Here is a 139,079-nt window from a genome sequence, read left to right as displayed (position 1 = left end):
AGATTTGGTCACATCATCTTTGTCTTCTCCGGAGGCTTCACCTAAGTAATAGGTGTCTGATGCAAACATGCCTAGCGATATGTTTGAAAACACTTTAATAACCTCACACGTCTATCTCACTCCATGGTGAAGAGGAACATAGCGGTAAAAGAGGTGAAGCTATAGCCATGGGTAAGTTGGATTTATTAGAGCATTGTCACTTTGTCCCCTTTCTAAAGAACAGTTATAAGGCTAGAGATGCTATTTAACAGAAATTGTGATAAATGCAAAGCGACAAACCTTAAGGCGGAATCCTATGAGTAAAACGCTTTGAGTGGAAGATGAATCGTTGTCGAGTCGGCTGTGTTCTTTTGCTGAAACTTCTTTGTTTTATGGCAAGGGTTTTATGCTTTGTTATACTTTGTTATACTTTGGTGTCACGATAGTGGTTTCGTGGGACAAGCCTTCCAACATCGCTGCACAAACCGTGAGAATGGGGCAAAAAGCAAGATGAAGCAGGAAGTAGAAATGATGATGAAAGGATTCCATCAGTGATCAAATAGCTTTTATCTCATATTTTCTCTACATATCCAAAACTCATGGCCCCATGGCCCTTTGTAGAATAAAAAAAAGAAGAAAGAAAATTATTTCATCCATAAAAGGTGTCGAGTGAAACGCGGGCTTGGGTACCAAGAGCTTGCACTATTATCATGATACTATACATGTTTGATGACAAGCATTACTCTAAACTCGAGCAATTTGTACGACTGATGCAAGCTATATATACGGCTTATGTATCAGCAGCAAAAGCTAGTTTTTTTTTTTTTTTTTTTTTTTTTTTTTTTCATTGCATACATATTAGTAGTACTGTATGGGGAGAAGCGAGTGGCCTTGTGATGCTATTCAGGTGAAGCGAAAGTCGGGATGGGTCTATGGGATGAAGGACTCCAAAAAATAGGTGCAGTTCTCTTGCCTTGTCCGTCATCATTTGCTCTCCTTCCTTGTCGCTACTTCCTCTTAATCCCAACATACGTATTCATTTGCGTAGTTTGCGCCTCTAAGAAATAAAGATCTCTCAGCACCACGTATTTAATTACTTTCTTTTTCTTCATCATTACCCGCAATCACAACCCTTCTCAACTCTTCTCTTACTCTGCTTTCATTTACTTGTATTTAAATCCTTTTAATTGTGTAATTAATTCCTATCTGCTGTTGTCCTTACCCTCATATTCTCTTCATCCATCTCCCTATCCTCACTTATTACGCGTTTTATTTATACTACAATTGACTCCCCTATAAACGTAAAGGTTATCTTATTTACCAATTTGTTGAATTCTCACGAGGCGCCGCTCGAGAGCTCGTAGACCGATCCAAACCATAATTTATTTACTCTGCAACCAGGCCAAAACTGCGTGCGACTCTCAGTATAATGATGTTTTGTCCTCTGTCTACTGAGCCCATTGTAGCAGCACTTGTAACTTAGTATTCTGTTTTAAGATTTCCTTGTTTCTTATCGCGTTACAGACCCAACTATGAACCATACGCATTCGAGGATCCAAAAAGTAAATGTATATATACATGTAGTATAGGCACTCAATATCGAATAGCGTAAAAGGGTCTTACGGGATAGACACTCCTATTGGCTAAAAACCTTTACTTGAATAAACTTTGTGAAATGTCAATTCTCCAATAATATTGCATCATTTGTCCCTCTAATTTCGGATTTTTTTAATGACTCGCAAACGATTATCATTTCTTTTTTTTCCTTGCACGCGTCAATTTAAGCATTTTAAGACAAGAAATGCCCAATCATCATCCCTTTAATAGGGCTGACCAGCCTTCTTCAGCAATATCTCCTGCTGGTGACACTTCGTCACTGTCCTGCATTCCAACACAGTTATCGGAATTATCCGCTAGACATCTCCCACCACCACGAAATAAAGTAAAATGTGACAAAATTATTGGAGAATAGATGTTTCACAAAATTTATCCAAATAGAGGCTTCTAGCCAATAGGAGCATCTTTCCCGTTTAGCCCTTTTCGCTCTAAATGTACATGTAAACAAATAAACATGCACCGATTCTTACACAAAATTTGGCTGTATAATGCCATGTGAAGTGAAATATTTACACTAAAGCTTGTTTTTCATGATGGGCCTGCACAAATTTCTCCTTAGAATGCTTGTCTGAGTGCAGAATGTATCATGAAACTAGTTCTTGCATTTATTGAGTTAAACAGACTTTACAATCATCATGTTGCACTCATACAAGCATTGCAAAGACAAGGACAAATAGAATATTTAACTTCATTTTACAAAGGATTTGTATATACCAGCCAGAATATCAGCATCATGGAAAACAAGAAACGAACTTAATGTCACTTTACCGTGGGATTCGTGCGAACCAGTTTTTGTGTTAGTAACAATGCATGTTTATTTATGCAGGTCAACTTTTTTGTGGGTTTGTTTGTAATTCTCCAGCCAATGACCTTTAAGAAAAGGCCTTGTCCACACGTATTTTTGCAGTTGTAAAGCACCCGACCCCCGCGCGGTAATATAACCCATCTGTTTTCATTTGCTGCCGCTCACAATGTTTATTCTCACGCGGCAAAACATTTAATTTTCTGACGACGAGGTAAGTCGATCGCGGTGGAGCCACAGTCTCCGGTTCGTCTTTACTTAAGTATATAGATCTAAAAAAAACTTTAATTAGGCGATGGGAATGGTATTTGGCGTGAGAAAAAAAAACCTGATAGGCTTGTGTCTATGGTGGATGATAAGAGGTCTTGTTTTCATTGGTTTGTCGCCATCATCTTATCAAACATCCTTTTCCTTTGAAATCCATTCTATTTTCAGTAAACCCCTTTCCCTCGGCTATTTGATTTTTTTCTTTTCTATGCTCCTTGCTCATTCCATGATGTCATGTTAGCTCCCTGTAAACGAAAAAGACATGGCCACACTGAGAAAGTGGGGATTTGCATCGCCTATATAAAGGGGGTCACTCTCGCCTTCAATCTACTTGCACCAAACCTCAACTGTTCCTTCCCCAAGACTCAACTGGTCCCTCCTCAAAACCCAATCGACCATCCTTCAAGACTCCGTAATCGCAACCACTTTTGCCAGAATTGTAACAAGGGCCATTATCGGAACCGTTGCAACAACAATCGCTAGAGCTTTCGCAAGAACCTCTTCATAAATCTCCACGAGCCCTTTCATAAACCTTTACTCATCCCGGATTAGGTGTATCATTACAATGATGAAGAAGTTAGCCGCCCTCCTTTTATGTGCTTCTGTCGCGTACTCCGAAACAGTCAAAGGAATAGATGTATCAGGATATCAGCCAAACGTAAACTGGAATACGGTGAAGGCGAACGGAATAAAATTCGTTTATATCAAAGCCACAGAAGGCACCGGCTACAAGAATCCTAGCTTCAACTCACAGTACACTGGTGCTACCAACGTGGGTCTAATCCGAGGATCATACCATTTCGCCCGTCCAGACGTTTCAAGTGGTGCGGTACAAGCCAATTACTTCGTCTCCAATGGCGGTGGGTGGAGTGGCGATGGTATTACTCTTCCAGGCGTCGTCGACCTTGAATACAATCCATATGGAACCAACAAATGCTATGGACTGAGCGCAGCTGGTATGGTTAACTGGATTCGCGATTTTTCCAATACGTACAAAACCAAAACCGGACGTCCTCCTGTTATCTATACGAGTACCAGCTGGTGGCAATTATGTACTGGAAACTACGGTGGTTTCGGTAGCGAAAACCCACTGTGGATTGCGAGGTACGCTAGTACGCCCGGAACTCTTCCTGCAGGATGGGCATTCTACTCGTTCTGGCAGTATACGGATAACGCAAGCCCCAACCCAGGCGATGGTGATTATTGGAATGGCAGTTTGGCAAACCTCCAGAAGTTCGCCAGAGGAGGATGATCTCTCTAACAGTTATCTTTTGTATTGTGGTGCATATCTTCCTGAGTTCTCTTTTCTTTCTCCTTGTAATGAGTTATATGAAAATAAGAAACTTTTGAAGAAAAAAAAAAAGAAAAGAAAAAAACTATTTTTAAGAATCAGCTGAGTCGTATAATAAACATCGCCTAAAATTCATTTTCAAAAGACGTGTCAAGCACCAGTTTTTACCAGCTAAATCAGTTTTTATTGGTTAAAACTATGTACAGGAAACAAGCGAGCGGCAAATTCTATAGGTTAAGTAAACGCAGCAAGTCGCAATGGTAGATACCATTCATCTTAACATGTATCAACTGTAACCATTTTTACTCCTACAGCAGACATGTATACAGTATTTTTATGGTGATTACCCAAGTGTCTCTCCATTTTATTCTTTACTCTTGATAGCGTATGTACAGTCACATGAAGAAATTTTACGGCAAATTCTATTTTTTTTGTAATTTTTTGAGCACCCTTGACAAACAGATCATAGACAACATACACAAAGACTTTATCAATCAACATGAAACTTTAGAATTCGTTAAAGAGGTCGATTTTGTTTCTTTATGGAGGTTTTGAGGATATACTGTATGAAAGGTAAAAGTACTATGTGGGTTTAATAATGAGTGTGCCCACCTTTAGCCTTCCTCACTTCTTTCAGCCTGTTGGGCATGGAATCAACAAGGCTTGCCAGTTTCTCTTGTAGCAAATTATTCCACTCCTCAGTAAGAGCTACTGCGAGACTGGGGAGATCTCTTGGTCCTCTGGAGCGCTTATCGAGTGCATTAGCGAGAAATGACCATACACGCTCGATGGGGTTTATATCCGGAGAACATGCTGGCCAGTCTGGAATCCTAGAGATGTTGTTATTTTCACGCCATTCTTTTGCTATCTTACAAGTATGGACTGGAGCATTATCCTCCATGAGAATGCCGCCCTCTACTTCAGCCATAAACCTGATTAGTTCAACTTTTTATACATCTTCCACAAAACACTGCCCATCTCTACGACCTCGTTTAAATATAACCAACCGAGACTTTTTGGTTGATGTGAATGCCCCCCAGACCATCAAGGATGTTCTACCACTCTTGAAAGTGGGTATAAGGCAATCGTGGTCGTACTTTTCCTCCGCCGTACGCCAAACTCTTATCTTACGGAAATTCTCGCCAACTTCAAATGACGATTCATCAGTCCAAACTACCCGACTCCAATCTTCATTGGACCAACTCTCGTACTTTTTGGCAAAAGCCAGTCGCCTCTTCATATGATCTTCATTTAAGTATGGTTTTGGAACCGCGATCCGGCTGAAGATACCCAGTGAATGCAATATCTCTGCAACGGTCCTTGTGCACACTTTCTTCGCCAATTGATTGGTGATGTCCTTAAGAGTGGCTCTCCTTTCTCTCTTTGTGCAGCGCACTATGCTCCTGATATCTCTTTCACTCAGTGCTCTTGGTCGTCCTGGGGTGGGGCGCGAGCGGTGGTACCTCTTTTGTAATATCTTTGAATAATAGTGTAGACCGTTGATCTTGGTACATTACGTTTCAGCGCGATCTCCGCATCCTTCATTCCCGCAAGATGCATTCCAACCATGATAGCTTTATCCTCGATATCCAAATTTAAAGGCATGGTGGTTTTTTCAAGTTGTTATTGTTGTGAAAAATGAGAAAAAGAAAGAGAGAGGATGCTATCTTCGCGTCAATTATTTTCTAAATTTATTTTGCCGTATAATTTTTTCATGTGACTGTACATAATTACATTTGCTGCATCTCACTGTATTTAAACTGGCAGCTTTTGATCGACCTGCTTGTTGCAGGTGCTGTTGTCTATGATATTTCCTATTTCATAACCATTGCCTCTAAGGCTGCCTCTACAGATGAGTTTTGGTGATATTTTTTTTTTTTTTTTTTTTTTTTTTTATCTAAATGTGCATATTCATTAAAATAAATTTCGCGTGCACTCTTTTTTTTTTTTTTTTTTTTTAACATTCAGCACTACACCATGCCACATTCAAAAGCTATCAATGCATTGATTCCGGTCTTCGTCAAAAAATTATCAGATCCATTTTTGATGGAGGATTGACTCCTGCAATGACTGCTCGTCGTTTTGGCTTCTCATATTCCACTGTGAGAAACATCGTAAGGGTTTTTGAAGAGGAGGAAAGAGTAGGAAAATAAGAAGGTATATCAATGATGGTATTCTCAAGATTGGTGCAAAAAAATGTCCAGGGATGGATTCGTGGAATCAATAGGAATTTTGTCGTGGCAAATAGAGGCGAAGTTTTGGGTAGATTTCTACAACAGTGCCAATAAAAACCATAGCTATTTTGCAAGCATTTTCTTTGCCTCTCTTGATTCACTTGTTGTACACAAAAAACATTGCCAATTAACTGGTCAAAAGAATAGAGTTATTCCCCTTGGTTTGTGTCTACATCGTGTTCAGGCTCATTGATAAAATGGTGTGAACTTGTCTTGCTATTGACTTCAAAACCACTGATAGTTGGTTGGTAGGATGTGAGAGGCACTTCATAAGAGATCAACATGAATTGTATGTATCCAAGACGTACATTACCTGGTATTAAGAAACTATCCCCTAGACGAGAAAGGACAACGCTCTCCAATACTCTTTGTTACTCAAAACGATTGGATGATCCCAAGTAAAGCGGTGCCTTCATTTTATACGACAAATAGAAAGAACGGTTGTTTTGATGGCACCCAATGTTTGATGCAATTACTCGTAGACGTTTGTTCTTGATCGTGGATATTGCTTGCGTACAGACACAAGACAACGACAGTACAGATTTCGAGTTCTCAGTGATATCTCCGTTGATTCAGAGCACAGAGCACAGCAGTCAGCTCAACTAGGTACATGTACATGTGGATAAGACACACATCTGCATGAAAGAACTGAAGATAAAAGCACATTTGTCGTGTCAGACTGGTCAAGTAAAAGACGAATGTACATCATTCTCATTTTAAGCTGATCAGTCTTCAAATAGCTCTTCACTTTATTCTTTACTCCCAATAGCATGCTGTTTACTGCTCTCCTTGGTCGCGAGGTCTACATGAAATAACATGTGCAAATCTACATTCACTGCACATGCTGTATTTGAATCGGTAGTCATTGATCGATTGACCTGCTGCTGCAACTGTTGCCTGCAGTGCTCCCCCTCTCAGATCCTCTGTCTCCAGGGATGTCTCTACTGATAGGGCTTGAAAATCATCAGCTTGACTTGAGGCTGCTTTGGACTTGTGTGCCATTGGTGATGCTGCCACAATCTGTTTGCGTGCCTCACATACGACCAACGGATGGGATTGCTCTTTTATTGCTCCTCGTTGCATCAGAAGCTTCCTGTTGGCTGCGCTCAATCCAATTACATCTTGAATACACATGTTGCTAGCATTGAGAACTGTCTGTTTAGTGCACCATTTCAGGCGATACTGATACTGATTGCCCTCCTTCGCAATCTGCCACATACGAACAGAGGCATCCTCAGATCCTGTGACTAGGAAGCAACCTCCTTCAAAAGTATTCCATACAAGCGCTCTAACAAGCCCGCCTTCAGATGGGATTACTATCAAGCACTCGCCTGTCTCTGCATCCCACACTCGCACTGTTCTATCATGACTGCTTGAGGCAAGGTACTTTCCATCAGACGAATAAGCCATCTCTGTGATCTCCTTGGTGTGCCCTTCAAGCATATACAAAACAGCTCCCGTTTGCATATCCACCACATTAATTTGTCCATTGTCACACAGACCAGCCATCCTTTGACTACATGGTGAAATTGGTCCTACCCTTGTAAAATACTCAGGTATTATATAGCAAAGCTCACCCGTTCCTGCGTTCCGTACTTGCACCTCACGAAAGGCATAGCTGCAATCAACCACTATTTTTCGGCCATCAGGTGTGTATTTGATAGATTTGCCCGTCCTTTCTCCAGCCTTTACTTCATAACAAAGGTCACCTGAATAAACTTTCCAGACTCTAAGAGCGCCATCTTCATCATACGAAGCAAGATGATGGCCATCAGGTGAAAACACCACACACCTTACAGCTTTAATGCGGCCCTGTAGAGTGTAGATGAGCTCTCCTGTTTGTGTGTTCCATATAGTCACATCTCCACGGCGATGACCAAAGGTAATTTGGTGATCAATAGGTGAGAAATCAAAGGTGCAGATCCAATCGTCTTGTCTGTCCTGCAGTTCCAAGGTATGGGCGACTTGGCCTGTTCGAGCATTCCAAAGGTAGACACGTGAAGAACCATGGTAAGAAGCTAGTAACTGACCATCAGGAGAATACTTGATGCCTTTTATGGATCCATCGATGCTTTGTAAAACATGGGTGGACTGTCCTGTTCTTGCATCCCACATACGCACTGTTTTATCATAACTACGCGAAGCTATCTGCTGCCCATCCGGTGAGCTTCTAACACCATAGATCGGCGCTAAATGGCCATGTGAGTCATGATTTGGTTGCTGCAATCGAGTATCCCAAAACCGTATTGTCTTATCATCGCTGAAGGATGCAAGTTGATGGCTGTTTGGTGAGTAAGCCATACGACGTATAAAGCCAGAGTGGCCATAAAAAGTATTCATGAGTTGCCCTGATCTCGTGCTCCAAACCTGTACTGTCTTTGCAAGACTGCAAGTGGCTATCTGTTCTCCATTTGGTGAGTATTTTAGGTCTATGATACGATCAGGATGCTCTGCAAGAGTATGGGTGAGCTTTCTTGTTTGCACATCCCATTGGTATACTATATTCGAGGAGAATGAAGCAACGAGCTTTCCATTAGGAGAATACTGAATGGCACCGGGTTCATTGCTATACTCTAACTCGTACTTTTTTTGACCAGACCCAACATCCCACACATACGGGAAACCGCAGGGATACCTGCAAGATATAATTTCCTGGCCATTAGGTGAATACACAATTTGCTCAATCCTATGCTCATGGTTCATCTGCATTAGCTGCTGCCCTAATATCGCATCCCACAACCGTACTGTCCTGTCAAAGCTGCCACTTGCAATCTGGAGTCCATCAGGAGAGTATGCAACACTCCTCACGTGGGCTGTATGGCCCTCTAAGCTGTATTTGAGCACCCCTGCTTGGGCGTCCCACACTCGCACTGACCCATCATCGCTAGCTGAGGCAAGATCGTTTCCGCTTGGCGAGTACACTACACAGTTTACTCGTTTTGTATGGCCCTCCAATCGGTGAATCAATGCTCCTGAGGTTGTATCCCAAATTAAAATTGCAGGTTCGGTATAACACCAGTTGGCGATATATCGACTGCTTGGTGAGTATATAAGCTCCCTACCAATCTCATAGCCCTCCAGAGTCGAAATTATCCTCCATGTTGATGTATCATAGATAGCAATTGAGCATTCATATGAGTCATTTTGGATAACAGCAGCGAGTGTCTTGCCATCAGGCGAGTATGACCCTTGCAATGTCATGCCATCAACTTCGAGAAGGGGCCATTCCCCAAACTGTACTCCTGCCATCTTTGCTCCGCTTAAGTCTGCTTCACGAAGCCAACACTTCTGTAAGTTGACCTTCCTCAGATCTGCTCCTTGTAGCTGAGCATACTCAAATATACCATGGCTGAGGTCTGCTCCTGGGATCTGGATGCCTCGCAAGTCTGCTTCGATAAATGACTCGCCTGCTCGGATCAAGATTGTCATCGCATTGGCTGCTGCTATCCGCCACTTGCTATCGCTCTTCGAGAGCTCCACATATGTGTACAACTGCTGTTTGAACACCGGTTCGAGACGGGCACGGTCCTCTAAGAACTGAAGGACAGATGGTTCACTTACGAAGCTTCTCCATACTAATGGTGACGTCTCATCAATCTCCGCCACTTCCACTCCCTGCTCGTCCCCCTTGGTGTCCATGCCTTCGAAGCTAAACACTGAACTAATGCTCTGCCGACGAGAAGCTGCTGTTGCCGGCCTTGCTACTTCATCGATTGCAGAAGTACTCATTGCTTTCTGAGGCTCAAACATCGCTCGTACCAAACTGTACTCTAGGAGTGACCGATGCATAAACCGGTGCTGGTTGCCTGTACGAGTAAGTGGTGAAGCCTCGCGTAGAAGCTTCCTTTCATTCTCTTTGCTGAAGTACGCTTCTTTCCATGTATCCTTGTCCTTGGATGGTGAGTAGTCCACTACTGGGTTGCCATCTTGATGCTTGTAGATTGCTGTGGCTAGCTCGGTAAGATATCTGATCCCATTCTGTGCAAACCCTTCATCTAATAGCTTGTGATACATCCTTCTGTCTTCCAGTCCTAATACATCGCTTAGTCGCTTCTTGCCTCGCTCGAGCCACTGCTCAACGAACTGGTCATACAGTGTGACGCGTTTGATCTTGGTGTTGGAGATTCCTTGATCTGGATCCACCATTCGTGGGAGTACTTCTAGTGACATCGATAGCATGAATGGGTTCTTCACAAGATCTTGTAGACTAGGGACCTGTTTGAATGCACGCCGGTAGTCCTCCGCATGCCACAGTGGATCCATGGCATCGACATATTGTTCGATATAGTCATCGATCTGAGTCTCAGAGAATGGCATGATCACAGCCTCTTCAAACAATCCATCATCTGCTTGATGATTGCGGTCCATAGGTTGGAAGCGATCTCGATAGTCTAATCCAAGGTATTCGCTGCGGCAGCTAATCACCATTTGAGCTCTCCACTCTCCAGACTTATTCAGCTGGTTGACGACATAGAGGTTGCTGGTCTGCATGCTCTCATCATATCCATCACAGATCAGGATGAATGATCGACTCTTCTTCAACTCCTTGATCTGTGAGTCTGTAAAATCGTAGTGTCGCAGCTGCTTTGCTACAAGATCCTTCTCTGGCTTGTCGATGGCTGGGAGATTGATAAACAGTGGAATCCGACCGTGTCTATTTTGATATGTCTCCCAGAGTGTGCGTTCCAGAGTGCGATTGAATGTAGACTTGCCTGCTCCTGAATCACCTTGGACAAGTAGCACTTTCTGGTCGCTATCCAAGAACTCTTTCACCTTATCCATCAGCAAGAACAGCTTGTCATCGCTTGCTTGAGGATTTGCTTTGGCATACTGTTGGATGTAGAATCCTTGGTTGTTTCCAACCTCCATCCGCTGTCTCTTTAGTTGCCGTAGACTGTCCTCAACATTGGGCCTATTTTGTGCACGGTCAAGCAAGCGTGAAGATGTAGGTGAAGGATGTGTGATGATGAAGGGATGCTGAGCCATTGGCTCTTGAAGACACTTCCTATATAGCTCTTGTTTCTTGGTGTCTCCATATTCCACTAGACCATCCAAGAGAGTGTCTGCAGCTGAAAAGAGAAAGAATAATAGTATGAGTATAGAGTGAGTAGATAAATCATCATACACTGAGAATCGCCAACATCCAAGCATATCCACAGAAAAAGATAAAAAATATGCACCTTGTAGACCATCTGGCGGTAATGAGGATAGCTCTCTAAGGATACTTATGATCCACTGCTTGATATGTGAATGATTACCCCACTCTTGGTCATTCTTGTACATCTCTCCTAGGAGTGTGATGGCATCCTTTCGAGTTTCAATGGTCCATTGTGTATCAGCTGCAATCTGTCCCAGCCTCTGACATAGTCCCCATTGGAATGCTGCATCATTTCGACAAGATGATTCACACACAAGATCCTTGAACTTGGTGAACTCGCCTCTTTGGATTAGCTCATCAGCTCCACGCAATGCTGGGTACCATGCTGACTTGTGACTGAAGCTAAGTCCTTCTTCCATACACTGTCTGAATGTCGATCCACTCTCATATAGTGAGGTTACACTGGTATATACATTCAGACTCATATCAATGGTACCTGTTACAGAAGAAAGCCCTTCCTGAATGTTGCTTATCTCATCCATGAAGGCATTCAGATCTAAGCCTTTAACAGCACTCACTACTCCAAACACTCCTCGAAGCACTGTTGATGTCCGTCGAAGCATGGCTTGTACTGTTGATTCGTCGTCAGGTATATATTGCAAGGCTTGGAAGGCATAAGCGGCTTGGTAGACTAGTTGAGGATCTGAGCTGGCTTTCAGTTCCTGAAGGAATGCTGAAAGTGGTCCATGGAGTTGTTCTCGCTTTAAACCTTTGACTTGGTTGTTGACCATGGCATCGAGAACATGTGAGACTGTAGTGGACAGACGATAGAGATGGTCGGAAGATTGTCTATGAGTGCTTTGTAAGCGGGAGCTAAGAGTGTTGAGGATTGAGACAAGGTCATCCGAATCGAGATATCCAGGAGGAGCATGCTGCATCAATTGGGCCAATCCTTCAAGCAAATGAGTCTCCAACGTGATGTTCTGGCTGATTCCGTTGACCAAAGCCATGAGTAGTGTCCTAAACTGAGCCTGATCGAGGACCGGAGCCAGGGTTGCAGCCTCCATGACAGTGGCTTCGACCTTGATTTGGTCACTAATGAACATCTCGATCACATCCGATACCAGCTTTCGTAGTCGATCATATTCATCTTGATCGTTCAACACACTCTGGCACCACTCCTTTTCACGGTCATCAAGATCATTTGTTGGTACATAAGCATTAGAAAGCAAACTGAGACAGTACACGAGCTGGTGGATGTCATTCAAGTGAGAACCAGCATCTGGTAAGCTGTACCTGATGGCTGTTGGAGGTTCATCATGGTTAAAAACATCCTTTGAAATAGTTGCAATGGCCTGCACTGTTTTAACCGTTCTAATTAACTTGCTGCTGATAGGTCCGCTGTTTTCTTGTTTGTTGCTGTTGTTGTTGCTGTTATTGCTATCATTGCTGCTGCTCTCTTGGATATATCCCCATTTTTCAGCTTTCTTGCCACGGCTTTGAGCGACATCTGAGTGACCTAGCTGTTCAAATAAACGGGAAAGCTCATGGTAGGCCGAGGCTATGCCTTTGCATAACATTAGGTCTTCATTGGAAGCTGAAGAGGTTGAAGATATTGAGGCGAGTGACTTTCTCATGGGTTTGTGGATTCGAGACAGCACAGAGTCAGCATCGAGACATAGCTCCATCACTATGTCGCTGCTATTGTCGTCTATAGTGCGAGCGCCCTTTATGTAGAAATCAAAGAGTTTCAGGGCTTGTGCTGGCAAGAGTACACTTCGTGGTGGAGTATCTGTATTGCCAAACATGGACTATTGTTCGCCCTTTTTATTTTTATTTCTATTTCTATTTGATTATAATCTATTCATTTCAAAGAAAATGTGGTTTTTGTTTGAAAGCGTGTGTTAGTAGTGAGCTTCATAAGTGAGTGAACGTCTTTTGTAAGTTCCAAGGAGGTGGTGGAGGCATGTCCCTTACTCAAGAATTCGAGTTTTTTTAAGAAAAATCAGCTGGGGGGGGGGGGGGGGGTTGTGTGACGTTGTATGCGGCGAAGTTATGAGAAAGAAAAGAGAGAAGAAAGAAAGTAAGCATGCATGCATGCATACAAGTGAGCATTATAAAATGCGGGTTCACTTCGCTTTGTTTCCCCCTTAAGAGATATCCTTCGACTTCAACCTCAACTTCAAGGGCACCTTCTTTTTAATGTCTCTCTAGTTTCACTTTATTTTCTTGCAAACAGTTACGCGTGCTCAGCCCTGTCACTTTTTTTTTTTTTTTTTTTTTTTTTTTTTTTTAATTCTTCTCAAGGGCAAAAGTGGTAATGTTTTTTTTTTTTCTTATGTAAATGCATGTTCATTTAAATATATCTCACGTGCACTCTTTTTTTTTTTAAGCAAATAATTTATTTATTGAGAATAGAATAGAGAGAGAATAGATGATACAAACTGAAATAGCAAATATCAAAAGAGAAAACAATATTAAACTACAACTAAAATTGAAGTAGAAGGATGAGATAAAATAAATAAATAAATAAATAAAAAATCTGTACAGTGAGGAATAAAAAGGATAGTTTTTTTTTTTTTTTTTTTTTTTTTCCTCATAAAAAAAGAAAAAAAGAAAAAAGAAAAGATATAATAATAATAATAATAAAGTAATAGATATAGACCAAAAATAATGGAATGCCAAAGATTAGAAAAATTATATAAAAAGGATAAAAAAGATAGCAATAAAGGAAAAAAAATAAAAAAAAAAAAAAAAAAGACTTTCTTCACTTTCTTCTTTCTTCTTTCCTTAATGAAGGATAAAGATCATCAATGGGTAAAGAAAGAAAGGATATTAAAAAGAAAGAATCAAAACACATGCTTAACGGAGGAACAGTTCAAAGATTCCAAAAGCCATGTTTTCTGAAAGGAAAAAGGGTATAATAAATGCAAGATATAATATAAAGTCTTTTTTTTTTTTTGCTTTTGCTTTTGTTTTTGCTTTTGCTTCTTTGCTTTAGTAGACCTGTGGATAGATCGCCTGTGTAGCAAAAGATGGAGCAGCAGCAGCGGCAGCACGTGCATACTCAATCGACATGGTTGACATGGACATTGGTACAGGTTTTGCCATCTCTGAACCAGGGGATAGCTGACCCATGAATGTAACTGCTGATGGATATGTTGGATCGCATCCAAACATTTGGGCAGCTTGATGTTGCTGTTGATGTTGCTGTTGCTGTTGTTGTTGTTGCTGCTGCTGATGGTGTACATGAGAGTATGGACGCGAATGGTATGAATGACGACGAAGAGGGGGAGGAAGGTTAGACTCATCAATATGGATCAGATCCATGGCACTTAAGGCAGGAGGAGGAGCCATAGGGGTCAAAGGCGTCATAGGAGACATGGGAGAGGATGCCGAGACAGGTGACAGGGGCTCATGAGTTGGGGTCTGAAGAGGTGTGATCACACCTGGATGAGTAGCACCGTATGAAGGTGGCAGCTGGATCTGAAGAGGTTGATGATGGATTTGAGCAGCATGAGCATGGGCATGAGCCTGAGCATGAGCATGAGCGTGGGCTTGGGCTTGGGCTTGGGCTTGGGCTTGGGCTTGGGCGTGAGCATGAGAGTTTGCATGTGTCTGAGGATGGTAGTCAATCTCGGGATGATACATGGGGACGACCTCACCAGTCACAGTGCGCCAGACAGTGGGACGACGCATGATGACATGCTCCTTGCGATGGTGTTTTGTAAGTGTAGTCTTTCGGCAGAAGCTGAGTGAAGTAAGCAAATTAAACAAAAAGGAAGATTTAGTAAGGATATATATTATTGTATTGAGAGTAATGTAATATTAAATAGATCAAAATTAAATTTTATGTATGCTTACCTCTTGCCACAACCATCGATAACACACTTGTAGGGTCGCTTTCCTGTATGGATACGACGATGGCGTGCCAAGGAACTGCTGTCGCTGAATCTCTTTTGGCACTCTGGATATTCACAGATGTGGGGTCTCTCGCCAGTATGTGTGCGCTGATGCACAGTCAGAGCAGAGCGCTGGATAAACGATTTTGTGCAACCAGGCTCAAGGCAGACGAAGGGTCTATGGAAATAAGTTGGTCGATACACAAACAGATTAGAATAACATTGTACATGTATGCATTTGAATAAAAAAAAAAAAAAAAAAAAAAAAAACATTTGTGCAACTGCAACCACAATTTTCTTTTTTAGTTTGTTGGGCCACATGGTCAGCATAGGATGACAAAAAAAAATCGCCGCGCTTTTTTTTTTTCTCTTCTCTTTCCAACATGGTCATGCATATTTTTTCCTCGAAAAATAAGTTTGGTTTGAAAACTAATAACTTACCGTTCGTTAGTGTGAATGCGTCCATGACGTGCCAAGTCTGAGCGACGAGAAAATGCTTTGCCGCAATGCATCCATTCACAGATGAAGGGTCTCGAATCATGATGGTGGCCCTCGGCAGCATGGATCAGTTCGAGAATATCCATCTTGGGCAGGGGGTTCAAGGGATTAATTTTGAAAAACTAAAGCCACAAGGGGCGAAAAAAAGTAAATAAAAAAGAGGGAAAAGGAAAGGATAGGGAATAGGGATAGGATAGATAAACAGAGGGGTGAAAAAAGGAACGAAATGAAAATGGTTCGTGTAGTTTCAAACGAGGAATGGAGGAGTAGGGAGTTATGCAGGGGAAGAACAGCCTTCTATTGGACACAAACGTAAACACAAAGACAATTTAGATGTTAGTTAGATTGGAAAGAGAGAAAAAGGGGAGGGGGGGGGGGATGAAGGCATTTTTATGAAGATGTTGGGTGGTGTGGTTTGGCAAGTTAGGACCGATGCAACAGATGATGTGCATATCAAATGTGGTTGTATACACCACGTTATACGATGCTGCATAAGGATTTGGAGAGCATGAAAGTAAAGGGATGAAGAATGAAAAAGGGTATTTTGCGCTGGAGAATCGGACGGTTGTGCAAGCCTGAGCAGATGAAGAAAAGAGGAATCGAAGGAAGGAAGGAAGGAAGGAAGGGAATATTACCTTGTGCTCGGTATTTGGATAAAAAAAAAAAAAAAAAGGGGGATATGATTTGAAAGGTGCAACAGTAAAAGATAAAGGAGGAGGGATGATGTTCGCCTGTTGTCCCAAGGGGGAGAGGGGTATATCGAATGGAGAGGAGAAAGGAATGAAAGAGAGGAGACGGAGGACAGAGGAAGAGACTGATGAAAGAGCTTCTAAGAGAGAAGAGTAGGTTTTATGTTTTTGTAAGAAAGTGAGGGGGGAAGTGAGATGGTTTATATACCGGGGACAAGAGAAGGATAGGCCAGGAACAATAGACTAAGATAAAGAAATAAAAACGAATTCACAGAGGGTAACAGACATCAGGCACAGGAACACACAGTTAAGGTCAATTGTTCTGACTGTGGATGCATTAAAGTAAATGGAATAAAGAAAGAAATAAAGAAAAGCGGATTGAATGTCTTTTTCTTATTCATTCCTTATTTCTTTTTCTTTTTCTTTTTCTTTTTCTTTTCTTCTTCCTCTCTTTCTTTTCTTTTCTTTTCTTTCCTTGCTCTTTCTCTGCGCAAAGAGAGTTTTTTAGAGTTGAGTTGGGGCCAATTGATTTGATTGTATTGTGTACATAGACGGATATATATTCTTGTTTATCCATTCAAATGCCCTATCAATCCAATCCAACCCAATCCAATCCCAACCGATAATCACTTCTTTGGCGCCATTTTTTTGTTTTTTACTTTTTACTTTATTTCCATTCTATTTACGTTTCTCTTCTCTATTTTATTTCGGTCGTTGCCATCGTTTTTATCCTCTTTATTGTTGTTGGACACTGCTACTGCATTATTGTTGTTATCGCTATTGTTATTGTTATTGTTATTTGGTGTAGAAAGGATTGAAAACAAAGATATTTTTATGTGCAAAATGCTTTATTTTACTCCTTCCCCTTGACAATGCCTGCACAACAGGGTCTGATTGAATTGCATATCTTTTTTTTATATACATATAATATCGTATATATATAATAGGATTGAATGACTATATGCATACCTTTGTTACTCAAAGCACCATGTGTATAATAAAGAATGATTAGCCTAAATAGTTTAAAAAAAAAAAAAAAAAAAGGCATGCTGTGCCTATAGTATCGAATGAATTGAATAGTATAGATATCCCTTCCATCTTTTGTTTTATTTTCAATCTCCCTCTCGGAGCAAATGGCAAGAGCAAAGTACCGTACCCAAACGGTCTGCTCTAATGTGCGATGTCAAGTAAATATCCGTTGGTCCCTTTTTTCTGAGCAATTGACATAACCGGAGGTTTCACCCATCGTTGCACAGGAGATGTTTCCTATTCAGTCAATTCAGTGCTACAGTACATGTACAGTACACCCGATTTATTTATTTCCGCTTTTTATTTTAATTTTTATTTTTGCTTTTTACTTTACTTTCTTTTTTATTTCTTTTTTTTTTTATTCTAGCCTATAGACATGGACATGTATCATATTACAAGTCTCTAGGTTGACTATATCTTCCATGTCACTTCTACGCTGTTCTTTCTCTGTCCACAAAGAGATAAAGTGATAAAGAGATCAATGATAGAGGCAAAGTGGCAAAGACAACAAAGAAAGGAAAAAGGAAAAAAAAAAAAAGAGGAAAGAAAATCCCATTCGGAGATAATTAATTTTAATAAAAATAATAAAAATAAAAATAAAAAAAAAAATGCGTTCCTAAAAAGACTTTAGAAAATCAGTCAGGTTAGTTGAACAGAGAACCAAAGTTCTTAAATGAACGATAATGCAAATCGCGACGGGGCCACCTCTTTGACAAACGAACGAAAAGAGAGAGAGAGAAAGACAAGAAAAAGGAAGAAGAATCACAACAAGTCGCAAACAATAAACGCTATAGCAAAAAAGAATTTTTTTTTTTTTTTTTGCAGAAATAGAAAATTCTCCTCATTAGTGCTTCCAACCAAATAGTTCAACGTTAATTAGGACCTGCATGTCGACGGGAACAAACCACATAAGCAACGAATACATCATCCTCCCATAACCAACTAAAAAAAAAAATAAAATAAAATATATATTATGCCATAGAAAATAATTACGCGCCAAAAAATATATATATATATATCTTTTGGAGACTGGGAAAGAAAGAAAAAGGCGCGGGAAGAGACAAGTAAAGTATAGACATGCAAGTAAAAAAGAAAGAAACTTTGAAGAGCGACGATGGAGGATGACGAGGAGCGGAGGTTCAAAGGTGAACGGATTGGTCAGCAATCAACTGTTCTATCAAGATGAGGTAGAGACAAAACCTAAATAGATTGGTCTGATTATCAGAAGGAAGAAGAAAAAGAAAGTTGCCATCGAACATGAATTATCACAACCATACGTCCGTAACGGCACATCAACAAGATGCCCAGTGAGACAGACAGTCGAGCGGTTACAGCCTTAGAGGTCGTGGTTTTGGTTACTTGCATAAACACAACATATACACATACAACACAAACAACACGAATATATATATTGTATATATTGCATATATTGTAGATTGATCATCCTGCTGAGAATGAAGAAAGGAGTGTTTGTTCCATCTCGTTTTTGAGGTAGGTGATCGTCATCCCTCTATCTCTTACTCATTCACTATCCGCTTGGCAAATATGCAGAACAAAACATGTAACAACCACCCTCCCCTATCCTCTTTGCCTCCACAAAACTCTTTGATCCTTTGCTCGGTTATTGTTTTTGAGACAATAGTAATAAAGCATGAATAAATTTCTAATCAGTGGGAAAACAAGGTACTAGACTTTGCTCCATGGTCCACTCATGACCGTAATGTATGCTCGCAAATCTCGCTTTTCCAATGCAAATCAACGCATACATGTCATTCCTTATCGCGTGTTCATTTCTTTTTTTTTTTTTTTTTTTTTTTTTTTTTGAACAAAAGGTGGCAAAAGGAAAACCAAAAAAAAAAAAAAAAAAAAAAAAAAAAAAGTCAAAGCCAATAGGCAAAGCTCTAAAGTCAAAGGCATAGAGGCGAAGGCATAAAAAAGATAAAAAAAAAAAAAAAAACGGGTGGGGTCTTGTGAGTTAGTTTGTAGGTGTAAATGGGGGTAATGATGGAACTGTAGCGAGCCAATCAACGGCTGTCCAGACTATGCAGATTCATGTACTGGTAAAGGTGCAGAAGAGAGTGAACAATAGGGAAAAGAGCTCCCTTTTTTTAGTCCTTTTTCTTTTTACTCTTTTGTAAAAAGCATTCAATTTCTTGATCCAACATTATAATGTTTCTTGTTCAATCATATCAAAAGGACAAGCCCATTCGATCATTGTTTTTGTTTTTGTTTTATATTTATTTTATATTTATTTTATGTTTTCTTATTTTTCTCTTTTTTCTAAAAGCAATGTTGAAGCGCGACCATTGGTCTTATGGCAATGTGATACTATTTCTCTGGTGCGGCATTATTTTTGCAACCAGTTATAAAAGCTTTATGCTCCCTCTTTACTCCTTCTGACTCCTGCTGATGCTGTTAGCTGATGGCTGGCTGTATGTGAGCTTTTTGAGCGATAAAAAAAAAAAAAAAAACATGTAACATATTTTAACAACGGACGAGAAAAAAAAAAAAAAAAAAAAAAAAAAAGAGGGCGTTCAAGCAATGAAGCAAGCAATGAGGCAAGCAAGCAAGCAAAAGGTATAATAAAAAAAATAAAATAAAAAAAAAAAGAATGCACCTTGAGACGTTTAAGGTGCACATTTTTATTTTTTATTTTTATCTTTTATTTATTCGCCCTTTGTCACGAGTAATTGAGCTATAGAAGAATAAGAAAAAAAAAATTTGGACTGATGGGCGATGACAATTGTGACATGGGAGATGTTACATGTACCAGGAATTAGGTAGGACCATTATTTCAAAATAAATGCAGATGCACCTTCCACATTGAACATGCAGCTCTGCTAAGCATGGACCATGATGTTGGGCCATGCCATCTTGCTCATCCTCTATTTTATTTTATTTTTTTTAAAAAAGCCTTTTGCTCAGCATATATACCTGCTCAACTCAACCATTATTGTGAGCATCGATTGTTTTATTTTTTTGAAACTCCATGCATCAAGAAAAAAGAAAAAAATCAGGTCTTGGTCCTCTTTCAAGGTCTCTAACTCATTTATCACCAATTGGAATCTCATTCCCTTGCCACTACTTTCGCTCACTATGTTAACTAACTATATATTTATATATATATATAATATGTATAATTACTATATAATATATACATAGTGTATGTGTATAGATGTGTGTGTGTGTTTGTATGGTGGATGCATTACTCTCTTTCTCTCTCTCTCTCTCTCTCACACACAGTCTTCTGTCTATTTCTTTCTATGACTGAGCAGCAATTAGTGAATTAGCAATGTTTTTTTTATTTTTCAGGGGCTAGGGTCAGCCTATTCTCTCTCCCTTGTGTACATGTAATTTCACTCAAACGTTGCATTTATATTTCTAATGAGAATGTGCTTACCAGCCTCCTCACCTCATTTGCATTTTATTATTTTTGTTGTTGTGTCGATTCGATTCGAACCGAAATGGGTTTCAATTACACACAAAAATATAGTTTTTTTTTAATGTGTACAGGAACTGGGCAATTAGCAAAAAAAAAAAAAAAAAAAAAAAAAAAAAGTCTTTTTTAACCTTGTGGTTGAAGGGATCGAAGGGATAGAATGAAATAGACTAGATGGGGAGGGGCGGATAAAAAAGATTTTGGCTTTGCTTAACAGATATACTTGGCCCATTGCCCATGGTCCATGTATTGACGTGCATGTATGTGATGAGAGCGAGAACCAGCAATCATGACGGAGACAATAGGGTATGACGAATTGGATAAGATTTCTTTTTTGATTCAATAGACACTCAATAGAAACTCTACATCTTTTCTTTTGTATTGCCACAAAAAAAAAAAAAAAAAAAAGCTCTATAGAGATGATCAACAAAAAAGAATGCATCGATGCATTTACTTGTAACGAACACGAAACACATGCACTCTTTGTCTATAACCTATAGAGTGTTAGAGTGCCAGAGTGTGTACAACATGGCTCATTCCATTGTAAGTATATGTACCTAATAACGTATACACAGTATATTGAGTGAGTTCAGTTCGGGTTCGGGTTCGGGTTCGGGAGGACAGGAAGTACAATGGCGGAGCGGAGAGAGGAGACAAAGAGGAAGAGCGTCTTTGGTCTGTCACTTTCCCTACTTTCCAATCCCCCTTCGGTGTCACTTTTATTTAGCCAACATTGATTTGTAAAGGACCAAATAATCCTCCGATGAGTAACGTTGTGTTCCCTCTTCTTGATCAGACCAGACCAGACCAGACCAGACCAAAAGTCTTTTTTTTTTTTTTTTTTTTTTTTTTTTTTCCTTCTATGCATCTCATACATCATTGCCCAATTATGCTTAAACCCAGCAAGATAAACCTGTTATACTGTATATCTGTATCTGTCATCCCCTTTGGCATCCGCAATTTTTCTTGGATAAAGTAGCAGTTTAGTACCAAAAGCAATGACATCTGTATACTTGTGTTCATAGTATCTATTACATTTATAACATTTACACCCAGAGATCGATGCAATCATGCAGCTCAAACGTAGAACAATAGGAAACCATTGAAGAGTGAAAAGCCTGAAAGGAAAAATTCTTTATTTTTTTGGTCAACGTGCTTTTTTACTTATTTGATATTTGATCTGGTGCATGGCGCCATTGTTCCTGGTCTGGGCCTCGCGTGTCAAACAGAAACCCTTCGCCCCTCTTCACCCCCCTCTTCCCCTTCCTCCTACATTTCATTACTCATTATTCTTTTTTATTCCTTATTTCATATTTCATATTTCCTCTAATCCTTTATTGATTTGTTCATCTAATTCTCTCCTAGTTCCTGCAAGGAGGTGTATGTGGATTGTGTTTGTGGTGGTGTGTGTCCAACACGCGTATATAAATTACATCTTCTTTATATCTGGTTTTGTGTATATGAAGTCAAGCAAGTACATGCATAATCTAGTATTTAGTATTAAAATCTGTTTTTTACGTAAAAAAAAAAAAAAAAAAAAAAAAAAATTGGGATAGTAAAGAGAGAGAGGATTAATGGTCCATGTATTAATAGTATGCACGCAATAACCCTCCTCTCTCCCTCTTTCTTTTTGATCTCTTTTTCTCTTTCTCTCTCTTTCCAGTAGCAAAGATCCAAAAAATGGGTAGAGGCTATAGATGCATCATTATTTTATTTTAATTTTATTTTTCTAAAGATTAGAAAAATGAAAAAAAAACCACATTGAAGTTTTTTTTTTCTTTCGAATGTTGTATCATCTGCATTGCATATCATCATTTAATTCTCCCTAAAAGCAAAGCGCTGGTCAAGGAACCCTGATCGAGGACCCTAAAAAAAATAAAATAAAATAAAAACTATGCATTTAGAGCGAGGCTATCTATCAATGAAAAGGAAAAAAAAAATAAAAAAATAAAAATAAAAAAATAAAAATAAAAATAAAAAAGTTCTCACGTTGATATTGAAAGAAACAAAGAAACGCCTAGTCTCTGTCTATCTTGTGTTCTTGTGCCCTTGTGTCCCTGTGTCCTTGTGTTCTCAGACCATGTACTATCCCCCCCCTTCTTCCTTGTGTGTCTGTTTGGACAGTGCCACCTCCTTGTGTGTAGTCAGTTGTGGGTTTGCTAGATAAGGCTGTCACTGAAGTTTTTTTGGACGTTGTGTTCCGTTCGGTAGTGAGGGCATTTCATTGGATGAACCGAACTTTAAAATGGCCCCAGCACCACACATGCTTTACATGCATTGGTTTATATGCCATGCATTGGGGGCACTGGGCAAATTGTGTCTACTGTACGTGCAAAGCTTCACACAGAAGGTTGTCAACCAACGTGTCAACAACATTCACAAATAGTATAAAAATAAAAGAAAATAAAAGAAAAAAAACAAAACAAAAACAACAAAAGCCTTCTTTATGCATAGTCCTTTCCTTTTCTTATTTTATTTATATATATATATTTATCACCAGGGAAGAGAGGTGTTTGAAATGCCATAATTGCTCTACAAGCAGTTTTTAGTTTATCCGCAGCGCCGGTACTTCTTTTGCAGTTCCCATTCTTTTTTCTTTATTCCATCTTTTATTTCTTATTCATTCTCTGCCAACAACCTGACACATTCTCATGGACCGGGTCATAAAGAAGAGCATTTATTCTCATCTTTTTTTTTTTTTAAAAAAAAAAAAAAAAAAAAAAAATTGCCAAAGATGGTGAGCGGGCGGTGTAAGTGAGTGTGTGAGTGTGTGAGTGCTGAATGAAATGAGCGATCAATTGCAAATCATTGCATGGTATATATAATTCATAGAGTATACGAGTAGAGAAAGCCAATTGATATCTCTATTTTTTTATTAGTTTTTTTTACGCGCTCACAAGGAAAAAGAAAGAAAAGAAAAAAAAAAAAAAAAAAAAAGAGAGAAAAACAGTGATCGACTACTATACATTCATACATGCACTCTATGTACTGTAACTGTACATGTAAAGTAAAGTAAAGGATACTCAATGCTCCGATCATTGACATCAAGCTCTGGGGTGATGAAAACAAAAAAATAAAAAAATAAAAAAAAAAACCAGTTTGGAATCGAGGGGCCTCACTCCGGTTTTATCAACCCTAGTCTCTAGACTCTAGTCTCTTCTAGTCAACTGATACCCCTGCATCAGTCCACATTGTATAGACCTCGTTTCCGCTCCTTTGCTCTTTCTCTCTTTTTGTTTTTCTATGCTCTTTCTACATTTTTTTATTTTTTATTTTTGTTATTTTATTATACATGTTTCTATAGTTTGTTTAGTAAAAGACTAGTAGAAGGTTATAGTAAAGAAAATAAATAAATAAATAAATAAATAAAAGCCTGTTCATGTCTACCTAATGCGTCTTTCTTTGTACTTTCTTTGTGCATACAGTACAAGTACAAGTACAGTGTACACTATTCTGGTCAGAGAAATTATAGATCCTTTAATGCTCAACGCTCATTTTTTTTTTTTTTTTTTTTTTTTAAACGCATAAACGCTTTTTGAAAAAAAGAAAGTTTTGGAGGGAAATAAATCACCAAACCAAAAGGAGGGAATGCAAAAAACAGCAGAATTAGCATAGGAGCATAGGAAAAAAAAAAAAAAAAAAAAAAAAAAAAAGGAGGGAAAGTTGTCATGCTAAATGGCAGGAAGAAAAACAAAAAATATCTGCAACAGCAACCACAACAACAACAGCCATAATAACAGTGCCAATAACAATAGCAACAGCGCCAACAACAACTTTGAAGACATAGCAGGACCAACAGGAAGAGACAGACAGACAGAGAGAGACAGAGAGAGATCGATAGAGATAGATGGATATAGATGGATATATGGATATATAGATAGATAGATAGAAGGATAGAAGGATAGAAGGGTTGATGACTAGATAGAAAGAGAGAAAATACTGCTTACCGATCATTTTTTGGTTTTTGTTGATTTGTTTTATTATTATTATTATTATTATTATTATTATTTAGGTCTCAAGGTGCAAGTAAAAAAGTCGTGAGACCATACGGACATGGTCTCAACCCGACTAGAGGGTAACGCGTAAGATGAAGAGGAGTGGAGGGTCATGCCATGTCCCCACCATTCATTCCAAAATGTAAAGTATATAATCTCATTTGCCTTTTCCCCTCTGGTCATTCATTTGTTGTTCATGCTATCATGCTATTCATGCTATTCATGCTATTCATGCTATTCATGCATTTATACAGTTAACTGGGTATGGCTTATTCATATCCATCTGGTGTATACTTGTTTACTGCTTGTTTACTGCTTGTTTACTACCTTTGTTAACGCGTATACCTTTTGTAGAGTACCCTTGCTTTTTTATTTTTTATTTTTTTTTGCCCTAGGCTTGTTTTAAGAGCATCCAAGTTCAATGCTCATGATTCAGGCAACATACCACATGCCTCATCCCTCATGCTTCATACCTTATGCTCTTCTCATTTTTTTTTTTTTTTTTTTTTTTTTTCCTTCCCCCTTGACCTCGGCTCCTCTTTCCGGCTATTCGGTCGTAATGTTACTAGGTCAACAAAAAAAAAAAAAAAAAAAAAAAAAAAATTCGGCCGCAATATCACTAAGCAGAAATGAATCGCGTTTTTGGTTCATGGGGTCAGTTGTAACACGTCCAAAAGAAAAAATTAGTGTAAACATAAATATTCACAGTTTTTCGGGGGTCAATGGCTATGTCAGTAAAGTAAAACATGCACATTTGCCACCATTTGAAACGTGCAAACCAGGGCAGGAAATAAATAAATATATATGTTTAAAAATAAAACAAAATAAAAAGTCAGTTTTATTTTATTTTGTATTTCATACTTTATTTATTTTCCAGTTTTATTTTATTTTACCTTGTTTATTTTATTCTCAAGAACTCTGTGTTATGGCCCACAAATGGCAAAGGATTTACATGTACCTCCCTATCATCTCCTTTTACATTCCTCTTCTCCCTCCCCCCCTCCCCCCATTTCGCGACTTTCACCCCTTTTGGGCCTCCTTTGGGCCCCCTTTGGTCACCCATCCTCCTCCCTTCTGCTCCTTCCCCTTCCCCTTCCCCTTCATAAGCCCATCTCTTAATAACATGAGAGTGTATACCACAAATTCAGGGTCTTCCATGACCTGGGGGGATCCCAGCTAGATTTGTTTTTTATTTTATTTTATTTTTTAATTACTCTTCATTTTTATTGGACAGCTAAACTCAAAAGAGACGACCAACACATTCCATTGTCTTTGGAAATAGCTGAATGTATATAACAACGTAACGAAGGTGGAAAGCGCATTTCGACTTGTCCGTCAACATTGTCCCAGAACCAAGAAACAACAAAAAAAAATAAAAAATAAAATGGCGGGTTGCTTGTTATATCTTTACTTTGTTTTTTTTTTTATATTATATAATGCATGTATTAGTATTATAAATAACATCCGCCGCCTTTTTTTTTTTTTTTTTTTTTTTTTCCTTTCCCTTCTTATTTCCTTTCCTCCATCCTCTTTTTCCTCCACACTCTTTTGGTGTCAACTTTAAACATAAAATCCCCGAAACATATTTGTTTATGTTTGCCGCGTTTTTTTTTTTTTTTTTTTTTTTTTCTTGTATACGTGTGTATCATATTTACAGACCATGTTTACATTTTATACATGTTGACTCTTACTTATTCTTTATCAATCCTAATAAATAAATAAATAAATCAATATATACATATATATTTGTAATATGTAATCCTTTCCCACACCCCCCCCCCTCTCTTCCACTCCCTCTTTTTGATTATCATGACATATGAATATGAATATGTGCATATTGGCACCTTAGCAAGCATGCAAGCATGCAGGCATACAAACAAGCAAAGCGCAGAAGTGAATATGTATATATATCATAAAAGAAGCAGTTACGTAACAGATAACTACAAGCCATCTTTAAATTCGTACTGCAATAATGGGGGAACCTCTCCTCCTCCTTTTCTTCTTGTCCAACTAACATGAGCAGTTCCTGACATTCGTTCACGAAAAAGAATAGGAGGGGGAAAGTCCGGACAAATGGGATATAGGATATAGGATATAGGATATAGGATATAGGACAGGAGGACATTGGATTTAGGTAGGACAGTAGGATATATAGGATATGAGATATACATGTTATACGAGATATGGTTTGGATGGGTCGGATCGGTATTTGCTGTTTACGGTTGGTATACAAATGTAAATATAAATACAAATATAAATATATATTTTAGTTATACTTTCCTGGGATTTGAAATAAAATCCATTTTGCACAAAGGTGAAAGATGATTACCATTCTACCGGGACAACACTACACAACCAAGGAAAAAGAAGAAAGAAAAACTTTTTTTTTCTTTTTTCAGCGCATATTCATTCCCGCCATTGTCGACAAGGATTCTTTTTCTTTTTTTTTTTTTTTTTTTACAGCTTGACTTTTGCTTTCTTCTTTAAAAAAAAAAAAAAAAAATTTTTTTGGCGGGACAAATTGCGCGGGAAAGCTGGAAAGATTAAATTAAATAAAAGAACATTACAGAACTGCAGAATTATATATACATTTGTACAAACGTATACATTTATACATAACATGCACACACATGGCATGCAAGAGCAGAATCAAACAATTTTTTATTTTTTTTTGAAAAATATCCTTTAGCATTGTTACACTAATTGTATAAATGCCATGCAACAGAAAGATGAATAATATTCCACTTTTTCTTTTTTCTTTTTCTTTTTCTCTTTTTTCTCTTTTTGTAGTTGTTGTGGTATATGGCATGATATGAATGAATATATAAAGCCTGAAAGATTCAAAAGTTTGGGATACATAGGCTGCTGCGGCCTGAAATGACTTGAACTGCGCTTCAGTTGCTTGAACTGCGCTTCAGATACTTTGGAAGCACTTTGTTTTTTCACGAGGAGTTCTGCATTTCTTTTTATTTATTTATTTATTTATTTTTTTTTTTTGGTATTTGATATTTGACATTTGACATTTGATATTTGAAAAACTAAATAAATATCCTATCTCCCTTATCTCTCTTTTTTTTTTTTTTTTTTTTTTATGCGTTCTTTATACAAAATATTACATTGTCAAAAAAAAAAAAAAAAAAGAAAAAAAAAAAAAAGAAAAAAAGACGATAGAGATGATGATTATAAACAAAAACGGGAAAGTTTACAATTGTTATATACAAAGATATATGTGTGAAAGAAGATTGAAACCAATGTTGTAATGTTGCATGTTATCTGTTAGGCGGAACAAAAAAGGGAAAAAAAAAAAAAGTGATGGCGAGGTATTACATTGATAAGAGAGGAAGATAAATATCTCTGTTTCTTAATGGTCGCCTTTGTTACTGATGGTGACCTCAATGATAACATTGGTAGTCGTGCAAATCATGTAACTGATGAGCAAGAACCAACCCCATGAACGCGTCATCATGTAGCCGTTCCTCGGCACGATCAATATCGCCGCTGTTAATGTCAATAGCACACCGATCAAGGACACAAACAGTGTCGGTGATACCTTCAATGGAATGGATTCACCCGTCTTCAATGTTGTGTATGTTCCACTGATGCCCACTCCCAACAACATATCTATACACAAATACACATCAGAACGGAGGAAGAAATGAAATCGAGATCATCAGTAAGTAAAAGTAAAAAAAAAAAAAAAATAAAGGCAACCAGTTCTTCTTCTTCAAAAAAGAAAACTAGAGTCACATACTTAACAATGGTCCACCAAAACACGCGGAAAAGGCCATCCGTGGGAAACCCATTTTTGCAATCGTGATATTAGCAACCAGATCACCCAAGCTATTGCCCTGTTCAAGTTGAGTGTAAAAAAAAAAATAAATGAAAATTAGTTATTATGAGTAAAGCACGTGATGGTTTGTCTAAACCACTGTTTTGTTCTGTTGTTACTATTTTACTGTTTTTTTTTTTTTTTTTTTTTTTTTTTTACCATTGCGAAAATAGTGAGACCAAGGATAGCATCGCTCACACCAAAGATCATGCCGAAGGCCTGCAAGATCCCAACTACTTCATTTGCTACCAAAAAGATCCAAGTGATCGCCACCAAGAATCCAACAAAACAGAGTGCTCCGTAGAATCGTGGTGGGTCCTCTTCTGTACTGAATCGATGGACCACAAACGATAATCCTGCTCCTAATACCAATGATATTGGGATCGCAATATAGCCTTCCTCAGCAGCACCTGCAAAAAAAAAAAAATAATTATAATAATAATAATAAAAGAATAAAAGGAAAATAAAAGTGTTTAAAAACATTACGTCCTTATTCAATAAAAGATATATATATATATATAGACCTTGGACTTACTAGCGACAACCAAGGTAATGAAAATAGGCGCCAATAGCATTTGCACTGTCGTTGCTGTACGACTCCATCCATCATACTCATGATGGCGTATATCCTCTTTACCATCTCCAATCGTAATCTTTGGAGGTCGCATAACAGATTCCGTGTCCTCATGATGGTGGTTATTACTTTGACCATTTTGTCCTTGCTGCTGTTGCTGCTCTTCTTCGATAGACTCTTCATCGTCTTCATCTCCATCTTCACATAGCTCAACCACTGGTAATGTCAATGTCAAAAGAAGTACCATCGGAATCGAGGTCACTGCCAAAAATCGTAGGAAGTGGCTCTTCTCTTCCCATCCCAAAAGCGTAGGGAAATAGATGGTTTTGATCGACTCTAGAATCTCCATCAGCTCTTGTTTCCTTGTAAGAGCAAGTTCGGGCTCCACTCCCTGGAATAGTGGTTGAGTCATCGCCACAACAGGTGAGCCGGCTGAAACAACTGTCGTGGAGCCAGTCGTACCAGGGCTAGAAGGCTGTTGTTGTTGGTGATGGTGGATATGACCGAGGTGTTGGTTCGCAGGATCGTGATGGTCGGGAAGGATCAGAGACTGTCGAAGTAAAGCCTGCTCAAAGTGGGGATCGAACGTCTCCTCTTCCGGATCTACTGCTCTGGGTGATGTATTTAAACTGTTGAGGCTACGGATTGCATCTTCAACCTCTAGTCTACTTCCATATGTATGACTATGTCCACGCCCATGTCTATGCTCATAGTCCCTGCTTGTATTCCCGCCTACAGTCAAAGGATCACCTGAAGAGGCTCCATGCGGTGAGGCTGATCGGGGTCCATGATTCCGGTAATAATCCTCATGATGGCTGTTGGTGCTGCTGCGCCGGTCAGGTACAGAACGTGTAGAATGGCTCCGACGAGGCCTATTTGGTCTTGGTGAGTTTGAGCCATAGTAGCTTGGATCATATGATAGGACGTGTCCTCGCGACCCTGAAAGTGTTAATGACCGAACTACTTCATTGAACTTGACACCATCGCATGAAAGGAGACGTTCATTTAGTAAAAAAAAAAAAAAAAAAAAAAAAAAAAAATTCAAGGTCATGGATGGATAAATATTTATTCATTTCGTAGAACTCACCTCCATAGCAGAGAGTAATGATGGTCTACGCCTCAGCGCAGATGGGCCTGAAGGACGTAAGGAAATCGAGTCTTGGACGCCTCCACTGCAATGTTCATTATTATTATTATTATTATTATTATTATTATCAGAGAGATGATGAGTTCGAGTAGAGTTAACATCACGGGTTCCATAAGAATTATCCAGCGTCTTGTTTGATTCATATGGATCAATGGTAGATAACCGCCCGGAAGAAATATACCCGTCATCATGATCTTCATCCTCGTATGCATCGTACGGTCCTGTCAACAATTCCGTTATGATATTTGGAGGTCCTAGATTGAAGCGAATAAGCGGATAAAATAAAGGTAAGGGAATAAATCTTTGATAAAAAAAAAAAATAAAAAAAAAAATAAAAAAAGTCATTACTTGATTCTGTTCTTGATCTTCCTCGCTTCTGTCCTCCAGGAAGAAGAGCCTGCTCTTCATCATTGATCCTGGCATTGAGATCATAGATATCGTCCTCTTCCATATCATTATAATTATTATCCTCATAGTGGCTATCATCATCCTCTTCATCGCCGTATATATTTCTAGCACGCTGTTCCAGTTCTCGTTCAGTCTTGACACGTTGATGCCACCAATTACCGATGACCACAAAGGCCACATAGATAACGTAGTAGACTACTAGCAGTAAACTCTCCACAAGTGTGACTTCGCCATCCATTACTGCAAACAATGTGAATGCAACACATCCTGTGAAGAAACTGACATCCCGTAAGAATGGTGCCCGACTGATTTTAAAAGGTTTGATGATTGCCATTGATCCTACGACTACTGATGTGATAAAGGATGCTGCACCTGTTTTTATGGAAATAAATAAATAAATAAAAAAAAAAAGAAGTAGTCAGCTTATCGTGTATCGCATGGAAAATCGAGGAAGGTGGGAAAGAGGGATAGGTAATAGACAAATGGAAATAGACTAATGCCGTTACACGCAAATGAAAAAAAAAAATGATCTAGATTCAATCTTTAATCTCACGTCAGCAATATGCATGCATTTTTCTTTTTCTTTTTCTTTTTCTTTTTCTTTTTCTTTTTTTTCATTTCTTTTCTTTTCTTTTTCATTTCATTTCATTTCTTTTCCTCATTACCAACAAGTTCGCCAATGGCTAATGACCCGCTTCCTGCACCAATGGCCGAGAAGGTGCTAAAGACATCAGGTGAACCATTGCCAAAGGCCAAGAAGGTAACTCCAGTCTAATAAAGAAAAGTAGAAGAAGAAGTAAAAAAAAAAAATCCTTGAATATTAGTGTGTGTTGTCTGTGCGTTAAAAAAAAAAAATGCCCAAAGCCCAAAGAATGATGGAAATGACGAGATTGAAAACAAACAAACAAACAAAGAAAGAAATGATGACAGGACATGATTTGAATTATTTCTTGGTTATCTTTTGGGGAACTAGAGCTTACCATGCTTTCGGAAAGGTGGAGTTGCTTGGCAATTGTACTCAGATTTGGACCTAAGAGTTATTATTATTATTATTATTGTTGTTGTTGTTGCAAGAAAGGAAGAAAGAAAGTAAGAATAACAATGGACATCTTGGTGGGAGATTGAACAAAAAAAAAAAAAAAGAAGAATTCATAGATACTCATCAATGCTGTCAATGCCCCTTTTTCTTACAAAAGAAATCTGATGCTGCCACGCCTACAAATCCAAACAAGAATACCATCCACACAGACTTGAAAGGAGAATAGAAGAAAAAAAAAAAATAATGAAAGTTAGACATTATTCTTCCTTCTCCATTGAAACCCATTGAAAGGGAAACGAGAAAAGGGAAAAGGAGTTGGATATTCCTTTAATTACCAGGATAATGATGGCCATGACAGGGGCTGTGCTCAGATCACAGAAAAAGAAGTGCAGGTAATTGATCAGACCTGCAGAATAATCGGCGCAGTACTCTTTTACAAAGTTGCATCTGTCAGCATGCGACCAAACATCCTCGCACTTGATTCATGGTAATAGTAGTAGTAGTAATAATGATAATAAAAAGGAAAAGGTTAATACTGTTAGAGTGCTATGGTGGTATAGTAAAGACGACGATGGCTGTGTTGTGTTGTAAAGAGAGTAAGGACAACAAAAAAGAAGGACAGAAAGAAAAAAGAAAGAAAGAAGAAAAAGAATGGTACCTGGATATCAGAGCCAGGATCAATGCTTCGTTTCCATAACCATGATGATGGTATTGATGATGAAAGGCCTGTCGAATGTAGATATTGTTTAGGCCATAGTGCAGTCATAATCTGTGAAAATAAGAAGACAGTAAGGAAGAGGTAGAAAGGCTTGGCACTGAAGGCCATCGTGAAGGCAAATAAATTTAAAAAAGAATTAAACGAGAGGGTGAAAGAGTAAAGTTGACAGAGGAATTGTCCCTGTGCGGAATAAGAAAAGAGGAAAAGAGGAAAAGAGTGCGTGGAAAAAGAAAAGGTCGTGAGGAATAAAGAAAGAAGGAAAGAGTGAGAGGAAAGAGTGAGAGAAAAGAGTGAGAGAAAAGAGTGAGAGAAAAGAGTGAGAGAAAAGGGTGAGAGGAAGCAAAAGGTGTGAGAAAGAAAAAGTGTAAAAGTGAACGTTAAAAAGCATAAAAGCGAAAGAATGAACACGCGGGAGGGTCGCAAAATTACACAATCAATCAATCAATCAATCAATCGAAACGACTTTTTTTTTTTTTTTTTTTTTTTTTTTTCTGTTGTTGATTGCATTCTATTCTTTTTTTTATAATACTCCTCCATTTCTTAGTCCATGAACCAAGGAACCCATGGAACTCATAGAAGTAATGACCCAACCATTTCTTTGTAATTGTCAACGTGTCAAAAAAAAGAAAAACACCCAACCTTCTCCTTCCTCCATTTCCAAGAGAAAAGAAAAAAAGAACGTGTATATAAAGTTTATTACTCTGTCACAGACAAAGCAATGCAAGGCTACTGTCTATGTAACATTGTATTTCCAAGCACATCAAGGCAATGTATTTCCCAGCATAGTTTAATTTCAAGAATCTTTGATGCTGCTCGATATCTTTTTGGGATAAAAGTATGGTTACAGTTTTATTCGGATCCTTCGTAACTATTGTAACATCATAATAATGTGTTCTTGCTCACTTCGGATACTGTTTTAGTGAGTACATCTGACGTGCTTGCCTCTTTGGTGGCAATATTGAATAAGGTGGAGTCATACACATAACGGTAGATCAAATATATTCGAGTGCTGAAATGCAAAGCGCGAAGGCTGCATGCCTGTTAGCTGGGAAAGGATTGCTTGCTTGGGAGAACATGACAGGTATCAGGATGAATGCAAAGCTTTAGGAAAGCGCGTCTATATGTGACTTTTGAATGCTAAAACAAAACACTGCATGGAACTCGAATTGTAAAAGTCCGAATGTGAGGGTGATCAGAGCGACGAATATCGCTCTTTAACTATCATATAGACTACGTCTGTAGAGTTGTAGTTAGCTAGATAAATCAGATGGCATAGACGCCACGAGAACAACAAAGATTGATAAGTCTGTCAAGTGCATATTAATAGCGCTGGATTGAAACGTCCGTATTTGCCTTATCAAGTAAAGTGTAAAAAAAAAAATGCATTGAGTAGATCAGAATACCGGTATTGCTTCTATGCACCATAACTGTGACCTCATATGGTCGATAAGAAGCCAATAACCGGCCATTTTCTGCTAGTAAGAAGCACAAAGAATTGGATCACTGATGGAAAGTATATTGCCTCAAGTAGTAAAGACATGATAGTGCGAATGTGGGATCCGAAGACAAGCCAATGCTTGGTTAAAATCCTATCTGGAGGGGGACATATTAGAGTGTTTGTACGGAATGTCTCTGAAGAAGGCCACTTCTGGTCGCAGGGTCCCAAGCTGTTTCCATTCGGACGTGGCTTATTGTGAAGAAGTACGATCAATATCAGCGTCAACTGAAGTGGAGCGCCAAGCAAACGACTCTTATTGCTTGCAACACACGTATCACGGCCTAGGTGGGTCGAGTGAAGCCAACAAGAAGCTTGCGGAGCTATGAGAAGTAATAGATGAGTAGTCTCTCACATTAGCCATACATGAGACATCTAAACAGACTCTAGTGATACAATCGTTGACATCCAGGTAATCCAAGTTTAAGTCCTCTTCCAGTGGATTAAACCATCACTTTTGCCTTTGAGGGAAAAAAAAAAAAAAAAAAAAAAAAAAAAAAACTTGACAGGGCTTAGCACGCAACTGTTTGCAAGAAAACAAAGTGAAACTAGAGAGACATTTAAAAGAAGGCGCCCTTGAAGTTGAAGTTGAAGTTGAAGGATATCTATTAAGGGGGAAAACAAGGCGAAGTAAACCCGCATTTTATAATGCTCACTTGTCATGCTCCCTTCTCTCTTTTCTTCCTTTTCTTTCTTCATTACTTCGCCACATACAACATCACACAACTCCCCAGCTGATTTTTCTTTCTTATTTTTTTAAAAAAAAAACTCGAATTCTCGAGTAAGGTACATGCCTCCACCACCTCCTTGGAACTTACAAAAGACGTTCACTCACTTATGAAGCTCACTACTAACACACGCTTTCAAACAAAAACCACATTTTCTTTGAAATGAATAGATTACAATCAAATAGAAATAAAAATAAAAAGGGCGAACAATAGTCCATGTTTGGCAATACAGATACTCCACCACGAAGTGTACTCTTGCCAGCACAAGCCCTGAAACTCTTTGATTTCTACATAAAGGGCGCTCGCACTATAGACGACAATAGCAGCGACATAGTGATGGAGCTATGTCTCGATGCTGACTCTGTGCTGTCTCGAATCCACAAACCCATGAGAAAGTCACTCGCCTCAATATCTTCAACCTCTTCAGCTTCCAATGAAGACCTAAGGTTACGCAAAAGCATAGCCTCGGCCTATCATGAGCTTGGGCGTTTATTTGAACAGCTAGGTCACTCAGATGTCGCTCAAAGACGTAACAAGAAAGCCGAAAAATGGGGATATATCCAAGGAAGCGACAACAATGATAGCAATAACAGCAACAGCAACAGCAGCAAGCAAGAAAGCAGCGGGCCTATTAACAGTAGATTAATTAGAACGGTTAAAACAGTGCAAGTCATTGCAACTATTCCAAAGGACGTTTTTAACCAAGATGAACCTCCAACAGTCATCAGATACGGCTTACCAGAGCCTGAGTCTCATTTGAATGACATCCATCAGCTTGTGTATTGCTTATCTCTGCTATCACTAGCTTCTATCAAAACAGATGATCTCAATGACGACGAGAAGAAATGGTGCCAGGCCATACTGAGCGATCAAGATGAATATGAACGACTAGGTAAACTGGCATCAGATGTGATTGAAATGCTCATCGGCGATGAGCTCAAAACCGAGATATCTGTCGCTGAAGTTGTGACTCTGGCTCCAGTTCTTGATCAAGTCCAGTTCAGAGCACTGCTCATGGCTTTAGTCAATGGAATCAGTCAGAACATTATGTTGGAGACTCATTTGTTGGAAGGATTGGCTCAGTTGGTGCAGCGCGCTCCTCCTGAACACCTTGACTCCGATGACCTTATCACAATCCTCAACACCCTCAGTTCCCGCTTACAGGGCACACATGGTCAGTCCACCGATCATCTTTATCAGCTGTCTGCTACAGTCTCACATGTCCTCGATGCCATGGTCAGCACCCAAGTTAAGGACCTAAAGCGAGAACAACTCCATGAACCACTTGCAGCATACCTCCAGGGACTTAAAGACAGCTCAGATTCTCAACTAGTCTATCAAGCAGCTTATGCCTTCCAAGCCCTGCAATATATCCCAGATGATGAATCAACAATGCAAGCCATGCTTCGGAGGACATCAGCAGTGCTCCGAGGAGTGTTTGGAGTAGTGAGTGCTGTCAAAGACTTAGATCTGAATGCCTTCATGGATGAGATAAGCAGCATCCAGAAAGAGCTTCCTTCTGTGACAGAAGCTATTGACATAAGCTTAGGGGTATATGAAAATACAACATCACTCTGTGAGAGTGGATCGACATTCAGACAGTGTATGGAAGAAGGACTCAGCTTTAGTCACAAGTCAGCATGGTATCCAGCGCTGCGCGGAGCCGATGCGCTAATCCAAAGAGGCGAGTTCACCAAGTTCAAGATTCTTGTGTGCGAACTATCCTGTCGGAATGATGCAGCATTTCAATGGGGACTATGTCAGAGGCTGGGACAGATTGCAGCTGATACGCACTGGGGTATGGATACTCGGCAGGATGCCATCACATTCCTAGGAGAGATATACAAGAATGACCAGGAGTGGGGTAATCATGCACATATCAAGCAGTGGATCATAAGTATCCTTAGGGATCTATCCTCATTACCCCCGGGTGGCCTACAAGGTGCATTCTTTTTTCTCTTTTTCTGTTGATACTGTATGTTTGGATGTTGGCGGCACTCAGCATATGATGATTTATCTACTCACTCCATACACATACTCTTATTCCTTCTCTTTCCAGCTGCAGACACTCTCTTGGATGGTCTAGTGGAATATGGAGACATCAAGAAACAAGAGCTATATAGGAATTACCTTCAAGGGCCAACGACCCGGCATCCCTTCAGCATCACACATCCTCCATCTACACCTTCACATTTGCTTGACCGTGCACAAAATAGACCCAGTGTTGAAAACAGCCTACGGCGGCTAAAGAGACAGCGGATGGAGGTTGGAAACAGCCAGGAGTTCTACATCCAGCACTATGCCAAAGCAAGTGCTCAAGCAAGCGATGACAAGTTGTTCTTACTAATGGGTAAGGCGAAAGAGTTCCTGGACAGCGACCAGAAAGTGCTACTTGTCCAAGGAGATTCAGGAGCAGGCAAGTCCACATTCAACCGCACTCTGGAGCGCACACTCTGGGAGACATATCAGAATAGACATGGTCGGATTCCATTGTTTATCAATCTCCCAGCCATCGATAAGCCAGAGAAGGATCTGGTTGCAAAGCAACTGCGAGACTACGATTTCATGGAGCCTGAAATCAAAGAGCTGAAGAAGAGTCGGCCATTCATCCTGATCTGTGATGGATATGATGAGAGCATGCAGACTACCAATCTGTATGTCTCCAACCGGCTGAATAGGCCTGGAGAATGGAAAGCTCAAATGGTGATTAGCTGCCGCAGTGAGTATCTTGGACTGGACTACCGAGATCGGTTCCAGCCTATGGACCGCAATCACCAAGCAGATGCTGGATTGTTTGAAGAGGCTGTGATCATGCCATTCTCTGAGACTCAGATCGATGACTATATCGAACAATATGTCGACGTCATGGGTCCACTGTGGCATGTGGAGGACTACCGACGAGCACTCAAACAGGTCCCTAGTCTACAAGAACTTGTGAAGAACCCATTCATGCTATCGATGTCGCTAGAGGTACTCCCACGAATGGTGGATCCAGATCAAGGAATCTCCAACACCAAGATCAAACGCGTCACACTGTATGACCAGTTCGTTGAGCAGTGGCTCGAGCGAGGCAAGAAGCGACTAAGCGATGTATTAGGACTGGAAGACAGAAGGATGTATCACAAGCTATTAGATGAAGGGTTTGCACAGAATGGGATCAGATATCTTACCGAGCTAGCCACAGCAATCTACAAGCATCAAGACGGCAACCCAGTAATAGACTACTCACCATTCAAGGACAAAGATACATGGAAAGAAGCGTACTTCAGCAAAGAGAATGAAACGAAGCTTCTACGTGAGGCTTCGCCACTTACTCGTACAGGCAACCAGCACCGGTTTATGCACCGGTCCCTCCTAGAGTACAGTTTGGTACGAGCGATGTTTGAGCCTCAGAAAGCGATGAGTACTTCTGCAATCGATGAAGCAGCAAGGGAGGCAACAGCAGCTTCTCGTCGACAGAGCATTAGTTCAGTGTTTAGCTTCGAAGCCATGGACACCAAGGAGCACGAGCAGGGAGTGGAAGTGGTGGAGATTGATGAGACGTCACCATTAGTATGGAGAAGCTTCGTAGGTGAGCCAGCTATCCTTCAGTTCTTAGAGGACCGTGTCCTTCTCGAACCGATGTTCAAACAGCAGTTGTACACATATGTGGAGCTCTCTAAGAGCGATAGCAAGTGGCGGATAGCAGCAGCCAATGCGATGACAATCTTGATCCGAGCAGGCGAGTCATTTATCGAAGCAGACTTAAGAGGCATCCAGATCCCAGGAGCAGATCTCAGCCAAGGTATATTTGAGTGTGCTCAGCTACAAGGAGCAGATCTGAGGAAGGTCAACTTACAGAAGTGTTGGCTTCGTGAAGCAGACCTAAGCGGAGCAAAGATGGCAGGAGTACAGTTTGGAGAATGGCCACTGCTCGAAGTTGGAAGCAAAGTATGGGAAGGGTCATACTCGCCTGATGGCAAGACGCTCGCTGCTGTTATCGAAGATGACTCAGGTAACACTCCAATTGTTATCTATGATACATCAACATGGGGGATGCTTTCGACTCTGGAGAGCAATTGGGCTTTCGTGAGGTTTATATACTCGCCAGACAGTCGATATATTGCCATCTGGGGCGCTTCCCAAACTGCAGTTTCAATTTGGGATACAAACTCAGGAACATTGGTTCACCGATTGGAGGAACATAAGGAGCAAGTAATATGTGCAGTATACTCACCAAGCGGGAATCATCTTGCTTCAGCTAGCACAGATGAGTTAGTGCGAGTGTGGGACACCCAAGCAGGGGTACTCAAATACAAGCTAGAGGGCCATACAGACAAGGTGACCAGCGTGGCATACTCTCCTGATGGACTCCAGATTGCAAGCGGCAGCTTTGACAAGACAGTACGGTTGTGGGATGCGATATCGGGGCAGCAGCTGATGCGGTTGGACGGTAGGGATAGAATTGACCTAATTCTGTATTCACCTAGTGGCCAGGAAATTATATCTCGCTATTTCCTTAGTGTTTATCTGCATGTGTGGGATGTTGGACTTGGTCAAAAGAAGTACGAGTTGGGGTATGACGGATTAGTCGATGGCATTCAGTATTCTCCTAGTGGAAAGCTCGCTGCTTCATTTGCCGAGAGTACGGTATACCAATGGAATGTGCAAACAGGAAAGTGCATGCATACTCTTACGCATCCCGATCGTATCATAGACCTAAAATACTCGCCAAATGGAGAACAGATAGCTACTTGCAGTAATGACAACACAGTACAGCTTTGGGACACGAAATCGGGACAGTCCATAAATACCTTTTATGGCCACCATGACCATATAAGATGTGTTGCATACTCACCAAACGACCATCAACTTGCATCTTTCAGCCATGATAAAACAATACGCCTTTGGGATACTCGATCACAGCAATCTAATCATGAGTCACATGGCCATTCAGCGCAGGTCTATGGTGTTAGGAGCTCGCCGGATGGGCTGCAGATAGCTTCGTGCAGTGGTGATGAAACAGTGCGTATGTGGGATGCAAGCACAGGACAGTCCATCCATATTTCACAAAGCCTTGATGGAGCCACGCGCAATATCAAGTATTCACCCGATGGTCACTTAATAGCTTCTCGCCATCGTTATTCACGTGTTTGCCTTTGGGATGCTCGAACAGGCCAAGTCGTCCATACCTTGGAGCTGCAGGACAGGCAAGACGATGAGATCTATACCTTTGATTTCTCGCCTGTTGTTGACCATCAAATTGCCTGTGGTTATTCCAATGGGGATGTGACAATATGGAACACACAAACAGGAGAGCCCATTTACACTCTAAAGGGCAACAATAGAGTTGTAGAGTGTGTAGTATTTTCACCTGATGGCCACCATCTTGCTTCATATGATATGGTTGGCGCTCTTAGAGTCTGGAAAGTTCATTCAGGTGACCTTTGTTATGAAGTAGAGAATACAGAAGCGATCTACAACTCTATCCAATACACAGCTGATGGTCAAAAAATACTGGTTTATCGCCATTATAACTCTCAAGGGATGCAAGTACGGAACGCAGAAACGGGTGAGCTTTGTTATACAATGCCTGGCTACTATACAAGAATAGGAGCATTTTCACCATGTAGTCAACGGATGGCTGATGCGTGTGAGGATGGACAAATTAATGTGGTGGGTATGGAAACGGGAGCTGTTTTGTGTACGCTTAAAGGGCACACCAAGGGGATCACAGAGATGGCTTATTCGTCTAATGGGAAGTACATTGCCTCAAGCAGCCATGATAGGACAGCGCGAATGTGGGATGCAGAGACAGGCGAGTGTTTAGTTATAATCCCATCTGAAGGTGGGTCTGTTGGCACACTTGTATGGAATACCTTTGAAGGGGGCTGCTTTCTAGCCACAGGATCTGAGGATGGCTCAATTCGGATGTGGCAGATTGCGAAAGAAGGCGATCAATATCAGTATCGCCTTAAATGGTGCACTAAACAGACAGCTCTCAATGCTAGCGACATGTGTATTCAAGGTGTAGTTGGGTTGAGTGCAGTCAACAGAGAGCTTCTGATGCAACGAGGAGCAATAAGAGAGCAATCCCATCCGTTGGTCGTATGTGAGGCATCTGAACAGATTGTGACAGCATCATCAATGGCAGACAAGTCCAAAGCAGCCTCAAGTCAAGCTGATGATCATCAAGTCCTATCAGTAGAGACATCCCTGGGGACAGAGAAATTGAGAGGGGGAGCACTACAGACAACAGTGACAGCAGCAAGTCAATCGATCAATGACTACCGATTCCAATACAGCATGTGCAGTGAATGTAGACTTGCACATGTTATTTCATGTAGACCTCGCGGCTAAGGGAAGCAATAAACAGCGTGCTATTGAGAATAAGGAATAGAGTGCAGAGCTATTTGGTGGTTAATTACCTTAAAAAGAGAATAATATACACTCGTCTTTTACTTGACCAGCATGGCACGACAAACGCGCTTTTATCTTCAGTTCTTTCGTGCAGATGTGTGTCTTGTCCATATGCACCTAATTGATCTGAGTGATGTGCTATGTGCTCTTAATCTACGGAAATATCACTGAGAACTCAATATCTGTACTCTCATTGTTGAGAACTGCGAAAATACTCGTCTTGCGTCTGTACACGAGCAATACTCACGATCAAGGACAAACGCTCTACAAGCAATTGCATCAAACATTGAGTGCCATCAAAGCAATAACTCTTCCTCTTTGTCGTAAAAAAAGAAGACACCGCTTTGGTTGAGATCTTTCAATCGTTTTGGATAACAAAAAGTATTGGAGCTTTGCCCTTTCTCGTCCAGGAGACGGTTTCCTAGTGTCAAGTGATGTGCACCTCGGGTACATGCAATTCATACTAATCTCTTATCAAGCACCTCTCACACCTCATCAACTAACTATCAGTAGTTTTGAAGTCAATAGCAAGACAAGTTCACTCCATTTTATCAATGAGCCTGAACACGATGTAGACACAAACCAAAGGGAATAATTCTAGTTTATCCTTTTGACCAGTGTAGTGACAGAGGAAATAGTTTTGAGAACTAGAGATATCTTGAAGATATTTGAGACATGGCATGGCTTCAATCCTTTCTTCATATACAGCTTTTTTTAATATCAACCGCTGTAACTGTAGTACAAACTGGAAATTATATTATAACAAACTACACAGAAACTACACAGAAACTACAGAAACACCTTTTCTTTTTATCGAAAAAGAGACAAGGCGGTCAGTTGTGGCAGCCACTGTTTCACTCTTTCGGTTTTAATACATAGGAAATATAGATATATACAATATACTGGGCCTTAGAAGACCCGCCTCAGCGACGGTTGCTGAATACCCATCTGGCATTGACGACAGAGATGATGACTACGGTGTTTCGGGTGACCTCTATTGGTAAGCTCCTGTACGTTGCCTGGACTGTCCTTGCGACTTTACCATTTGGGACCCAGACATGCAAGATCTGTTTGAAGAATCGCTCTCCGATCACATTCCTAGTCGAGGCCAAGATCCCTGTCAATTTCTTCCACAGAAGTTTACGACAATCCGCTCTTTTATATGCACCCTTGAATGCGAATGCACGCGTCACTGAGACACCCACATGCATTCGAGGAGATAGGTTCGGCAATGTGATCGTGTAATCTGTAATCGGTTGGTACGCAAAGAGATACCGGATCTCCATCTCAGTCTTCGCAAGGGTCGCACCTAAACACCGATTCAACATCTCGATTGATAAGACCTCGGACAATAAGGAACTACCACCAGCATTGGGAGTGTTTAACATCCTTAATGCATCAGTGGACCAATCCATATCATCAAATCGAACCTGTCGTGGGATGCTGGTGTTGATGATCACACATGCAGGCCGGGAGCGGGTCCATAGTCCGACTGAGAGCTGTGTGATCGCCAAGGGCGATATATAGAACGCCATGGTCTCGGTATCGTCAAAGACTCGGGGCCTCCTTCCAAACTCAACCAAGAGCTGCTCATCATCCATCATCATCTCAATCATTGTTGTTGATGTTGATGACGATGAGGATGAGGGATCGTCGCTATCAGAGTCGCAAACACTATCGTCGCTATCGGTCTCTGAAGTGGCCGAGTCAGTTTGGTAGAGCGTATCGACACACATCCTCCCCATGAACATCATGTCTCTATCCTCATCCTCATCCTCACTGCCATCCTCATTATCATCCTCAACTCCATCGGAATTCACGCCCTCATTATTATGATAACCTTTCTGGTACTGGAACTGATAATTCAAGTCTATAGTTGATTCAACATGTGGGTACACGTTCGTGCAATTATAAGAAGAATAATTCTTTCGTGACGACGACCGAAACTTTCTACCAGATGATGGCGCACGCCATGACGACTCTGTCCAACCCACTAACTCGCTCTTTGCACGATGAGTGCTGCTGAAGCTGCTGCTGAAGCTGCTGCTGGTGCTGCTTTTCATAGTAGGGGACGGAGCACGACTGAGTTGTTTCGAATCCCTTGCCATGACCACGTTCCTTCGACTTTGGGGGTCGCTGCTGAGGAAGGCTGTATGGGCTGAAGGTGGAGAGGGCAGAGGAGGAGATGGAGGCAAATGAAGCAATGAATGCTCCACGGTCCCCAGAGCCATAATTAAGGATGACATTGTGGGAGATATTTGTAGAGGACTGATCCTGTAAGCGCTTGGATCTGTATCCTGAAGTGCATACTGGATTCTCAGCAGCTGTTGCAACAGCGGTAGTGGTAATGTTATTAGACATGGAAGCCGACGAAGCAGCAGCGGCAGCGGCAGAGGCGACGGTTCCTGTTGTTGAGGATGATGACGACGATAAAACGGGTGAAACCTTTGATGAGGAAGAAGACGACATGGTCTCGGCTTGATAAAGGGAAGTGAGAGCCGAGAATAGGGTCGTATTGGGGCCAATGGCAGAGGCTAGGCTGGTGAATGAAGGAGAGTTCATGTTGCCTTTGCTTGAGATCGACCGAGGGAAAGCGTTAGTAGAAGATACAGCCATGGCTTGTTATTGTTGTTGTTGTTGTTGTTGTTGTTCTTTTTTAAAAGTATCTGTGTGAAGGAAGAGGAAGTTGGATTGAAGGAAAGTAGGATTTCTTGTCCTTGTTTTTATTTTATTTTTTTAAAAAAAAGAAAGTTGTATGTCAGATAAGCTAGATGTTGAATATGAGGAGAAAAGTCAATGGGTTTATATAGAAGTTGGAGGACATGTGTTGCTTTGCCCAATGCAATTGAGTAAGTGAGACATGTAGTCGGACTGGACCCACAGGGCTTTTTTTTTTTTTTTTTTTGTACAACGAGGCGAAGTAGAAGGAGAGAGGCGTCTATTGCATTTGACTGCGGCAGCCAATTGCCTAAAAAAGAAGGAATTTTAATCAGTCTGACTCATTTTCTGCGGATATGTATGAGAGGTGAGCATAAGAATAAGGTAGAAAGCAAGACAGATTGCATAAAACAACAAGGTATAAAAGTGGGCAAAAGTAGAAAGAGCACCAATGGGTTTGAACTTGAAGAACTTCTAGGATAATTATGTAGAAAGGCATTTTTATGCTCTATGCTGGTAGACCCTCTTTATTTGAATAAATGATGTAGCACGTGCACCCAATAGAAAAGACTCAAAAGAGACAAAAATAAAGTGTGGCGGTGCTATTTGTTTTTTTACTTTTTGGCGCATACGTAAACAGGCAGTAAATCGATCATGGGGATAAAACCGTCATCGCCAGCTTTTTTTTTACTTAATCATTGACATGTCCTGCAGGGTCTCTTTTTTTAAACTTGTGGTGGCTGTTCGATGACGATGACGATTAAAGACGCGTGAAAAAAGAAAAAAGAAAAAGAAAGGGAAAGAAAGGGTCGACATGTCCGTTGCCCATATGACATGGCATGTGGTTCGTTTCTAAAATCTGTTGAAAGCATTGACGGAAAAGGATGCATATTTTTGTTCATGTTCTGCATTCATGGGTATATTTATATACAGATATAAATATTATCAATGATACATTTATATTTGTTATCTGTTGCATTGCAATGTGAGGATGCATTACACAAAGGAGGTTGATGCAAATAAAATAACGTCCATGGAATGGCGTTCTAATGATGAGATAGATTCATCAAATACATTTATAAGTTTTAGACACACCTCTGTGCTGACAATTCTTAATGCAAGCATAGTCATGTTCTATGCGATGGGTCCATGATTGAACTGTGGATTTAAGGGGACTAGGAAGGAGAAAGGAACAAGGAACAAGGAACAAGGAATAAAGGAATAAGGGAATTGATCGTAAAGGTCCTCTGCTATCTAGTCTAATCTTTCAATCTACTTGGTCTAATACCCTCTTAGTCTATAACATCGGCTCTCGCTCACTTCTCACATCCTTATTGTTATTATTGCTCATTCAATCGATTGAGACTCATCCTTCATCATTCCCTGTCATTGTTAAAACGCGACAATCTTCAGCTGTGTTTTTTTTTTTAAGCATCACATGTATACATTGCGTTCATGATTCCATTCAGGTTTAATTAATATTTGTTATTGCTCATCACCTTTACCTTTACCTTTACCTTTACCTTGTTCTTGCTCTGATATTAGACTGTGTATGTGTGTGTATGGAAGGTATGCATGTGTACCTGTTGTGATACCGTCCATGGCATTCATGAGTATAGCATTCAGAACATTCAGAGCATTACATTATCAACGGTATCATATAACATATCTGCATATTGTATTTACATTACATCGCTCCCCTTCTCTTCCGTTTCATCATTCCTTCAATTGAGCTTCCTTTCTTCTTCTTTTCTTTTCTATCTTCTTCTTTCCTTTCTTTTCCTTTGTATTACATGTTTATTTTTATCAATTGTCGCCTCTTTATATTTTATTTTTCTACCCTTGATCACACAAAGATTACAAACATTGGTAGAAATTTTATTTTATTTTTTATTACATTTTAACAATCGTACAGCCCAGCCCTCTTTTTTTCTTTTCTTGTTTGTTGTTTGTTCTTGTTTTTTTGTTTTTTTTTTTTCTTCAGCCCATTCACCATTCAGCTCTCTTTCTCTTCTTCCGCTTGCCTTTCTTCTCTCTCTCTGTCTTTATCTATTTTCGTTTACTTTGTTTGTGTTCAGGTCATAATCTCTTTTTCTCTTTCTTTTTGCTCGCCTCTTTCCTAATTTCCTTTTTTTTTTTTTTTTTTTTTTTTTTTTCTTATTTTCTTGCCTCCTTCTGCCCCTTCCTTCACTTACCTTTCCTCCTCCATCCATCTCCCCATCTCCCCTTTTTCTTTCCTTCCGTTCGTTTAATATAAAAACAACCCTACAGGCAAATGAATTTTTTCAGGTCCAAAAAGAAGCAGGACGATACCCATCCTCACCCGGCTGCGCCTGGTTCTACTCCTGCCACAAACATAACTACCAATACCCCACCTCCTTCTGGTTCTTCTCAACAATATCGTGCCCAACGTCAATCCTCTGTTAACGGTAGTATCACCATTCCTCCTCGGACCAATTCTGCAGTCGCTCCTAATCTTTCAGCTAATCAGGGTCCTCTCCAAGTACCGGGTCAACAACAACCAGGTCAGCAACAACAACAACAACAACAACAGTTTTATCAGCAACAACAGCAACAACAACCGCAGTTTTTCCAGCAACAGCAACCACCATTACAGCAACATTCACCACCACTCCAACAGCAACAGCAACAGCAACAGCAACAACAACAGCAACAACAGCAACAGTTGGGTGATCCTGAATCAATTGCTCTTAACGCGTCTTTACAACAACAACAATCACAACCCCAACAGATCCCACTTCAACAACAACAACAACAGATGCAGCAACAGCCAATGATGCAGGGCATGCCATCAGGCTCATACACTAATGAATCAATGTTACAGTCTCAAGCACTTCAATACCCATCATACCAAGACCAACCTAATAATAATGTCAATGTCATGGGAATGGAGGGTTATGACAGTGGCTATGCTGGCGGTGTACCTGATGACCAACTCCTTGCTCATCATCAACTTCAACAACAGTATCAGCAACATCAACAACAACATCAGCATAATATCAACAATGGTAATAATAATGAGAGCAATGGTCAATTAGATGTATATCATCACCAGCAACAGCAACAGCAACAGCAACAACAACAACAGCAACAGCAGCAGCAGCAGCAGCAGCAAGGAAATACAGTATATGAAAACAATAGTGGACCATTAACAAGTGGTTCCCTTCAACTTTCAGGAAATCTTAATACTAATATGGATGGGAATAATAATAGCGGCAGTGGCAGCAATAATAACAGCGGTAATCTCTCTATCAACATGAACAACGGTTCATCCACAGAACTTTCGACCGATATCCGAAAGTTACAAGACGAGATCCTGAGCTGGAAGAAATCACAAGAATCATCTCAAGCCAAAGTCAATCAATTGAGGACAACGTTGACTCAAAAGTCACAAGAGAACCGAGAATTGCATCAGTCCCTCACTCAGGTGACACAGGATCGATTGAAGCTTCAAGAACTGGTTCATAAACGGGACAAGGAAATGGATGATCTCCGATCCAAATACCTAAATGATGTCCGACAGATTCGAGCGACCGATGATGATCATTCGACGATCGAACAACGTGTTCGGATGCTCCAGGCCGCAATCCTCCAATTGACAAAATCCTCTTCGGGTGATCGGGCTGTGAACCTGAATATGGAGCAGGCTCAACAATTAGTGAAGAAGAAGTACAAGTTTGGAAACACCCAACCTTATATCCTCAACATGTTTTTGGAAAAGTACATCATGGACACATTATTGGAAGAAGTCTTTCACGGACCCTTCTACGTCGGCTTTACCCTCGCAAAGGAATATGCAGCAATTCATAAATGGATGGTCGAGAACAACTTTACAGATCAGGCCGTTCGGTTCCGTCAACAACTTTGCTTCATGTCTGCAAAAGCACCTGTAGCACAGGCACATGCTGCTGAAGAGGCCAAACGGATTGCTAGAGGATTCGAGACAAAGTTGGAGCGCTTATATAATAACTGGACAGGACAGCAGAAGGTATTTCTTTCTTTCTTTCTTTTTCTTTTTTTCTTTCTTACTTTCTTTCTTTTTCTTTTTTTCTTTCTTTCTTTTTCTTTCTTTCTTTCTTTCTTCTATTAAGAGAGAGAGAAGAAAAAAAAAAAAAAAAAACGCCCATGTTTATAGTTTTATGCATTGGATATTGATTGCTCCACTTTTTTTTTTTTTTTATTTTTTATTTTTTTTAAATTGCGTTCATAGGTACTTGATTTGGTAACAAAGGCGATCGAGCTCAGTTTGACAATGAGGAGCCAGAATGCGGAGATTATGGCACAGGTGATTCCGAGTGAGAGCGAATTTGATCCAGAAAAGATGGTTCCAGCTCACAAGAGCAAGGAAGGAGGCAAGGTCAAGGTGTGCGTCATGCCCTGCTTTATCGACACCAATGGCGTAGTTGTTGGCAAAGCCAAGGTCTTTTGTGGTTAGAAAAGAAAAGAAAAAAAAAATGAAAGGAGGAAGAGGAGGCAAATCAAACAGACAAAGACGACATTCAACCAACAAGCAAACAAACAGCTAAAACATAATAGCATTGGCATGTCTAAAAAAAAAAAAAAATTTAGTCCGCGTCTATAATACCAAGGAGCCTCTTCGATTTTCCTTTTTCTTTTCTTTTTCTTTTACTCTTTTTCCCATTTCCGATGGACAAAGAGACAAAACAGTTACCCCTCCTCTTTCTCTCTCCCCTTCCTATGCCTTTTCTTGTCAAGGAAAGCCTACCGATCTCGTTTTTTATTTTTATTTTTTTATCTTTATCTTTTTATCTCTTTATCTATTAGTAGTAGTATAACAACAAAGAGACCTTTTTCTTTTCTTTTCTTTCTTTCTTTCTATTTGCCTCCATTCATCTTTTTTTTTTTTTTTTTTTTTTTTGTTTTTGTCATTATTATTAAAAAAAAAAAAAAAAAGAGGAGAAAAAAAAAAGCGATTTGCTCTGTTTAATTGCAGATGTTTTTTTTTTTTTTTTTTTTTTTTGCCACACTTGTCTTTAGTAGTGGAACTTTTGAAGAATCAGAGAGAGAGAGCTTAATGCATCCATGCACATGTGTAAAGAAAAGTGGAGAAAGTAAAAAGTGTAGCACATGGTCTATCCCTAATGTTTAAAACACAAAAAAAAGCTTTTGTTATGTGTTTACATATATATATATATATATATAATGGCTTCATTCGAACCAAGAGAATTCTTTCTAAAGACCATCTGTTTCCCCCGTTGTACAACCCTCGTTGGTTGAGCGTTGAGCCAAAAATGCCTTGTTTCCAAAGCCAAAAGTCTCTTTTTTCTTGAATAGATCGTACATGTCCATGTACAGTAGATGATGTCGTGATCCTGGGAAGATGATCGGATTTTATACTTTAAATAAATGACCCCACCGTTTGCCTTGTGTGATCGATGAGGGCGAATGCATGTACATTTGCATAACATTCATGAACATGTACTTGGAACATGTAAAGAATGTCATTCATTTGCATCCGTTATCAAATGATGCCCCCTGACAAATAATCTTTTACTGTTCTCTCTCTCTTTCTCTTTCTCTCTCTCTCTCCAGATGTGAAGCATACTCTTTTCAATAAGCTTTTTTTTTTTTTTTTTTTTTTTCAAAGCTTTATATTGAGGCGCATATCTAGGAGTATTGTATACCACAAAAAGCATTAAGCAAGAAAGAAGCAGTGGTTAATGTCTGTGCTACATTACCAACCATAATGTATATATACCAACGGTATCCTTTTTGCCCGTGCAGAGGACGTATATATATATATACCAGCACTCTCTCTTTTTATGATGATTAATCAAATATCTCCTTTGTTTTATTCTTTAATCTCAGTACTGCTTATCGATTCCTTTAATCGCGAGATCTGCATGAAATGATATGTGCATAATTACATTCGCTACACACACTGTATTTAAACCGGTAGTCTTTGGTCGACCTACAGCGTTGTAACAAAATTTGGCATCTCACAAACTTGACTTTTGGACAATGAGACCTCTTTCACTCAAAAGTATATATAAAGTTAATATGGCTTTGGGTTTGAATACTTATTTATATACTGATCAACTTTTATTATTATTCATTCTAAAATGTCAGAATAAAAGTGAACGAGCTCATTACATTACATAAACATGAACCTTTGCTTGGGTGACCACCTGATCTATTCTTCATGTCATTGATTATGAGGAACAAAATATTGTTGATGTATAAAAGAAGAACGAGGTAATAAAAGTACAAATAATTCTAAGCTAAAAAAGAAAAAAAAAAAAAAAAAAAAAAAAAAGTTATATATAATACATGTTTGTATGGGGTAGGTTGGAGGACAGCGCTTTTTTTTTTTTTTTTTTTTTTTCTTTTTCTTTTTCTTTTTAGATTGGGGCATCCTTGGCACCTCCTTTGGTGCCGTCCAACTCTGGAATGTCTGCAATCTTTTTAGCACGTCGAATATCCTCGTTCATGTACAACAGTTCGTCTACACGAGCTCGTTTTTTAGAATCTTTGCGCAATACAAATTTAAAGTCTTCGACATTTACTTTTCCGCGCTTATCTGCCACAGCTGCAGCCTGCGTGCACTAAATTGTTCAAAAGAAAAAAAAAAAAAAAAATCCTTTCATCTGTCAGTTGACATTGATGTGCTCTTGATCAATTATTATTGCCTGCAACTTCAATAATCTTCCTTACAGTGTCAGTCAAGTACTCAATCAACATATCCTCCAAGACGCCTACAGCATCATTCGCTGGGTTAGGTACATCTCCAAATCCGTACATGAGTTGCTTCACTAGACAAGATCAGATGTATATGTGTATAAAAAAAAAATAAAAAAAAAAAAAAGAGGTAGTCAAGATTTAGCACCTTTTCTTTTTTTCTTTTTTTTTTTTTTTTTTTTTTTTTTGCATTGCTTATTGATTGTTGCACTTGTCTAGGAACAGAGTATAAAATGATTTTTTTACATTCTTTTCCAAAGACGTATTTCTTCCTCTTGTTTCGAGGTTCATTTGTTGAACCAGGTGGTCGTCCCAAAGTAGCGGCTGGTTTCTTGACACCAGTACCTAATGCAGTTGATGCGCCGCCGACAATGGTAGTAGCGCCAGGATTAGTTGTTGATGTCGCATTGTTTCCAGTGTCCTGAGCAAATGAGTCTGCCATGATGGTTCCTCAAAGTCTGTAGAAAACAAAATGGACATGCCCAAATTTGGCTGTGGGTAACGGAAGCAATCCACACTTGTTCAAAAGCTCGTCACCCAGCCTGAGGACGAAGTTCACGTGCACATGTACGTGCTGAAAGCAGTGACCTGTACTGTACTGTACTGAAACGGTAGTTTGCTGTAATCGGATTACAAAATGAAATCTTAAAAATTTAAATTACAAAATTTGTATTCAATAAGTATATATGTGACTGTGTTTTTGCACCAATTGTAATCCTGCTTGTAACCTCTGCAAATACCTCCCAGGCTATACTGGGAAAAAAAAAAAATATGTCTCATGCATTCATGCATTCCTTTTCTTCCTTCTTTATTGCTTCACCCAACACCTTTCCAAACCCTTCTAAGCCGAGTAAGCTCTCCTTCCCACTCACTCATTTACTTTCTCGGCGTTCCTGTCTCTTGTCCCCGTAACCCCTTTAGAAAAAAAAAAAAAGATGGATTCAATAAAAAGCAATACCAACACCCTCTAAGAGAGTAGGAGTGCTTCTGAGCAAAGGACCCATTATGTATCCCATTTGCTTAGAGCCGTACGCCGACCCTCTATGGCCTCAGTCTCACGCCTTCTTTCTTTATTTTTTTTTTTATATCAGCAGAGCTAGAAACAGATTATGAACGTTACTTTTGAACCAGAGGCAGAGGATATTGAAGCCATTCTTCAACAAAGTGCAGAGTTACAGTCGATGAATGAGGCCGTCGATCCCGAAGCAGTGCTGTATGAACAGGATGAACAGGATGAACAGGATGAACAGGATGAACAGGATGAACAGGATGAACAGGATGAACAGGATGAACAGGATGAACAGGATGAACAGGATGAACAGGATGAACAGGATGAACAGGATGAACAGGATGAACAGGATGAACAGGATGAACAGGATGAACAGGATGAACAGGATGAACAGGATGAACAGGATGAACAGGATGAACAGGATGGAGAATTAGGTAACCAGCATCATTTCTCCCACTTTTTTATTTTGAAAATTAATTTGGTAGACCATCAACCCTCTTACTCTTCTTACAATGCTGAATGCTGTATCTATTGCCCAGTAATGCCGCTAAAGAGGAAGTTGAAAGAAAAGTCAGGAACACGGAAGCGCCCTGCCATAGATATGTTCGAAGCTGGAACAGATGATCTTGCAACGATTACCTCAACAGCTAGCTCAACGCCCATCGTTACACAACAACAGCATAGGCCACAGCGACCACTTACACAGGCTGACTATGACCTTAGCAACGCGCTGTCTGAGAGAGAGTCAATACTATTAGCCTCGGCCGTCCGTAAAAATAATCAAGCAAGGTCCACTCAAGAGCAGTATAAAGCTTATCAGAAACATTGGAACGTAAGCATTTCCTTAGTCACTAGATACAAGGTGGATATATGCCATATGGAGAAATAGCTCAAAGCTTATAATTCATTCTATTCATCCCAAGGAATGGTGCGAGCGCAAGAGGTACAGCGACGATAACACGGTCACTCGTGAAAAGGTCCTAGTGTATGTCCGCGAGCTCTTGGCTCCAAAAGTCATAATAGATGAAGAGAACCCTCATCTCAGTGTGTTGCCCGCTCGTGTCCACAAGACAGAAAGCTATGAAGGCGATTATCCTGCTTACCCAACGATCGCGTTTTATCTCAAAGGAATTCGAGATCTCTACATTCAACAGTGTTCGGATAACAACGTGGCCGCAAATGTGATAGGTACTACACGCGTCCCTGAAGTTATCGCGCTATTGGACGGGTATAGAAAGGAGTAAGTTTTAGAAAATATAGTGGGTATTGTGACTCTATTATAGCTGCCTTGCATAAAACTCTGCCTTACAACTATTCTATCCGGCTTATCTTGATTTACAGGCATCACAAAAGAACGTCGTCCCAGGACGTTCTGCAACTGACAGTTGGTGCGGGATATCCTCTATCTATGTTCAAGAAATTTATGAAGATCTCGTGGAGCAGGAGCTATAAGCATCTGAGTGCTGTCTCCAGGACACAGAAGCTAGTTGGCGCGCGTAATCGTCTGTGTTTTGCATTTAATCATTTTATGATCACTCGGGGACAAAGTATACGAGATGCCTTAGTGAGCCACTTATTTCCCCACCACTTTGCGACTGCTGGAAATGGACACCAGTTCGCACTTGGGATTGTAATAGCAATCCCTCAAGGAATAATGAACAATGATCATACGCTCCATTCTGTATTTATTCGTAACAAGGACGTAGAGATTTGCCCTGTTGGATGCCTCGCTTTTTATCTATTCGAGCAGTGGATGGTTCGTATTGGCTGCTTCTATGGGTTGCTGTTGAAGATTAACTCAGCATATAAGCTGTCTATTAATATTCATCCATGATTAAAATACCCCTTTACCTTACACAACAGACGAAAGAATCTACTCCAAATTTCCGCATGCATGACTGGAAATCCCAGTACCTTGTACATGCCTCTGACAAATACAAAGCGATGGATGCTGCGACTCTCTACAGGCAAGTGAAATTATCAGAAATGCAAATACGCCATTACATGAAGTTTTTTTACTCTGTTTCCTAACCAATAGCATAGCCATACTCAGATCTCTAAGTGAGGTGATGAAGCTAGCGCATTACACATCATCCAAGGTTACTCATAGTGGCCGTAAGGCTGGGGCGCAACATGCGCAAGCCAATGGGGCGCAACATGCGCAAGCCAATGGGGCTAGCATCGAAGATATTGCCCAACATGGTAATTGGAACCATCGCCGCTTGGTAACGCATTACCTTAGTCCGGTAGCGCAGACTGTACCATTTAAAATGGCCGGATTTCTCCACGAGAATGAGGATTTCTGGCTTCCACGGAACACCGTTATACCGCCTGTTGAATTACAGAAGCAAATCTTTCCATTCATTGAGGAGCTGTTTCCAGACAATGTCGATTGGGCCAGATGGATGGAGAACGTTATGATGGATCGTCCCGAAGATCTGAATCGTCCTGACAATGAGTCAGTACCTTATCCAGCTGAGTACATTCCAGCCATGCGAATCATGCTTATCCTAGCCCACTTGCGCAAGGTTATTTTACAAGATGCAGTTGCTCTGATGGCGTGCAATGGCGATCCATTGTGTATCTACAGCCAGCACCACGTTTTCACTAGTAACCCTGTGTTTTCGTCGCAACTGTTCCAAGAGTTTTCTTTGCGACTTCACGATGCCATGCAGAAGACACAATCACCAACAAACGACAGTCTCCGTTTCAATGCTCCAGTCATCCATCAAGAGCTTCAAGCCATCAAATCGAGCGTGTCATCTTTGGATCATTACGTACGTAATGATTTTATGGGCGCACTCCAAGCTACAGCGGAGAATAGTAATGCTGGTTGGTCTAGAACATGCAGTCATATGCATCGTGAGATGATAACCATTGTACAAGGGCTTCAAACTGTAATGTCGGACCTTACGAAGACAACCGCCAGGTCTTTTGGGCATTTAGCTAGTGATATGGAGAACGAGCATCGCATTCTGACGCAACAAGAGCAGCGTCAAGCGAAAGAGCAAGAACAACAGTTGAATGACCTTATACATCATATACCTCCAAGGCAGCATCTCCAGGAGCAGCCGCGGGGATTTGAACAAAGGGGGATGGATGCTTTGGAGCAGCAACCAGAGCAGGATGAGCGACCAGACCAAGACGGGCAACCAGGCCAAAATGAGCAACTAGACCAAGTAGACCCCGAGGTGCAGGAACAAGAGGAAGATGGAGGGATAAATGAAGCCATGGAAACAATGAAGTTGGAATGTTTAGCGGATAAGATTGCAGAGACTTACTTGCAGCTCCCAATTGACCAAGTCAGAGCTGCAGCCCCAAATTTCTCTATGTTGTCAAGGGTCACCCCTCTTTTTCCTCTTTGGGATGAATGGTTTACGGCCCAGGGGGCAAAGCCATCGATTTGGAGTTTGAACAGGTTCCAAAAGGACTGGCGCAAAGGCTGGAATCCTAATCTTAGGAACCAGTATATGCTCAAGCGAAGAATTATCTTTGCTACTCTGGCTGAGGTCCTGAAGACTGAAGGACCAACACTGAACGACAGAGTTATAAAGGCAAAAACGACAATGGATACTGCAATCAGGCAAGCTGGGTCCTCAAACGCGTACTTTAAGTCTATCCAAAAGAAGAAGGGCAAATAAAAAGCTATGGTTTTGATGTACTCTTCCAAAGTGCACCGCCGTACGAATTTTTTATACTCATGATAATATATATTTTTGAAAACAACACTTTATTCCGCAACTGGTTTAAAGGTTCTATACACATCTAACAACAGTGCTGCTTTTTCTTGCAAAAGCTTGCTACGAGGCGAGTCCACATTAACTGATTCCAGTTCAGTGAGAACCGTTCGGAGCTGTCGTTCTGACATCTCTAGCGTCGACTCTGGACGGTCAGTCTCTGTTGCAACTGAAACGACAGCAGCCGGTGCACGTTGCGAGGCCCTAGCTAACGCTTCTAACCGTTGCAATTCCGTGTTTTTGATCAGCCTGAGGTCACGACGCTTCAGCTGCTTGATCAGCGATGGTTCATGAAGCCCGAAAATCTCAAATATGCCACGCGTCACGGGTTTGCTGGACAAATCGCGTTTTAGCACTCCCTCTAGAAAGAGGATCTTGCGAGGACTCCCTTCATCGCCATCCTGATAAAGCTCACTGTCTTCCCGCTCCCTGAAAGTACAGAATGGACCCTCAAGAAAGAGCTCCTGGAGTTCGTGTATATTTTTGGTGGGACGTTCCCATGACACATAGTAGAACGCTAGGGCAGCAGGTGGACCTTCTAGGGAAGGTGAGGTCTGGCGACTTGCGCTTTTGTCGTTTTCCAATTCCTCACGAGCGCGTTTTTTGCCAGCAACTTGGCTGGTGGAAGAGGAAGCAGTGTTGTTAGAGGAAGACATAATTTAAGTAATATGAAAGCGGGTAGATCTAATGACGTGGTTTTGTGAGATAGATTAGTTAAAGAGGAATGAAAGAATGAGAAGCAAAATGAACTTCAATTTATTGTTCTCACCTTTCCTTTTGTCAGCTTCATCCTCATTCATTCCTGACATTACAAATCAACCTTTTCTTACATGGCGTGATCTCATTTGCGCCAATCAGCATTAAAGATGAAAAAAAAGGTGCCTAGGTATACAGTGCATTTCTTGGGACGCTGAATGCATGATACGTAAGTAGTAGTGCAATATAATCGATGGCCAGTGCACGTGATACCTAATAAATTTAGAATTAGTCTATTTGACAACCCCCCCTTAATTATTTTTCTCAATTTTTTTTCTTTTGCGTGACAACTCGGGTTGCCAAATAGTAAAATAGTAAAATATATACCTTATATTTTTTGAATACTTTCGAGTGTATTGGCAGCCAATTGGCTCGCTTGTTGCGAGTATTGTTGCAAGTCCGTCACGTATTGAAATGCCACCAGAACAATTCAATCATTAAAAATATAAGGTATCATGACCAAATGAAATTGCGATTTATACGTATGTTAAGTACACCAGTACAGGTCACTGCCTGAAAGGCAAATGTGGCTTGCTCTTGCAGACACTTCTCTGAAAAAATTCCCCAAGTCGAACACCGCGGGAGCTCTTTTTTTTTTCTTGGTCATTTGCGCCACAGGGAATAGCTTAGTTTTTCTATTTTTTTTTTTTTTAAAGATGAGAATGATGATAGGTATATTTCGTAGTGGTAACCGGATGAATAAATGAGATTGTGAAATGAGAGCAAGAAAAATAGTAGCATGCTTCACACGTAGGCCATTTTCCTGTGATCTGTAGGACTTTGCTTGAAAAAAAAAAAAAAAAAAAAAAAAAAGCTATTTTCTCTAGTGTAAATGACTTAGAAAAAAAAAAGCCTTTCCTAGCGGTGTGTTCGACTTGGAAATTTTTCATCAAATTTAAAAAAAGAGACCTCCAGCCAAAATGTCAAGTTTGGTCCCAGCCTGTGCATGTGCACATGAACTTCGTCCTCAGGCTGGTGACGAGCCTAGTGAACCCATCTGATACTGTATAAACACCTGAACACTGCCACATGCTATTGACTACTCTACGTCCCTTAAACAATATTCTTAGCATACATCTGAACTTTTGCAAGGGATGTGTCAATACTTCGACAAACATGTAGCATTTAATGGCTATATCACAGCCCTTGGATTGTGGAAGCGCTGAAATTATGCGGAAAACGAGAACCATTTGTGTTTTTACTAGCAACAAGCGTGGTTTCAAAAAGGTGTGCCTCCAAGGAACAAATCCTATATCCTTCATTGCTCAAAAGTAACAATCTTGTCTTTTCTGCACCCCAAAAGCTCGCCATAATCCTATTGAAGCGTTCAGAGGCATTATTTGCCTCATGATTTGAGGATTAGCAGACTTTCAGTCAAGTTTTATTGTTTTGAACAACACTGTCTATTCGAAGTAGTCCCTCTGGATGGCAGTTATTCAAGGGATGCTAATCAATTCCGCTAGATTGCGGTGAAATCAGAGCAGATTTGGAAAACCAACAAGCATCGAACAGTCGCCTTAACAAGTGAGCGAGGATCTCTATGGCGCGCACGGACCATGGGGGCGACTTTTCAAATTCTTTTTATAAAGAAATCCAAAGTCGTCCCCGGCTAAACATTTCACCGAGGTGGAGCAATGAAACGGATTCACAGTTTTGAACAGAACAGCTCCCATAGCTATGAATGAATGAATGGATACTTGAGTGGATCGGCAATGGCGATTGAAATAGCGCCTTTTGTGATGCAGATGTATAATACAAGTCTTTTATTGACTGTCCAAAATTTCGAGTTGATTTAGGTGACTACGACATATAAGCCCGAAATAACTTCGACTTGAGTTCATCGTAGCATATATGTCTGACTTGAGGATATTCGGTGACTTTGCCTGTGTGATTAGGAGGCTCTGCATTTTTATCAGCTTTATTTCCACCACAGATGTAGACAATTTGAAAGTCATTGCAGGGCTTTCCATCTCTTGTGACCGCAAACTTCTTGACGGTCTTTCTTTTCTTACTGCTCCCTTCACCATTCTTGTTATCACTACCCTCATCATTTCCCTTCTTTCTTTTCTTAACTCCGTTATTGGTTCCTTTGCCATCGCTCTGGTTGTTACCTCTCCCCCTATTGCTCTTTCCCTTGTTATTGCTGGTTATATTGTCGTTCTTGTCATCAGCAGGCTCTTCAGTCATAGTTGCTTGGTGAACACCACCAAATGCAACATCCAAATATTCCTCAATCTGGTTCTTGCCTGTGGTCTTCCTTTTCCAAAATGCCCTGTCAATGCATGCTGAGCGATTTGGGTCGTTATGGACCGTGAACGAACTAACCGACACTTGGATGAACATGTAGCCCAATATAAAATCGAATCGTGCATACGAGCCTCCGTTTATCAGGATCCTTTTGCCATCTTCTTCTACAGTTCCAAGCATCCTTGGTGGCTTTCCTAATAGCTCGTATCCCGAGATGTTGAAAATAGTATCCATCTTGTTTCCGCCTGCAAGATCTGTTGACTCGAATGTATGAGAATATCCTCTAATAAGCTCCCGAAATAGGGCCTCTTGAAATTGGCTCCCATCAAAATTACCAGAAGCAAGTACACTTCGAAGAGAATCTGGCAATGGGATGACTCTGTATAAATTCAATATCGCTCTTTGTGCAGGGTAATTAATGGGACGGTATTCAGGCACATTTCTCTCGTTAGTCGACCGATAAACCATCCCCGTATCAAGGAACTCCCATCCAAAAGTTCCCGGTTGTGAGCCCTGACGTCCAGGTAAGAACATTTTTGTCAGCGCTTGGATAGTTATTTCCTTCCAGATTCCTTCGAGCTTGTTCAAATGAGCCGATATTTCATTGGAATAGGAATCGAAGCATTTTCTGTCGTATGCTTCTAAACCGTCGTCGATCTGTTCCACCGTGAGCTGTCCTCCTTTTATGAGCATAATTGATTTGGCGAATCTGACCAAATCACGTGGCACTCGGTTGATAATCCCGATAATTGCGTTCATGCGGCTCATGAGGCTCTTTTGAGATGTCAAATCGAAGGGAGCAATGGTAATTTTGAATAGTTTTTCGAATGTATCTTGTGATAAAGGTTCGACATAAACGAGATATTCGTCTGGATCCCTGAGGATGGTCCTTTCAAACTTGCCATGCGCAGTGCCCGTAAACACAACACATACTCCACCACCATTTGTTAACCAAGTGTTGAAGCTATCCAGATTAGACAGGACAGGAAACCTATCTGTTGCTGCTTTGTCACCATAAAACAAAGAACCATGCTCATCGACGATGAAGAGAGTCTTTTGACGTCCTCGTTGGAATAAGCATATTATATGCCTAGCAATAGTTGAAATAAGTGATCCACTGCTTTCAAGGTTTGCCATGATGGAGAGTTCTTCTGCAGTCAAGATATCCTTATTGAGATCTAGGAAGATCTGACAAATTATTGCTGATGCGTCATCTTCCGCCCTACAGACAGAAAAGTTCTTTGCATCAGGGATGTAAAGAACTTGCCAGCCGTGAGCATATGCCTTAGCGGCAAGAAACCAGGTTATATAGGACTTCCCGACTCCCATGGGGCCAGACAAACATTTTGTAAACGGAAACTTAGACTCGGTCATCGCTTCCCATAATTCCATCATCTGCTCGGTAACAAGGAGATTCTGACTAGCTAATCCAAAGAACTTTGGGCTACGACCAAGGCTTCTTATCTCGACCTCTTCGCCTACCTTAACATCCTTCAGTGATGAGAAATTCAAGCGACTTTCCGGCTGGAGGCTGGTCTCATTGAGCATATCTATCATGAACTTGGGTAAAGATACTGTCTGCCCATTGGCTAAAGTATAAACTTCTGGGGATTCCGAGGGGCGAAGGCGCTTTGTAAAGTGCTCTTTGAGCATAAAAGAATAGCGAGACTGACGTGAGTATGAAATAAACAAACTTCCTCAAGAATCATCAAAACTATGAGCGGGATGAACTCACCTTCTGAACCTCCGTCTTCTATGTCTTCTAGGCTCCTTTTTGGACTTCTTGGGGCTGTTTAAATCCACGCAATAAACAAACAAGAGGATAGTTAGATAGGGCCTTGATAAAAGTACTTGTATGCGATAGGGCAGTGGGGAGCCGAAATAAGCCCAAGTAAAAAGACTCGCGAGAGGACAGTGAGAGTCAGAGTATAGGCACGAACCATGGGGCGACTTTTCAAATTCTTTTTATAAAGAAATCCAAAGCCGCCCCTGGTTAGATAGTTTAGCCATGATACATCTCAAACATAAAGAGCTGTTTTGAATTACATCAATGACGTCATGAATGACAATAAGCTTCGTCAATTAAAAATATCAACAGCCATCAGTCCATCAAGAGCTAAATACATACCTGGCGGCGGCAGCTTGACAATGATGTGAATGCGACCTTTTGCTGCACCTTTTGGAAAATAAGTGCTGAGTTCTTCAAGTTCATCGAGCACTACAAGCGATTCTTCGGATAATGTTTCCAATCCTTTCTTCGTTGTGCCGCCGGGGATGAGCTTGAGAGTGAGCTTCTCCGGTGGGATATCACCAAATCTAGCAGGCGAATAGATGGCTTGCTTGAGTTCGCCGACTGAACGATCAGAAGGGATATTTGCAGGAAAAGACGTTGCTTCTCCACCAACAATACAATAAATCCTTAGGTTGGTTGGCTCTTTCTCAACCTCTCTTTCTCTTTCAGTCGAACCACGTCTAGATGGACCATTTGGTGTTGTTGTTCCGCTTCCCATTGTGATTTCAAAACTGTTTAAAAACAAGGGTGTAAATGGACGGAGGACAGAAAACAGGACAAGTTTGATCAAATTGTTAAGTATGGTAAGTCAGTAGCAGGATGGTTCAAAATTGTGACAATGTAAGCTGTGGAGATGAAGATGAGGGAGGAAAAGAAAAAAAGAAAAAAAGAAAAAAAGAAAAAAGAAAAAAAAAAAAAAAAAAAGGAAGGAAAGGAAAGGAAAGGCAATGAATGAAAGCTTGGAATAAATGAAAAAGGAAGAGGAGAAGATATGTGAAGGGAGCAAAACTGGGGGGAAATAAGAAAAAAGTGAAAAGAGGATAAAGGAAGAAAAGGAAGAGGAGAGTGCAAAAATGAAGTGAAGCAAGTTAAAGAAAGGAGCGACAATTGATAAATTTGTTCCTTTATTTCAAGGTTGGGCTATGCTGTGTGTGTGAGAAATTTTTTTTTCTTGTTGCACAAGACGCCATGCGATTAAAGATTAAATTGGCCCCCAAGTGTGACATAACATGTATTATTTAAATACACAAACACTATTCATCTCTTTAACTCTCTTGTTTTCACCACACAATCGAAAGTGTGCACATCCACTCTTCACCTTACATTCATCCCACTATGAGCATGTCTAATACCTCATTCCAAGAACAAGAAGCTGTTGCTCATATTGTAAGTGTTCAGACGCGAACAATAATTTTTTGTATCAGTGCTTTCTTGGTGATATCTAAGCAAAATTATGCTTTAGAGAAAACCCTTGACGCGTCAAACTTTAGGAAGGATGGGGAGAATGACAGCAAAGAAAGAAAAGATGGCAATGAAGAAAAAGAGGAGGATGATCAAGTAGATATCCCAGCAATTATATTAGTTGCCCCATAAAGTCTAGTTCATTGCTTGAGAGTAATAAAGAAAAAACTTGGCATTTGGACGTTAAGAATGGACTCAATAATATTGGTTTTGTGCAAGCCTGAGGGCGAAGTTCATGTGCACATGCACGCGCCGAAAGGCAAACGTGGCATGCTCCTGCAGACACTTCTCTGGGACCAAACGTGACATTTTGGCTGGAGGTCTAAAAAATTTCTAAGTTGAACACACCACAGGAAAGGCTCTTTTTTTTTATTTTTTTTTTTATTTCCAAGTCATTTACACCACAGGGAGCTTTTTTTTTTTTTTAAGATGAGAATGATGGGAGGTAAATTTCGTAATGAATAAATGAGGTTGTGAAATGAGAGCAAGAAAAACAATAGCATGCTTCACATGTAGGCCATTTTCTTGTGATCTGCAAACTTTGCTTAAAAAAAAATGACAAAAAAAAAAGAGCCTTTCCTGCGGTGTTTTCGACTTAGAAATTTAACCAAAATGTCAAGTCCCAGCCTGTGAGAGAAGAGCAAGCCACATCTGCCTTCCAGCACGTGCATGTGCACATGAACTTCGTCCGCAGGCTACGGTTGGAGCTGAATGTAAAAATTGCTCCAATGGGGACATCGCGACCCAAGGTTTAAAACTTTTTTTTTTTTTTTTATTTGCCTCCTTTTTCTTTTATCTTTTTTTCTTTTCATTCATCTTTCTCATTCTATCATTCTAATTAGCTACTTCATTTTCTCCAATTTATTCAACTGTATTACTTGTATTTTTTTTTTCCCTTTGTTTTCAAGCTCTTAATCATGGCACCAGTGACTGATATTCTACCATTTGTGACGCCATTGACCGATCCAGCGTTGACAGAGGCCGATTTTTCTATTGCAGTCGATAATTGGAACGAAAGCCTTAGCAGGATTCTCAAACACAACAACAAAACCTTTTGGGTTGAATTATTAAAGAACGATAGTCTCGTTCACTTCCTTAATTCATTCTTGGGTGAATATGCGAGCTTTCGTGGCAATAAGAACGATATCTGGGTCATGGAACTACAGGAGGTTGTTCGTCGAACCTATATGATCTACCGTCGACTATCAGACACCATAACCGCGCCTGAAGCAGTTGCTGCTGCTGCTCGATTGCTTGCGGATCAGGATCAGGATCAAGGTCAAGGTCAAAATCAAGCTCAGGATCAAGATCAGGATATCAAATACGGTCCAGGATCAGCTCTTTTGGATCGAGGGATTATCTCTACATCTGTGCTCATGGACCTTTCCGGGATCTATGGAAGCTCCGATCCAGAGGGCGTCTCCAAACTTGTTAGCATTTTTCTCCAAAATATTCCCGATCTCATTGGCGATTTTAGGGCGTCAACAGGCACAGTGGTTCAGATCATTCGTAAAGTACAAAAACGATTTGAAAAGGGCGTCAGTGGAAGTGCTGCCGGAAAGGGCAAGGGAAAGGGCAAAGGCAAGGGAATATCCCCTTCAGTATCACCTGAACCTTATCCATCGGAAATGGATGAAGAAAAGTTTGTAGAGATTATGCAGTATACGAGCGCATTATCCAACATTGCCTACGCCCTTTCCTCAGTCTCTGCTGTTAGTCCTACTTTAGCAATAGAATTGCTCCAGCACCCTACATTTTTACAATGCTTAACAGGCTGTTACAACTACACCCTCCCTGTTCTTAGCAAGACATTAATTGATAACCAAACAGCAGGCGTCATCAACCCTCGCCCTGTTCTCAATTTCTTGCGGATCAAGATGCTTTCTGTTGTCAACAACATATTGGATGGTATCTATAAACAACATCTTGTCACTTCTACGTCATCACCGGACGACGAAAGTGCTACTGCAGAATTGACTGATAGTCTTTGCGGAGTCATTGTTGATCTGTATGAACAATCACCATTACAGGAGGATATGTCTCCTATGTACGATGCTCCTTCGATTCTGGATCTTGAGATTCAATTTAGTATCTCTGAAAAACTATCAGACATCAATGTGGAAAGATGTAGGGGGGAAAATGACCGACTTGGTCATTGGATCGTAGTACTGAACGACCTCCGACGTTTCAACCTGGCGACGGAGAACTATGTTTATGAACACAACATGCGAAAATCTGAAAAGATGGCTCGAGAAATGTCAGGACTGTACATCAATGACGACTTTAATCGATCCAGTGCAAATACAGTGTCAAATGATAGCACTCCAAGGATTAATGTCACCCCTATGACGACTGATCAGGAAGACGACTATGTTAAGCGTACTATGTTAATTTCCCAGCTACAAGACTTGTTCCCTGACCTTGGTGATGGCTTTCTGGAAGCATGTCTTATCACATTTAAAGATAATGTTGAGACTGTGACCATGCGACTTTTAGAAGAAAACCTTCCTAGTGATCTGGCTACTATGGATCGGTCGACAGCGAGGTATGTGTATAAACACCTTTTAATGCCTTATAGTTTGAGATCGCACGATTTTAGTTCCATCTTTTTCTTTCTGTTGACATTTATTCAATCACATCCTTGTTATAGATCCATGCCTCATCGTGTAGAATCAGCCCCGATACCGATACCAGTTGTTAAGTCTTCTGTAGTTCCTGTGCAGGAAGACATTTTATCTTTGCGTAGAAACATCTTTGATGGAGATGAGTTTGACGTGTTTTCAGGAAAAGTCCTTGACAGATCCAAGGTCTCGCGTGGAAAGAAAGGGTAAGTCAAAAAAAAAAAAAAAAAAAAAAAAAAAAAAAAAAATTCCAGCGCATTTTGTTCTCTCTAGGATTATTATTACATTCGCTTTATGACTGTATCAAGCCTGAATAGAGGAAACAGTAAGCTGATCATGTTGTACCCGATTGATTTCTTAATGTTGCATGAATTTAGGCCAAAAGATGCCGAGATCATATTGGATGACAAGTCTTTTGTTGATCAACACAAGAGCGCTATCCTTCAGGCTGTGGATATGATGTACGATGATGAATATGATGACACGTACGACTCGATGGGTCTGAATAATACTAGTGCAGACTTTAAACTGGTGGACGATGATATTGACGCCAAGACTGACGAAGGCGTCCCTAAGCCCAGCCTCGCAATAGTAAGAATGAACAATGAAAACAAAGGCGCGCGTATATACTTTTGGAGATGGGACAGACCCAAGCTCTAATGTCGCAAAGGTGTATACCATACTGATATATAACTCTCTATTATTTCTGATTTGGTATCTAATTCTACAGGCTGCTGATCCATCAATCGAGCATGAGGAAGCGTTGATCAACATGTACATGGGCCAGAAGGATGTGTTCAATCGCAGTACTGAGGCGCGTCGCTCCAAGAAGAGACAGGAGCTTCGTAATTTGACCAAGATGAGTGATGAGCAGCTTGAAGGCTGGGCCATTATGTTTGGTCGCAATGTAAGCTTTTCTTTTCTTTTCTTTTTTTTTTTTAAAACAAAAAAAAAAAAAAAAAAAAAAAAAAAGTCTACTCTACGCTTACTCATTACCTATTGTCTATTGTCTATTTGTCTATTACTTTTGATGACAAAATTTAGCCTCGTAAAGAAGAGATTGCACAAAAGTATGAGTTTGATGGTCGACAGAAAGAGATTGAAGGAATGGAGCCAGTTGACAAGCGCCGTGGAGGTCGACTTCCATTTGTGGAGAAGAGTGATACCCAAGGTAGACCACAGAAGCAACAGCAGCAACAACAATTTTCGCAAAAGAAGCCGCAGCAGAACAAAGGATCTCATGGATCAAAACCTTCTTCTCAGCAGCCATCAGGGTCCCCATCTGCACGCCCCAGCAATGGCCAGCAACAACAACAACAACAGTCACAGCATCAGAAACAACAAGGACAAGGACAAGGTAGTCAGAGCAACAATAAAAGTAAGGACAACCCGCGTGACCGTGCCCAAAATGAGCGCCAGAAAGCATCCAAGGCTAATCATAACCGTCGAAACCAACACGCCAAGAAGATGGCAATCACGAATCCATAGAAGAAGAAAAGAAAAGAAAAGAAAAGAGAAGAAAAGCAGAAAAAAGAGAAATAGATTACTACTAGTTCACGTTGTTGTACTATATAATTGAAATTGACAGAGTTTTTATTTATTTATTTAGAGAGACATGCATTTTGTGAAGTATGGCTTTGTGAAGGCACTCTAATACGTTTAAACTCTCTGTCCTCATTAGACCCGCCACAATACAGTTTAATCCATGATGAATGATCATAGCAGCTTATTCCTTGATGGGTAGCTGTTCTATTAATATAGTATGGCTATTGCTTCATGGTACTGAAGTACTCACAAGCAAAAAAAAAAAAAAAAAAAAAAAACTCGGTATTGGGCAAACCAATTTACTTTTGTGCAATTTGTTTAAATTTTTGTTTATTTAATTCATTTCCGGATATCACGTCCAACTCGATACGATACAGATTCGAGGCGGTTCTCGATTTGCTCATGGATTTAAACTCTTACACAGCAGTACATAGGTAGGCATTCTTCCCAGACGCTTGCGATATATACGATAAGCCTTGAAAGGCGCGGGTTCAAATTGTATTGAAAAGCAATGCTTGGGTTTTCCTGTTGAAAAGCAATGTGCTCTCCTACCCAAAGATGGAGCGCGTAATTTTTTTTACACAAACAACTTGTTATCCACGTGATTTAACAACATTGTTTTAGCCCCGACTGGATTCCAGCATTTGTTTGCTTTTGGTTTATGGTACAACGAGAGTCAAAAGAATAAGGAACATGAACAATTGTTGCCATGTCCAGTAAACGAGAAAAAAGAAGAGGAAAATTGGTCGATGGAGGTATTACGAGTGCATTTTAGAATTACTCTGCAGTTCGATCGGACCTTCTGTCCTTTTTTCCTTTTTTTTTTTTTTTTTTTTTTGTCTTAGTGGCCAATGCGAATGTTGTCCAATCAATGAAAGATAAAATTACCTTGGATCGAGTAATCTTTTGAAGAAAAAAAAAAAAAAAAAAAAAAAAAAAAAAATAGGGGTGTGTATAAGATGTGTTGACTAGAGTGGCTGCATCAAACACTACGTTCAATCATACGGACGATAGCGAGCTGATTACAAGTTTGGGCAAATCAAGTTACTGCGTCCAGTTTTGATACATGAGCAAAGAGAATTTTTTTTTTTTTTTCCTTTCGCCCCGCCGGTTTAGTGTGTCATCGATAGGAGAAGGTCATTTAGCACAACAGCCTTACGTGGGCAGCCTGGAACATTAGCAATCCAATTCAAGGAACGTTGTAAAACGTCCATGGCGAAGGAAAAAAAAGGAAGACCACCATGCCATCGTATTATGCAAAAGTCAATGCTGAACTAGAAACAATATTCCCGACTTTTTTTTTTTTTTTTTTTTTTTTTTACCCTTTATTCTTTTCATCCCTTCAAACTGCTTGCATCCTTTACCTCTCTCCATTCTCATTTGCATTTGCATTCACATTCACATTCTCTTTTACACTTGGATTCTTTTTTACATATTTTAGTTTAGGAATTGGACAGAAACCAACGGACGTTTTCTTCATTTCTTTTGGCACACCGCATTCACAAGCACGTTATTCATAAACAGACCAAACTTTTCTATCCTCCCCCTCTTTCCCCACACCTTCTCTTTACTTGGTAATTGCTCTCTTTTTTTTTTTTTTAAAAAAAAAAGGTATGTGCGTCAGGGTTCATCGATAGTCCCCCTCGGCTTTTTCTTCCTTTCAGAAAGAAAAATAGCTCAGTATAGACATAGACAAGGCAGACATGATTGATACACACTTATAATTCGATCTGATCAATTTTTATTTATTCTTCCCATCCACACATTTGCCCCTCTTTGCAAACACATTGATTGTACAACCATGCAATCATGTACATGTAACATGTAAATACATTCATCCATCCACATCACAAAAAAAAAAAAAAAAAAATTTGGTCTTGTGGGGTGTGTTTGCAATAGAGAATTACCAAAATTAGTTTTCGTGGTATTTTGATTCGATCAGATCAGGAGAGGGGCGGAGCAAAAAGCAAAGAAGAAAGAATTGTGTTTGTGCTTTGCCAGGGACAGAAAAAGGAAAAAACGAGAGAGAGGTATATACATAATGCAAAAGTAAAAAATAGGGGGTAAACACTGTAATAGGGCTACATGTCGTCCACCCTACCTTTTTACTCCATCTTGTATCCATTACATTTGATTTGGGTTATTCTTTCCTCGATCTTTAATATCTTTAAATCAGACCCTAAAACTCTCTTTAAAGAACTAAAATAAAAAAAAAAAAGACGCCACGAGTATATCCAAGTGTAGGAAGAAATATGATCCGTTGCAACTTTCTGTTCAACCTATGAGACCGGACAAAGTTTCGCTTTTCACTTTTTACTTTTTACTTTTTACTATCAACGCCTTGGGCTGATTACGTGGGTTAGACTGTCCTCAGGTCCTTGTTTGTTTATGCGCGCTTTTTTTTTTTTTTTTTTTTTTTTTTTTTTCCTTCCTGCAGACCAAGTCTTTTTTATGAAAAGCTTGGAATGCTGAATCAATTCATCTTTCAGCCTTATGAATGGCTGGTATTTCCACTGGGGGTCGAGAAGGAAGGGGAGGGGGGATGTTTATGTGTTTAGATGTGGCAAACTTAGGGGAAGTTTTGCATGGAATTTGTTTATCCTTTTTAAACATATGCATATACACTGCACTGCATTAGAGTGTCTCCCTTCTCCTTTCCTTTGTACGGATCTTTGTATGACTCGAATAGTCTTTTTGTTACTACCCTGTTTTCTACTCTCATCATGCACATGTTTGTTGTCTTGGGGATGGCTACTCTCATATAAAAAGAAGGAATAAAGAAACGGATTGACCTTTTTCCTCTTTTAATCACCTTTTTTTTTTTTCCATTAATTTTTTTTTTTTATTATTATTATTATTTCTAATATCATTTAATATTAATTGCATATTAGCAAGCATGCTACAACATCAATGCATTGACCATCAGCAACCTCTTTTGCCCAGAAGAGTGTTGACGGACCAACAACATCTCACAGACTGTTCTTTAGAGGTACACAAGATAACATCAGAGGTACATGGCGATGGCATTGTTGATGCTGTTGATGTTGATGCTGATGGTAGCACTGATGGTGATGGCGATGGTGATGGGCATACCAATCATAAAAGCACCATCAACATGAGCACGAATATCAACAGCAATATCAGCACAAGCATCACGCCAATTCCTCTCAGTAGTACAAATGAGGTCGCGTGCAGCAAATCTCGTTCCTTGGATCTTCTTTTCACCAAAAACAACATCAACATCAATAGTAATAATAACACTAGTCATAATAGTAATATTAATGTTAATAACAACAATAACAACAACAACAACGAGAGCATCAATCACCACAGCAATGATTCCAATCATTCTCGTATAAATCCTGAGCAGAATCAAGTAAGTTTCGTTTCCTTTCTTATCCAGCAAATTCTCGGTCAGATAGAAATGGAAAGGAAGACGAAAGAGCTGCAGATAAAATTAAAAAGTGATAAAATATAAATGTATCATCAATCCACTTTATATATATATATATATATATGTATAATATATCTTTTACATGTATATTTTTTACATTCCGACTCATTCCTGCCACGTTTAATCCTAATATGGGAGCATTTGTCATGATGGATAACAACATTTGAGATTGGGCTCCACCTCTTTTTTGATTTGATTTGTTCAAACCTACATCTGGACAATGGCAATGCGGACAATCTTCTTCAAATCAAACTACATATGATGATAAAGCACCTTCAGTCTCAAACACTTAAAGAGAAACTCACTTTACTATTCCCGCCATTAACAGTCTCGAAGTCTCGAACACATTGGATCCATCCTTCAACTGCACATATAACAATCCTTTGATCACCCAATCGAAACTTTACAATCCTCATCACCCCTTTCCGTGGATATGAAAATAAAAGGAGGATACCGTTTACGGTTTAGAGTGAATGGGAAGACAAGAGGCGAAGAGTCTGTGGTTAAACGATCTGTTCTACATGGGATGAAACTTCCTTTGGTTATTTTGCATTATTTGTTGTGCTTTGGATGTTTGCGTGCATGTGCATGTGTACACTTTCTCCTTCCATTTTTCCATCTTGTCCTCCCTCAATGTTCAAAAACGTCATTTTACACATACCCTTGCTCAACATCCACTCTTCTTTTTTTTTTTTTTTTTTTTTTTTTTGCTCGTGTGATCTATAATGCTGAATCTGTGCTGTTATATTTATTCCATTCGATTGTTTGTTTGATAATTGGATCGGACTGGAGTCCTATCCTTACAGTCCTTACAGTCCTAGCCTCTTCCCTTTAAACTTTTTTTTATTTTTTTATTTTACCACTCAATCTCTCTCTCTCTCTTTATCCAAGAATTTGTTTAAAAATAAAAATATTAATAAAACGAACAAATATAAAACATTGTACGTGCGCATAGGATCTCTCTCAGACAAAGTCACCCCACGGCCCTCTTCCCCAGTTATTGAATCCAACTCAGCACTCGACGGAGAATCCTCAGGATCAATGCCAGCAGTTACTTCAATCTCAGCTATCGATCATGACTGAGCAACAACAGCAACACGAGCCAATGCAACATCTACATCACCCTAATCAACATAATTCACAAGAGCCTTTTTATAATAATCTCCAAAACAACTGCCACTGCCACCGTCAGATCACGCCTTCGAATCCTGCGGCTCTTCCCTTTTGGGCCACAGCTCAGGCCTTTTTACTACCACCATTCCTCCTTACCTCATCTTCTTCTCCAACCTCTTCCACCTCCACCTCCACCTCCACTACTTCTTCCTCCCCTATTTCTTCATTCTCTCCCGCTTCTTCTCTTTCTTCTCCCTCTCCTTGTTTTCGACCATCCAACATCACCCTCGTTTCTTCCTCTTCTCAGTCTCAACCTCAGTCTCAACTTCAGTCTCAGTCTCATTCCATCCCCATCATCCATACTTGTCCTACCCTCTCCACTCCCCCTCCTCGGACCTCTTATACCCGCAAGTGTGAAACCATCAATTCGTCCGACCTTCCCTCAGCCCTCTCCCAAAATTCCTCTTCATCCTCAAACAACCCTCTGTGCCCATCTCCTGCGCCCAGGCTCTCACTTTTATCACAAGGCCCTCCTCGGAATAACCCTATCGGCAATCCCAAGGGCTCGGTGTCGACTCTTACTCCTCTACCTGCTCCCACTCCATCTCCATTTCTTCTCACTCCACGCTTTTCTATCTCTCCTCATCCTTCGAGAAGTCCTTCGCCCTCTACTGCCAGCTTAACCACTAGCACCACATTTTGCTCGGTCTATTCTCAACGGTTCTTGCCCCCTCCTATAACTAGACGTGTCAGCAGTAGTGATAGTCTTCGGAGTGCACTTAATCTCTTTGCTACACAAGAACTTCAACTGCAACGACAACAACAACAACAACAACAGAAGCTACAAAGGCAACAATCCTTCTCCTCTTTCTTTGAGGCAACTGATTTGGACATGGTCCGACAACGCTCTCAATCCACATCCTCTTTGAACGTGCTGGCAAAATCACCCACTTGTCTCACATCCTCACTTTCCACCTCCGTTGCTCTCTATGATCAGCAACAACCACCTAGAACCCTCCAGGATATTCTTCTCTTGGCCCAATCACATTACATCTCTCATCGTTATGTGCCCGCGCTCACTTTGTATAAACTAGCTGCAGAAAAGCACCATTCCTTACCGGCTTGTGGCTCTCTCTATGCGCTCTATACCTCGACCTCGAACGTACCCGGCCTAGTCAAGAGTGACGTCAAGGCTGTTCAGATCTTACTTCATGCACTTCGAATCTGGTCTGCTAGACGATGGTCTTTAGCATCGTCATTATCCTCATCATCGTCATTAGCGTCTTTGACTGTCAATCAGTCTAGTCGGTCAAGACGATCTAAAATCCAAGATGATCATGATGAACTAGAAGAATACTTTGCTCAACCTCGACGACCAACCAGAACAGAGCAAAAGCATGCAATGACGACTTGTAAAAAAAAACAAGGCTCTATACCAATCCGCACTAGTCCATCTTCTAAAGGATCAATCGAGATTGCAACCTCTGCTGAGAGTGAATACAGAAACCCAATGTCGCACCTGGATAATCAAAACAGTTTCAAATTAGCCATTACAACATCACCAACAGAAGAAGATAGCGACAACAACGAAGATGAGGATTGTGAAGACTGTGAAGACTGTGAGGAGTGCAATGGTAACAATCATGAAGAAGATAATGAGGAAGAGGAGGAAGAATACGATGAGCTTGAGAAGGAAGAAGAAGCAAGGAGAATCGGTCTAGCAACCCCAGAGATTGAGGATCTGATCCAAAAGTTATGTTTGATGATCCAGAAAAGAGCCTTGGGTCTTGACGAGCCTGTTTTGGTCGAAGCTGTGAGCACTTTACGTAATATCGAGCGTAGATTGAACAAAGAGGCAGAAGCATGGAAACAGGAATTGGCTGCATCAAAGTCCTTGTTCTCCTCTTCTCTTTCGGGAAATGGCGGTCACAACAATGGAAATACAGGAGCCTTCAACTCTTCTTTCACACCAACTGATTTGCTGCTTACTCAAGGCATTGACCTCTCCTTCTTGAACGTTAATGATGATGAGAACGATGTTCTTGCTGATGGCAATGATGCAGCTGTGACTGTACCACTCGTTCGCGCTCAATCAGTTGGATATCGTCAACAGAAGCAAAAGCTCTCTCCACCTGCAAGAGCTTCTACTCACCCCATGGCTCGAAATAACATCAAGGCTGCTGCTGTTGATGGCGCTATTAGGAAGAATAACAATAATAGCAACATTGTCAATCCTGCAATCCAGGATTTATCTGTAGAAGAGCGAGAAAAAGACCAAGTTTTGTGCCGGGCTCTTCGGATACGAATCATGTTTACACTCGGATGGGTTCATCAACAAAAGGGTGAGTACCACTACGGTGCTCAAGCATATGGTGTCTGCAGTGAAATTCCTACTCCTACCTCCGCAAACAAGAGATTATTGAGTGTTCTCCAACAGCAAGCATTGGTCCACAAAAAAACCTGTTTTGATCTTCAAAAAAAGATGCAGCAGGAGCATCAGGAGCAGCAGGAGCAACTTCGACGACAACAGGAACAGCTAGAACAAGAAAGAAAAGCCAAGGTTGCACAGCCAACCGAGATCCAAGGATCCAAAAAACACCATCATCCTCAGCCATTATCGCCAAATGAACCGGCTTTGTACGCTTCTTCCACCTATACCAATTCTTCTACAGAGTCAACCTCAACTGCCACCACGTCTTACCCAGGGATCTCTAGCCCATCATCCCTTTCCTCAAGCACTTCTGACTCGGGCACGCTCTCGATGCGAGCCTCAGGCGCCATTTCTAGTATTTCAGCTGCTGTATGGAAATCTGGGTTTTTCAAGTTGGGAGAAGAAAAGAAGAAATCATCTATTCCGGCCACGGCCCTTGCTGAGGCCCCTTCTACTCCTCTAGATCCAAAGTTGCATCGTAGCAAGAGTCTGACCTTGGGTCGTCATAAAACAAGGGCAACAGAGCCAACAGAGGCGCAGCCAAAGGAGGTGAAGGATGCTTATCACCATCATTCCAAGTCACAACAACGACCCAAGAGTTATCATTCTCATCAACAACATCAACATCAACATCGTCACCATCGCCATCGTCATTGTTCTACTACTACTCCTTCTTCTAAATCTTCTTCAGCACCGACAGCGGTGACTCTGACCATGTCGGGACATCAAAAGAAGGCTGTTGAATGTGGACATTGTGGTCAGACCCGAATCTTGATGCCATTGTGTGTTTGTAAGAAAGTACGGTATTGTAATGGAGAGTGTCGAGTGGCGGATCTGGAGAGACATCGAGAGACGGGTTGTCATGCAGCCAAGATGAGAAGTGGGGGGTCTAGTATCGGTAGTATGAATGACATCAATAGCATCAATGGGACCGATGGTGTCAATGGTGTCTGTGTTGGTCTGGCTGCCACCTCTGGAGTGACACTATAAAAATAAAAAAAATTAAAAAAAAAAAAAAAAGATGCATTCAAAATCTGTGTATAATTGTAAAAAAATAATTTTTTTTTTAAAACTGCTTTGCTAATGAAGTTTGCAACCAAACGTCTAGGCTCTTGGTCACTGTAACAGCCGTAACGGTATTTAAAAAGATTTTGCACCCGCATAAAATATTATTTGAAATAGAGAAAAAAAAAAACCATATTTGTTTGCAATATCCGATAATGGTGGTGTAGGTAACACATTAACATGGATAAAGATTTTGACTCTGGAAGGATGATGCACTTTTACGACCAACTGATAAGCTCTCCAAACAGCCGATTTTTCGCCTCCTGGAGCATATAATACAAAGATGCATTTTCAATCTGGGATACAACAAGGCTAGGAGCATTGATTCACATATTGACAGACCATACATGGGGAGTTCGCTGCGTAGTGTACTCGCCAAGCGGAGATCGTATTGCTTCATCGAGTTGGGGTACAGTCAAAGGATTGCGATATACCACAGTAGTTCCTCTATTCCTCTGCGAGTACTGAACGCAGTAAAAAGTGAGCGCTGTTACATAGCCATAGCACAGGGTGAATATTGTACAGGAGAGGGTAGTTTCGCCATGTAGTCAGCGAATGGCCCTTGGGAATTCATCAATTAAAACTATAGTGATTAATTTAGAATCGGGAGTAGAACTGCATATGCTTAAAGGGGATACAAAAAGGACTACTGAGGTAGCTTGTTTGCCTGTTGGGAAATGAGGAAGCTGCTCGTGTTGTATTTTCGACCAAGTCATGAATGTACGCTGAAGTAAGTTGCATGTCATGATGAATGTGTTGCATGTTTTGCATGTTGTCGAAATAGAGTTTGATTGTTCTGCAAGAGGCTGTTGCTTTGATGGTTTGAATGCACATGTTTCAATTTGGTGGCGCACTTGCCAAGACAAGGCAAACGAGACAAGACAAGACAGGACAAGAACGAGCTTGATGCACAGTTCTGCAGGTCTAAGAAAGTGGGCAGAAAAAGGCGATCCCCGGCAAGCACAGCATGCTGGCCTTGCGACAAAGACTTGGACTCTAGAGAAAGGACAATAAAAGCTGCGGCTTTCTCACTATGAAGTCACTATTGCCATATAAACATGACGATGCCAGAAAGATCTTTTTTCTATTTCCATTTTGACTCCCATAATGGACAGTAGAGTGTTGATGAGTAGCTGTGCATAAATAAATAACAAAAAGACACCAGACTCTTCGCCTGTCTGCCGCGAAGCAGACAGCCCAGGGCGCACCACGTGGAGGTGGTCTGGTTGCGCGCCCCCCGGTCCATAAACCCTAGAGCAGTCTACCGACACGCCCGTCGCAGGGCCCAACCCGCCATCCAACCTACAGCGTCCTGCAGGCTGCAAATGGAGTCCGTTGGACATTGGCTAGTACTCTCGAGCGCACTAACTCAACGCTTTGGAGGCCGTTACACCGTTACAGATTCAAAAGAGAAAGGAAAGAGAGGCCTTTTTATACGTTGTCAGGACCTAGTGGCTTGCTTTCTTTTCATCTGTCACCAACCTTTGACATGGTCGATCGATTGTGGGACCTTTTTTCCGTATGAAAAGCGCTTCGCAATTTGGAGGTTTTTTCATCTTTTTTCAACAAAGTGCAGTCCCATTTCCCCTCTAATGCTATTGAATGAAAACCCATTTAATTTCTCTTCATCCTCTGAAATATCCAACAAGCATCCATCTGGCTACAATCCCATCTGCCTTTGACAATCAACAGCATCCTGGTTCTTTTTATTTTTATTTTCGTTTGCAGCTCTTTGCTGCGTGGTCTGTGCTCTCATACCAACAGAGTTTGTTTGTTTGCTTGTTTTGGTAAGATTGCAAGACAACAAAGAGAGCAGAGAGTGGGCGGAGTGGGGTGAATATATTTTACTGCACTATGACACAGAGATGTAGATGTGCATAGTCGCAACCTTAAACAAAACTATCCCGAGAAACACATTGTCTTGCCTGTCTTACTGCTTTGAGGAACTGCATTGTCAGGATTGCCAGGATTGCCAGGATCGTCAGGATTGTCAGGATTGTTAGGATTGCGATAGAAAAGGTAGACAGTATCGCAGCATTGCACCATGTTTATTAGATATTTCACACCGTCAAGCCATATTTGATTACACAACTCACAACAATTGACTGCGAATGAAGAAAAAAAAAAAAATCCACTCCTCGTCTAACATTGGTGGCAAAAGAAAATAAAGCACTAAACCCAGATCTAACCTTCCTGAACCTTCTTCACCATCATCGCTAAATGTTTAATTAGCATGTAATTGCCATTTGTTCACTCCTGTCTCATTGCATTGATTGTAGAAAAAGAAAATAATCCTTAATGTACTTTGTTTTTGTTTCATGAGGCTTTGGATCAAGAAGTATCATATTGTGGATCCGCTGCAATAATGTTGTGTAAAGCTGAATGACTTGATCACTTCTTTCTTCGCTTCTTGGCTTTACTTAGCCACCTCTCTTCCGCTTCTCTCAAACTTCTTTACCTGCCTCTCTTGGTCATCTCTCTCTTCACTTATTGCACACCGACTCTGTATTTGAACTGGTAGTCTTTGGTCGATCTAATTGACCTTACCACTGCTACCGATGGTAGCCCCTCACTCAAAACTACTGTCCCTAAGAGCGCCTCTGTTGATGAATTTTGACAGCAATCCGCCTGACTGAGGGCTGCTCTAGGCTTGAATGTCACTGATGATGTCGTCAGAATCTGTTTGGACTCCCCATGTTTGACTAAAGACGGAGATTGCTTGGTTATGGTTCCATGTTGCTCTAAAAGCTTCCTGCTGGTTTCACTCAATCCAGCCACATTTTGAATACAAGCGTTGCTCGCATTAAGAAAACGTCTGTCTGTGTGGCTTGACATGGCGCCAGTAATCCCATGTACTACGAACAAGTGTTACAGGAGCAATAAGGGAGGTTTCGATGGATAGAAATCCATCCGAAGTGATTGCCCTAAATTAAATAAGACTATAATGGCGTATATGAACACTCAGTGCCAATTCTGTGGATAATCAAGGGCAAGTATGAACAAAGGCGATAAAGAACAAAGTCAAATGCACAACCACGGAACTGAAACTCATGCCAACAACTCTTGTATCTTAAGGGTATTTATAATGGATCGTGATAGCAATCTTTTCATGCATTTCGTAGCACCATCAAGGTCTCAGAGCCACGTTAATCGAGTAATCAGTTTATTTGATGACGAGTTGATATAACTACTAATACAAGACTCTAGTTCCTTCTTCATGCTGAAGACCTTGCGGTATTGATGCAGAGTCTCGACTTACATTGGTAATCTTCTGTTCTTCGTAGGCGAGATTTGAGCCTTCATAGGAGTGGTATGAATTTTCATGTTAAAATGTGCTTGTTCTTCCTTCACAGTAGACTCGATGGAATTGTCAAACTCAACACAGACATCCCAGTTGTCCTCCATAATAGTCTGTGTTGTAGGTCACAAAGTTCAGGATCAGAAACAATAATGTAACAAAGATAGTGCAAGTAAGAGCGGTAAACAATAAATATACCTTAATTGTAAGACAAATCTTCAAATGCACAAGTAACTTGGAAAGATATACATCTCGACGGACATGATACTTGTCCTGGAATACCTTCTGCACTAGATACTCATTCCTGTCCAATATGCTGACGGTATAGATCGAAATATCATAACCTGGAATAGAATAGGCGCATCATCAAATTATATGTTAGTCGATGCCAAGCGCAAGATCCAGATGCAACAGTATCAAGAAAACTTACCGAACACAATGACACATACGATCTTGTAGCCCTTGGCAATTTCGAAGGAACCGGACGAATTGTAGTATCTTTCCAGTAAGGCATCCGCGGCATTGCGCCATGTTTTTTCTTTGTCATCATGGTGTTTTGAATGGTTGGTACAGGAAGGGGGACCGATGTTCTCGAAAATTACGTCCACATAATCATCCCTTCCGATGAAGTACGCATCCACATTCGTACCTTTCGACGACTGTGTGCCTCTTGCGAGGGAACGACGCCAAGCAGAAGGCCCAAAATGGTTTTCATTGACGAAACCAGAGCTGATGAGACCTTGTACGCCGGTCTGAAGAGCGAAAAAATCTGGTGAGACCCAAAACGAGGTATATGTGTTTTCGTCGACATTTGGGTTGAGTCCTGCACGTAGGAGTATCAGTCTTTTGATGATGATAGTAAGGACAATAATCAATAACGTACTGCACACATGTCGAATACTTTATAAATACCAAAGAATGGGTCGTTACCTGTAGTAGAGCAGATCGTGAATCCAATCTTCTTGAAAACGTGTTGTTCTCATCTCAGCTATCGTCAGTTCGGTTGATGTCTTAATTTTTGCCTTGAACCATTTGCTGGCATCGTCATATAGGCGTTGGTCGGCCTCACGTAGTAGGAAATTTGCGGAGATATCAACGTGTCTAAAAACAGCCTCAAGGCTATGAAAAAATTGAGACGGAAGCCATGAGTTAGAGATTGTGCGGCAGTCATATAAACTCAAGATCTAAAGAGGATCTCACTTACTCTTTTGCAAGAGGAATCTCCTCACAGTATCCCTGAACATTACGTGGTGGTGTTCTGGCTCCATCATTGACATCGTGCTCTGGGGGTTGATGGCCACCATGCCTTGCAGTAATTGAAGCAATACCCGACTTTGACGTCCTGCCGCGTTTCAGTAGCACTCTGGTTGGTGGGAGAGACACGGATTGTTCCTATAATGAAAGATGTTTAATCAAGGGCCTCACAGATCAGTCGGGGTCAAATACAGCACTTGCGTGTACTCTACCTCATTTTCCTTTTGTATCAATGAGCATACTTCTGAGATAAATTTCGGTCGGTCCACAACAGCCACATCGCTTGCATCACCATGCTTATCTGTGGTCTCAGTACTGTCCAGACTCTCCTCAACGCCCTTTTTAATCTGCCGTGCCAGATTTTGATCTGCATCCTTAAGTTGTTCGGAAGAGCTTTTGAGTACGTCGAGTTTTCGCTTTGCAACGATTCGTTTTTCATAGAACTTGTCCAGATCTGCTGCCTTCATTAGTCCTGCTGCCTTGGCAGCCTCTCGAATAAAAGAGTGTCTGCTGTTCATCAGGTCTTTAATCCAACGATTCCATTCCCTCAATATCACATGTGAATCCTCTTGTCTTAATCCACGAGACTCAATGTATTCAGATGGGCTAAATTTTGGACGTGAGGGTTGCGAAAGGAAATATACTGCACCACTTCGCTCAACATTGATATCATCTTTCCAGTTCGTCATCTAGTTATTCAACTCGAAAAAAAAAAAAAAAAAAAAAAAAAAAAAAAAAAAAAAAAAAAAAATTAAACTACAGAACTACAGGAAACTAAACCTCTTCATCATGATACTAGAGAATTACAAGTGATGTGTGAATAAATGAAAGTCGAATGTATAACCGGCTTTCATCTACAACTTGTCCACCAATCACATGTGTCCTTTCTTGTCAGTTGCAAGTGTCATTATGCTCCGACGAAGTGCCGAGCAGAATGACACAGTCAATGCCGGATTATACAACCGGTAGTCAATCTACGTGTTGTAGTCGTGCAATGACCACAAAACTAACCCTTCCTCTGGGAGGCCTAGATCTCTCCACCAACCAGTAATAGATTGTCAGGCAAGCAGAAGCCAGGGGAGCAGAGAAGGGCAGACAGAAGAACAAAGATAAACCCTCTCTGTTACCAGTCGCTACTATCACAATGCTCACATAGATTGCAAACATAGTGACGGAACCATGCCGGATAATACAACCGGTAGTCAACCTACGTGCTGTAGTCGTGCATGGCCGCGAAAACTAACCATCCTCTGGGGGGCCTGGAACTCTCCACCAACCAGCAAATTAACAATAAATGCGTGACTAGCAGAAGCCAGGGGAGCAGGGAGGGCAGGCAACAAAAGCAAATGAGAAGGGCTACGTTCATATTGAGGAATGATCAACCCACCTTGATGATAAACACAGCTACAACTAACAGCTAGGCCTATCAGTTTGACCTCCAGTATTGAGAACGATAAAGGGAAATGAGCATTAAATTAAGAGTGAAAAAATCTAGACATCCAATCCAAGATAAAAAGAGAGAATCCTCTACCAAGAGAAACACACGATGAAAGTGAATAGGAACAGAGAGAGGTAATTGAGAGTGGACAAGGAGCGAGGGAGAAAAAAAAAAAAAAAAAAAAAAAAAAAAACGCGAGAAATGCAGAAGGAAGAGAATAGAGTTAAACACGATTAATGAAGGCAGAGAAAAAAATGCGCTCTAATTAATCAATTGATTATTATAATTACCCTAAACTAAAATAAGGAGAAGTAAAGATTGAAGCGCGTGTACAAGGATTGTTATTTATAATAATATAATTGAAGAATAGATGGCGGCGATTATTTTGACGGTGATGAGTGGATGTGAATTAAAAAAGAAATTAATGGTTTGAACATTAGCCATAGGCTCTGCGGAAGTAGCGCACGTGACCCGCACCCTGTTTAAAAGACAACTTTAGCTGGAATCAAAAGTCGCTTATTTTACTTTTCTAAAATCATACAAAACACATGTAGCCCACAATCATGCTTAGATATACATGTATATGCCCTTTTCTTTTATTCAAGTCACCCATTATGTTTCGAAATGATGCAATCAATAGCTTAACATGAACGAAAGGTGCTACATATTCAATATTTCGAGTTTGTCATTCTTGCCGATACATTATTTTTTTGAATCTTAAGCTTTTTAGTCTCCGTTGCAATGGCGACGTTCGTTAATAACCTCAAGGCAAAGCATTATTATTCTCGTCTTTATCTCATTTGCGACAGCTTGAAAATACTGCGTGCTTTATTACATGAGCTTAGTAATTTCCTTCACTAAAAGTGTATGCGCGAAGGAGAGAGTAAAGCCAAGGCGAGTATTTAGATACTTGCCGTTTTTTCAGAAGCGCATTCAAACCATGGTAATAGGATGAAGAAAGGGTTGCAACTCCTTGGACAAAGGCAGCTTGCTGACCAATGATACTTTATTAACGTAGCTGCTGGACGAGGATGCTACAAACGCTTACCTGTAGAACACATATGAGATGACCTGGTTAAATATGAGTCCTATTTGAGACGAGTATTTATACCTGCTCCAATTCACAAGACATAGTAATATACAGATGTACAACTTTTTATTTATTTATTTTGTCGAGGAAGCTGCTCGTGTTGTATTTTCGACCAAGTCATGAATGTACGCTGAAGTAAGTTGCATGTCATGATGAATGTGTTGCATGTTTTGCATGTTGTCGAAATAGAGTTTGATTGTTCTGCAAGAGGCTGTTGCTTTGATGGTTTGAATGCACATGTTTCAATTTGGTGGCGCACTTGCCAAGACAAGGCAAACGAGACAAGACAAGACAGGACAAGAACGAGCTTGATGCACAGTTCTGCAGGTCTAAGAAAGTGGGCAGAAAAAGGCGATCCCCGGCAAGCACAGCATGCTGGCCTTGCGACAAAGACTTGGACTCTAGAGAAAGGACAATAAAAGCTGCGGCTTTCTCACTATGAAGTCACTATTGCCATATAAACATGACGATGCCAGAAAGATCTTTTTTCTATTTCCATTTTGACTCCCATAATGGACAGTAGAGTGTTGATGAGTAGCTGTGCATAAATAAATAACAAAAAGACACCAGACTCTTCGCCTGTCTGCCGCGAAGCAGACAGCCCAGGGCGCACCACGTGGAGGTGGTCTGGTTGCGCGCCCCCCGGTCCATAAACCCTAGAGCAGTCTACCGACACGCCCGTCGCAGGGCCCAACCCGCCATCCAACCTACAGCGTCCTGCAGGCTGCAAATGGAGTCCGTTGGACATTGGCTAGTACTCTCGAGCGCACTAACTCAACGCTTTGGAGGCCGTTACACCGTTACAGATTCAAAAGAGAAAGGAAAGAGAGGCCTTTTTATACGTTGTCAGGACCTAGTGGCTTGCTTTCTTTTCATCTGTCACCAACCTTTGACATGGTCGATCGATTGTGGGACCTTTTTTCCGTATGAAAAGCGCTTCGCAATTTGGAGGTTTTTTCATCTTTTTTCAACAAAGTGCAGTCCCATTTCCCCTCTAATGCTATTGAATGAAAACCCATTTAATTTCTCTTCATCCTCTGAAATATCCAACAAGCATCCATCTGGCTACAATCCCATCTGCCTTTGACAATCAACAGCATCCTGGTTCTTTTTATTTTTATTTTCGTTTGCAGCTCTTTGCTGCGTGGTCTGTGCTCTCATACCAACAGAGTTTGTTTGTTTGCTTGTTTTGGTAAGATTGCAAGACAACAAAGAGAGCAGAGAGTGGGCGGAGTGGGGTGAATATATTTTACTGCACTATGACACAGAGATGTAGATGTGCATAGTCGCAACCTTAAACAAAACTATCCCGAGAAACACATTGTCTTGCCTGTCTTACTGCTTTGAGGAACTGCATTGTCAGGATTGCCAGGATCGTCAGGATTGTCAGGATTGTTAGGATTGCGATAGAAAAGGTAGACAGTATCGCAGCATTGCACCATGTTTATTAGATATTTCACACCGTCAAGCCATATTTGATTACACAACTCACAACAATTGACTGCGAATGAAGAAGAAAAAAAAAAAAAAAAAAAAAAAACTAATCAGAAGAATTGAGGTGATGATAGTTGATGGGATACAAGTGCGTTCAACTATGCTTCTTAAGCGTTTGATTTGAGCGTGCGGCTCTTGTAGAAGCTCGCGTTATCCATTATAATAGTACGGAATGGAGGGGAGTGGAGAGATCTTACCTAGAGTATAGAGATAAAGTGTCTTACTGATCAATAGCAGTTAGAATAGAACGGTTCTATCCTTTGTCATTTTAGGGTGGCTCATAAATCTTTTACATATTGAAAGGGTGGCTAAAATTTAGCGAGAAAGATGAAAGCTATATAACCTAGCCAGCTCCATTAAGGTGGATTACATTGGTTGTGATATAATCTTTCCTTCATACGATGAACTCTCCCCAAACTCAGTGATTTGAGCTGGTAAATTTAACCATGACTTTTATTTTGTTTTATTTTATTTTCATGGTACAAAAAATATTAATAGTTTTAATTGGTAAAAACCGAATTAAACTGGTTAAAAACCGACTAAACCGCTGAAAACTGATTAAAGTCGGTGAAAGCCATTGTAAAAAAAATGTTTAACCGGTGACGGTGTGGTTGGTTTTACATTAGTGGCAAAAATGAACGTTCCAATCGCTCTCTGTAGATTTATTATTGTTATTATTATTATTATTATTATTATTATTATTATTATTATTTTCTTTGCAATAAGCTTCCTCTACAACATACGACGTTTTCCTTCACAATACAAGATCTACAGAAGATCGAAGACATTGATACACCACACTACTGTCAGTCAGCAGTGGTGCGAAACGAAGAATCAAGCTTGATAGTAAATTTGGAATGCAATGGAAAAAGGGTATATATCTCTTTTTGTATAGCTACATGCCGCAGATATGATGTATTAATGTAATTCATAATTTAGCTGTTAGCTATGGCATTGCACAAGTCACTATTTTTATTATTAAATATTTTTATTTTTTGCTAGCCAAATTATAGTGTATATATTACGTTTGGTCTTAATAAATATAAAATTTATCATAATGGGATTAGGATTTAAAGTAGCATTAGAGGGGTAGAGATGTACTGATGAAGTTTTTTTTTTTTTTTTTTTTTTTTTTTTTCCATATAATGTTGACAAAAAAAAAAAAAAAAAAAAGAAAAAGAAAAAAAGAAATACAAGATAGGCACCATTCCAATTGTAAACTCATAATCAGACCTTATTCATAATGAAGCCTAGAGCAGCTATGCCTACTAATGTGCATAGGACGATGGACCAGGTGCTGATGACCATGACAGCTTGTCCCATCACACCCTGCTGCATTGCCTGTTGTGCAATCAATAATCCTAGTTCACCACGTGCTATCATGGCTGTACCGACCATCCAGCGATCATGAATCGAGTTGCTTTTCCTTTGATGATGACGATGATGATCTTGTGCGTCTAGTTGTTCTTCCCGTTGTTGTTCTTCTTCTTGTGTCCCATCTGATTCTTGTTGAGCGACATCTGCAAGATTCGATGGCACAGCAACAGCCGTCGCAAGCTTTGAGAGGGAGGCAATGATAGCGTAGAGGACGCCCCATCCGAATAATGTAGGCTCCAGGATCTTTTCCAATGGAATCGAAAACCCAATGGTGGCAAAGAAGATCGCATTGAGTGCTGGCTGGACAGTATTGGCAACTCTTTCATGATGAAGCTGTCGTAGGATTGGGAATGTGGAACAGAAGACCCCTGCCATGAATGCACCCAAAAATTTGGAGCTCCCAATATATTCAGCCAAGATACTGTATCCCAATCCTATCAATATCATGGCACTGAAAAAGATTATTGGTGAGAATCGACGGTAATAAAGCGATATTAATGAATTGGGTTGAGGTGAAGTGTGCTGGGATGTTGTACTCTGAGAGGAAACCTCTTGGCCTTCTTGGCCTACATCGTCCTTCCTAGCGCTATTCCTCCTGGAACATTCAGGTGTGTTTACTGTTTGTCCTAATGTATGTGAAGGTGTTACATGTTGCATCTCAGTACCAGTAGGGTTTTCTGCTTCAATAGATGATGTTGGTCGCTTTTGCCCTTGTAGTTTCCATACAGCAAAACATGCAATTAGGGCGACGATAACAATTCCAAGACTCGCCAGAACAGGTTGAAGAATAGTCATGGGACGAATCTTGCCCCTACTGCCACTTTCACCACTTCCTCCTCCTAGGGCTGAAATGATTCCCAAAAGAATCAAGCTGATCACATCGTCCAACATGGCTGCGGTGGTGATCAAAGTGCCTACAAAGGTGTCCAGGATGTCACGCTGTTTCATCATTGTCACTGCAATTGCAATCGATGTAGACGCTAATGCTGCTCCTGATGCAAGGGCTTCAATGACCAAATCAACACCGGCTGCTGCTGGCGGTGATCCACTGCTGTTGTTGGATTCATCTGGTAATTGATGACTGTATTGATGATGGGTAAGATAAATGAAGCCAAATCCTGTCAACAGTGGAATGATGGTACCGATCAATCCAATCAGGGCTGCACGCAAACCGACACGAGCCACCTTGTGAAGTTGTGTACATATTCCTGCTTCAAAGATGAGTGCGAGCACGCCTAGTTCGCCTGCCAAATAAAGGACAGTCTTGTCTACTGGAAGAAGTTGCCCGAGATTGCCAAAGAGGAGACCGATGAGGAGTTCACCTAAGAGTCTGCAATGGAATAGATCTTCAAAGACGCTTCCAGTGAAGCAGAGGGCAAGGACAAACAAGCCAAAGTAAAGTAATGATAATGAAAACATCCTACAAAAGGAAGTTGTGTAAATAATAGGTGAGCGTGTAAGTACGAGAGCATGGGGTTATTATGCTGAGCAAAAAAAAAAAAGATGTGTATTTCTTAAAGGAAAAAAAAAAAAAAAAATGATGGCAAAGAAAGAGTCGTTTTCCTCTTTATTTTATTCGATTGGATTGATTCGCGCTTCTTTTACTTTTTAGCCTTATGCTGTCCAAGCTCTCTTGACCAACTCGGTCAAACCAACGTCCGAGGCATTGAATTGATAGCACCCAACCAAGACTAGGAGAGTGGCACCGCGAAGAGTCCAGCTGATGGCTTTGTTAGCAAAGACACCGACCTTGCCAGGGTGAAGATAGTCTGTGATCATGGCATCGAAACCAATGTGGGAATGAATAGGAACAACAACACCCAAGAGACCATCCGTAATGGGGTGTGCGCCATTGATAGCAGAGACTGCAAACAATGGGACCAAAGAGGCGCTCAAAAGACGCTCAAAGTCCCAATGTTTGGAGCCATGAACCGAATTAGGTGGAGGGATTTTGAAAGCAGTTGGCTTGTAGACTTCAGTCACATCAGGCGGAGTCTGTTCTGGTGCTGCAGCAGCTGCACTACGTGCTATTCTCCCAAGAATTCATCAAAAAACAAAAAAAAAAAAGAAAAAAATAAGCACATATTCTGACAACATGCTGGCGAGCTCGTCCTGTAATAAGAAAATGCCCTTTTCCTGGTGTCATTATAAACCTCGTACTGTTGTATTGCCAAAAGCTGTTCTCCCTGACGGTTCTTGTTCAATTCGCGATAAAAAAAAAAGTTTCCTGTTGAAGTATTTTCTTTTTTCTTTTCCCTTTCCATTATCAGCATTACTGCTTATCGTCTTCCATATAGAATGTTGATGGACAGAAAAATAACTTTTAATAATTAAACATACAGGCATGGAAATAGATGCGACCGTTCAACGATGTTGAGGAGCGGAGAGATGTAGCAAGTCGGATAGCTGGGGATGAGCGGCTCATCGCCAAGGGAGATGTAGCAAGACGGAGAGCCATTGTAGACAAGTTGACTTTGAGTAAAAGGACAGTAGGAGAGACAAATGTGTCCGTCTTCGGACTAAATGACCCGCGACTCCAAGTCCAAGCCCGAAGGATCTAAGCCACCTCTACTGCTGCAACCTAATACCTCAAGGAAGGAGCGCTCCATTCTGACGTTCCTCTCCAAAAGTAACCATTTCCGTCTCTTGGCGCCAGTGCACCGAGCCGAAACTCTATCGTGCAATAGTCTTTGGTCTCTGGTTCCAGAGGACTGAATTGTAATGCCATTATTTACTATCAATATACAAAGATTTGTTTTGTCGTAGATGAATAACGAGGGGTCCTTCCCTCATTTTTTACTGTATACCCTTCCTCATGGCAACTTCCTTTTCCTCTTTCTCTCATCATTGCCTATTTTTTTTTTTTCCCTGTAGACTATGCCCTACAGATGCCTATTGTGCGCGTCCTATTTTACGATTGTGGTCAACGAACTTGCTTCTTGGCGTATCACATGTGATTATCGTCATAATTAATTTCTATAAAAATGTGGCTGGTTTCGACGACTCCATTACTTCAACACATCTTCGCCCAAATTGTCTACTTGTCTCCCCCTTGGCAACATTTTTTTTCTTCTATTCCTTCCTGTTCTTTTCTTCCATCATATACTTTTTGCCCACCATTCTCTCCATTCATTCCACGCGCCTTTTCATCGTTGTTTTATCTGTTGTCTCCTACTGGATTTTTCCTGCTGCTACCATGGCACATACATATGACCTCAACCTATATACGTATTTTGATGTCAAAATCAATCCAGAGGCATTGGATCAGGTCGTGACCTCCACACAGACGGCAGCAGCAACAAGCAATGGCTCTCTTGCGGGAATAGAGTACCTGGGTCATGTGGGCCAACTCAAAAATCATCTGCTTTATCGGATACCCAAGGTCTCTTCATCTCATCAGGACGATAGTAACAGTAACAATAACAGCAATAGTAATAATAATAATAATAATAATAGCAACAACAGCCATATATCTACTCCCGCCGCAGCAACACATGGGCCACACAGGGCACAAGGCCCAGAAGAGCAATTAGAAGAGCAAAGGAACAGGCAAGTGGTCGAGGCAATCTCGGCAGTTCAAGGTGTTATCCAGGTGGATGTCCAAACTCTACGACAAAGACACAAACGAGACGAGCTTTGAGAATAAAGATCATCCTGCTTATTTCGCCAAATGTCTTCAGTACTCTATTCATATTACAAAATTTATACCCTCGCAACCTCCCTCGTGCAGAGGACAATCCATTGACATTGAATAAAGATGGATTTACCAGTTATTCATGGCAAGTGGAATGATTTTTTTTTTCTTTTTTTTCCACGTTTCAGAAAAGCGATAAAAGTAAGAGTAAGATTGCTCAGTGGCTTGTATTCAACACGTGATTTTATCACTCGAGTCTATTTTTTCGTGCATGGGGATTTGTTTTTGTTCCGAAGCACAGAGCAAAAAGGTCAAGAGGAGAGGAAGAGAGAGGATAATTAAAAAGACATTTGAATTTGTTTTTGCTTTGCTTTGCTCAACTTCATCCTCGCTCCATTTATCCCTCCCCTTTCCCTTTTCTCTTCCTTCTTTCCTCCCCATAGAAATGGCCTCTCGCTTACTCCTCTCTAACGCCTTCAGCCTTGGCCGTCCTTCCTTGGCCCGCCAGGTACTACCCACTCTCTTCTCAATCGGATCCATCCCCCTTCCTGCCATTTCCGACCCTTCGGAATCCTCTTTCTAGCCTCGGAAATATGCTCCGACATCATTATCTCTCTTTTACTTCTTCATTGCTTTATCTCTATACACTTTATTATCATTACGAGTGTCATGATCGCAGATCCTTGGACTCTTGGAAGAAATACCATCCCATTACTCTCGACTTTTTTATTTATTTATTTATTTATTTTATTTTATTTTATATTTTATTCGTGGAGCGCGTCAGATCACCTTCCTGGTATCCGGTCACCTATTCAACAATTTCAATGTGCACAAGAATGGCTAGAACCTGTAACAGTGGATACAAGATGTCATTCATTTTTTTATCCTTTTTTTTTTATATTTTATTTTTTTAACTTGGCGAACAAGATATGAAGTTGCAAGGAAAAAAAAGACACGCCTCAAACATCATTACATTTCCGTTCAATGCTCATGAATAATTATTAACGACTACATTAATTAATTAATCAGCCGACATTTTATTTTCTTACAACGGACTTTACAACTTCTAATATATTTTTTATTTTTTATTTTTCTTTTTTGGTCTGCTATTCTAGGCCATCCGTCCTCTTGCCACAGCTGCCACCCAGTTTGGTACTCGCATCACCTCTCTCAAGAACGGCTTAACAGTCGCCACCGAATCCAACCCCTCCGCCCAGACTGCTACCGTTGGTGTCTTCATTGATGCTGGCAGTCGTGCTGAGACTGCCGCGAACAACGGTGCTGCCCACTTTTTGGAGCACATGGCCTTCAAGGTATCAATCGACCGGATATTTTTCCTATTCTCAACTGGACATGATCAAGGATATGGAAAAGTCCAGAAAAAAAAAAAAAAAGAAAAAAAAAAGAATTGACGGATAGGATGGAAAAGAGTGTACATGTAAAACGAGACCTCAAATGACAGCATTGACTTGACTCTGGATTTCAGGCGACAAAGTTGAAAAAGGCATGGATTCGACTTTTATTCAAAACAAAGCGACATCAACGGATTGAACATTAGTTACTATACCCTATTTTATTTTGCACGATAATGAAGCAGCAAGAAAAAGGAAACAGAGGAGGAAAACAAAAAAAAAAAAAAAAAACAAAAAAAAAAAAAAAAAAAAGGCTGTTGACCAGTATAATTGAGCTGACTGTCCTTACATTATACATGTAATATTTGCTTCTATAGGGCACCGCAACTCGCAGCCAGCACGACATTGAGATGCAGATTGAAAACATGGGAGCTCATTTGAACGCCTACACCTCTCGCGAACAGACTGTCTACTACGCAAAGTCATTCAAGTCTGATATTCCAAAGTCTGTTGAAATCCTTTCTGACATTCTTCAAAACTCCACCTTGAACAACGCTGCCATCGAGCGTGAGCGTGATGTCATTCTTCGTGAGCAGCAGGAGGTTGAGAAGCAGCTCGAGGAAGTCGTCTTTGATCATTTGCACGCCACCGCCTTCCAAGGTGAGGCTCTCGGTCGCACCATCTTGGGACCAAAGGAGAACATCAAGTCCTTGACCCGCGATGATCTTGCCAACTATATCAAGACCAACTACACTGCTGATCGTATGGTCCTTGTCGGTGCTGGTGGTGTTGATCACGATGCTCTTGTCCAGTTGGCTGAACAGCACTTTAGCAAGCTCCCTGTCTCGGCCAACCCCACTGGCCTTGGCAAGACCTACACCTTCGCCCCCAACTTTACTGGTTCCGAGATCCGTCTTCAGGATGACACCATGACCCAGGCTCACATTGCCATCGCTGTCGAGGGCTGCGGCTGGACTTCACCAGACTACTATACCATGCTTGTGATGCAGTCCATCATCGGTACCTGGGATCGCTCCCTCGGCGCCTCTGCTCACACCTCATCCCGCTTGTCGGCCATTGTTCACCAGAACAAGCTGGCCAGCTCTTTCATGTCCTTCAACACTTCCTATACTGATACTGGTCTCTTTGGTATTTACTTCATCACCGAGAACAAGGATTCCCAGGATGATTTGGTCCACTTTGCTCAGAAGGAGTGGGCTCGTTTGACTACCTCCGTCACCGCTGCCGAGGTCGAGCGTGCTAAGCAACAGCTCAAGTCATCCCTTCTCTTGGGCTTGGACGGCACCACTGCCATTGCTGAGGATATTGGACGTCAATTGGTCACAACTGGCAAGCGCACCTCTCCTCAGGAGGTTGAGAAATTGATCAGCAAGATCACAGCTGATGATGTCCGCCGTGTTGCCTCTCAGTACCTCTGGGATCGTGAGATCGCCATGGTCGGTCTCGGTCCCATCGAGTGCTTGCCCGATTATGTTCGCGTCCGTAACTCCATGTCCTGGAACAGATTCTAAACAAACTAGACACATTACATTTGATAAGATAAGATAGGATTGGAATTGGATTGGATAAGAAGCACAAAAAAAAAAAAAACACACACACACACACAAACTTTTGAATATATGGCGATGGAGTTGGAGTAGTTCTCTCTTTTTTTATTATTATTATTACAAAGCATCTAAAAAAGAAAAAAATGAACAAAATGTTTCTAAAATCTAGATGATATTGTTCAGAATGAGTTTGCAAAAAAAAATGAAAGAAAGAAAGAAAGAAAGAAAGAAAGAAAAGAAAAGAAAAGGCTATGCTCTATGCTTTAAGGAAAGAATGAACTTTGCTCCTCTATTTTCTTAATTGTAGGTACAACATAACCTTCTTGTAGTGGTATGCTGTGCATGCTAGACCCATCAATCCAACTCTTGAGCATCGCCAGACTGTTGGCGCCTTGGTCCATGGGAACCAAATGGCCAGCCCCAAGGATGACTACCCAGGCCAAGCCCGGTACCTCAGTCACATACCCTGCCAACGTCCCATTATTCAACCATATTTTTCTGTCCTCCTTCAGGAAGGCCTCGTGACCAGGCCAGTCCAGATGCTCGATCCAAGAGGTGGAACCTGTAACAGCATCTCTGTAATCGAAGATGCCCTGGTAAGCCAGGACTCTGATCCCTTGCTGTAACAGTTCTGATACCATCCAAGCAGCACTCTTCATAATATCCCCTAGCAGAGTACCATAGACCAACGGGTCCTTGAAGAACAGAGTTTTGGCACGCCCTTCTTCAATCCGTTGGATCTCTTCTTTAGAAACGTTATGTTCCTTGAGGAACGCAGTGCGAGGACCAAAGACATTCAAAGTATCCTTTACAGAGGGCAGATTCATAAAGCTTTCCATCACAGACCAATTGTTGGGAACAGAGCCCTTGCGAATATCATACATATTTAAACCACCTGTTGCGTTTCTGAAGAGATCAAATACATGAAGACGATGTTGATTGGAATCCAAAAATCGACCTTGTTTAGCTGCAAGGACGGATTGATCCTGAAGAGATCTCATCTTGTCAGCCTGTTTCTTTGTAATGAGACCCATATAATAGGCATGATCTGCATGGACCTGAACTTGACTGATAGGATCTGTCAGACTGTTTCCGAGTGCAATACCCTTGAGAGGGAATAGAATCTGTTTACATTTACTGTCCCTGTTCCTCTTGTCTTTACTCCGATCCTTGTTGCTTTCCATGATCCCATAGGCTAGTGCAGGGATATATTTGCCAGCATAGCTCTCACCAGTCAAATAGAGATCTTTGTTTTGAACTTCGGGGTAACGTTGATAAAATTGATCCAGAAAGATGATCAAATCTGCAGCGACCCCACGTTCATCTTTGACATAACCGTTTAAATAGGATGATGCTTGAGATTTGATTCTGTTCTGTCGACTGGCTGCGCATTTATGTTCAAAAGTTTTTGCTGATGATGTTGGTGTTGATAAGGATTCAAATAGTTGTTGTTCAATAGTTTGGTCCTGATGGAGCTCCTGCTCAAGATCGTTCAGGATCTTTTGGATTGTATTTGGGTCTTTCACTTCAAGATTATTGCTATCCTGAAGACGGGTGACATAGGAATATCCAGTGCCGACAGGTTGATCGATGAAAAGGACTGAATATTCATCTGACCAACTATGAGGCTTTCGCTCCAGTTTCAATCTGTTGTTCACGCGAAGAGGTCCATTCTCATAAAAGAGTCCGATCATCGAGCTACTTCCGGGACCACCTTGGAGCCAGCTATTTTTTTTTTTTTTTTGGTGTAAAAGAAAAAATGTTTGTAATGCAGTCACACACATGCATGTTCATTTTTTTTTTTTTTTTTTTTTAGAAAGAATGGAATGAAGGGGGGATTGTAGAAGACTTACAGGACCAACGGGGGATCTTTCGTCTTGGGTTTGGCAGCAGGGAAATACCAATAAAACCTTTTGAGCAAAACCAAAGTAAACGGATTCGAGACCAGTTATCAAAACATCAGAAGCAGTAGTAAGAGGTTTTTTTTAGAGCGCTTCATATTAGATTCAAATCCACTTTAATTCGATCTTTCTTTTCTTTTTCTTTTTTCTTTCTCTTTCCCGTAATAGTTATTGTTTGTCTAGGACTTTACATGCTCGTCTCACCATGGTATCCATTTTGTTTCCAAGAGCGGATTGGGAAATGTCCTGCAAAGCTCTCTTCAATGGGTTCATGTCCATTTTCCCACGGTAAAGCGGATCCTACCACACGATGTTCCTCACGTAGATGATGTAGACAGTCTTTATGTCCTTTTGAACAAAATGCATATGAACTAGAAAAAGAGTTTGCATCCTGTTCTCGTTGCTGTTGATGCTGTTGTTGATGATGCTGTTGTTGATGTTGCTGTTGTTGTTGCTGTTGCCTATATTGATGCTGCTGCTGTTGCTGTAGCTGTTGTGGCTGTCGCTGTTCCTTCATCAGTAGATGAGGAAGTGGATCTGCAACAACAACAACAATAGTAGTTGTTGTTGTGATCGTACAGATCACCAACAGTATGACCATCATGATGTATCCTGCTCCCATTTTGGATGATAATAAGAATGGTGAGAAGGAAAGAAGAGCAAAGAGAAAGAGAGTGTGTTCTAGAGCGATGGAACCAATTGTCCAGAGCGAAAAAGAAAGAGAAAAAGAATTTCAGGGGTAAAAAAACAAACAAAAAAAACATGGCCAATCGATCGGTTTGTTCTTTGATTATTTAACCCAACTCTTCTAATGCTTTTCCTTTGACAACGCTCTGATATGCAGTGCAATCTTATAATCTTATTTGAATGCACTTGAATGGTCGATCGAAAAATCCGTTCCATGGAGCCAAATGAAGGTGTTTCCTTAGAGCTGATCTCTTCAAAGAGTCAATAACTGTAACATCTGTCCTTCCATGCATAAAGTGTCTTTCTTTCTCTCTTTTCTTATTCTTTTATTCTCCATCATCATCCCTTACACCACACAGTCTCATTTCTTTTTTTTCTTTCTTCCAGTCTCAGGCCCTCAAGTCTCAATACATGTAAGAGACACACAGACACACACACTCAGGACAAGCGAAATGAACACTTTTCCCTCATAAATATCGATACTAAAAAACACTGCCATATATAATCATTCTTCTTCCTCTGGAATGAATAGATCCCAGTCCACAGGGTGAGATAAGGAAGCCATGTTTGGCACGACAAAAACTCCATCACAAAATGCACTCTTGCCAGCACAGGCTCTGAGACTCTTCAAGTTCTATATGGAAGGCACTCGCACCATGAGTGACGACAACAGCGTGTTGACGGAGCTATGTCTCGATGCTGACGCTGTGATGACTCGAATCCAGCAGTCTGAAAGAAAGGCCCTTGCCTCATTTTCCTCAGCTCCGTCAGCTTCTCCAGCTTCCAATGAAGGCATGACATTGCGTCAAGGCATAGCCTCAGCTTACTATGAGCTTGCTCGCTTGTTTGAGCATCTGGGATACTCGAGTGAAGTACAGAGATGCGATAGGAAAGCTGAGAAATGGGGATACATTCGAAAGAGCAGCAACAGTAACAGCGATAACAGTGATAACATCAATAGTAGCAACAATGACAGTGATGACATCAATATCGACAACAATAACAATAACAGCGAGCAAGAAAGCGCTGAAATAAGTAGCACCAGAACTGAAGCATCTCCAGCAAAAGTCATTGCAACTATTGCAAAGGATATATTCAAACACGATGAACCTCTAACAGTTACTAGGCATAGCTTACCAGAACCTGGGACTCACCTGAAAGATATCCATCAGCTTGTATATTGTCTTCGTCTGTCCCCTACTACTTCTATCCCCACAAATGACCTCAATGATAACGAAAAGAAATGGCGCCAAGCTATATCGGATGACCAAGATGAACATGAGCGACTGCATAAGCTTGCTTCGGATGTGATTGAATTGTTTACCAGCGAGGATACCAAGACCGAAGCAGCTGTAGCTGAAGTTATATCTCTGGCTTCAGTTCTTAATCAAACCCAGTTCAGGACACTGCTCATGGCTTTAGTCAACGGGATCAGCCAGAATGTCATACTAGAGACTCATTTGCTGGAAGGATTGGCCCTGTTGATGCAACATGCTCCTCCTGAATATCTCGACTCGGATGACCTTGTTTCGATCCTCAATACTCTCAGTTCCCGCTTGCAAGGCACACATACTCAATCTACCGAACATCTCTATCGCTTGTCCGCTACAGTCTCACATGTGCTTGATGCTATGGTCAACAGCCAAGTCAAGGGTCTGAAGCGAGAGCAACTCCATGAACCACTTGCAGCATACTTCAAGGCACTGAAAGATAGCACAAATCCACAGCTAGTCTATCAAGCAGCCTATGCCTTCCAAGCCTTGCAATATATCCCAGATGATGAATCGGCAGTGCAAGCCATGCTTCGACGGACTTCAGCAGTACTCCGAGGAGTGTTTGGAGTTGTGAGTGCGGCCAAAGGCTTGGATCTAAATGGCTTTATGGATGAGATAAGCAATATCCAGAAAGGGCTCCCTTCTGCAACAGAAGCCTTTGATATGGGCCTGCAAGTGTGTGAGGGTACAGCCTCGCTGTATGAAAGCGGAGCAATGTTCAAACAATGCATGGAAGAAGGGCTCAGCTTTAGTCGAAAGTCAGCATGGTATCCAGCACTTCGTGGAGCGGATGCACTACTCCAGACAGGCGAGTTTATCAAGTTCAAGACTCTTGTATGTGAAGTACCTTGTCGAAATGATGCAGCATTCCAATGGGGTCTATGTCAGAGACTAGGACAGATTGCGTCTGATACAAAGTGGGCCATGGATACTCGACAAGATGCCATTACACTCCTAGGAGAGATCTACAGGAATGACCAAGAATGGAGCAACCATGCACATATCAAGCAATGGATCATATGCATCCTTAGAAGGATATCCTCATTATCACCGAATGTTCTACAGGGTATGTACTTCTTCTATTTCTGCAAATATGGCTGATGAAGGAGTTGGTAGCATCCTGTATATGGTGATTAATTCATTTATTCCATACACATCTTTCATTCCACTTTTATATTCAGTCACTACTGGTCTCTTGAATGACCTTGAGGTGGATGGGGACATCAAGAAGCAAGAACTATATAGAAAGTACCTCCAAGAGCCAGTGATCCAACACTCCTTCATTGTCACACTCACTCCATCGACACCTTCTCATTTGCTTGACCGTGCGCAAAAGAGGCCTGATGTCGAGGACAGTCTACGCCAACTAAAAAGACAGCGGATTGAAGTTGGAAATGATCAAGGGTTCTACATCCCACAATATGCAAAAGCAAGTCCTCAAGCGAGCGATGACGAGGTGTTCTTGCTGATGGACAAGGTGAACCACTTCCTGAATAGTGACCAGAAAGTGTTACTTGTCCAAGGAGATTCAGGAGCAGGCAAGTCTACATTCAACCGCACACTGGAGCGCACACTCTGGGATGCATACCAGAAGGGACATGGCCGGATTCCACTGTTTATCAACCTTCCAGCCATCGACAAGCCAGAAAAGCAGCTGGTTACAAAGCAGCTGCGAGACTATGGCTTTACAGACCCACAGATCAAAGAACTGAAGATGAACCGGTCATTCATCCTGATCTGTGATGGATATGACGAGAGCATGCAGACCAATAACTTGTATGTAGCCAACCGGTTGAACCAGCCTGGAGAATGGAAGGCTCAGATGGTGATCAGCTGTCGCAGTGAGTATCTTGGATTGGACTATCGAGATCGATTCCAACCTATGGACCGTAATTACCAAGTAGATGTTGTATTGTTTCAAGAAGCTGTGATTGTGCCATTCTCTGAGGCTCAGATCGACGATTATATCGAACAATATGTCGATACTATGGACCCAATGTGGCAAGTGGAGGACTACCAACGAGCATTCCAGATGGTCCCTAGCCTACAAGACCTTGTGAAGAATCCATTCATGCTATCGATGTCGCTACAAGTACTACCACGGATGGTGGATCCAGATCAAGACATCTCCAACACCAAGATCAAACGTGTCATACTGTATGACCAGTTTGTTGAACAATGGCTCGAACGAGGCAAGAAGCGACTAGGCGAGACACTAAGGCCAGAAGACAGAAGGATGTTCCACAAGCTGTTGGATGGGGGCTTTGCACAGCATGGGATCAAGTATCTTACAGAGCTAGCTGTAGCGATCTATAAACATCAAGATGGCAATCCAGTGGTGGAGTACTCACCATACAATGACAAGGGTACATGGAAAGAAAGACATTTTGACAAAGAGGATGGAAGGGACCTATTACGCGAGGCGTCACCGTTGAACCGTACAGGCAGTCAGCATCGGTTCATTCATCGATCTATTCTGGAGTACAGTCTAGTACGAGCGATCTTTGAGCCACAGTTAGGAACGAATGCTTCCGTAAAGGATGAGGAAACTAAGGTGGCAACTTCAACTTCTCGTCGACAGAGCATCAGTTCAGTGTTTAGCTTTGAAGGCATAGACATCAAGGAAGATGAACAAGGAATTGATGCAATCAAAGTTGATGAGATGTCACCTTTAGTATGGAGGAGCTTTGTGGATGAACCATCTATCCTTCAGTTCCTAGAGGATCGCGTGCAACTTGAAGAAAGATTCAGACAGCAGCTGCACATGTATGTGGAGCTCTCGAAGAGTGATAGCAAGTGGCGGATAGCAGCAGCCAATGCGATGACGATCTTGGTACGAGCAGGAGAATCATTCAACGAAGCAGACTTACAAGGTATCCAGATCCCAGGAGCAGATCTCAGTCGCGGTCTTTTTGAGTATGCCCAACTTCAAGGGGCTGATCTGAGGAAGGTGAACTTACGGAGCTGTTGGCTTCAAGAAGCCGACTTGAGTGGAGCAAAGATGGCGGGAGTACAGTTTGGAGAATGGCCGCATCTTAAAGTCAATGGCATGGCATTAAGAGGTTCATATTCACCTGATGGAAAGACACTATCTACAGTTATCAGAGATGAATCACGCAGATATTCGATTACGGTGTATGACACGTTAACATGGGAGGAGCTTTGGACTCTAGAGGATGATAGACTCTGCGAAGATTTGATATACTCGCCTGACAGCCGATATATCGCCTCCTGGGGCCATTATGATGATATTATTTTGGTTTGGGATACGACGTCAGGGGTATTGATTCACAAGTTGATAGACGATGAACAGAAAATTAACAGTGTAGTATACTCGCCAAGTGGAGATCGTCTTGCTTCGGTAGGTAAAGATGGGCCATTGCGAGTGTGGGACACCCATTCAGGGATACTCAAATACATACTAGAAGGCCATACCGGCGTTGTGCGGAGTTTGGCATATTCACCAGACGGGAAGCAAGTTGCAGCTGGTAGCTGGGATGGGAAATTACGAGTGTGGGATGCGGCATCAAGGCAGCAGATACTGATACTCGATGATCCTGGGTCTGACGTTTGGCAGATTGTGTATTCACCTAATGGTCAGGAAATTATATCTCGCTGTTACGGTGATTGCTCCCTGCATGTGTGGGATGTTGCATCTGGTCAAAAAAGAATGGTCTTGACGCACGATGACCGTGTGAGAGGCATTCAGTATTCACCTAAAGGGAGATTCGCTGCTTCATTCACCGAGCGAAAAGTATATCAGTGGGATACGCAAACAGGGAAACTTATCCATGTCTTTGAAGGATTTACCCATGATATCATCGACCTTAAGTATTCACCAAATGGGGAACAAATAGCCGCTTGCAGTTATGACCATACAGTACGAGTTTGGGACACGAGGTCAGGGCAACTCATGAATATCTTTTATAGCCGCTCTATGATAGACTGGGTGGCATACTCACCAAACAGCCATCAGATTGCATCCTTTAGCGAATATGATACAGTACGCCTGTGGGATGCACGCTCACAGCAATCTAGTCATGATTCATATAGTAATTTGGGGCCGGTCCATGGCATTAGAGTCTCGCCAGATGGAAATCAAATAACTTCACGCAGTGGTGATCAGACAGTGCGTATGTGGGATGCATGGACAGGGCAGTCCATTCATGTTTTACAGAGAAGTGATGGAGATGCATCCGATATCATATATTCACCCGATGGTCTGTTGCTTGCTTCGCGCCGTTATCATTCCCCATGGGTCTACCTTTGGGATACTCGAACAGGTCAAGCTGTCCATTATTTGGAACTCCAAGGCGAACAAGCCGAAGATGCCTGCGAGAACTTTGCCTTCTCACCTATTGGGGTCCAAATTGCTTGTGTCCATAAATCTGGAGATGTAACCATATGGGATACACAAACAGGAGAGCTCACCCATACTCAACAGTGCAACGATGGATATTTTGGGTATGTCGCATTCTCACCCGATGGCCGCCAGATTGCTTTGTATAAAGGCGTTCTCATGGTTTTGTCAACTGAATCGTGGAGCCTTCAGTATGAAGTAGAATCTGAAGGAGTTAGCGCTTTAATCAGATACTCGCATGACAGTCGTAAGATCGTGTTCTACTACGATATTACTGGACCCCTGCAAGTACTGAACGCAGAAACAGGTGAACGCTGTTACATAGCGGAGAGTGGGCAATGTGCAGTATTTTCACCATGTTGTCAAGAGATGGCTTATATTTCAGGGATTGAAAGAGATAAAATCACAGTGATCGATTTGGAATCGGGAGCAGAACTGCATACGCTTGAAGGACATACCAAGGCTGTCGAGGAAGTATCTTATTCGCCTGATGGGAAGTATATTGCCTCACGCAGTAGGGATAAAACAGTGCGAGTGTGGGATCCAGTGACAGGTCATTGTTTGATTGAAATCCTACCTGAAGGTGAAGACGTTGGGGCGCTTGCATGGAATACCTTCGAAGAAGACTACTTTCTGATCACAGGATGTGAAGATGGTACTATTCGGATGTGGCAGATTGTGCAAGAGAACAGTCAATATAAGTATCGCCTGAAATGGAGCACTAACCAAACGATCCTCAATGCTCGCAACATGTGTATTCAAGATGTGGTTGGATTGAGTGAGGTCAACAGTAAGCTCTTGGTGCAACGAGGAGCTATAGGCGAGCACTCCCTTCCATTGGTCATAGAGGAGGTATCTAAGCAAGCTGTAGTCACACCATTAATGACATCCGAGTCCAAGACTTTCTCCAATCAAGTGAACCATCATCAAGGTCCAGTAGAGAGGGTCTCAGATGCAGTGGGTTTGAGAGAAAGAATGCGGTTGACTACAACAGCAGCACCAAGTAGGTCGATCAAAGACTACCAGTTCAAATACAGCATGTGTTATGAATGTGGTTTTGCACATGTCATTTCATGTGGACCTTGCGATTGAGAAGATAAAAAAACAGGATGTATATTATTGTGAATAAAGATTATAACCGAAGGCATGCTTGTGTCTTTTTTGAATAAGCAGGAGATGCAATCAATATGCCCAAGAGGGACGACTATAATTTACTGTTCAATACTAAACAAGCATCAACCATTGCGTTTTTCTGATACGAATACATAGTTTTATGTGAATCATGATGTGACATGTGTGTTCTGATTGCTTTTGGGACAACAGATCAAGCGTACCAGCAAATTGAACATACTTCTGAAGGGGTCGGAGCTTACCTAGCCCAGCCTAGCTGGCTTTGCGGAGATGCCTCATAGCTTGGGTAAAGCTTCGTTTCTCAGAGATAAATACAGATCATTATCATATACACAAGCATGAGAGGTTTGAGTAAGAAGCGTATATGACGATATGAATCCGGGTCAGTGCTGAGCCTTCAATCACATCATTGAAGCTGTCAAAGGCAAGTAGATGCCTCCTTTATTAGTGGCTCTAGGATGGAGCAGGCAAAAGACTTATGAATAACACTTATCGGCTATCGCAAAAAATAGTGTGGGTGTAAGTGCGATTGTCGTTGCATTATGAGGAAAATCGTCTCTCTCTCCTCCTTCCTAATGGCCATGTGGCTCACCCACTTCGCGCTCAAAGCATCAATGGTTGATGTGGTGTAATGGCAGCCACTTCTAATGTTGGGTTGTTGTGGTTTGGGGTTGGTTTAAATAATCTATGTCTTTTTTCTCCCTCTTTATGATTTCTGTGAGACGGTTCCCTTGATCATCCACCTCCACTGTCCTCAAGTGTCCAAAATCCAAAGTGATGCCCTGGATCCGTACCCGCTTATAAGGCTTCAACGTCGTCAACACCACATTTGCGTCCGAATGTAAACACTGCTTATATAACATCTGTTCAAACTGTTGGAACCTCCTTGTCCATTCCTTCCTAAAAACTGTTTGTAGAGTCGTTCAAATTTAATCAACACCTCTGCTAACACTGTTTCTTGCGAAAGGAGTGCCAGATCCTTGCCTCTGATCTTATTATGGTATCGAATAAGATGATTGATGGACGTCGTTGGGTTCGGATGTGTAGTATCAATCCCACATCCTTATCACAATCAGAAGTAAGGTACAAAGCAAAGGAAAAAATGTCAATCAGAGTTGCTTGACTTTGATCTTACTGATCAGTTTTTCAATGGGGTATTCATACGGATTTTTCCTTCTTCTTTTTGACTCCTTACCACCTTACCAATGACAAGTAGGAATTCAGAGCCACCAAAGTATGAATTAACAAGAACATCACCGATCTTGATCCTTTTAGGTCTTCTCCCTAGGCACATGTGTACTTGAATATGCTCTCCCAATAACAGACAGGAATTGATTCGGACTGAATCGCTGATTAGCATAGTCCTTTATCTTTCTTTTTTTTATTTTTAATTACAAAAAGCATGTGCAGCATGCCATTGAGAGGAGAATGAAGGAATAATCATTAGAATGAGGGGTATGACTGATTCAAGTAAATGTTACTGAAGAGCATTAACAATTCCTACACATGGGAGGAAATTGAGCAGAGCTGTTAATGGTACTCAAGAATGACCTTATGAACCTCTTCATTAACGTGCCAAAAGCAACTCTGAATCTGTTCTTTAACCATCACAATTAAGAAAGGTTAATCCGCAGTAAGAAATGGTCAATCAACTTGAAAAGGGAACTGGACTCAGCGCAGGTCCAAAATCCAATTGTGCAACACAAAAGAGACACTCTTGAAAAGCGCCTCTTCCGCCTTGTAGCATTGCATGCATGCATACTTTCTTCTTCCATCAACATCACAATCTCATTGCAGCAGCTCAAGTTCATTTCTTTGAATCATATCTGTAAGTTGCCTGCAAACATGCTTGAAACCCACAAAAAATGCTACCTCCGCTCACCAGCCCTTTATAAACCATTCTTCTTTCACGAATCTGGATATAATCTAATCCAAAGGTAGAAAGGAAAGCAATAATCCAATGTTTGGCTCGACAAAAACCCCATCACGAAGTGCACTCTCGCCAACACAGGCTTTGAGACTCTTCGATTTCTATATGAAGGGTACTCGCACTCTAGACGACGATAGCGACATAGTGATGGAGCTATGTCTTGATGCAGACTCTGTACTGTCTCGAATTCAGAGGCCTACACGAAAGTCCCTCGCCTCAATGTCTGCAGCTTCTTCAGCTTCGAATGGAGACATGGGATTACATCAAGGCATTGGCACAGCCTACAATGAGCTTGCTCGCTTATTCGAACAACTGGGACACTCAGATGATGCTCGAAGACGTGACAAGAAAGCAGAGAAATGGGGATACATCCAAGGAAACAATAACAGCAGCAGCAATAACAGCAATAACAGCACCGAACAAGAAATCAATGCAACCAGTTGCAGTAGGTCGAATAAAATCGTTGAAACGATACCAGAACAGAGAATTGCAACAATTGCAAAGGACATATTCAATCACAATGAGGCTCCAGTTGTCATCAGACACACCTTACCAGAACCTGGAGTTTACCTAAATGACATCCATCAGCTTGTGTATTGTCTTCGTCTACTCTCTACCGCTTCCATCCCCACAAATGATCTTAATGACCACGAGAAAGAGTGGCGCAAAGCCATATCGAACGATCAAGATGAGCATGAGCGATTGTGCAAACTGGTATCAGATGTGATTGAAATGTTCATCAGCAATGACACCAAGACCGAGGCAATTGTCACTGAGGCTGTATCTCTCGCTCCAGTGCTCAATCAGAATCAGTTCAGGACACTACTCATGGCTTTAGTCAATGGAATTAGTCAAAATATCATGTTGGAGGCTCATTTGCTGGAAGGATTGGCTCAGTTGATGCAACATGCCCCTCCTGAATATCTCGACTCGGATGATCTTGTCTCAATTCTCAACACTCTCAGTTCCCGCTTGCAAGGCACACATACTCAATCTACCGAACATCTCTATCGCTTGTCTGCTACAGTCTCACATGTGCTTGATGCCATGGTCAACAGCCAAGTCAAGGGTCTGAAGCGAGAACAACTCCATGAACCACTTGCAGCATACCTCAAAGGCTTGAGAGATAGCACAGATCCACAGCTAGTCTATCAAGCAGCTTATGCCTTCCAAGCTCTGCTGTATATTCCAGACGACGAATCAACAATGCAAGCCATGCTTCGGCGGACATCAGCAGTACTCCGAGGAGTGTTTGGAGTTGTGAGTGCGGCCAAAGGCTTGGATCTAAATGGCTTTATGGATGAGATAAGCAATATCCAGAAAGGGCTCCCTTCTGCAACAGAAGCCTTTGATATGGGCCTGCAAGTGTGTGAGGGTACAGCCTCGCTGTATGAAAGCGGAGCAATGTTCAAACAATGCATGGAAGAAGGGCTCAGCTTTAGTCGAAAGTCAGCATGGTATCCAGCACTTCGTGGAGCGGATGCACTACTCCAGACAGACGAGTTTATCAAGTTCAAGACTCTTGTATGTGAAGTACCTTGTCGAAATGATGCAGCATTCCAATGGGGTCTATGTCAGAGACTAGGACAGATTGCGTCTGATACAAAGTGGGCCATGGATACTCGACAAGATGCCATTACACTCCTAGGAGAGATCTACAGGAATGACCAAGAATGGAGCAACCATGCACATATCAAGCAATGGATCATATGCATCCTTAGAAGGATATCCTCATTATCACCGAATGTTCTACAGGGTATGTACTTCTTCTATTTCTGCAAATATGGCTGATGAAGGAGTTGGTAGCATCCTGTATATGGTGATTAATTCATTTATTCCATACACATCTTTCATTCCACTTTTATATTCAGTCACTACTGGTCTCTTGAATGACCTTGAGGTGGATGGGGACATCAAGAAGCAAGAACTATATAGAAAGTACCTCCAAGAGCCAGTGATCCAACACTCCTTCATTGTCACACTCACTCCATCGACACCTTCTCATTTGCTTGACCGTGCGCAAAAGAGGCCTGATGTCGAGGACAGTCTACGCCAACTAAAAAGACAGCGGATTGAAGTTGGAAATGATCAAGGGTTCTACATCCCACAATATGCAAAAGCAAGTCCTCAAGCGAGCGATGACGAGGTGTTCTTGCTGATGGACAAGGTGAACCACTTCCTGAATAGTGACCAGAAAGTGTTACTTGTCCAAGGAGATTCAGGAGCAGGCAAGTCTACATTCAACCGCACACTGGAGCGCACACTCTGGGATGCATACCAGAAGGGACATGGCCGGATTCCACTGTTTATTAACCTTCCAGCCATCGACAAGCCAGAAAAGCAGCTGGTTACAAAGCAGTTGCGAGACTATGGCTTTACAGACCCACAGATCAAAGAACTGAAGATGAGCCGGTCATTCATCCTGATCTGTGATGGATATGACGAGAGCATGCAGACCAATAACTTGTATGTAGCCAACCGGTTGAACCAGCCTGGAGAATGGAAGGCTCAGATGGTGATCAGCTGTCGCAGTGAGTATCTTGGATTGGACTATCGAGACCGATTCCAACCTATGAGCCGTAATTACCAAGTAGATGTTGTATTGTTTCAAGAAGCTGTGATTGTGCCATTCTCTGAGGCTCAGATCGATGATTATATCGAACAATATGTCGATACTATGGACCCAATGTGGCAAGTGGAGGACTACCAACGAGCACTCCAGATGGTCCCTAGCCTACAAGACCTTGTGAAGAACCCATTCATGCTATCGATGTCACTGCAAGTACTACCACGGATGGTGGATCCAGATCAAGACATCTCCAACACCAAGATCAAACGTGTCATACTGTATGATCAGTTTGTTGAACAATGGCTCGAACGAGGCAAGAAGCGACTAGGCGAGACACTAAGGCCAGAAGACAGAAGGATGTTCCACAAGCTGTTGGATGGGGGCTTTGCACAGCATGGGATCAAGTATCTTACAGAGCTAGCTGTAGCGATCTATAAACATCAAGATGGCAATCCAGTGGTGGAGTACTCACCATACAATGACAAGGGTACATGGAAAGAAAGACATTTTGACAAAGAGGATGGAAGGGACCTATTACGCGAGGCATCACCGTTGAACCGTACAGGCAGTCAGCATCGGTTCATTCATCGATCTATCCTGGAGTACAGCCTGGTACGAGCGATCTTTGAGCCACAGCTAGGAACGAATGCTTCCGTAAAGGGTGAGGAAACTAAGGCGGCAACTTCAACTTCTCGTCGACAGAGCATCGGTTCAGTGTTTAGCTTTGAAGGCATAGACATCAAGGAAGATGAACAAGGAATTGATGCAATCAAAGTTGATGAGATGTCACCTTTAGTATGGAGGAGCTTTGTGGATGAACCATCTATCCTTCAGTTCCTAGAGGATCGCGTGCAACTTGAAGAAAGATTCAGACAGCAGCTGCACATGTATGTGGAGCTCTCGAAGAGTGATAGCAAGTGGCGGATAGCAGCAGCCAATGCGATGACAATCTTGATTCGAGCAGGCGAGTCATTCAACGAAGCAGACTTGCGAGGTATCCAGATTCCAGGAGCAGATCTCAGTCGCGGTCTTTTTGAGTATGCCCAACTTCAAGGAGCAGATCTGAGGAAAGCTAAATTACAGAACTGTTGGCTTCGCGGAGCAGACCTAAGTGGAGCAAAGATGGCAGGGATACAGTTTGGAGAATGGCCGCACCTTAAAGTCAATGGCGAGGGACCAAGAGGGTCATATTCACCTGATGGGAAGACATTATCTGCAGCTATCAGAGATGAATCACAAAGTTTTATTACGGTGTATGACACATCAACATGGGAGAAGCTTTGGACTCTGGAGGTGGATGAGCTCTGCAATGATTTGATATACTCACCCGACAGCCGATATATCGCCTCCTGGCGTTATTATGGTGATATTGTTTTGGTTTGGGATACGACGTCAGGAGCATTGATTTACAAGTTGATAGACCATGAACAGGAAATTAGATGTGTAGTATACTCGCCAAGCGGAGATCACCTTGCTTCAGCAGGTAAAGATGGGTCAGTGCGAGTGTGGGACACCTATTCAGGCGTACTCATACACAGATTAGAGGGCCATACCGATGTTGTGTCGAGTTTGGCATATTCACCAGACGGGAAGCAAGTTGCAGCTGGTAGCTTTGATGGAACATTACGAGTGTGGGATGCGGCATCAGGACAGCAGATGTTACTACTCGAAGATCATGAGTCTGATGTTTGGAAAATTGTGTATTCACCTAATGGTCAGGAAATCGTGTATGGCTGTTACGATACTTTTTTCCTGCATGTGTGGGATGTTGCATTTGGTCAAAAAAGAATGGTCTTGACGCATGTTGGCTATGTGAAAGGCATTCAGTATTCACCTAAAGGGAGATTCGCTGCTTCATTCACCGAGCAGAAAGTATATCAGTGGGATACGCAAACAGGGAAACTTATCCATATCTTTGAAGGATTAACTCATATCACCGACCTAAAGTATTCACCAAATGGGGAGCAAATAGCCGCTTGCAGTGACGACCGCACAGTATGGGTTTGGGACACGAGATCAGGGCAACTCATTAATACCTTTTATGGCCGCGCTGCGATATATCGGGTGGCATACTCACCAAACAGCCATCAGATTGCATCCTTTAGCAGATCTGATACAATATGCCTGTGGGATGCACGCTCACAGCAATCTAGTCATGTCTTATATGGTAATTTGGGGCCGATCCATGGCATTAGAGTCTCACCAGATGGAAAGCAGATAGCTTCAAGCAATGGTGATCAGACAGTGCGTATGTGGGATGCATGGACAGGGCAGTCCATTCATGTTTTACAGAGCGATGGATATGTATCCGATATCATGTATTCAGCTGATGGTCTGTTGCTTGCTTCTCGCCGTTTTCATTCCCCATGGGTCTACCTTTGGGATACTCAAACAGGCCAAGCCGTCCATTATTTGGAGCTCCAAGGCGAACAAGGCGATGAGATCTGCAACGGCTTTGCCTTCTCACCTATTGGGGACCAAATTGCCTGTGTTCATGGATCTGGAGATGTAACCATATGGGATACACAAACAGGAGAACTCACCCATACTCAGCAGAGCAACGATGAATACTTTGAATATGTAGCATTCTCGCCCAATGGCCGCCAGATCGCTTTGTGTAAATCAAGTGGCGTTCTCATGGTCTTGTCTATCGAATCGTGGAGCCTTCAGTATGAAGTAGAATCTGAAGGATGTAGCCCTTTTATTGGATACTCGCCTGACAATCGTAAGATCGTGTTCTACTACAAATTTAATGGACCTCTGCAATTACTGAACGCAGAAACAGGTGAACGCTGTTACATAACGGAGAGTGGGCAATGTGCAGTATTTTCACCATGTTATCGAGAGATGGCTTACATTTCAGGGGATGAAAAAGATAAAATCACAGTGATCGATTTGGAATCGGGAGCAGAACTGCATACGCTTGAAGGACATACCCATTGGATAAAGGAGGTATCTTATTCGCCTGATGGGAAGTATATTGCCTCACGTAGTTATGATAAGACAGTGCGAGTATGGGATCCAGAGACAGGTCATTGTTTAGTTGAAATCCTACCTGAAGGTGAAGATGTTGAGGCGTTTGCATGGAATACCTTCGAAGAAGACTACTTTCTGATCACAGGATGTGAAGATGGTACTATTCGGATGTGGCAGATTGTACAGAAGAACAATCAATATAAGTATCGCCTGAAATGGAGCACCAACCAAACGATTCTCAATGCTCGCAACATGTGTATTCAAGATGTGGTTGGATTGAGTGAAGTCAACAGTAAGCTCTTGGTGCAACGAGGAGCTATAGGCGAGCACTCCCTTCCATTGGTCATAGAGGAGGTATCTAAGCAAGCTGTAGTCACACCATTAATGACATCCGAGTCCAAGGTTTTTTCCAGTCAGGTGAATCATCAAGATCCAGTAGAGAGAGCCTCAGATGCAGTGGGTTTGAGAGAAAGAATGCGGTTGACTACAACAGCAGCACCAAGTAGGTCGATCAAAGACTACCAGTTCAAATACAGCATGTGTAATGAATGTGGTTTTGCACATGTCATTTCATGTGGACCTTGCGATTGAGAAGATAAAAAAAAAGCAGGATGTGTATTATTGTGAATAAAGGTTATAACCGAAGGCATGCTTGTGTAATTTTTGAATAAGCAGGAGATGCAGTCAATATGCCCAAGAGGGACGACTATAATTTACTCTTCAATATTAAACGAGCATCAACCAATGCGTTTTTTCGATACGAATACATAGTTTTATGTGAATCATGGTGTGACATGTGTGTCCTGATTACTTTTGGGACAACAGGTCAAGTGTATCAGCATTCCACCACCATTTATAATGAAAAATAAAATGAAATAAAAGAGTCGTTTCGATCGGATGGAAATGGCCTTGGGTATTGCTTTAGGAGGCGGCATCGCGCAGATGATTGACCATCAGGGACATTCAGAAGTTTTTTTTTTTTTTTTTTTTTTTTTTTCTTTTCGATCAATAGTCATTTGGATTACAATTCTCTTTGCGGGTTCGAATATTGATTCACCTTTCAAGCAATAGGTTGTTAGTTTTATCAAAATACCTTTCCCCAACTATTGTAGAATTAATAAAATAAAAGCTTCTATTTTTTTCTTGTTTAATGGACAAAGTGTCTGTGATTAATGAAGAGCTGGTTAGGGACTGAGCTGGTTAATATTTAGAAGAAGATACAGAATATGATGATGACTACTGAATAGGGGGTATATTTAGGTGGAAAAGGAAGGGCTATGAAGGTGAATGAACAGGAAAAAGTAGAAGATTCGTATTCCAAATGGCTGTGTATGGTGTATTTGTATATATTTATATCTACCATGATCCGAAACTGAGCAAAAGAATTATAAATATCATGACAGGACCGCGTCCCCCGCGCGCCCTTTGCCTACGTATATGCATATCTATCTCTTATATGAAGAAGTATAAAGAAGGAGGGCTTTGCTGAGTCGTCATGCTATTTATTTTAGATGACACGGAGAAATCATCTTTAAGCTGCACAGCTAGTTGTCTTTACAAATAAAGCCTCGCCTTGTCCGATTGATAGGAAGGTCCGAAGGATAGGGTTCCGATTTGCCGTTTGTTTCTGATTGCAAGTGGCGGTGATGTGCCATGTACGTGCTGTACTAATTCAGGCAGGGGTTTAAAAATAAAAAAGTAAAATAAAATGAGACATCGAATTAAAATAAGAATAAAATAAAAATAAAAATAAAAATAAAAATAAAAATAAAAATAAAAATAAAAATAAAAATAAAAATAAAAATAAAAATAAAAATAAAAATAAAAATAAAAATAAAAATAAAAATAAAAATAAAAATAAAAAAGGGACCCTGCACGGACGTCAATGCCTCCACACTCTCTCAGATCCCTCCATGAATAGCAGGGACAGAAATAAGGTGTGTTTTATTATTCCGCCTTGATAAATGGGCTGGGAAGAATAAAAGAAGGAAAAGAAAGGAAAGGGAAGGAAAGAAAAGAAAAGGAAGGAAGGAAGAAAAAGAAAAAGAAAAAAAAAGAAAGGATGACACAAACAACACGTCTTCCTTGCATAGGATGTGTGTTGGCATTGTTTAAATATCGAACATCGATACGCACATTTGCAAACAAACAAACAAATGCAAATGCGTACTTTCCATAAAGATCTGTCCCTGTCTCATTTTTTTTTTTTTCTTTTTTTTTCTTCCTTCTTGGTCCGTTCACTTTTTTGTTTTCTTTTTTTTTTATTTTTTATTTTTTATTTTTTATTTTTTTTATGGGTTGATTGATCAGCAAAAGCACAGTCTTTTCTTTTGTTCCCTTTTTATCCTTTTTATTTACTTTTTATTTACTTTTTCCCTTTTCACTCTCCTTTCCTCTTATCTTTCACTCTTCACTCTTCACTCTTCACTTTTACTCTTTCTTCCACTTCCACTTCCTCACAATCCTCTCATCTTTGAACTTGTCCTATCCTCTTCCCTCTTGCTGATCAACACGTTCAGACTCTAGAACACCGCATGGCGGACTTTTTTTTATTTTATTTTATTTTATTATTATTATTATTTCTTTTCACTCTCCATTTGGAACCATTGTAAATTGTAAACTGTATATAAAATAATAATACTAGAATAACCCTATCACCATGTCCAGCCACGCTGTTCCTGTAACAACTATCGACTCGGGCCCAATAGCCATAGCAACACGCACACCCAATGTTTCATCAGAATCCTCATCAATAATCCCTTCAACAGATACAGCAACACCAAGGCCAACTTCAACAAGACTTTTACTACCAACACCACCTGCTAATGGCTACCCCAGTTGGAACAACACCGTTACCCCAACATATCCCTTCAGACCAGGCTCTACCGGCTCAGCCAGACAGCCACCCTACAACAGCGATACCGGTGTCTCTGTACAAACAGTGTTCTATGCGATTGCAGTCTTGGGGTTTGTGATTGCAGTCTTTTACATCACCCATTTGATTCGAAGAGATCGTCGTCGTCGTAGACTCGAAAGAGAAGATCGAGATGCAGAATTAGGTGCAGGTACATCCAATGGTATGGGCGGTACTCAATATACTTCCACCTACCGTCCCGAGGATGACGATGGTAAGACTAAGAAAAAAAAGATTTTCCTTATCAGTATTCTTTTCGAGAGTTCTCTTCTCCCTTTTGCTACTATTGATGTACCTGCGTCCTTTTTTTTATTTTCCACACTTTGTCGTAATTGCTCTCAACTTTTTTTACCCTCCAAATGTCCAAATGTTAAATTGACATCACCATGACAAATAACAATGGCACTTGCGCGGAAAATAACAAAACGCTTACACAAGAACTTTTTTTTTTTTTTGTTTATTTAGTCTGTCCTCCTCCGCAATACCGCGCCTACAGTTTAGATCAGCCTCTTGTTGAGGCAGACATGGCTGTGGTTTATCCGGACCATGTCTATTACATCCCTCGTTGTCACCATCCACTGCAACAGCAACAACTCCGTGGTCATACTGCATCCGGTTCCACATCTTCACGAACGGGTCTTCTCACTGACACAAATGGACCTGCTAATGCCACTGCAGTCCCTACGATTCCTACCGCCGTTGATAATGCCGCTGGTAATAGGCCTATTCTTCACACCATCACTACCACTACCACTACCACCACCATCACCACATGCTCCCCCACCTCGCCCTTGTCCTCATCCTTATCCTCGTCCTTATCCTCATCCTCATCCTCATCCTCATCCTCATCCTCAACTATTGATATCACCCCTCGATTGACAATTTTGCCCAATTCCCACCACGTGACAGATCAAAACTATGTCGAACAGGCTGGTATGGTCGACAGCAACAATAACAGTGGAAACAACAGTAACAGTAACAACGACCTAGACAGTAACGTGTCTAGACCAAGGTTTAGGTCTAGATCTGTCATCAGTGCGCCGTCACCAGTATTTAGGCTCAATGGTGGTAGACACATGTCCATCCTTCGAACAGCAGCAGGTCTTACGGGCAGAGGCAGTAACAATACCCGTTCTTCTGGACGTCGTTCACAAACAATGTCCTCATCAACGCTTCTGCCCCCTATTATTGATTCTCGATCTTCAAGCCCCTCCGGTTCTTATTCTCATTCTGCCTTATCAACACCCATGTCAGCGTCTGTATCAGATCACACTATGCTTGTCCCTATCCTCTCCTTTGCCGCTCCACCACCTTCTTCTCCCTCCCTTTCTCCTTCTCCAGACACAAACACTGCTACCACCACCACTACCACGACAACAACAACAGCAGCATTGACGCCTACTCCAGTAATGACTGAACGAGCAGGAGGAGGAGTAAGCCGATCTGGTATCTTGCAGCCAATCTTGAGTAGACTCCGAAGTCAGGGGCCACCGCCTTATGTCTCCATGCCTCCAGAGGAACCGTTACCTCATCTTCCTCCTGATTATTCGAGTACTGCGTCTGGTTCTCCTTAATTTTTTTTTTTTGTATCCTTTCCTTTCCTTCATTTTATTATTTTTGTTAACGATACCATTACAAAACCGTCAACTTCTTTCGTTACCCCAATCCTTTAGTATATCCCTCATATTCATCAACACTGCATTACGACATTGTAGCATATATCATTTTTGTCAATTAAAAAAAGTATCTACATAAAATTTTGTTGACATTATCAATTATCAAATTGAATGGATCATCATCAATGTTGTGTTGCACACAAAAATTGAAGGGTAAAAATCATTGTGACAATGTGTGCTTTAAGGGGCCTGATTTAAAAAAAAAAAATTTACGGGTGAGCTAAGCCAATGTGACAGAGTGGGAAGAGATTTCCCTTCTCTTGCGTTAAAACTATTTTTTGTTAAGCAAAATGGCCGCAACCCAGAAAACCGGAATCAGATCGGGTCAGAACCGTGGACACATCACCACTCTTCGTGAGTTGAAGACTCCCATCTCCTACAAGAAGGGTGTTGTAAGTTGGATGGGTGGATATATAATATAATATAAGAAGAAGGGATCGATGGATGGATCGACTTGCAGAAAAAAGTATATCCAAAAAACAACAGCAACAAATTAACAAAAATGGAAAAAGACTCAGGAAAAAAAAAAAAAAAAAAAAAAAAATCATTAGCAGGACATGACCATCATCCACCAGCATTCATTCCGAACCCAACATCAATCAGTCTTCAGTCATTACGACTTTTCTTTTTTTTTTTTTTTTTTTTTTTTAAAAAAAAAATCATGTCCGAAATCACTTAATTGACGCCCATCGCCGATTTATTCATTTTTATGCTGATGAATTGTTAGGCTGGCAAGCGTGTCATTTTTGTCCGCTCGATCATTCGTGAGGTCGCTGGCTTTGCTCCTTATGAGCGCCGCATCATGGAATTGATCAAGAACTCCAAGGATAAGCGTGCCCGTAAGCTCGCTAAGAAGAGAGTACGTAACAACTAAACGAACGAACAAGCGAACGAACGAACAAACAAACAAACAAAAAAAAAAAAAGCAAACAGGACTACTTGGCTGCAACCAAAGTGATAGTAGAAACGGGGCCTTTTTTTTTTTTTTTTTTTTTTTTATTTTGCAGAGCGAAACAACAATTAATGGATGAACAGGATCACAGGGAGCTCTTTTTTTTTTTCATGAACACTCCATCAGGATGCATCTGATCAATAGCAGGGCATTAGAACCGGATATATTGAAAAAAAAAGAAAGAAAGAGTCATTACAGACCAGCTCTTTATACGCAGCAAACAAATGTCTACTCTTTTTTTTTTTGTTGGACAAGAGGAGTTAAAAGTTAACGACAACAGCACCAGCAGTCTGGTTTTTCATTCACCAGTTTGTTATTTGACAGGACTCTTTTTTTTTTCCCCCTACTTTTTACTATGCGTCAATCAAGGGCGACTTTTTTTTATTATTATTATTATTCGATTGTATATTATTATTCTGAACAGTGTACAGTTTTTTAAATACTCCATCAATTGGAAATCAGCAACTTCCCAACGTTTTTCTTCATTATTTTTTTGTTCGACGATATTCAAATGATGCAAAAAGAAAAGGAAAAAACAATATGGACTAGGAACTCTCGACAGCATTCAACTTTCACTCTTTTTATTTGTATATTCTTTATACCAATCAATCACCTTTTTGATCACTGTCGATCAATTGAATCGATAATAAGACGCAGGTGGATCATAGGAGCGAGAGCATGGATTTATTTATTTATTTATTTATTTTGTCTTCATGATCTTCTTCATGGGAGAGGAGCAGTTCTCAGCTTGGATAAAACTGTCATTGAAAGGATCTGGAATGTATGTTGTTGCAATGTTGCAAACAACTTTATAAAGCAACAAAGCGACAAACTAAGCAACAACAACAATACCAACAACAAGTTATTAGCTACTATTCTACGACAAACTGAGATTATTTTGGAGCCTTTTTTTTTTTTTTTTTTTTTTCTTTTTTGAAAAAGGAAAAAGAAAAAAAAAAAAAAAAGATGCACTAGTCGCTAACCTCTTGTCCCCTTTCTTTTCTCTTCATTTCATTAAATGTTATTTTCTTCACGAATAATAGCTTGGAACTTTCCTCCGTGCCAAGAAAAAGGTCGAGGAGATGACCAATGTCATTGCCGAGTCTCGTCGTGCCCACTAAAAGCAAGACGCCTCACCTTTTTTTTTTTTTTTTTTTTTTCTTTCTTTTCTTTCTTTCTTATGGAAGAAAAGAAAAGAAAAAAGAAAACATATAAAGCATTTAATGAAATAAAAACAATTTAAAAAAAAAAAAAAAAAAAAAAAAAAGATCGTTTTTAGTGTAGAACATGTCATGTTGTTGTTGGTCATTAATCGTCCTGATCTGCTCCATATAATATATCTGTTAATCAGATATTCATTAAATATTTTTTTTTTTTTCTTAGGGTTGTAAAAAAGAAAGATGCAATGTAGAGAGTAGAGAGTAGAAAGTAGAAAGTAGGGTTGGATTGTGATGTGGAGATATGATCACGTGTAGATTCCGCCACCAAGTCCAGGAGGCACGGAGCCATTGAGTTTCAACTTGATCTTTTTTTTTTTACATATTAATGTTAATTCAGCTGTGCGTATTTGTTTTTTTTTTTTTTTTTTTCCTTTTCTTACAAGGGTCTCTCTATCCCTAAGATTGCAATAGCTGCAACTTGCAAGCGTCCAACTTCAAAGAGATACATATAAATATATAATATATATCACCACAAAAAGTTGTTCTTCATACGATTCAAACTCAAGTGATTTCTGGCAATATTATATTTATTCTGAAAGTTAGTTATCGTATAACATATATATTATATCTATATAAATGAATCAATGTGAGCCTGGAAAGTAAATCAGTCGCAAGTTGAGTAAAAGATAAAAACGATGAAGCGAGACAAGAAAAAGAAAAAAAAAAAGTTGCAAGTTGTTAATACATACAACTATTGAGAGAGAGAGAGAGAGAGAAGAGAGAGAGAGAAGAGAGGAGAAGGAGAGAGAGAAGGAAAAGAGGATTTGGTCCAATAGGTTTTTACTGCTTTAATTCATTTCCTAAGCAAGAATGCTAAAAGGGTGTATAAAAATAGGGCAAAAAAAAAAAAAAAAAAAAAAAAAAAAAGGCGCCATGCCATGCATGGTCCCGATGGAGAATGGAGAGATAAAAAAAAAAAAAAAAAAAAAAAGAACCAAACAAAGTCGACTGTGGATTGGATTATCATAGCTTTTTTTTTTTATTTTTTTTTTACCCGATTGAAATGAGTCTTTTTTTTCCCTTGCATTCTCCGCGGTATATTTTTGCACGTTCTATAGGTCTATAGCGTTTTATTAAAAAAAAGCCATTCATTTTTGTTCTTTTTTGATATCGAGCAGACAGACAGGCAGGCAGACATACAGACAGACAGATAGACAGACAGACAGACAGACAGGCAGACAGGCAGACAGGCAGACAGATGGACAGACAGACAGACAGACAGGCAGACAGGCAGACAGGCAGACAGATGGACAGACAGACAGACAGACAGGCAGACAGGCAGACAGGCAGACAGATGGACAGACAGATAGACAGACAGATAGATAGAGATATCAGACAAAGTAATGGACAGATAGACAGATGGACAGACAGACAGACGGGATGTGCAGAGTACATGTACATGTGTGTACAGCCTGGGAGAGATTCGATATGCTTCTGCTTAGAAATACGACGCGAGACATACAGAAGCCGTTTGATTGCAATTTCTGTTGAATGCTCTCAATTATCCTTTTTATCCATGTAAATACTCAATACATATTCATAAACATGTATCTGTACATTTTATCGAAATGGCTGGACCATACGCGCCCATTTTAGGGTACCCTCTCCTCTCCCCTCACTCCTCCCGCCGCTCTCCCTTCCCTCAGCCTCTTTACCCCCCAGCCCAGCTCGGTGCTGGATATTGGATACTGCTTACCTTTACATCGACAGAAAACACGTTCTAGACAAAGAACCCTTTTTTGTAATGTGAAAGTGATCAAAAAGCAAATAAAAAAAAGTGGCGTTATTTTCCGGAGATGGCGCCTTAGACTCTTTGTACACAAGCAAAAATAAATATAAATATAAATATAAATGCGTAATCTGTAATGTTTCGCGTGCATTCAAGTCTTTTATTTGTATTCATCCGCTCTTTCTATCTCTCTTTTTTTTTTTGTCTCTTCTGCTCTATTTTTCTCTTTCCGAGACAAGCGAGTTGTTGACAAAGTGATTGTAAGGAAAAGGGAAGAGGATCGAGTTGAATATGAATATGAATGGCAATGGCATTTCATTTTGATTTTCATTTGCTGTATATATATATATAAATATAAATATAAATATATATAACATTATACGTGAATGATAAAGATGGCCCCCAAAAGTAGGCAAGGTTCAGGTTCAGCAAAAAAAAAAAAAAACGTTTTACTTTGATCCGCCACCGTAAAATAAAAGTGCTCTCTTTTTTTATTTTTTATATCGCCGTAAAAAGACGGCCCAATGCGAGCTGGTTATCAGTGCGTGTGTCAAGAATGTAGTGAATGAAGATGAACAGGTCTGTAAAAAGACAAAGAAGATATCCTTTCGCTATTATCTCTTCTTGAACTGTTCATTGTTTCCCCTTGATTATTAGAGATGTAGAAAATAAAAAAAAGAAAAAGAAGAGAAAAGAAAAGAAATAGAAAAGAAATAGAAAAGAAATAGAAAAGAAAAGAAAAGAAAAGAAAAGAGTTTTTTTTCTTTTTCTTATTTCAATGCGCCCAAAAATATATAAAATAAAAATACTCTTTTGCTCTCATTTTTTTCGTTTTTATTTTATTTTATTTTATTTTATTTTAAGGTTGAAATGAGATTTCATTGTTGCCACGGCTACCTTTCCACAGTGTTACTGCGTTGGGGTAAACAAGACGATGTTGTATATCCATCCCATGGGCCCATGGGAGACATGAACATGGACATGGATGGACATGACATGGAGTAAATAAATGCTTTTGCATGCAATCAATGGGAATTTTGTGTGTGTGTGTGTGTGTTGGTGAATAATGTCTTCCATCTGGTAATATCAGGAACAGGTCAATGGTCCCAATGGTCCCAATGCTCATTCCTTTCTCTCTCTCTCTCTCTCTCTCTTCTCTTTTCTCTTTCTCTTTCTTCTAATCTTCTCCTTCGTGTCTCTTTCTCTCTCTCTCTCTTTCTCAATCAATCTCTTTGACAACCTGGCCATCGGGTGCCATTCCATTCCCCTTTCTCTCCATCCCCCCCTTTTTCCACTCCTCCCCCTTCTCATCTCTCACTTACTCACTCTTTCACTCTCTCACACTCCTGAGACAATCCCCCTTCCCTTTCCTTTCCATTCCTTCTCGGTGCTTTGAATTCCTAATTCATTCCCACCCTGTAACGACCCCCTCCTTTTCCCCTTTCTCCTTCTCCTTCACCTTTTTCTCTCTTCCTTTCTCTCTTCTCAGCCTATACTCCTGTGACATTGCTCTGATCTCATGTAATTCAGTCAATTCTTGATGAATTTTTTTTTTTGGTCAATGGGACCGTTATTACGCGAATATTTCCCCCCCCTCCTTTCAATTGGGCTTATCAAATCCATCTCGCCCTTGCATATCCACAACTTGACTCTCCTTGACATTCAAACTTGATCTTTTAATTCGTCGTTATCCTATCATTCTTAACATTCTTATTCTCCCATGAATGCATGAATCTGACCAAGAAGCTCTCTTTCCTCTTCTGCCCTGAATACTTTTTAGCACCGGCAAAACGAAAGAAAAGATAAAAAAGAAGAGCGATATTAACGCATAAAAGATTAGACAGTTCAGCCAATCAGAACGCTTCATCTGTTAAAATAACCATGCGTGTACTGACACCTTGGCTACTCGGCCTCACTGCAGTGATGGCTCTCGTCAATGCTGCTGCCGTTACTGCTCCTGATCTTGAAACCTCTTCTGCAATGGTAAGTTTTTCCCTTGTCCCCTTCTCTTTTTCTTTTTTTTAAAAAAAAAAAAAAACAAATTAAAAAAAAAACTGTCGGCTTAGATTGTAGTAGTAGATTGTAGTTTATTTTGGATAAGATATGATGCTGTCCAAAGGTATATAGATTGCCCTTTGCTCTCTTCACTTTCCTACAGTGAAAATACACAAATACAATATCTTGCTTTATATGGACAAATGAATGAATGAATGGCCCCCAACCTTTCCAATCTTGTGGGATGAGGACATCGATTAATGAATGTACCCACCCAATTGATATTTCGGATCTCATTTAAATTGAATCCATCCAAATATCACCCTCCACACCTTCATTTGAATTGAATTTGCATATTATCAAAGCGCATAATTTTACTTCACAAAAACTTTTTTTTAAATATCATTTCTAACAATTACCCCTCTCATGCCCTGTCCTTCTTATTCCAATAGGCCGTCGCTGACCATCTCGCACATGGCAGAATCGCTGCTCGAGGCCTTGAATTGCCCCTTGATATCGACCTTGATCCACTTGACGATCCCGACTCAAAGAAGCCTGAAAAGACCACTTCGCGATCAAGAACCAGGACTCGCCGCCCTACAACTACCACCGCCATCGTTACCACAACTTCTTCTAGACGCAGGCCAAGGAAGACTCAGTCTCCTCGGACCAGAACCAGAACCAGAGCCAGAACGACTACCATAAAAGATCATGATGATGATAAGCCTACTCCAACATCCACTCTTTCCCACACGGCCTCTATAACTGCTATCCCAGCTCGAAAGAGCCCAAGCCCTGACCCAGGAATCACATTGCCTGTTGGAATCATCGATGTTACTCTCCCATTGGCTCCCTCTCCCTCAACCTCTTCATCATTACCTTCATCTTCACCTTCACCAGAAGAATCGTCTGAATCCCCCTCTCCCTCTCCCTCTCCCTCTCCCTCTCCTGCGTCACCATCGCCAGAGTCTCCTGCGTCACCATCACCAGAGTCGCCTTCTCCTGAAGTTCCAAGCCCGAGTGATGAGGTTATGCCATCACCTACGGATACGAGCCCGATAGAGAGCCCTACGACACCATTAGATGATCTTTTGCCTTCCCTCTCACTCACCCTCATCGTCAGTCCCACCGATACCGAGGCTGTTCCCACCCCAACGTCATCTCCATCCGAATCTAGTTCTGCCACCAACTCAGAGACCTCTCCTTCGTCTCCTACTGTGACCCCGACTAGGACCAACGCCAGATCTGTGACAACTATCACTTCAATCCCAATTCCAACAACCACAACTACCACTACCACTACCACTACCACTACTACTACCACAACAACAACGACAACCACGGATAGCACCACTACGACAATACGCCGAAGACCTACCAAGACAACAACCCCTTGGTTACCTACCACCATTGAGCCTGTAGCTCCACCAAAGGAAACAGAGATCCCTTCACCTGGCACATCCCTTCCTGATGTGGTGATCCCCAACTTGGATCCTGAAATCCCCAAGGACTCTTTCAATGTCCAGCTGCGATTCAAACATGTGTCCTATTACCAAGTGATCAACAATGGTGTCCTCGCAGCTCAATTGGTTTCATTCATTCCTGCACAACTGAGCCGATTGCTTCATGTGGAGAGTGACCGGATCCTAGTGCTTGCCATCCGAGATGGGTCACAAACAAATAGCAACAACAACAACAACAACAACAACAGCGGCAATCGAAGGAAACGCGATATCGTGACCTCTGATAATGTGGATGACTCTATCTTGGCAACAATTGCAATCCCAAGATCAAGCTATTGGGCCTTGAGTACCATGGTAAAGGATGAAGGAAGTGAGTTGTATAAGCCAAGTGAGGATAGTTTTGGACAGTATGTGGATCCATCGTTCCCTCTGAGCAAGAACCCACCATCGGATAACAGCAGTAATAATAATAGTAATAATAATTCAAGGAACGGTGGTGGAGGTGGCGGAACCGGTAATGGTGGCAATGGAGGTGGCAATGGAAACGGTAGCCATGGTAACCCATTGGCAGGAGGTGAATATGGATCAGGGGATCCTAATGCAGTCACGCCTGGAAACGATACAAAGTCAGGAGTATCGAATGGAGCGATCATTGGAGCATTTGTTGGATTGGCAACAGCTGCCTATGTTGGTATTGCGATGCTGGTGGTGAGAAAATATCGCAACAAGAGTCTGAAGAAGCAAAGAGAAGAAGACTTGAAGCGGAATATCTCGGCTCCTATTGTCCAAGGCAATCCAGCTCAAGGATGGGGATGGCATAGCTGAATAATATAAACCTAAGGAGAAAAAAAAAAAAAAAAAAAAAAAAATATACATAAAAAAAATAAAACGCGTTTGGAGGTTACTCCATTAATGAGCATGCTTTTTTTTTTTTTAACGTTTTAGTAGACATTTTTAAAAAAAAACTAAAATAAAATAAAAATTAAATAAAAAAGAAAGAGAGAAAGAGGCTAAAGAAAATGTTTTTATTACAATTTACTGTCCACTTTGGCACAAGAAGCTGTCTCTAAACAACAAAGATAGTTGCCATCAAATGAAATGTCCTAAAGTCATATTTTGTCTCGAATCAATCAGCCTTGTTCTAGAAGACAACGCCAGTATCACAAATCTTTCATGTCGCCTTTTATCACAGATCGAGATTACCATCATAGTTGCTACTTTTTTTTTTTTTTTTTTTTTTTTAGAACAACAAATAATCACCATTCAGGACGTATTGGGTGTGTTTTCTTATTCAAAAAAAGATGGAAACATTCCTTTATTTTGGCATTTATTCACCATAGTACTCATGCTGTCCTTATTGATCTATTCAATCGCGAGGTCTACATGAAATGACATGTGCAAAACTACATTCACTGCACATGCTGTATTTGAACTGGTAGTCTTTGATCGACCTACTTGGTGCTATTGTTGTAGTCAACCGCATTCTTTCTCTCAAACCCACTGCATCTGAGGCTCTCTCTACTGGACCTTGACGATGGTTTACTTGACTGGAGAGAGCCTTGGACTCGGATGTCATTAATGGTGTGACTACAGCTTGCTTAGATGCCTCCTCTATGACCAATGGAAGGGAGTGCTCGCCTATAGCTCCTCGTTGCACCAGGAGCTTACTGTTGACCTCACTCAATCCAACCACATCTTGAATACACATGTTGTGAGCATTGAGATTCGTTTGGTTGGTGCTCCATTTCAGGCGATACTTATATTGATTGTTCTTCTGTACAATCTGCCACATCCGAATAGAACCATCCCAACATCCTGTGATCAGAAAGTAATCTTCTTCGAAGGTATTCCATGCAAACGCCTGAACTTCTCCACCTTCAGGTAGAATTTCAACTAAACAATGACCTGTCTCTGGATCCCATACTCGCACTGTTTCATCCTTACTGCGTGAGGCAATATACTTCCCACCAGGCGAATAAGATACTTCCTCGACAGCCTGGGTATGTCCTTCAAGCGTATGCAGTTCTGCTCCCGATTCCAAATCGATCACTGTGATTTTATCTCTTTCAATCCTTGAAATATAAGCCAATGGTGAAAATACTGCACGTTCCTCACTCTGCACTATGTAACAGCGTTCACCTGTTTCTGCGTTCAGTACTTGCAGGTGTTCCATAATTCCGTCGTAGAACACGATCTTACGACTGTCAGGCGAGTATCTAATAAAAGGGTAACATCCTTCAGATTCTACTTCATACTGAAGGCTCCACGATTCAATAGACAAGACCATGAGAACGCCGCCTGATTTACACAAAGCGATCTGGCGGCCATTGGGCGAGAATGCCACATAATGGAAATATCCATCATTACTCTGTTGAGTATGGGTGAGTTCTCCTGTTTGCGTATCCCATATGGTTACATCTCCAGATTTATGGACACAGGCAATCTGATCCCCAATAGGCGAGAAGTCAAAATCCCCGCAGGTCTCATCGCCTTGTTCGCTTTGAAGTCCCAAATAATGGACGGCTTGACCTGTTCGAGTATCCCAAAGGTAGACCCATGGGGAATCATGACGGCGCGAAGCAAGCAACAGACCATCGGGTGAATACATTATATCGGATGCATATCCATCACTTCTCTGTAAAACATGAATGGACTGCCCTGTCCATGCATCCCACATACGCACTGTCCCATCATAATCACTGCGTGAAGCTATCTGATTTCCATCCGGTGAGACCCTAATGCCACGGATCGGTCCCAAAGTACCATACGAGTCATGACTAGATTGCTGTGAGCGTGCATCCCACAGGCATATTGTATCACATTCGTCAAAGGATGCAATCTGATGGCTGTTTGGTGAGTATGCCACCTTAAATACCACAGCGCGGCCATAGAAGGTATTCATGAGTTGTCCTGACCTTGCATTCCAAACCCGTACTGTGTGGTCATAGTCGCAAGTGGCTATTTGCTCCCCATTTGGTGAATACTTAAGGTTGGCGATATAATAAGTAGATCCTTCAAAGATATGGATAAGTTTCCCTGTTTGCGTATCCCACTGATATACTTTCTGCTCGGTGAATGAAGCAGCGAATCTCCCTTTAGGTGAATACTGAATGTCTCTCACACGGTCATCATGCGTCAAGACCATTCTTTTTTGACCAGATGCAACATCCCACACATGCAGGGAGCAATCATCGTAACAGCGAGAAATGATTTCCTGGCTATTAGGTGAATACACAATCTGCTGAACCTCGAGTATCAGTATCTGCTGCCTTGATGCTGCATCCCACACTCGTAATATTCCATCCTTGCTACCAGCTGCAACTTGCTTCCCATCTGGCGAATATGCCAAACTTGCCACAGCATCGGTATGGCCCTCTAATCTGTGTATGAGTATGCCTAAATGGGTGTCCCACACTCGCACTGGCCCATCTTTACCTGCTGAAGCAAGATGATCTCCGCTTGGCGAGTATACTACACGTCTAATTTCCTGTCCATGGTCTATCAACTTGTGAATCAATACTCCTGACGTCATATCCCAAACCAAAACAGTATCACCATAATAACTCCAGGAGGCGATATATCGGCTGTCAGGCGAGTATATAAAACATTCGCAGAGTCTATTATCCTCCAGAGTCCAAAGCTCCTCCCATGTTGATGTATCATACACCGTAATTGAATATCTGCGTAATTCATCTCTGATAGCTGCAGATAGTGTCTTCCCATCAGGTGAATATGACCCTCTTGTTAACTCGCCATTGACTTTAAGGTGCGGCCATTCTCCGAACTGTACTCCTGCCATCTTTGCTCCACTTAGGTCTGCTCCGCGAAGCCAACAGCTCTGTAATTTAGCTTTCCTCAGATCTGCTCCTTGGAGTTGAGCATACTCAAAAAGACCGCGACTGAGATCTGCTCCTGGAATCTGGATACCTCGCAAGTCTGCTTCGTTGAATGACTCGCCTGCTCGAACCAAGATTGTCATCGCATTGGCTGCTGCTATTCGCCACTTGCTATCGCTCTTCGAGAGCTCCACATACATGTGCAGCTGCTGTCTGAACACTCCCTCAAGTTGAACGCGATCCTCTAGGAACTGAAGGATAGATGGTTCATCCACAAAGCTCCTCCATACTAAAGGCGACATCTCATCAACTTTGATTGCATCGATTCCTTGTTCATCTTCCTTGATGTCTATGCCTTCAAAGCTAAACACTGAACTGATACTCTGTCGACGAGAAGTTGAAGTTGCCACCTTAGTTTCCTCATCCTTTACGGAAGTATTCGTTACTAGCTGTGGCTCAAAGATCGCTCGTACAAGACTGTACTCCAGGATAGATCGATGAATGAACCGATGCTGACTGCCTGTACGGTTCAGCGGGGAAGCCTCGCGTAGTAGGTTCCTTCCATCCTCTTTGCTAAAGTGTTTTTCTTTCCACGTACCCTTGTCATTGTACGATGAGTACTCCACCACTGGATTGCCATCTTGATACTTATAGATCGCTACAGCTAGCTCTGTAAGATACTTGATCCCATGCTGTGCAAATCCTCCATCCAGTAGTCTGTGGAACATCCTTCTGTCTTCTGGCCTTAGTGTCTCACCTAGTCGCTTCTTGCCTCGTTCGAGCCACTGCTCAACAAACTGATCATACAGTATGACACGCTTGATCTTGGTATTGGAGATGTCTTGATCTGGATCCACCATCCGTGGTAGTACTTGTAGCGACATCGATAGCATGAATGGATTCTTCACAAGGTCTTGTAGGCTAGGGACCATCTGGAATGCTCGTTGGTAGTCCTCCACTTGCCACATTGGGTCTATGGTATCGACATATTGTTCGATATAATCATCGATCTGAGCCTCAGAGAATGGCACAATCACAGCTTCTTGAAACAATACAACATCTACTTGGTAATTACGGCTCATAGGCTGGAACCGATCTCGATAGTCCAATCCAAGATACTCACTGCGACAGCTGATCACCATCTGAGCCTTCCATTCTCCAGGCTGGTTCAACCGGTTGGCTACATACAGGTTATTGGTCTGCATGCTCTCGTCATATCCATCACAGATCAGAATGAATGACCGGTTCATCTTCAGTTCTTTGATCTGTGGGTCTGTAAAGCCATAGTCTCGCAGCTGCTTTGCAACCAGCTGCTTTTCTGGCTTGTCGATAGCTGGAAGGTTAATAAACAGTGGAATCCGGCCATGTCCCTTCTGGTATGCATCCCAGAGTGTGCGCTCCAGTGTGCGGTTGAATGTAGACTTGCCTGCCCCTGAATCTCCTTGGACAAGTAACACTTTCTGGTCACTATTCAGGAAGTGGTTCACCTTGTCCATTAGCAAGAACACCTCGTCATCGCTCGCTTGAGGACTTGCTTTTGCATATTGTGGGATGTAGAACCCTTGATCATTTCCAACCCCGATACGCTGTTTCTTTAGTCGCCGTAGACTATCCTCGACATCAGGCTTCTTTTGCGCACAGTCAAGTAGATGTGAGGATGTAGGTGGGCGGATTGTGGTAATGAAAGAATACTGGATCATTGGCTCTTGGAGGCATTTTCTGTACAGCTCTTGCTTCTTGATGTCTCCATACGTCTTGAGATCATTCAGAAGAGTATCTATGGCTGAAAGTAAAGCGGAAAAGAGGATGTGTAGAATATAAAAATTAACCATCATATGCTGAATGCTACCAACATCATCCTCAAACATGTTTACAAAAAAAAGAAGAGGCCCACACCTTGTAGAACATCCGGTGATAATGAGGATATCCTTCTAAGGACGCATATGATCCACTGCTTGATATATGCATGGTCACTCCATTCTTGGTCATTCTTGTAGATCTCTCCTAGGAATGTGATGGCATCTTGTCGAGTATCCATGGTCCATTGTGTATCGGCTGCAATCTGTCCTAGTCTCTGACATAGACCCCATTGGAATGCTGCATCATTGCGACAGGATACTTCACATACAAGCTTTTTGAACTTGATGAACTCGCCTGTCTGGAGTAGTGCATCCGCTCCACGAAGTGCTGGATACCATGCTGACTTTCGACTAAAGCTGAGTCCTTCTTCCATACATTGCTTGAACATTACTCCGCCTTCATATAACGAAGCTGTACCCTTGTATACTCGTAGGCTCATGTCTATGACGTCTGTCGCAGAAGGAAGTCCCCTCTGAATGTTGTTTACCTCATCCATGAAGCCATTTAGATCCACATCTTTGACTGCACCCACTACTCCAAACACTCCTCTGAGCACCGCTAATGTCCGCCGAAGCATGGCTTGCATTGTTGATTCGTCGTCTGGAATATACAGCAGAGCTTGGAAGGCATAAGCTGCTTGATAGATTATATGTGCATCTGTGCTATCTCTCAAGCCTTTGAGGTATGCTGCAAGTGGTTCATGGAGTTGTTCTCGCTTCAGACCCTTGACTTGGCTGTTGACCATAGCATCAAGCACATGTGAGACTGTAGCAGACAAGCGATAGAGATGTTCGGTAGATTGAGTATGTGTGGCTTGCAAGCGGGAACTGAGAGTGTTGAGAATTGAGACAAGGTCATCGGAGTCGAGATATTCAGGAGGAGTATGTTGCATCAACTGAGCCAATCCTTCCAGCAAATGAGCCTCCAACATGATATTTTGACTAATTCCATTGACTAAAGTCATGAGCAGTGTCCTGAACTGATTCTGATTGAGCACTGGAGCGAGAGATACAACCTCAGTGACAATTGCTTCGGTCTTGGTGTCATTGCTGATGAACATTTCAATCACATCTGATACCAGTTTACACAATCGCTCATGCTCATCTTGATCGTTCGATATGGCTTTACGCCACTCTTTCTCGTGGTCATTAAGATCATTTGTGGGGATGGAAGCGGTAGAGAGTAGACGAAGACAATACACAAGCTGATGGATGTCATTTAGGTAAACTCCAGGTTCTGGTAAGGTGTGCCTGATGACAACTGGAGTCTCATTGTGATTGAATATGTCCTTTGCAATTGTTGCAATTCTCTGTTCTGGTATCGTTTCAACGATTTTATTCGACCTACTGCAACGGGTTGCATTGATTTCTTGTTCGGTGCTGTTATTGCTGTTACTGTTATTGTTTCCTTGGATGTATCCCCATTTCTCTGCTTTCTTGTCACGTCTTCGAGCATCATCTGAGTGTCCCAGTTGTTCGAATAAGCGAGCAAGCTCATTGTAGGCTGTGCCAATGCCTTGATGTAATCCCATGTCTCCATTCGAAGCTGAAGAAGCTGAAGACATTGAGGCGAGGGACTTTCGCGTAGGCCTCTGAATTCGAGACAGTACAGAGTCTGCATCAAGACATAGCTCCATCACTATGTCGCTATCGTCGTCTAGAGTGCGAGTACCCTTCATATAGAAATCGAAGAGTCTCAAAGCCTGTGTTGGCGAGAGTGCACTTCGTGATGGGGTTTTTGTCGAGCCAAACATGGGATTATTGCTTTCCTTTCTACCTTTGGATTAGATTATATCCAGATTCGTGAAAGAAGAATGGTTTATAAAGGGCTGGTGAGCGGAGGTAGTATTTTTTGTGGGTTTCAAGCATGTTTGCAGGCAACTTACAGATATGATTCAAAGGAATGAACTTGAGCTGCTGCAATGAGATTGTGATGTTGATGGAAGAAGAAAGTCTGCATGCATGCAATGCTACAAGGCGGAAGAGGCGCTTTTCAAGAGTGTCTCTTTTGTGTTGCACAATTGGATTTTTGGACCTGCCCTGAGTCCAGTTTCCTTTTCAATTTGAGTAACCATTTCTTACTGCGGATTAACATTTCTTATTGTGATGGTTAAAGAACAGATTCAGAGTTGCTTTTGGCACGTTAATGAAGAGGTTCAAAAGGTCATTCTCGAGTACCATTAACAACTCTGCTCAATTTCCTCCCATGTGTAGGAATTGTAAATGCTCTTTAGTAACATTTACTTGAATCAGTCATACCTCACTCTAGTGATTATTCATTCCTTCATTCTCCTCTCAATGCCATGCTGCACACGCTTTTTGCAATTTAAAAAAAAAAAAAGAAAGATGAAGGACTATGCTAATCAGCGATTGAGTCCGATTCAATTCCTGTCTGTTATTCGGAGAGCATATTCAAGTACACATGTGCTTAGGGAGAAGACCTAAAAGGATCAAGATCAGTGATATTCTTGTCAATTCACACTTTAGTGGCTCTGAATTCCTGCACTTATCACTGGTAAGATGGAAAGGAGTCCAAAAGAAAAAAAGAAAAAATCCGTATGAATACTCCATTGAAAAACTGATCAGTAAGATTAAAGTCAAGCAACTCTGATTGATATTTTTTCCTTTGCTTATACCTAATCCTTGATTGTGCTAAGGACGTGAGATGATACTACAAATCCGAACCCAACGGCGTCCATCAATCGTCTCATTCGATACCATAATAAGATCAGAGGCAAGGATCTGGCACTCCTTTCGCAAGAAACAGTGTTAGCAGAGGTGTTGATCAAATTTGAACGGATGGACATCCAGGGAAAGAAGGAGCCGTCTCACAAAAATCATAGAGGAAAAAGACAAAGATTATTATTTAGACCAACCTCAAACCCACAACATTAGAAGTGGCTGCCATTACACTATTTTAACTATTTGGTGCTTTGAACGCGAAGTGAGTGAGCCACATGGCCATTGTGAAGGAGGAGAGAGAGTCGATTCCTCACAATCGCACTTACACCGATAAGTGCTATTCAAAAGTCTTTTGCCTACTCCATCCTAGAGTCACTAATAAAGGAAGCATTATGCCCGGAGGAACGACTCTATAATTTCTGTCAATACTAAACAAGCATCCATTGCGTTTTTTTTTTTTTTTTTTTTTTTTTTTTTTTCATACGAATAGTTTTATGCGAACCATGGTGTGACATGTGTGTTCTGATTATTTTTGGAACAACAGATCAAGTGTACCAGCATTCCACCAAATTGAACATGCTTCTGAGGGAACTCGAAGTTTGCCTAACCCAGCCTAGTTGGCTTTGCAGAGATGCCTCATAGCTTGGGTAAAGCTTCGTTTCGCAGAGATAAATGTTGATCATTATCATATACACAAGTAAGAGAGGTTCGAGTAAGAAGCATATTTCAGGATATGAATTGGGTCATTACTGAACCTTCAATCACATCATTGAAGCTGTCAAAGGCAGGACCGCACCTTCTGGTTATTCAAAAAAGACATAAGCATGCCTTCGGTTATAACCTTTATTCACATCCTGTTTTTTGTTATCTTCTTAATCGCAAGGTCTGCATGAAATGATATGTGCAAACCCACATTCATTACACGTGCTGTATTTGAACTGGTAGTCTTTGATTGACCTACTTGGTACTGTTGCTGAAGTCAATGGCACTCCTTCTCTCAAACCCACTGTCTCTGAATCTGTCTCTATTGGGCCTTGATTATAGTTTACTCGACTTGACAAAGTCTTGGACTTGGATGCCATTGGTGTAGCTACAATATGCTGAGATGCCTCGTGTATGACCAATGAGTGAGAGTGCTCGCCTATAGCTCCTCGTTGCACCAGGAGCTTACTGTTGACTTCACTCAATCCAACCACATCTTGAATACGCATGTTGCGAGCATTGAGGATCATTTGGTTGGTGCTCCATTTCAGGCGATACTTGCATTGACTGTTTCCTTGCACAATCTGCCACATCCGAATAGCGCCATCTTCACATCCTGTGATCAGAAAGTAGTCTTCTTCGAAGGTATTCCATGCAAACGTCCAAACTTCTTCACCTTCAGGTAGGATTTCAACCAAACAATGACCTGTCACTGGATCCCATACTCGCACTGTTTCATCCCTACTGCGTGAGGCAATATACTTCCCATCAGGCGAATAAGATACTTCCTCGACAGTCTTGGTATGTCCTTCAAGCGTATGCAGTTCTGCTCCCGATTCCAAATCGATCACTGTGATTTTATCTCTTTCATCCCCTGAAATATAAGCCATCTCTCGACAACATGGTGAAAATACTGCACAGTTCCCTCTCTGTGCCATGTAACAGCGTTCACCTGTTTCTGCGTTCAGTACTTGCAGGGGTCCAGTAGTACCGTTGTAGAACACGATCTTACGACTGTCAGACGAGTATTTGATACAGGAGATAGATCCCTCAGATTCTATTTCATACTGAAGGCTCCACGATTCAATCGACAAGATCATGAGAACGCCTTTACACAAAGCGATCTGGCGGCCATTGGGCGAGAATGCCACATAACGGAAACACCCATCATTACTCTGTTGAGTATGAGAGAGCTCTCCTGTTTGTGTATCCCATATGGTTACAGCTCCAGATTTATGGACACAGGCAATCTGGTCCCCAATAGGTGAGAAGGCAAAGTCCTCGCAGGCATCTTTGACTTGTTTGCCTTGGAGTTCAAAAGTGTGGGCGACTTGACCTGTTCGAGTATCCCAAAGGTAGACCCATGGGGAACCATAACAGCGAGAAGCAAGCAATAGACCATCAGGTGAATACATGATATCGGATGCATGGTCTCTCTGTAAAACATGAGTGGGCTGCCCTGTCCATGCATCCCACATACGCACTGTCTCATCATCACTGCGTGAAGCTATCTGCTTTCCATCTGGTGAAACTCTAATGCTACGGATCGGTTCCAAATTACCATATGAGTCATGACTAGATTGCTGTGAGCGTGCATCCCACAGGCATATTGTATCAGATCTACTAAAGGATGCAATCTGATAACTGTTTGGTGAGTATGCCACTTGATATATCGAAGCTCGGCCATAAAAGGAATTCATGAGTTGCCCCGATCTTGCACCCCAAACTCGTACTGTGTGGTCTTCACTGCAAGCGGCTATTTGTTCTCCATTTGGTGAATACTTAAGGTCGGTGATTGTATCAGAAAACCCTTCAAAGACATGGATAAGTTTCCCTGTTTGCGTATCCCACTGATATACTTTCTGGTAGATAAATGAAGCAACGAATCTTCCTTTAGGTGAATACTGAATGCCTTGCACACAGTCATCATGCGTCAAGACCATTCTTTTTTGACCAGATGCAACATCCCACACATGCAGGGAACAATCATCGTAACAGTAAGATACAATTTCCTGGCCATTAGGTGAATATACAATTCCCTGAACATTAGGTGAATACATATTTTGCCAAGCTTTGAATTCACGATACCCCAGTAGTAGCACCTGCTGTCCTGATGCCGCATCCCACACTCGTAATGTCCCGTCCTCGGTACCAGCTGCAACTTGCTTCCCATCTGGTGAATATGTCAAACTATGCACAATTCTGGTATGGCCCTCTAATCTGTGTATGAGTACGCCTGATTGTGCGTCCCACACTCGCACTGGCCCATCTTGACCTGTTGAAGCAAGATGATCTCCGCTTGGCGAGTATACTACACAGTTAATTTGCTGTCCTTGTTCTATCAACTTGTGGATCAATGCTCCTGACGTTGTATCCCAAACCAAAACAGTATCACCATAATCCCAGGAGGCGATATATTGGCTGTCAGGTGAGTATATAAAATATTCGCAGAATCTATCATTCCCCAGAGTCCAAAGCTTCTTCCATGTTGACGTGTCATACACCATAATTGAGGATCCTCGTGATTTGTTGATAGCTGCAGATAATGTCTTTCCATCAGGTGAATATGACCCTCTTGATGCCGAGCCATTGACTTTAAGGTGCGGCCATTCTCCGAACTGTACTCCTGCCATCTTTGCTCCACTCAAGTCGACTTCTTGAAGCCAACAGCTTCGTAAGTTAGCCTTCCTCAGATCTGCTCCTTGAAGCTGAGCATAATCAAAAAGACCGTGGCTGAGATCTGCTCCTGGGATCTGGATACCTCGCAAGTCTGCTTCGATAAATGACTCGCCTGCTCGCACCAAGATTGTCATCGCATTGGCTGCTGCTATCCGCCACTTGCTATCGCTCTTCGAGAGTTCCACATACATGTGCAGCTGCTGTCTGAATACTGGTTCTAGACGAACACGGTCCTCCAAGAACTGAAGGATAGATGGTTCATCCACAAAGCTCCTCCATACTAAAGGCGACATCTCATCAACTTTGATTGCATCGATTCCTTGTTCATCTTCCTTGATGTCTATGCCTTCAAAGCTAAACACTGAACTGATACTCTGTCGACGAGAAGTTGAAGTTGCCACCTTAGTCTCCTCATCCTTTACGGAAGTATTCGTTACTAGCTGTGGCTCAAAGATCGCTCGTACAAGACTGTACTCCAGAATAGATCGATGGATAAACCGATGCTGACCGCCTGTGCGATTCAATGGTGAAGCTTCACGTAGTAAGTTCCTTCCATCCTCTTTGCTAAAGTACGCTTCTTTCCATGTACCCTTGTCATTGTATGGTGAGTACTCCACCACTGGATTGCCATCTTGATGCTTATAGATCGCTACAGCTAGCTCTGTAAGATACTTGATCCCATGCTGTGCAAATCCTCCATCCAATAGTGTGTGGAACATCCTTCTGTCTTCTGGCCTTAGCGTCTCACCTAATCGCTTCTTGCCTCGTTCGAGCCACTGCTCAACAAACTGGTCATACAGTATGACACGCTTGATCTTGGTATTGGAGATGTCTTGATCTGGATCCACCATCCGTGGTAGTACTTGTAGCGACATCGATAGCATGAATGGATTCTTCACAAGGTCTTGTAGGCTGGGGAACATTTGGAGTGCACGTCGGTAGTCCTCCACTTGCCACATTGGATCCATAGTATCGACATACTGTTTGATATACTCATCAATTTGAGCCGTAGAGAATGGCACAATCACAGCTTCTTGAAACAATACAACATCTACTTGGTAATTACGGTTCATAGGTTGGAACCGATCTCGATAATCCAATCCAAGATACTCACTGCGACAGCTGATCACCATTTGGGCCTTCCATTCTCCAGGCTGATTCAACTGGTTGGCTACATAGAGATTATTGGTCTGCATGCTCTCGTCATATCCATCGCAGATCAGGATGAATGACCGGCTCATCTTCAGTTCTTTGATCTGTGGATCAGTAAAGCCATAGTCTCGCAACTGCTTTGTAACCAGCTGCTTTTCTGGCTTGTCGATGGCTGGAAGGTTGATAAACAATGGAATCCGGCCATGTCCCTTCTGGTATGTATTCCAGAGTGTGCGCTCCAGAGTGCGGTTGAATGTAGACTTGCCTGCCCCTGAATCTCCTTGAATGAGCATTACTTTCTTGTCGCTATCCAAAAACTCTTTAACCTTATCCATCAGCAAGAACACCTCGTCATCGCTCGCTTGAGGACTTGCTTTTGCATATTGTGGGATGTAGAACCCTTGATCATTTCCAACCCCGATACGCTGTTTCTTTAGTTGCCGTAGACTGTCCTCGACATCAGGCCTCTTTTGCGCACGGTCAAGCAAATGTGAAGATGTCGATGGAGCAAGTGTGGTAATGAAGGAGTGTTGGATCACTGGGTCTTGGAGGCATTTCCTATATAGTTCTTGCTTTTTGACGTCCCCATCCATCTCCAGATCACTCAAGAGGTCAGTTATGGCTGAATTTAAAAGTGGATAAGAAGTGTATGGAATAAATGAATTAATCACCATATGCAGGATGCTATCAACACTTTCAACAGCCATATGTACAGAGATGGAAGAAGTACATACCCTGTAGAACATCCGGTGGTAATGAGGATATCTTTCTAAGGACACATATGATCCATTGCTTGATATGTGCATGATTACCCCACTCTTGGTCATTCTTGTAGATCTCTCCTAGGAGTGTGATGGCATCTTGTCGAGTATCCATGGCCCACTTTGTATCAGACGCAATCTGTCCCAGTCTTTGACACAGTCCCCATTGGAATGCTGCATCATTGCGACAAGGTACTTCACACACAAGAGTCTTGAACTTGATGAACTCGCCTGTCTGGAGTAGTGCATCGACTGCACGAAGTACTGGGTACCATGCTGACTTTCGACTAAAGCTGAGTCCTTCTTCCATACACTGTTTGAACATTGCTCCGCTCTCGTATAGTGAGGCTGCACCCTTGTATACTCGCAGGCTCATGTCAATGGCTTCTGTTGCAGGAGGAAGCCCTTTCTGGATCTTGCTTATCTCATCCATGAAGGCATTCAGATCCACATCTTTGACTGCACCCACTACTCCAAACACTCCTCTGAGCACCGCTAATGTCCGTCGAAGCACGGCTTGCATTGTTGATTCGTCATCTGGAATATACAGTAGGGCTTGGAAGGCATAGGCTGCTTGATAGGTTATATGTGCATCTGTGCTATCTCTCAAGCCTTTGAGGTATGCTGCAAGTGGTTCATGGAGTTGTTCTCGCTTCAGACCCTTGACTTGGCTGTTGACCATAGCATCAAGCACATGTGAGACTGTAGCAGACAAGCGATAGAGATGTTCGGTAGATTGAGTATGTGTGCCTTGCAAGCGGGAGCTGAGGGAGCTGAGGATTGAGACGAGATCATCCGACTCGAGGTATCCGGAGGGGGAATGCTGTATCAATTGAGTAAACCCTCCTAGCAAGTGGGTCTCATGCATGATGTTCTGATTGATCCCATTGACCAAAGCCATGAGCAGCGTTCTAAACTGAGATCGATCGAGAATAGGAGCCAGACTCACCACCTCAGCGACAGATGCCTCGGTCTTGACCCCATCGCTGATGAACATTTCAATCACATCTGATACCAGTTTACGCAATCGCTCACACTCATCCTGATTGTCCGAAATGGTCTGGCGCCATTTCTTTTCGTTGTCATTGAGATTATTTATTGGAGCATGAAGCAGACTAAGACAGTATACAAGCTGGTGGATATCTTTCAGACGAGTATCAGCTTCTGGTAAGCTGTGCTTGACGGTTGCTAGAGATTCATTGCGGTTGAATATGTCCTTTGAAATAGTTGCAATGGTTTGTGCTGGTGCTGGTTCAGCTCTGCTGTTACCTGTTCCGCTGCTTTCTTGTCCGTTGCTAATGATATTATTGCTACTATCACTGCGATTATTGCTGTCATCGCTGTTATTGTTGCTGCTTCCTTGGATGTATCCCCATTTCTCTGCTTTCCTGTCGCATCTCTGCACTTCACTTGAGTAACCCAGATGTTCAAACAAGCGAGCAAGGGCATAGTAGGCTGAAGCGATACCTTGGCGCAATGCCATGTCTTCCTTCGAAGCTGAAGAGAGTGAAGAGGCTGAAGACAATGAGGCGAGGGCCTTTCTCGCAGGCCGTTGAATTCGAGTCATCGCAGAGTCAGCATCGAGACATAACTCCATCAATATGCTGTTGTCATCATCCATGGTGCGAGCTCCCTCCATATAGAACTTGAAGAGTCTCAGAGCCTGTGCTGGCAAGAGTGCACCTCGTGATGGAGATTTTGTCATGCCAATCATGGCTTATTGCCTTCCTTTTTCTATTTTTTGGGTTGTGATCTATTCAATTCAGAGAAGAAAGAAGGATTATTATTTAAAAGTACTTATTATTAGCGATAATTATGGGCGGACAATGTTATTTTCATTATCCCTACTGTACATAGATGTCCGCTGCTTACATGTATGAATCAAGGATTGGATCTCGAGGTCTGGGAAGAAAAGAAGAATCAAAAAAGCAATGGGATTGTGTGACGTGAGATGAGTGGCGAAGAAAAAAAGATGGAAAGAAAGAATACATTTAAGGTTGAGGGGTTCAACTCCAACAAGTCTTCATACGCTTTTGCCATCTACTCAGCCACACAACAATTGCCCTAAACGACGTACGTTGAGGCCCAAAAGAAGAATAAAAGTTATTCGCAGTCCTTCTACTTGTCGTTGTAGTAGATCCTATGAACAAACTTGCTTCCTATCAGCTCGGCCTAAGACTCTTTTTTTATTTTTTTTATTTTTTTTTCGCAATAAAGCCAACCAAGCATAAAACAGGGCTTTAACTTTCTAAAAGCAAAAAAACAAACTGTTCAAGAACAAAAGAACAAAAGAGCAAAAGAAAGATAAAAAATAAAAAAGAGGTTTCAAAGCCATACTTCATGCGAAGTGGAGCAGGTTGAAAACATACATACACGCAGTGCTACACAGATGGAAATGATGAAAATGATTCCGAAAGTTTTATTGCAGCCTCAAATACACACATGAAGTAGAAAAGAAACAGCTTATAGCAAGGGGACGAAGAAGAAAATGTCCACATTGCTGACGCTTTTTTTTATGTCTTTCAGATCAACATTTCGTATATGGAAAGAGAGGGAGCTTGGGCCAACAAAGTTAAAGTCGGACTTGGCTCCCTTGCTCTTCTTCCCTTCTTTTCCATCCTTATTATCACTCAAAATGGAGCCAAAACGCGTAGTAATCGTAATATATACTGTTGGTGGCCTATATGATAACAGCTACTACTGTTGTTGACCCACTTCCTCACTTACTAATGAAGCAACAGTGGCGGCGACCACAACAATACTTAGACATATGGCAACAACTACGACAGTATCCCTTGCGACGCCTTTGGCTTGAGGACAGCGGAAAAAAAAAAAAAAAAAAAAAAAAAGAAAAAGCTCGTCAGCCGGGTATAATTTTCACTCCTTTGTGTATACAAGTCCAAATGTGTTTAATGGCCGCTTATTAATGTTTATTACTAAAATATTCTCCTTCCTCAACTAACTTATCCAACACACCTTACTCTTGCATATCAACAACTCCCCTTGACATCGAATCTTATTTTTTTGATTCACGGTTCAAGTTGTACCTGGAAATATTAACGCATACAAGATTAGAGCTCAGCCAATCAAAACACCCCATTCGAGAAAAAAAAAATGCATGTGCTGACATCTTGGCTGCTTGATCGCCAACACGGAGACTTCTCCCTCATCTTCTATTGCGGTCCCTACTAGGGTCTGTGACAACTGTCGATTCAGCCCCAACAACCAACAACTACAACTACAGCTACTACCACTACAACCGCTAGCACAACAGCAACTACTACGATACCCCAAAGACCTACCAAGTCAGCAACTCCTTGGTTGTTTACTACCATTGAGCCTGTAGCCCCACTAAAGGAAATGGAGGCCCATTCTCCTGGCTCGTCCTTTACTGATGTGGCGAACCCAGACTTGAACCCTGAGACCCTGGCTCCTCACGATGTAACAACAATTACTTTTTTTTTTTTTTTTACTTTTTTAAATTTTTGAAATCTGTGTTATTCAAAATCATTTCCCTGTTGTGTCCTAAACGTAGGGTCATTAATTGAAATAATATCGACCTACCTTCGACAGCTTCAGTGATTTGGTTGAAGAATCAGCATCGATCCAGATTCATGTTCTTATACAACCTTCTTTATCAAGCTTTTCTTACTTTATTTGTAAATGATCTGTATTTATCTTTGGGAAACGAGGCTTTGACCAAGCCTTGAGGTATCTCTGTAAAGCCAGCTAGGCTGGATCCGAGTCCCTTCAGGACTTTAAGCGGTTTAGTGTAATGCAGGCATACTTGGTCTATCCCTCAAGGTTGCAGTACCGCAGCACCATTGATCCCATCCGCAATCTAGTATATGAACACATGCGAGAATACTGAGCGCTTCTCAATTATAGACAAAACACACATACTCTATCAAGCCAAGCCTGATTTGCATAAAATTATTCGTATGAAAAAAAAAAAAAAAAATAAAAAAAATAATAATAATAATAATAATAATAATCGCCAGTCAATACGAATTGACTATTTTCTTCTTATTCAAAAAAAAGACACAGGCATTCCTTTATTTTGTCCTTTATCCACAATAGTATTCATGCTGTCCTTATTGATCTACTCAGTTGCGAGGTCTACATGAAATGACATGTGCAAAACCACATTCACTGCACATACTGTATTTGAAGTGGTAGTCTTTGATCAACCTACTTGGCACTGTTGCTGAAGTTAACGGCATTCGTTCTTTCAAAGCAACTGTCTCTGCAGCTGTCTTTATTGGGCCTTGATGACAATTTACTTGACTGGGAGAAGTCTTGAACCTGGATGCCATTGGTGTAGCTACAATATGCTGAGATGCCTTGTGTATGACCAATGAGTGAGATTGCTCGCCTATAGCTCCTCGTTGCACCAGGAGCTTACTGTTGACTTCACTCAATCCAACCACATCTTGAATACACATGTTGTGAGCATTGAGGATTATTTGCTTGGTGCTCCATTTCAGGCGATACTTATATTGATCGTTCTCCTGCACAATCTGCCACATCCGAATAGTACCATCTTCACATCCTGAGATCAGAAAGTAGTCATCTTCAAAGGTATTCCATACAAGCGTCTCAAAATCTTCACCTTCAAGTAGGATTTCAACTGAACAATGACCTGTCTCTAGATCCCATACTCGCACTGTCTTGTCATAACTACGTGAGGCAATATACTTCCCGTCAGGCGAGTAAGATACCTCCTTTATCCATTTGGTATGTCCTTCAAGCGTATGCAGTTCTGCTCCCGATTCCGAATCAATCACTATGATTTTACCTGTTTCTTCCCATAAAATATAAGCCATCTCTTGACAACATGGTGAAAATACTACACAGCTCCCACCCTGCGCTATGTAACAGTGTTCACCTGTTTCTGCGTTCAGTACTTGCAGGTGTTCCATAAGTCCGTCGTAGATCACGATCTTACGACTGTCGGACGAGTATTTGATACAAGAGATAGATCCTTCAAATTTTACTTCATACTGAAGGCTCCACGATTCAATCGACAAGATCATGAGAACGCCTCCTGATTTATACAAAGCAATCTGGCGGCCATCAGGCGAGAATACCACACCTCTAAAATATCCATCGTTGCTCTGCTGAGTATGGGAGAGCTCTCCTGTTTGTGTATCCCATATGGTTACATCTCCAGATTTATGAACACAGGCAATTTGGTGCCCAATGGGTGAGAAGGCAAAGTCCCCGCAGGCCTCTTCGGCTTGTTCGCCTTGGAGTTCCAAATAATGGACGACTTGACCTGTTCGAGTATCCCAAAGGTAGACCCACGAGGAAAGATGACGGCGAGAAGCAAGCAACAGACCATCAGGTGAATATATGATATCGGAAGTATCTCCATCGTCTCTCTGTAAAACATGAATGGACTGTCCTGTCCATGCATCCCACATACGCACTGTCCCATCATCACTGCGTGAAGCTATCTGCTTTCCATCCGGTGAGACTCTAATGCCATGGATCGGCCCCAAATTACCATATGAGTCATGACTAGATTGCTGTGAGCGTGCATCCCACAGGCATATTGTATCATATTCGCTAAAGGATGCAATCTGATCGCTGTTTGGTGAGTATGCCACGCAATGTACCGCAGCGCGGCCATAAAAGATATTCATGAGTTGTCCTGACCTTGCATCCCAAACCCGTACTGTGTGGTCTTCACTGCAAGCGGCTATTTGTTTTCCATTTGGCGAGTACTTTAGGTCAGTGATACCATGAGAAGACCCTTCAAAGATATGGATGACTTTTCCTATTTGCATATCCCACTGATATACTTTCCGCTCGCTGAATGAAATAGTGAATCTCCCTTTAGGTGAATACTGAATGCCTTCCACAAACCCATCATGTGTCAAGACCATTGTTTTTTGACCAGATGCAACATCCCACACATGCAGGGAACAACCACCGGAACAGCAAGATACAATTTCCTGGCCATTAGGTGAATACACAAATTTAGATGAATACACAATTTTCCAAGCGGCAGACTCATGACTCTCCAATAGTAGTACCACTTGCTGTCTTGATGCCGCATCCCACACTCGTAATGTCCCATTCCAGCTACCAGCTGCAACTTGCTTCCCATCGGGTGAATATGCCAAACTCGACACAACATCGGTATGGCCCTCTAATTTGTGTATGAGTACACCTGACTGGGTGTCCCACACTCGCACTGGCCCATCTTGACCTGCTGAAGCAAGATGATCTCCGCTTGGCGAGTATACTACACATCTAATTTCCTGTCCATGGTCTATCAGCTTGTGAATCAATACCCCTGACGTCGTATCCCAAACCAAAACAATATCACCAT

The 139,079-nt window shown here is 41.3% G+C and overlaps 26 protein-coding genes across 26 annotated transcripts; 11 read left to right on the top strand and 15 right to left on the bottom strand.

Moving 5' to 3' along the window:
- The first annotated feature begins 2,840 nt into the window (after positions 1-2,840).
- Positions 2,841-4,099, top strand: BCR41DRAFT_352739 (glycoside hydrolase family 25 protein). Its single transcript, XM_022024005.1, has one exon. It carries the CDS (start codon positions 3,231-3,233, stop codon positions 3,915-3,917), a length of 687 nt encoding a protein of 228 aa, XP_021881955.1. The 5' UTR covers positions 2,841-3,230; the 3' UTR covers positions 3,918-4,099.
- An 11,049-nt stretch (positions 4,100-15,148) lies between these two features.
- BCR41DRAFT_377623 (hypothetical protein) lies at positions 15,149-15,774 on the bottom strand (the record flags this gene model as incomplete). The annotated part of the gene is made up of 2 exons (XM_022027114.1): positions 15,149-15,368; positions 15,632-15,774. The coding sequence occupies 2 exons, from the start codon at positions 15,772-15,774 to the stop codon at positions 15,149-15,151; spliced, it is 363 nt and encodes a 120-aa protein (XP_021881954.1).
- A 12,345-nt stretch (positions 15,775-28,119) lies between these two features.
- On the bottom strand, positions 28,120-32,991 carry BCR41DRAFT_352731 (Sodium/calcium exchanger protein-domain-containing protein). Its single transcript, XM_022024004.1, has 12 exons — positions 32,496-32,991; positions 32,173-32,313; positions 31,990-32,047; positions 31,779-31,828; positions 31,464-31,569; positions 30,739-31,170; positions 30,572-30,644; positions 30,331-30,415; positions 29,205-30,216; positions 28,829-29,079; positions 28,592-28,688; positions 28,120-28,461 (listed from the first exon to the last, which is right to left on the bottom strand). The coding sequence occupies exons 1-12, from the start codon at positions 32,661-32,663 to the stop codon at positions 28,202-28,204; spliced, it is 2,733 nt and encodes a 910-aa protein (XP_021881953.1). The 5' UTR covers positions 32,664-32,991; the 3' UTR covers positions 28,120-28,201.
- Positions 32,992-41,867: 8,876 nt separating this feature from the next.
- Positions 41,868-43,661, bottom strand: BCR41DRAFT_50528 (hypothetical protein). The gene has a single exon (XM_022030882.1). The coding sequence runs from the start codon at positions 43,421-43,423 to the stop codon at positions 42,101-42,103; it is 1,323 nt and encodes a 440-aa protein (XP_021881952.1). The 5' UTR covers positions 43,424-43,661; the 3' UTR covers positions 41,868-42,100.
- A 2,732-nt stretch (positions 43,662-46,393) lies between these two features.
- On the top strand, positions 46,394-48,704 carry BCR41DRAFT_352726 (hypothetical protein). Its single transcript, XM_022024003.1, has 2 exons — positions 46,394-47,844; positions 48,067-48,704. Exons 1-2 carry the CDS (start codon positions 46,615-46,617, stop codon positions 48,289-48,291), a joined length of 1,455 nt encoding a protein of 484 aa, XP_021881951.1. The 5' UTR covers positions 46,394-46,614; the 3' UTR covers positions 48,292-48,704.
- A 1,514-nt stretch (positions 48,705-50,218) lies between these two features.
- Positions 50,219-50,618, bottom strand: BCR41DRAFT_305048 (transcription initiation factor IID, 18kDa subunit; the record flags this gene model as incomplete). The annotated part of the gene is made up of 2 exons (XM_022020773.1): positions 50,219-50,422; positions 50,532-50,618. The coding sequence occupies 2 exons, from the start codon at positions 50,616-50,618 to the stop codon at positions 50,219-50,221; spliced, it is 291 nt and encodes a 96-aa protein (XP_021881950.1).
- Positions 50,619-51,447: 829 nt separating this feature from the next.
- BCR41DRAFT_352723 (hypothetical protein) lies at positions 51,448-53,186 on the top strand (the record flags this gene model as incomplete). Its single annotated transcript, XM_022024002.1, has 6 exons — positions 51,448-51,530; positions 51,650-51,787; positions 51,986-51,998; positions 52,104-52,396; positions 52,488-52,804; positions 52,906-53,186. Coding segments are annotated over exons 2-6 (892 nt in total), but the record flags the coding sequence as incomplete, so codon positions are not given.
- Positions 53,187-56,980: 3,794 nt separating this feature from the next.
- BCR41DRAFT_386175 (hypothetical protein) lies at positions 56,981-57,638 on the bottom strand (the record flags this gene model as incomplete). Its single annotated transcript, XM_022027767.1, has 1 exon — positions 56,981-57,638. Exon 1 carries the CDS (start codon positions 57,317-57,319, stop codon positions 56,981-56,983), a length of 339 nt encoding a protein of 112 aa, XP_021881948.1. The 5' UTR covers positions 57,320-57,638.
- Positions 57,639-57,767: 129 nt separating this feature from the next.
- On the bottom strand, positions 57,768-60,137 carry BCR41DRAFT_50421 (hypothetical protein). The gene is made up of 2 exons (XM_022030881.1): positions 60,040-60,137; positions 57,768-59,947 (listed from the first exon to the last, which is right to left on the bottom strand). Exon 2 carries the CDS (start codon positions 59,859-59,861, stop codon positions 57,858-57,860), a length of 2,004 nt encoding a protein of 667 aa, XP_021881947.1. The 5' UTR covers positions 59,862-59,947; positions 60,040-60,137; the 3' UTR covers positions 57,768-57,857.
- On the bottom strand, positions 59,913-60,454 carry BCR41DRAFT_352717 (hypothetical protein; the record flags this gene model as incomplete). Its single annotated transcript, XM_022024000.1, has 3 exons — positions 59,913-59,947; positions 60,040-60,265; positions 60,433-60,454. Coding segments are annotated over 2 exons (157 nt in total), but the record flags the coding sequence as incomplete, so codon positions are not given.
- A 947-nt stretch (positions 60,455-61,401) lies between these two features.
- BCR41DRAFT_352713 (hypothetical protein) lies at positions 61,402-65,722 on the top strand. The gene is made up of 6 exons (XM_022023999.1): positions 61,402-61,482; positions 62,466-64,102; positions 64,208-64,384; positions 64,556-64,769; positions 64,909-65,085; positions 65,223-65,722. The coding sequence occupies exons 1-6, from the start codon at positions 61,432-61,434 to the stop codon at positions 65,664-65,666; spliced, it is 2,700 nt and encodes an 899-aa protein (XP_021881945.1). The 5' UTR covers positions 61,402-61,431; the 3' UTR covers positions 65,667-65,722.
- A 2,834-nt stretch (positions 65,723-68,556) lies between these two features.
- BCR41DRAFT_352709 (hypothetical protein) lies at positions 68,557-73,732 on the top strand. The gene is made up of 2 exons (XM_022023998.1): positions 68,557-69,099; positions 70,133-73,732. The coding sequence occupies exons 1-2, from the start codon at positions 68,620-68,622 to the stop codon at positions 73,709-73,711; spliced, it is 4,059 nt and encodes a 1,352-aa protein (XP_021881944.1). The 5' UTR covers positions 68,557-68,619; the 3' UTR covers positions 73,712-73,732.
- Positions 73,733-74,817: 1,085 nt separating this feature from the next.
- On the bottom strand, positions 74,818-75,129 carry BCR41DRAFT_370368 (hypothetical protein; the record flags this gene model as incomplete). The annotated part of the gene is made up of 1 exon (XM_022026531.1): positions 74,818-75,129. One exon carries the CDS (start codon positions 75,127-75,129, stop codon positions 74,818-74,820), a length of 312 nt encoding a protein of 103 aa, XP_021881943.1.
- Positions 75,130-76,930: 1,801 nt separating this feature from the next.
- BCR41DRAFT_352708 (hypothetical protein) lies at positions 76,931-79,029 on the bottom strand (the record flags this gene model as incomplete). Its single annotated transcript, XM_022023997.1, has 6 exons — positions 76,931-77,197; positions 77,283-77,428; positions 77,515-77,927; positions 78,015-78,203; positions 78,289-78,476; positions 78,551-79,029. Coding segments are annotated over 6 exons (1,571 nt in total), but the record flags the coding sequence as incomplete, so codon positions are not given.
- A 2,273-nt stretch (positions 79,030-81,302) lies between these two features.
- BCR41DRAFT_370366 (hypothetical protein) lies at positions 81,303-81,614 on the bottom strand (the record flags this gene model as incomplete). The annotated part of the gene is made up of 1 exon (XM_022026530.1): positions 81,303-81,614. One exon carries the CDS (start codon positions 81,612-81,614, stop codon positions 81,303-81,305), a length of 312 nt encoding a protein of 103 aa, XP_021881941.1.
- Positions 81,615-82,170: 556 nt separating this feature from the next.
- On the bottom strand, positions 82,171-83,148 carry BCR41DRAFT_370365 (hypothetical protein; the record flags this gene model as incomplete). The annotated part of the gene is made up of 5 exons (XM_022026529.1): positions 82,171-82,367; positions 82,558-82,583; positions 82,731-82,810; positions 82,982-83,014; positions 83,104-83,148. 5 exons carry the CDS (start codon positions 83,146-83,148, stop codon positions 82,171-82,173), a joined length of 381 nt encoding a protein of 126 aa, XP_021881940.1.
- Positions 83,149-83,562: 414 nt separating this feature from the next.
- Positions 83,563-85,219, bottom strand: BCR41DRAFT_352706 (Sodium/hydrogen exchanger family-domain-containing protein). The gene has a single exon (XM_022023996.1). It carries the CDS (start codon positions 85,154-85,156, stop codon positions 83,588-83,590), a length of 1,569 nt encoding a protein of 522 aa, XP_021881939.1. The 5' UTR covers positions 85,157-85,219; the 3' UTR covers positions 83,563-83,587.
- Positions 85,220-85,278: 59 nt separating this feature from the next.
- BCR41DRAFT_352703 (CybS-domain-containing protein) lies at positions 85,279-86,241 on the bottom strand. Its single transcript, XM_022023995.1, has 2 exons — positions 86,078-86,241; positions 85,279-85,764 (listed from the first exon to the last, which is right to left on the bottom strand). Exons 1-2 carry the CDS (start codon positions 86,193-86,195, stop codon positions 85,352-85,354), a joined length of 531 nt encoding a protein of 176 aa, XP_021881938.1. The 5' UTR covers positions 86,196-86,241; the 3' UTR covers positions 85,279-85,351.
- A 692-nt stretch (positions 86,242-86,933) lies between these two features.
- Positions 86,934-87,529, top strand: BCR41DRAFT_370362 (hypothetical protein; the record flags this gene model as incomplete). Its single annotated transcript, XM_022026528.1, has 2 exons — positions 86,934-87,119; positions 87,245-87,529. 2 exons carry the CDS (start codon positions 86,934-86,936, stop codon positions 87,527-87,529), a joined length of 471 nt encoding a protein of 156 aa, XP_021881937.1.
- A 194-nt stretch (positions 87,530-87,723) lies between these two features.
- BCR41DRAFT_352701 (Metalloenzyme, LuxS/M16 peptidase-like protein) lies at positions 87,724-90,337 on the top strand. Its single transcript, XM_022023994.1, has 3 exons — positions 87,724-87,879; positions 88,487-88,684; positions 89,101-90,337. Exons 1-3 carry the CDS (start codon positions 87,817-87,819, stop codon positions 90,253-90,255), a joined length of 1,416 nt encoding a protein of 471 aa, XP_021881936.1. The 5' UTR covers positions 87,724-87,816; the 3' UTR covers positions 90,256-90,337.
- Positions 90,338-90,554: 217 nt separating this feature from the next.
- On the bottom strand, positions 90,555-92,920 carry BCR41DRAFT_335917 (Alpha/Beta hydrolase protein; the record flags this gene model as incomplete). The annotated part of the gene is made up of 5 exons (XM_022022011.1): positions 92,384-92,920; positions 92,145-92,201; positions 91,851-92,016; positions 91,079-91,790; positions 90,555-91,012 (listed from the first exon to the last, which is right to left on the bottom strand). The coding sequence occupies exons 1-5, from the start codon at positions 92,812-92,814 to the stop codon at positions 90,555-90,557; spliced, it is 1,824 nt and encodes a 607-aa protein (XP_021881935.1). The 5' UTR covers positions 92,815-92,920.
- Positions 92,921-100,461: 7,541 nt separating this feature from the next.
- On the bottom strand, positions 100,462-100,938 carry BCR41DRAFT_370359 (hypothetical protein; the record flags this gene model as incomplete). The annotated part of the gene is made up of 2 exons (XM_022026527.1): positions 100,462-100,706; positions 100,848-100,938. 2 exons carry the CDS (start codon positions 100,936-100,938, stop codon positions 100,462-100,464), a joined length of 336 nt encoding a protein of 111 aa, XP_021881934.1.
- Positions 100,939-109,423: 8,485 nt separating this feature from the next.
- On the top strand, positions 109,424-111,659 carry BCR41DRAFT_421758 (hypothetical protein). Its single transcript, XM_022030075.1, has 2 exons — positions 109,424-110,247; positions 110,499-111,659. The coding sequence occupies exons 1-2, from the start codon at positions 109,779-109,781 to the stop codon at positions 111,605-111,607; spliced, it is 1,578 nt and encodes a 525-aa protein (XP_021881933.1). The 5' UTR covers positions 109,424-109,778; the 3' UTR covers positions 111,608-111,659.
- Positions 111,660-111,957: 298 nt separating this feature from the next.
- Positions 111,958-113,800, top strand: BCR41DRAFT_352673 (ribosomal protein L36e). Its single transcript, XM_022023993.1, has 3 exons — positions 111,958-112,101; positions 112,437-112,568; positions 113,705-113,800. Exons 1-3 carry the CDS (start codon positions 112,000-112,002, stop codon positions 113,780-113,782), a joined length of 312 nt encoding a protein of 103 aa, XP_021881932.1. The 5' UTR covers positions 111,958-111,999; the 3' UTR covers positions 113,783-113,800.
- A 1,263-nt stretch (positions 113,801-115,063) lies between these two features.
- BCR41DRAFT_386162 (hypothetical protein) lies at positions 115,064-116,615 on the top strand (the record flags this gene model as incomplete). The annotated part of the gene is made up of 4 exons (XM_022027766.1): positions 115,064-115,399; positions 116,006-116,033; positions 116,127-116,189; positions 116,475-116,615. The coding sequence occupies exons 1-4, from the start codon at positions 115,080-115,082 to the stop codon at positions 116,613-116,615; spliced, it is 552 nt and encodes a 183-aa protein (XP_021881931.1). The 5' UTR covers positions 115,064-115,079.
- An 876-nt stretch (positions 116,616-117,491) lies between these two features.
- On the top strand, positions 117,492-119,893 carry BCR41DRAFT_395822 (hypothetical protein; the record flags this gene model as incomplete). The annotated part of the gene is made up of 2 exons (XM_022028758.1): positions 117,492-117,593; positions 118,058-119,893. The coding sequence occupies 2 exons, from the start codon at positions 117,492-117,494 to the stop codon at positions 119,891-119,893; spliced, it is 1,938 nt and encodes a 645-aa protein (XP_021881930.1).
- Between the last annotated feature and the right edge of the window lie 19,186 nt (positions 119,894-139,079).

This window comes from Lobosporangium transversale, assembly GCF_002105155.1.
Source record: "Lobosporangium transversale strain NRRL 3116 chromosome Unknown BCR41scaffold_16, whole genome shotgun sequence".
In the NCBI taxonomy this organism is placed as follows: domain Eukaryota; kingdom Fungi; phylum Mortierellomycota; class Mortierellomycetes; order Mortierellales; family Mortierellaceae; genus Lobosporangium; species Lobosporangium transversale.
This window is presented reverse-complemented; position numbering and strand designations above follow the sequence as displayed.

What these genes read in the sequence shown, in the direction of transcription:
- BCR41DRAFT_352703 (XM_022023995.1), bottom strand. Translation starts at nt 86,195, where the DNA reads ATGGCTCTCCGTCTTGCTACATCTCCCTTGGCGATGAGCCGCTCATCC. An exon ending in TCGCATCTATTTCCATGCCT is followed by an intron (nt 85,765 to 86,077) that starts GTATGTTTAATT and finishes TTGGGAGAATAG; the next exon opens with CACGTAGTGCAGCTGCTGCA.
- BCR41DRAFT_352713 (XM_022023999.1), top strand. Translation starts at nt 61,432, where the DNA reads ATGAGCATGTCTAATACCTCATTCCAAGAACAAGAAGCTGTTGCTCAT. An exon ending in CTAAGCCCAGCCTCGCAATA is followed by an intron (nt 64,770 to 64,908) that starts GTAAGAATGAAC and finishes CTAATTCTACAG; the next exon opens with GCTGCTGATCCATCAATCGA. An exon ending in CCATTATGTTTGGTCGCAAT is followed by an intron (nt 65,086 to 65,222) that starts GTAAGCTTTTCT and finishes GACAAAATTTAG; the next exon opens with CCTCGTAAAGAAGAGATTGC.
- BCR41DRAFT_352709 (XM_022023998.1), top strand. Translation starts at nt 68,620, where the DNA reads ATGCTACAACATCAATGCATTGACCATCAGCAACCTCTTTTGCCCAGA. An exon ending in TAAATCCTGAGCAGAATCAA is followed by an intron (nt 69,100 to 70,132) that starts GTAAGTTTCGTT and finishes ACGTGCGCATAG; the next exon opens with GATCTCTCTCAGACAAAGTC.
- BCR41DRAFT_421758 (XM_022030075.1), top strand. Translation starts at nt 109,779, where the DNA reads ATGTCCAGCCACGCTGTTCCTGTAACAACTATCGACTCGGGCCCAATA. An exon ending in CCGTCCCGAGGATGACGATG is followed by an intron (nt 110,248 to 110,498) that starts GTAAGACTAAGA and finishes TTGTTTATTTAG; the next exon opens with TCTGTCCTCCTCCGCAATAC.
- BCR41DRAFT_352673 (XM_022023993.1), top strand. Translation starts at nt 112,000, where the DNA reads ATGGCCGCAACCCAGAAAACCGGAATCAGATCGGGTCAGAACCGTGGA. An exon ending in TCTCCTACAAGAAGGGTGTT is followed by an intron (nt 112,102 to 112,436) that starts GTAAGTTGGATG and finishes ATGAATTGTTAG; the next exon opens with GCTGGCAAGCGTGTCATTTT. An exon ending in GTAAGCTCGCTAAGAAGAGA is followed by an intron (nt 112,569 to 113,704) that starts GTACGTAACAAC and finishes CACGAATAATAG; the next exon opens with CTTGGAACTTTCCTCCGTGC.
- BCR41DRAFT_50528 (XM_022030882.1), bottom strand. Translation starts at nt 43,423, where the DNA reads ATGTCATCCTTAATTATGGCTCTGGGGACCGTGGAGCATTCATTGCTT.
- BCR41DRAFT_352701 (XM_022023994.1), top strand. Translation starts at nt 87,817, where the DNA reads ATGGCCTCTCGCTTACTCCTCTCTAACGCCTTCAGCCTTGGCCGTCCT. An exon ending in GTCCTTCCTTGGCCCGCCAG is followed by an intron (nt 87,880 to 88,486) that starts GTACTACCCACT and finishes CTGCTATTCTAG; the next exon opens with GCCATCCGTCCTCTTGCCAC. An exon ending in TGGAGCACATGGCCTTCAAG is followed by an intron (nt 88,685 to 89,100) that starts GTATCAATCGAC and finishes TTGCTTCTATAG; the next exon opens with GGCACCGCAACTCGCAGCCA.
- BCR41DRAFT_352706 (XM_022023996.1), bottom strand. Translation starts at nt 85,156, where the DNA reads ATGTTTTCATTATCATTACTTTACTTTGGCTTGTTTGTCCTTGCCCTC.
- BCR41DRAFT_352739 (XM_022024005.1), top strand. Translation starts at nt 3,231, where the DNA reads ATGATGAAGAAGTTAGCCGCCCTCCTTTTATGTGCTTCTGTCGCGTAC.
- BCR41DRAFT_50421 (XM_022030881.1), bottom strand. Translation starts at nt 59,861, where the DNA reads ATGATAGATATGCTCAATGAGACCAGCCTCCAGCCGGAAAGTCGCTTG.
- BCR41DRAFT_352731 (XM_022024004.1), bottom strand. Translation starts at nt 32,663, where the DNA reads ATGGCCTTCAGTGCCAAGCCTTTCTACCTCTTCCTTACTGTCTTCTTA. An exon ending in TCATGGCCATCATTATCCTG is followed by an intron (nt 32,048 to 32,172) that starts GTAATTAAAGGA and finishes TCTCCTTTCAAG; the next exon opens with TCTGTGTGGATGGTATTCTT. An exon ending in GGCAGCATCAGATTTCTTTT is followed by an intron (nt 31,829 to 31,989) that starts GTAAGAAAAAGG and finishes AATAACTCTTAG; the next exon opens with GTCCAAATCTGAGTACAATT.
- BCR41DRAFT_352726 (XM_022024003.1), top strand. Translation starts at nt 46,615, where the DNA reads ATGCAGCAACAGCCAATGATGCAGGGCATGCCATCAGGCTCATACACT. An exon ending in ACTGGACAGGACAGCAGAAG is followed by an intron (nt 47,845 to 48,066) that starts GTATTTCTTTCT and finishes TTGCGTTCATAG; the next exon opens with GTACTTGATTTGGTAACAAA.